Here is a 120,339-nt window from a genome sequence, read left to right as displayed (position 1 = left end):
TAGGAAGAGCAGAGGGAGGAGGTGCAGGGGGAGCAGGGGGAGGAGGTGCAGGCGGAGCAGAGGGAGGAGGTGCAGGGGGAGCAGGGGAAGAGTGTAGGAAGAGCAGAGGGAGGAGGTGCAGGGGGAGCAGGGTGAGGAGGTGCAGGGGGAGCAGAGGGAGGAGGTGCAGGGGGAGCAGGGGGAGGTGGTGCAGGGGGAGCAGGCGGAGGAGGTGCAGGGGGAGGAGGTGCAGGGGGAGCAGGGGGAGGAGGTGCAGGGGGAGCAGAGGGAGGAGGTGCAGGGGGGAGCAGGGGAAGGAGGTGCAGGGGGAGCAGGGGAGAAGGTCTAGGAGCAGCACGGTGAGTTGGTGCAGGGGGAGCATGGGGAGGAGGTGCAGGGGGAGCAGGGGGAGGAGGTGCAGGAGGAGCAGAGGGAGAAGGTGCAGGAGGAGCAGAGGGAGTTGGTGCAGGGGGAGCATGGGGAGGAGGTGCAGGGGGAGCAGGGGGAGGAGGTGCAGGGGGAGCAGGGGGAGGAGGTGCAGGGGGAGCAGGGGAGAATGTCTAGGAGCAGCACGGTGAGGTGGTGCAGGGGGAGCAGGAGGGGAAGGTGCAGGAGGAGCAGGGGGAGGAGGTGCAGGGGGAGCAGGGGGAGGAGGTGCAGGGGGAGCAGGGGGAGGAGGTGCAGGGGGAGCAGGGGGAGGAGGTGCAGGGGGAGCAGGTGGAGGAGGTGCAGGGGGAGCAGGGGGAGGTCGTGGTACATAGGAGCAGAGGGAGAATGTGCAGTAGGAGCAGGAGGAGCAGAGGGAGGTGGTGCAGAGGGAGCAGGGGGAGGAGGTACAGGGGGAGCAAGGGGAGAAGTGTAGGAAGAGCAGGGGGAGGTGGTGCAGGGGGAGCAGGGGGAGGAGTGTAGGAAAAGCAGTGGGAGGAGGTGCAGGGGGAACAGGGGGAGGAGGTGCAGGGGAGCAGAGGGAGGAGGTGCAGGGGGAGCAGGGGGAGGAGTGTAGGAAGAGCAGGGGGAGGAGGTGCAGGGGGAGCAGGGGGAGGAGGTGCAGGGGGAGCAGAGGGAGGAGGTGCAGGGGAGCAGAGGGAGGAGGTGCAGGGGGAGCAGGGGGAGGAGTGTAGGAAGAGCAGGGGGAGGAGGTGCAGGGGGAGCAGGGGGAGGAGGTGCAGGGGGAGCAGGGGGAGGAGTGTAGGAAGAGCAGGGGGAGGAGGTGCAGGGGGAGCAGGGGGAGGAGGTGCAGGGGGAGCAGGGGGAGGAGTGTAGGAAGAGCAGGGGGAGGAGGTGCAGGGGGAACAGGGGAGAAGATCTAGGAGCAGCAGGTTGAGGTGGTGCAGGGGGAGCAGGGGGAGGAGTGTAGGAAGAGCAGGGGGAGGAGGTGCAGGGGGAACATGGGAGAAGGTCTAGGAGCAGCACGGTGAGGTGGTGCAGGGGGAGCAGGTGCAGGAGGAGAAGAGGGAGCAGATTGAGCAGGGGAGGAGGAAGGGCACCATGGGAAGGAGGTGGGGGAGCAGGTGATGCGATGGGGCTCATTGATGGAGAGAACTGGAGCAACTTGGGGTGGATGGCCAGTGCTCCCTGTGTCCTCCGCTAGGCTCTCTGGTGGGATAGTAGCTGTCATGGGGACCCTGCCCCCGGCTCCTGGGGGCTCTCATCTGCCCTTGCCCTGCGGCTGGCCAAAGGGTGTCAGGCCAGTTACCCTGCCGCACAGCAGGCTCCTGCTTCTCCTTGGTGACCAGAGCTGTCGCTGCCCGCAGCAGCAGCCTGATTCTCAGAGAGGTTTCTGTGAGCTCCGGCTCAGGCCGGGGAGATCTTCGTTCCCATTGGGAAGGCTTTCACCACTGACCCCCGGGTCCCAAGTGTCAGGGGCTTCTTGCCTTCTTTTCCTGATTAGTTTTTCTCCATGTTGACATTTTGGGGGATTTCTTCTCAAGAATGTCTCCTTGGTTTCTTCCTGGGCTACGGGCACTTTTCTTGTGGTGTGGACAGCTGTTGGGCAGGTTTGGAGGGGTGTATGCACATGGCAGCCTGGACAAGATCAGAGCAGAGACCAGGAGTGAGTCGCCGAACTGGAAGATGGTGCGCAGACTTCAGGAGTGGGGTCAAGAGAGCGGGAGGCAGGAGGACAGAGCAAGGACTGGGACAGCATTTGCTCCAGAGGCCTAGACTCACAAGACAGTGACCTGCAGGCCATGTCCACTGTGGGGCTGGTCACTGCAGGGGTGGCTGACTGTGAGGTCAGCAAAGCCGTTGACTGAGGATTTTTGTGCTTTCTTTTGTTATGTCTTGTACTTCAGAAAGTTTATTTTTTTATTTAAAGAAAGAGCATTAAAGATTCTTGAAATATGGCAGACAAATGCTTTGTGAGGCTCCTGCTGTCTGGATTAGGGAGAGTTTGGGAAGTATAAAAATGAGGATAGTACACTAAGAAATATTGAATATTTAAAAAATTATGCACTCCCAGAGCTATATGAGGGGAAAGATAGAACAAGACAGAAAGAAAGAAGCAAAAAGTGTCTGAAGTTCTGAAGCCTTGAAGCGCACGTCCACCTAATGTACAGATGGAGGACATCGGTGGAAAGGGAAGAGGGGAGACCGAGAGCCAGATGCTAAAGCACCCTCTGCTGGCCCTAGAGTGGCCTGGGATGTGACCCCTGCTCTGGGTGGCAGTTCCCCGTGGCTGCAGGTCCCCTGAAGTGAGCGCCTGATGTGGAGACTTGGCGCCACCCAGAGGCAGATAACAGAGATGAGCCCTAAGACCCTGGGGCACACCCCATCCCAGGGTCAGAGGACATTCTGGGTCACAAGCTGCCAAAGCCTCATTGCCCCAACACAGGAACACACCACATCCGTGCCTCTCCCCAAGTAAGGTAGAAGGGACAGGCGTGGGACGGCAATGGTGGGCAGCAGACCCCTAAGATGTCAGGAGATGGAGTGTGTGCTAGGTTGCAGGCGTGGGCGGGAAGAGCAGGTGTGGTTCATGTACTTCAGACGGCAAATGCTCGAGCACCGTGCGGAGCCGGAGGACCCCACAAAGAAACAGTGTTCTGGAAACGCAGCAACGAGCCACTGAGGACCAGTCGAGGGGCGTGGTTCCAGGCTGGACCCAAGAGCTGGCAGGCCAGAAGGGTCCTGGCCTGGGGCTGGAGAGGGCAGCCTGAGAGTGGCACTCAGGGACAAGAGGGTGATGTCCAGACAGAGTCCCAGAAGGCAATGAGCCCGGAGTTGGCGCCTAGTGCCCCCAGATGGGGCGAGGCTGCCAGCTCTATGCCCAGCAGGCGAGTCTCCACCAGGAGGGCAGTGACTCCTCCCTGGATGATGGCAGACCACCCTGGCTGGAGAGCGGCTAGCAGCATGGGAGAGGCAGGGGCAGCGGGCGACGAGGGGTGGGTGCAGTTTCCTCAGCCCTGTGGGCAGCAGGCAGTGGAACACCATCCAGGGGAGGCGAAGTAAGACATCCTCCTGCACCACGCCCCAAAGTGTGCCTCCAGCATAGCCTCTGAAGAAAGTGGAAAGGACAAGTGGACAGAGAGGGTCCAGGGGGACACTGCAGCAGGGCAGAGGTGAGAGGCCATGATTCCCCAGCACCTGGGCTCGCACTGCTGGGCGAGGGGTGCAGAGGGTGTTCTGCGTGCCACTGTGCCGCCAGAGGAAGGCAAGGGCTGGGGGTCGGGGTCAGCACCCACACAGGGGCCACAGGGGACGGAAAAACAGGCGAAAACGGAAACAGACACAAAACCAGCCACGGACACATCTTCAGAATTGGAGAAAACCAAGATGGACTGGCAGGGGGCGTGGACCTCCAGCAGATGGGGAGGACGCTGCTGCGCCCAGAGCCTGGGAGAGGAAGGCCACTGCCTTAGGGACAGCCCTCGGACAGGCAGGAGCAGCCCCGTCCAGGACTCTCGAAGCCCCGAGACTCAGGTGTAAGTGCAGATAGCATCCCTAGGTGTGAGGCCGGGAGTGAGGGCAGAGCCCCTGTGAAGAGCATGCAGGGCCAGGGAAAGACCAGGGCAGGAGCAGCTGAGAAGGGGACCAGGAGCAGCCCCGTCCAGGACTCTCGAAGCCCCGAGACTCGGGTGTGAGTGCAGATGGCATCCCTAGGTGTGAGGCCGGGAGTGAGGGCAGAGACCCTGTGAAGAGCATGCAGGGCCAGGGAAAGACCAGGGCAGGAGCAGCTGAGAAGGGGACCAGGAGCAGCCTCAGGTAGCCCAGAGACCGAGGCAGAACCCGAGCAGCTGCAGGAAGCTCGGCTGGTGGGGGAGGCGGGAGATATAGCCAAGTGGACCGTGGAGGCGCCATTCTGCCCCCAGGGTCCATGGGAAGGGGAGGGACTCTGGAGGCTCCCCCAGGGACAGGACTCAGGAAGCACCTTCCAGCTACTCGGTTCGAGACCTGTGGTCGGGTTTCATGGGTACTGTGTGAGGTCCTGGAGGACACTGACTGTCCTGCTGTCCTGTATCCTCGCCCCTGCTGCCAGTGCTGCCCCGGGCCACCCTCTCAGCCCCACCAGCCCCTGGACGTGCTGCTGGCAGGACCACTCCACCACCATGGGACAAGAGGTCACTCAGGAGGGAAGTAGACCTGGCAGGGCTGTGGCCGGCCTCACCACCAGGCCCTGAGTGAGCGCTGGGCCAGGCCCCCTCAGGTCCCCTCGGCCTGCGGCCTGCATGGTGAGGAGGCTACAGAGGCAGGCCTTCTGTTAGAAGAGGCGCCTTGCAGAGTGGAGGACAGGGCGTTGGCCTGGCCTGTGGAGGTCCAGGCAAGGTGGGTCTGGGCCCCATAAGACTGTGCCTGACACCTCGACCCTCTGTCTACAGCAGAGGGACTGGCAGACTCTGTGCTCAGGACTCCTGGTGTCCAAAGGTCGCGGTGACTAAAGGATTTGAGTGTGTACCCAGGCTTAGCTCCGGTTCCTGCCAGGGGACGTGAGGTCTGTCTGGTACTCACACCCAGTTAGACAAGCCTCCCATCACTCTGCTGACAGCTTGTCGTCCGCTGGAAGTTGAAGTCCCAGGAATGGCACTTCCCTCTCACGCTGTGTCAACTGGTGGCCTTCATCTTGCAGGGAGGGGGAGCCTGGAGAGCACAGAGGCCTGACCAGAGGCTGACTTGAGGGAGAACAGCCACCCCGTGTCCAGGCCTGGCTCTCTGCTGGAAGTCCTGCCTCTCTTCAGTGCCCCACAGTCGGTTTCTCTTCCGCATGGCCAATTTCAGCATCTGGTAGTACTTTCCTTTCATTCCTGCTGAGGGCCATTACCAAGTAGGTATGACGCATCGTAATCCTTGCCAGCGTACCCCATGTTAAATGGACTTGCCTTGGAAATTTGCTGCGACCTTGCTTGTGTGTTTGAGAAAGATGACCCTGCTCAAGGTGATCGAGGGTGGATCCAGGTTTGAGGAAGTATCCTGCAGGTTTGAGGAAGTATCCCGGTCCTTGGGTTTAGGGTGTTCCCGGTTTAAGGCGTTTTTTGGTTTAAGACAATAGGGGTTTTAGGAAAGTTGAGGTTGAAGATTATTGCTGCTGGGATTAGGGTGTTCCTGCTGCTTGTTCCCGTTGAGTTCTCCTGAGATTAAAATGGGATTTGGAAAAAGCCTCGTGGAGTAGGTGAAGTGTGCGGAGGGACAGAGATTGCCCCTGAACGTGTGTGGAGGCTGGTGTGAGATCGGGAATAAAGAATTGCTGTTTGAACCTACAAAGCTGTGTGGTGGCTCGTGATTCTGTGCCCAGCCGAGACATTGGCACTTGGCATTTGGCATTTGGTGGCCCGTACGCGGAACGTCTGAAACTTGGAGGTGAGTAAATTGCTCGCCCCTGAGGGAAGGCGAGAGAATGGGTGACCATTTCAAAAAACAATGTGTTCTTGTTTTGATTTATTTAGTTTTTCTTTCAAGTTGCCTGTCCCTAGAAATTTCTCAGGCAAACTGGGGAAAATGGTTGGCTCAAGGTTTGAAGTTTGTTAGCCCCGAGAAAGAGAAAATTGATACAGCGAATTTTTATTCAGTTTTTGTTTCATTCAGTTTCGGTTTTGTTTTGTGTTATCTTATTGGGTTGCATTATCTTTATAGAAGATTAGAAATTAGTAAAAAAGAAACCGAAAAGTTGTTAAGTAAATTGTTAGAGATTCAGACCATGGAGAAAGACATTTTAGATCAAGGAAAAGAGAAGGTCTCTCGAGCTAGTCAGAGAGAGGAAGAAAATTTAAAGGAAAAGGGGTTATTAGGAAAAAGGCCACAACAAAAGGCTGTTACTAACTCCGTTTTATCACCAGAGGGCGTAATTCAACCAACAGCCCCGCCGATGGAGACAGCTGAGTGGCCCTCAAACCCCGTAGTTGATAGATGGGATCCTGAGACAGGACCTCAAAGATTAGCAGGCCCTGTATTTGAACAGGTAGGAGGGCAGCGAATTCACCGTGCTTTAGAATTTAAAACAGTGAAGCAGTTAAAGGAGGCTGTAACAACCTATGGTCCTCAAGCCCCCTTCACGGTAAGCATGGTAGAGTCCATTACTAACTTGGACATGACGCCAGCAGATTGGGCTAGCATGTGTAAATCTGTGCTAAATGGAGGACAATATTTGTTATGGAAGGTTGCCAATGAGGAATTTTGCATGGAGACAGCTAGGCGAAATGCAGCAGCCGGTTACCCTCAAAGAAATCTAGAGATGCTGCTAGGAAAGGGACCTTATGAGGGTCAGCGGCAACAAATTGAATATGATCCTGCTGTATATGCACAGATTGCTGCAGACGCAGTTAGGGCATGGAAGACTTTACAAGGACATGGAGATTTACAAGGTCAGCTATCTAAGGTAATACAGAGACCTAATGAACCTTATGCTGACTTTGTAGATAGGCTTATTCAAACGGCCGCCAAAATTTTTGGTGACACAGAACAAGCAATGCCATTAATAAAACAACTGGCTTATGACCAAGAAAATTGTTGCTGCAGAGAGGTTATTAGACCATGGAGACATGAAGATTAGATCTTGGTTTTTACAGACATCTGATTAATTACTAAGCTAAAGTGTTAAAATATCAACCACTAAATATAAAATCAAGTACTCTTTACTTATTAAGTTCCATAAGGTAATATATTTAAACATGTGTTTTCATAATTTGGTAAATAGAAAAAAGTTTAATATTGCTTTGGTCTGTGTCTTTGCTGAAACAAGGTTACTAAGTGTTAAGATTCTATCATGTGTAATTTATATACAAAGAGTATAAGAAGTTTCAGTTGGCTTTCAATTACAGTATAATAATACCTTAAAAAACATGAAAGTATTTCATCTTATTAAAGTGGAGTAATTTTATAAGGGTTGTTTCAGAATGTGAATTTATAAAAAGTGTTAACGGTTAAAAAAAGAGATATAAAAAGGTTCAAGATGTGGAAATATATTTTAATATAAAAGGTTAAAGGAAAAAGAAATGTTTCTAGATGAGATAATCTCTGTGTGGTAAAGTAAAAGTTGTCAAATGCCATTTAAAAAGATTTTGAAGAAACTAGACTTACTTTAAAGGCTTGAGAAAGGAAGAAAGAAGAAAAAAGATATTTGTACATGGCAGATTGAGACAAAGCTTCTCAATGGAGTAAAAAAGAGCCTTTGGTTGAAGGGCAGCCATGTAAACTAACATTAAGCAATTTAAACAGAATATAAGCCTTGTTTAAAAGAGTAAAGCTGTAGGTGGTGAAAAAGTACATTTAAAAGTACAGTATACATGATAAATGAAAGGCTTTCAAAGGTTAAATTGAAGGTGGTTAAGATGCCTTCATGATGGAGGAAAAAAAACATGAATATGGGAATATAATAAGATAAAAGATTTAGATAAAGAAGATTAAAAATTTGAAGTGGAAAACTTCAAAAACAGAAGTACAGAAAGGTAAAAAAAAAGGGAGAAGATGTAGAAAGATAAAAAAAGATATAGGAAGATAATAAAGATGTAGAAAGACAAGAATTTTTAACCCACAAAATAGGAAACAAAAGTAAACTAGGAAAAAAAAAGCAACTAAGGGTAAATATAAAAACCTTAGAAGAAAACTAGAAGATAGAAATAAGATAGTAAATGGTTGAAAATGTCAAGTAAAGATATTTTAGATAGAAAATGCAAAAGGCTAAGACAACTATGGTTTAAAACCACATCAAAAAATTAAAAGGACTAAAGTAATTCTAAAAACTAAGGCAGAATGCTTTTGAAAGACTTAAATTTAAAAGGATCTTAAAGGGGTATATATCCCCCAAAGATAAACTTAAAATAACCCTTTTTACTCTAAACTTTCTAAATTTGGATTCATCAGGGCTTAGTGCTGCGGAAAGACATATGTATCCGAAAAATGTGCATAAGCCTAAGGTACTTTGGAAAGATATTCTAACAGGACAATGGAAAGGTCCCGACCCAGTTATTGTCTGGAGTCGGGGTTCCGTTTGTGTGTTCCCACAGGGAGAACAGCAGCCGATTTGGATTCCAGAGAGGTTAACCAAAACAATTTCTACAGAAAAAGAAGATGATTTGACTGAAATCCATAACAGCTGATATCCAGAGCTCCAGCCTGGCTATTCTTACATCTGCGACAGTGATTAACCACGGTGCCTTTTTTCAATATCTATTTTATTATTGCATTTTTCCCACATCATAAAGTTCTATTTTATTTTTTGAGCTCATACAAACCTAGGTTAATGTTTTTCTGATCAGTTTTGTTTTTTGACTGTGTTTTATTTTTTGACTGTGGAGTTTTATTATTGTCTTATGTGTTGTATGTTATGTGTACACTGTTTTGTGTTGCATGTCAGTATGTGTGTATGTCCATATTTTTATATGAGGAGCGCTCATGAAATAATGGATCCGAATTTTTTTTTATTCATGTGATTTAAGTGGTTTAATCTAAATTAGGTAAACAGCTGTTAATGATTGTTTTCAAAGGTGGTTAACAGATCTGTTTGCTTACTATTGTTTTTAAAAGTGATTAACAGATCTGTTTGTTTACTTTCACTTTTCCTTTTCATTATATTTAATAATTCTGTTCAGGATAATGTCTCTTTAACATCATTGCCAGAATTCCCATCTCCATCCCAGTGCCGGTGAAGACTAAGAAAACCAAACTACAGCTTCTATGATAGCTATCACAGTAAACTGTATAAACTGATGCATCAATGAATATAACTCAACAAGTAATGCTCAATCAAGGACTTGATTTACTTTGGGAGGAAATGGACATATTGATAGACTCTTCCACTTTGAACTGCCTGCAGAACTTCCTGGACTATATATCAGTTGCATGCATTGTGAACTATCGTCTGGTGCAGCGAACTGTGGTACTGCTGGCATATTTTTGCTGATGGTGTCACCAGTGATGCAATTTCCTTGCCAGCACACCCCATGTTAATTGTGGTAATGCTGGCATCTTTGCTGATGGTGTCACCAGTGATGCAATTTTTCCAAAGGAGCCGTCAATTGGCTTGGTGTCGTGGCATTTCTGTGTCTTCCTCCCTTCTACTAGTGATGGTCTAAAATTTGGGGGCCAACAGAGGTGAGGCAAGAACCTCACCCCCCCACTGGCACCAAGGTTAAATTTGGGGGCCAACAGAGGTGAGGCAAGAACCTCACCCCCCCACTGGTGCTTAGGCCTACCCACAAGCATGGCTGAATGCTGGACCGGTAGTCAGTGATCTGGTTGCAGTGGATTCAACCTAAGACAGGAAGTTGACGCCCAAAGGTCAGCTCTCCCATGACGGGTAAGAACCACATGTTGAATTGGACAACCTACCAGGCACAGTCCTAAGCCACATTGCTTGTTGTTTAATTAATCAGAAGGGGGGAGATGCTGAGGGCCATTACCAAGTAGGTATTGACGCATCGTAATCCTTGCCAGTGTACCCCATGTTAAATGGACTTGCCTTGGAAATTTGCTGCGACCTTGCTTGTGTGCTTTAGTAAGATGACCCTGCTCAAGGTGATCGAGGGTGGATCCAGGTTTGAGGAAGTATCCTGCAGGTTTGAGGAAGTATCCCGGTCCTTGGGTTTAGGGTGTTCCCGGTTTAAGGCGTTTCCTGGTTTAAGAATATGGGTTTTAGGGAAGTTGAGGTTGAAGATTATTGCTGCTGGGATTAGGGTGTTCCTGCTGCTTGTTCCCGTTGAGTTCTCCTGAGATTAAAATGGGATTTGGAAAAAGCCTCGTGGAGTAGGTGAAGTGTGCGGAGGGACAGAGATTGCCCCTGAACGTGTGTGGAGGCTGGTGTGAGATCGGGAATAAAGAATTGCTGTTTGAATCTACAAAGCTGTGTGGTGGCTCGTGATTCTGTGCCCAGCCGAGACATTGGCACTTGGCGTTTGGCACATTCCAAAATTCAAGCCAAATGATGACTGTAGAGAACATTTGGTGATTGTTCTCCAGAATGAAACACTAGAAGTCATTCATCTCAGAGTGCAGAACCCTGTTAGGAGCTGCAGGCAGACGCGACCTGGCCTGCCTGTGGGCCCCCGGCCCTGCGGGCTTCTGCTTCTGCCCAGCACAGCAGCACCCAGCCCAGGGCTTGAGTAAAGTGGCTTCCTGCTCCTGTCCCCAGTTTCCTTCCCAGGGCTCGGCAATGGAGGGAGCGACTTTGCGTGCCTGGAAGCCCCCTTTCCCCTCTGTGGAGGGGAGAGCGCCCAGCAGCACAGGACACGCCACAGACACTCCTGCTTCACAGCAGACCCAGTCACAGACGTGGGATGTCCCTGAGTGTATGGGACAGAAAGCAAGTCTCGCCAGAGCAGCCAACCAGCAGGACCACTGCCCCTTACCCTGCTCCACCTGTCCTCCTGTGGAGCCAGGCCCACCCTTTGGAAGGACTCAGACTGCAGAGGATAGTGGCTCTGCTCACACCTACCCTGGAGGCAGGAGTCTGTCAACATTCCCAGCTGGTGACTAGCTGGCCTCCAGGTGCTGGGACAGCACCTGTGCCTCCAGCCCACAGTCCAGAGTCAGCATGACATGGGCTGGCTGGTCCTCCCTGCTCCTGGTCTCTCCTCCAGATCCAGTGCCTGTTTCTTGTGCTGCTCCTTAAGCATGAGTCATGCTTGAGCCCCCACATTGGCTGGCACCTCGGTCACCAAGGAGGTCTCATTGCACGGTGGCCTGGAATCTCCTCCTGGCCACTCCCTGCAGCCTGGAGTTCTCCACAGGAAGAACGGGAGCTGGGCCGAGTTTTTCAGCCCTAACCCTTCCACTGCCTCTGTGCCCACACCCACTGCCAAGCTCCCAAGGGTGCTGGTGGCCCTGCCTGTGACGCGGCACTTACTTCTCACGCTGTGTAAACTGGTGCCCTTCATCTTGCAGGGGAGAAGACACGGCATGACTGATGTCTGCCTGGATGGCCCTGAGCTCCCAGTCTCCTCCAAATCCCCAGGCTTGTTCTGAGCCTACAGTAGACTGACTCTGCCCAAGACTGGTTATTCCCAGCGCCATCCCTCTGGGGACATGGTGACCCTACCCGAGGGAGCAGCTGGCACCAGCACCCCTCAGCAGGTTGGTGTGGCCTGGGGCTGGGCTGGCGGCAGGGGTGTGGTGGGGGGAGGAGTGGAGCTCAAGAGGCTGGAGGTGCTTGCTGCCGAATTGGGCCTGGTGACCCCAGTGTTGGGTCGCTGCCATCCCTGGGGAGCCACAGCTCTGCCTCCTGTGCTACACCAGACCAGCCTTCAAGGGCAGCTGGGCTCACCACATGCTTCTAGCTGGAGGGGCCCAGCCCTGCAGAACGGGACGCTGCCATGGGAACTGTGGACTCCACCCGGACAACCCTGCCCTGCACCTCCATGCCTGGCATGGCCAGGAAGCCCTTGTGGTCTCCATGCTCAGCCACAGCTCCCTGGGTGGTGCTGGCTCACTGCTGCTGGGCACTAGGAGCCTGTGGAGTCACTGCACCTTCCCCCAGGTGTCCTGGGGCCCTGGCAGCACCAGAGGTTGCCATGGCTGAGGAGGGGCGCCTGCTCCCCTTCACAGCTGCTGCATGAGGGTGTCCCCAGTCCACGAGTCTCCTGAGCCAGTCACCTTCCAGAGGAGGGCTCTGCTGGGGACAGGCGTCAACAGCCAACTCCAGGACTCCTCTTCCCAATGCCATCCCTGAACCTCTGAGCCATGTTAGTGCCCTACCCAGCATGGCCAGAAAGTGCCCAGGCCAGCCAGGGAGGAGTCCAAGTCCCTGCTGAGGGGGCTGGTGGCTGTGGTTTCTCCAGGACCCAGCCCTCCCCTAAGATGCACACAGCTGTGGGGAGCGGCTGAACAGCCTCTGCACAAGGGGCTCATGGGGCCCCAGCTGCTCAGGGCCTGTCCTGCCCATGGGATGGGGCTGCACTCTGGTGGCCGGAGGCAGACCCACACTACCAGCTCAGGTCCCAGAATGCACTTTCGGGAAAGGGGTGGTCTCTGGTGGTCCTCAACCTGCAGGGCCTGGACTCTGATGGCTGCTCCACTCTGCCTTGAGACCCTGGTGTCCCAGCCTCTCCCTGCCCTCAGTCCCCACGTCTCCCACCCTCCATCCCGGCCCGTGGATGTTAGGCACCTCAGCTGCAGACCCAAGGTCCTCACCCACCCCAGCTGAGTCCTGCAACGTGCAGCACCCCTCTCTCACCCTGTCCTAACCCCAGTGCCCTGGGACCCTCTCATTCCCTTGGGGGCTTCGGGACCTTTTGTCCAGTGCATCTACTCTCTGGGAAGTGCTGCTGACCTTGCCCATAGGTGTTGTGTTCTGGCCAGGTACGAATGGGTCTGGATAGGGGCCGGCCCCATCAGGCCCCTGGCTGGGCATGGTCTCAGCCATGGAAGTCCTGGTGCAAGTGTACTCTGGCTCACAAGCCACGCACAGGTCCTGGGCCAGCCATGCAAGGCTCTCCACATCATGCCCTCGGTCCCTCATCCTGCCCCACACCCCCACAGCTGCCTTAGCTACCTCTGGAACAGCAGGGACATCATCCAGGCCACTCTCTGTCGGGGGCATGACAAGGGCCATGTGTTCTCAGCAACTGCGGTCCAGGGGTCAGAGGACGCATCCTCGCCACTGCAACCAGTCACCACAGAAGAGGGAGAGATGTGGGCCACGAGCCTTGGTGTCCCATGGTGCACAAACAGGACAGAGACTGACTGGTGGGAAGTGGAGGGGCGGGGAGCAAGGGACCAGGGACATCTGCAGTCACACAAGAAAGTGTGCCCCACAGCATGCAGACAGCAGGCTTCACCCAGGCATCTGTACGCCTTCTTGTCTGCGCAGGCACTGGAGTTACTTCCAGAGGTTTCCTTCTGGCCCTGCAATAAAGGAGCAACCACCCCAAGACCCTAGGTTGCCCATCTGTTGGAACTGGTCACCCTCCTACCAGGAGCCAGACCTCTGAGCCTTCCATTACCATGGCAATGAGCAGCAGCCCATGGGCACAAGGGACTCCCAGGACCTTGGCTGGTCCACCTCCCTGGTCTTGAAGGTGCCTGCATGGGGACAGAACCTGGGTGTGCACCACCCCACCAATGTGCAGGGCTAGCAAGGGAGGGTCAGGGCAGCACCGCACGGAGGATCCCAGCACAGAGGCTCTGCAGGAGTCAATGTGCACAGGCTGAGGCACAGGACCTGGGACAGAGAGCCTCGGTACTAACCTGGACCTTGACAGCAGAGGACAAGAGGTGGCCCCTCCCTAGTCACCCACCCAGCCCAGCCCCAGTGCTCAGAAAAGCAGAGCTGGTGGGGCCATAAGCACTGGAGCAGCCTGCACAGGGTCACCCCCACACCTCTGAGTGGCTGGGAAGGGGGTCCTTGCCCCACAGCGTGAGCCCCTGGCCCTAGGGCAGCCACTCACAGCCAGGGATCATGGAGCCTGGGTCCAGGTGTGTTAAACAGACTGTAAGAGGTTTGGCTGTGACCCAGAAGCCCCTCCACTCAGCTTGGTGCGGAAGCACCTGCAGATGACCACGCAGCTGTGTCCAGGAACCTCCTGGACTCAGGCTGTCTGGGGGAACCAGGCATGCTGGGGCAGGTCTGCACAGCACCTGGCTGTGGCCTTCACGTGCTGACCCTTAGGTCAAACAGGAGGTGTCCATAAACACTCAGTGAGGACCAAGAAGGAAAGTTCAGAGGTGAGGTGGGGGCTGAGAGCTGTAACCCAGTCAGTGCATTAATCCCCTGCTGGGGAAGGTGCGTGTGCGTGTGCATGACTGAGGCAGGGGGTGTGGCTGGGCATGACTCTGGGGTCCGAGCCCTGAGCTGCTTTCCTCCTCAGGCTGCGCTGCCTCACTCAGGCCCAGTCGCTGGACTGAGATTGCTCTCCTCAGGCTTCTGCTTGGTGCCTGAGCACCCCCCACCCAGAGGAAGCTGGAGCCCAGGGGCTGCTGGTGGGCAGCGTGGAGGGGACTCGGCCAGGGCCTGCTGGCAAGAGTGCGTGCTGACCTCCCTGACAGGAGCTGGAAGGCCAGGCAGCGCAGAAGGCCTTGAAGACACTGCCGCAGTCACAGGACTGCCACCCCAGAGTGGCAGCCAGGAAGTCCCGCGAGGCCAAGTGGGCCGTGAGGGAGCCGTGCTCAGCCAGCGGCCTCCCCCTGGGGGAGGCAGAGGTCAGAGACCAGCAGGATGGGGGCTGGAGCCGGGGTGCAGCTTGCGGGAGTGGGGAGCTCACAGAGGGGGCAGATGGGCACAGGGCCGAGCCCACTAAGGAGACACCAGGGAAGGAGCCCAGCTGGGATCCCACAGAACGGCCCACAGCCACCAGAGCAAATGGCTCTGTGAACGTGGAGGGCGAGCCGGAGACACACAGGGTCCCCTCTGGGACTGCACCAAACCAGCTCCCCAGAAGGGCTTCCCTGACCACCCTGAAGCTTGGAACAGGCCCCAAGAGCCTAGCAGGGCCCACAGGCCCCAAGTGGCTGTTGGAAGTCAGCTGAGCACTCCAGAGGATGGAGCCTGCCCTCACAGCCTCGCAGGAGGTCACTGTGGGGTGGAGCCCCTGCTGACGACACTTGTCTCCTGGACACACACCTGCGTCCACTGCAGAGGGGTGCTTTACCTTCCTGCTCCAGCTGTCTTAGAATGCTAAGACCCTTTCTCACAAGAATGTGGGCACAATGGTCACCTTGCCCGCTGGACTCCAGGGCCTCCTGGAGAATGGCTGTTGGCCACTCAGGGTGGACAGACCTCTTACTGCTCTGCCCACTGCCTGTGGCCTTCCATGGGTGTCGGGGACCAGGGCTGGGCTCAGCTTTCCCAGAGAGGGTGGCTCCAGGAGTCGAGGCCCAGCAGAAGGCAGAGACTAGAATCTGCGGGCGTCAAGCCTCGGTGCTCGCTCCAAACCCAGCGCCTCCGCCTGCAACGGCTCCTGAAGCAAGTGTTGCTGCTGCTGGCCAGCACTGCCTTTAGAGGCCCTCGGCGAAGGCAGGTGGGACTGCAAGGGGCACCTGAGCAAGCCTCAGTACGACTCAGTGCTGGAGACGTGGGAATCAAACAAGAAAGCTTCTGACAGCAGACGATGTTTCAGAAATTCCACGATAACAGGTAACACCTGTTTTCTAGGCAGACGCCACATCAACATTCTGGCCCAAGATAGGAGCAAGAGGAGCTTTCACGGAGCACTCCATTACCCACCCACTTGCCTCCCGTCGCCATGGAGCAAGCCAGCCTGCAGGACCTCACCTGCCGCCCTGCACCAGCAGGCTCAGCCGGGGTAGGGTGCTTGGCCAGGAGCATTTGCACAGTGCCCTCCAACAGGCAGCACCTGGCCACGCAAGGCTTCCTGCCTGGAATCTCCTTCCCAACTTCTGCTACATGGGAACAGTTTTCTTGACCCGTTAAATCACTCAGGTTGGAAGGTGGCTGGGCCCTCCCACCTCTGTGCTGGCTTAGGGTCAGGCCTGCTCCACTTCCCTTCTCTCAACAGCTCTGGTGAGCACCCTGCGTCTGACTGGCCAGACAGGATGGAAACAGACACATTGAGACAGTTCTTTACAAAGAGGCCAACGGAATTTGAACTATCTTCTAAAAACAACGAAGAGAACAGGCTGCTTGCCTCTGACACGCATTTAGATGACGAGAACAGGTCCTGGCTCCGACGAGGCACCTGTGCCCGAGCTCTGGCCTGTGCACCCCGGTAGGTTAGTGGGTTCCAGAGGGCAGCTGAGACAGACATGCCACCCAGGGTCAAATACAGGGTGAGAGCTTCTTCTTCTCTTCAAACTGCTTGTCCACCGCCAGAGACAGCGCCTGGAGGAAGCCCTCGATGGTGACGGTGGGGGCCTGGAAAGACACACAGTCAGGGTGCTGGGTGGTACCATGTGCTGCTATGGATACCTGGCAGCAACCCACCCCGCCCAATGGCAATGGGGGCTCAGTAGCCAGTGGGCTGAACAGACCCTGCACCGGCTTGTGCCCATGGCAGATGTGGACGTGACTTGCGCAGGCTCTGCTGTGCCTGTGTGTGTGCCGGCGTGAACAGACCCGTCATGGCCACTGCTCCCCAGGGCTCCAGACAACCCACACTGAAGACTCAGGCCCATTCCCCTACCTGGAGAGTCAGGAGACATTGATGCTGCCCGCTGGGGTGGACAGGGCAGGAGGGGCGGCCTGGGACTCACCTGGATGTATAGTGCATGAGCCAGGAAAGGGAGCTTCCTCAAGACCCGGGCCACTCAGGCCCTCGCTCTTCCTGTGTGAGAACAACCAGGCTCAGAGGTGTACAGCTCAGTGGCTTCAGGACCAGTATCCCTTGGCACTCCAAAACCTGAGCCTGGAGGTGGTGAGGTGACCTCAAAACACAACCGTGGTCTCATGGGTGCAAGGCCCTGTTGTCAGTCCTGCTCCAAGTGGGCAGTGGCACACTGCAGGGAGGCCTGGGCCAGCCCAGTCCCCAGTGACCAGGCCATGTGGCCATGTCTGAACTGTTCCTGTTTCAGCAAGTCTCCTTCAGTCAGCCCTCAACCAGAGCCTTCCAAAGCCCTCCCCACAGGAACCCGCCTTCCGGCACCACGGCTGGCCTCTGTGCAGCCCAGGTGAGGCGGGCCTCTGCACCTGCAACCACACTCCACCGTCCTGCCAGGTCCTGCCTCGTGCTCCACCGCCCCTCACCAAGGGCCATCTGGAGGGCTCATGTGTCATAGAGCCTTTGGGAGGAGGTTGCACTCTGCCTGCCTGACCCGTGTGCACACACACGTCTTCCTCTGCTGCCTAGAGAGCTCACCTCCAAGCCCTCCCCACCTCCCCAGTTACTTCAGCAAATGCATTTTTCTTGGTTGCAAAACTGAGCTCAATCTGCACCTTGAAATTTCACTCAGAAGGAGGCTCAACTTGGACACGTTGTTTTCAATGAAGCCGATCATCTCTAGCTCTCGGAGAGTCAGAAGCTGCTGGCGGGGGTATATGATCTGGCACTGGGGACAGAGGCACACAGTTACACAGGGCGCAAGGCCAACGAAGGCCAAATACAAATCAGGTCAGCCTCCAAAGAACAAGCTTCACGGGAAGCTGCACAGGAAGCAGCTGCTCAATGTCCCTAGTCTGTGAGTCCGCGCCCTCAGGCAGCAGTGACGCCCTTCCCCTGGGGCTGGGCCAGGAGAGCCCCTCTCTACACCAGTGCTGGGCTGCAGCCCTGTCCCCTGGCTGTACAAACATATCAAACCCACAGGGGCAGAGTGCCCACAGCCAGGGCTTCAGTCCTTTCCAGGAAGGGTCCTGTGTTTCTGGACATGACCCGTTTAGCCAAGGACAGCCCAAGCAGTGGCACCTGAGCTCACCTGGGGACGGCTGCCTGGAGGTCATACTGCTGAGCAGCTGTCCCGGCCCCAGGCACATGACCAGGACCAGCAGACAGCTTCTCCCTGCACACCTGCAGGTTCGGGAGGGCTCCTCAGGCTCAATGGCCTCCCTGGGCTCCCCATGGTGTCCTGCACCCTGGCCTGCTCTGCCTCCCATGAATGCGCTGGCCAGAGGCACAGGAGTCCTGAGGGAGTGGCATCCAGGGACTCCCCAGGCCTCAGGACTGGCCCAATGTCCCTGCTCTCAATCCCAGGGAAAGTTGGGACCTCTGAGCCACATCAGAGCACCCAGGCTCACCGCACAGCAGCCAGGGACCCATGGTGAGGCCAGAGGCCCCGAGGACACCAGCCTGCTCCTGGGGCCCAAGTATGATGAGCCCCTTGCGGTAAGGCCGAGCCAGAGCCTCTCCTCAGAACACACACTCCTGCAGCGGCCCTCAGAGCACACGCTCCACACAGAGGCAGGCTGGGCACCCATGCCAGGACAGTGCTGACTGGGCACCTTCAGGGGGTCATGCTGGGACAGCTCTCGCCACATTCATGGGAGGCCGTGCCCTTCCTGGTGGGCACAGTCAGGCCCCTGCTCTCTGCTGCTGGCAGGGGCTGCAGGTGGGAAAACTGTGCCCTGCCAGTGGGCGGCAAGGCCCCAGCACACCCAGCCCTGGGCCAAGTCTGCTGGCTTGCCTGGGGCAACGGGGCTCCCTGCTCAAGGCTCAGCACACACTCTGGCAGCTCAGGATACAGGACAGCCAAGAGCCACTCAGTGGAGAAGATGACGTGTGATCGTGACCTGCAGTCATGTGACTATGAGTCAAACCTGCACTCTTCCCTCTTCTCACAGAAGGAAGTCAGACCAGGGAGGCAGTCACTCAGAGCGAGAGTGCAGGCAGGAGTCAGGTGCCCCAGCAGCTGACCGTGGCCCACTCCCAACCTCCTGCCCACCATCACCTCTGGTAACAAAAAGCAAGGGTCACTCTGTTCTAAGAACAGAAGTACTGTCAGTACCCGTAACTGAGACCCACAACCCAACCTGCCAGAAGAAAACCACACCTTTAACCTAGAAGAGGGTTAGGCTGTCGAACACCCTCCTCTAGGTTGAAACTGGTTGACTCCAGCTATTTAGTCAGGTAAAGACATGAATGAAGCCAGTACCTTCATCAGCTCCTCCAGACAGGAGAGGTAGATCTTGAAGATGGCTGCAGCAGAGGGCGGCCCGATGTACTGCTTGATGTCAGCCCTGTCCACAAAGGCTGCGTCGATCTTCTCGGTGATGTTGGAGGTGGTCAGAATCACCACGTTGGAATGCCTGTTGTGGTGGGGGCAAGACCATGGTCACCCAGTGCCCTCCTGACTGCCACACTGCATCTGGCAAACCCTGCAGGGCTGCAAAACTGAGCTCCACCTCTGGACACCCAGGACACTCTCCCAGGAACTCCCGACTCGCCTCTCGCCCCTCTTGACTCAGTGAGAACCTCATTCTGGGCACCGTCCTTCCGCCATGTCTAAGGCACCCCTGGCACCTGCCCTGAGGCCCGCCCACCCTCAGGTGCACTCAGGACAGGCAGGCCTGGCGCTGGCTCCACCCCAGACGCAGGCCTCAATCAGCTTTGCACCCCAAAGCACCAAGCTTTCCCACCCCAGCTTTTGTTTTGTGTTTTTAATGTTCGAAATGAAGTAAATCCAAGTGGGAAACGGCCAGTACTCGGCACGGAGTGCCTCTGTGGCCAAGAGACCAGCGGTGACAGGAGCCGAGAGCCCTGTCACTTCACCCTGGCTGCTCATGGTGCAGCCTGGCCCAGCATCCAGCATCACCTTTTGATCTGATCGATCTGGGTCAAGAGGGCGTTGACCACGCGGATAGCATCCGAGGGCTCGGCACCAGCCCTGCAGGCACTGCGTGCTGCTGTGAGACTCTCCACCTGCAGGGACAGAGTGACAGCTGGGAGGGTGGCACCTAGCATCTCTTGGCAGCCAAGGGACACTGCAACAGTGGGTGGAGACTGAAGAGGCCTGCGGTGGCTGCCCAGGGCTGGGTGTGCTGGGGAGAAGTCCTGTAGCACCACGGGCCGGGTGGCAGGCCGAGGTGGCAGCCCAGCAGGCGGGGCAGGCCTGAGCCAGCAACAGCAAGAGGCAGCTGCCTGCGAGAGCTCACCTCGTCAATCAGCACGAACACCAGCGCTTCCTTGTCGTCAATCAGGTCCTGGATCTTCTGGAACATCCTGGTCACCAGCTTGCCACTCTGCAACCACAACCTCCCTGAGGACCGCCTGTAGCTCCCAAGCCACAGGTGCTCACGGCACCACCCACCCTAGTAGCCCAAGAGCCCAGCCTCCTGATGGTGCCCCCCAAAGCCCCCCTATGTAGGAGGGGCCCAGCCCCCCCCCCCACTGCTCCATGAGTCAGGGCACAGGCCCTTGGTGCTGGCATGCACACTGGCCAGGGTACACTCTGCACCAGCCACACTGACCAGAGCCCTGGGCATGGCCCTTCAAAGTTAAGGGTCACCCTCTGGGCTGCTCAGCAGGGGGCACAGTCCCCAGGAGATGCTAAGCATTTCTGCAACCTTCCAACCAGGCAGGGGGTGGCCAGGCCTATTGCCCAGCCCTGTTCCAACCAGGCACTGCCCTGCTCCCCACTGTCCTGGAGTACTGTGCTTCTCAACCATGTGGGACAGACAGCCAGACAAAGAGGACGGTCAGTACTCACTTCTGAAAACCACTTAGAGAAGAGGCTGTGGCTGTTTATTTCAATTAGCTGGCCATACCGGTACCTAAGACAGCAGGACGGAGGAGAGCTACTTCAGAACCAGCCCGGCGGCAGGCTCAATCCAGCCCGCGGGCCGTCAGCTCAGCAGGGCTTCACAGCAGGTGGCAGGCACTAGGGACCCAGCTCTGGTACTGAGTAACCAAGGTGCAATCAATGGTTCCAAATCAAAGCAATTTCTTCCCATAACACCACTGGATTAAATAGTAAAATTTCTCGAGGCTGGGGTTGTGGCTCAGCAGCAGAGCGTTTGCCTAGCATGTGTGAAGCCCTGGGTTCAATCCTCGTACCACATAAAAATAACTAAACAAATATAATCAAGGTCTCATATTCATCTACAACTAAAAGCATTTTAAAAATTCTCAATTTAAACTACTCATAATTTACATTTCCACGTACAAAAAGAACCACCACCACCAACACAGCAAACAGATGGAGTGTGGGGAGACTGGCTGGTCAAATGCTGGTCCAACGCTGGTCCTCCCACCCACCCTAGCAGTGTGGCCGTCCTCCTCCCAGCAGACCCTGGCCAGGGATGCTGGAGGCCTGGCACGCACCACACCACCCACACCTGGCCACTGTCTCACACGGAGGCTGTCCCTTGGGGCAGCGGGACAGCAGCACACTCAGCTCCTGACCCGCAGCGGGCAGCAGTCCCCAGCTCCCTCCCCGGCTTCCCCACCCCAAGTCCACAGAAGAATTATTTCCAAGGGCATCACTGGCTCCCTGTAAAGAGAAGCAGACGCTTATCCTGTGTACGAGGAAGAGCAAAGTCACCCTAACAAAACAGACTGTCCCTAACAAGCTGGCCATGAGACGTTCTGACCACAGAGTGCAGGACGCCTGTCAAGACACCGCCATTTAGGCATGGCTCAGGGGCCACACACGTGCTTCCTGCCCTCCCCAGCAGAGGAGCTGCTTCCTACAGTGGCTCTCCTCTCTGCTTCAGGAAGCTGCCCTTGGAGTTTGGTTCTTAAAACACGGATCCGTTTCAATCCCTGAAAACAACCAGCTGCCACTCCTGACAGGAAGAGGTGCGACCCACCGGCCTCTAATGCCTAAGGAGGCCGAACACGAGAAAGACAGACAAGGCCAGAGCAGCCCGCCTGGCCGGGAGTGGAGGGCAGTGACCCCGGGACCTGGGGAACAGGGACAGGGGGCCAGAGCACCCCCTGGCAGGAGTGGAGGGTGGTGACCTCAGGATTCAGGGAACAGGGACAGGAGGCCAAAGAAGCCCCCCTGGCAGGAGTGGAGGGAGGTGACCCGGGACCTGGGGAACAGGGACAGGAGGCCAGAGCAGCCCCCCTGGCAGGAGTGGAGAGCAGTGACCTGGGACCTGGGGAACAGGGACGGGGGCCAGAGCAGCTGCCTGGCTGGCAGTGGAGGGCGGTGACCCGGAACCTGGGGAACAGGGATGGGAAGCACCCCCACTCACAGGCCTGGAAGGAACTAAGACAGAGCATGCACCTTGCTGAGCTGAGGAGACAAAGGACAAGGGTCAGCGGTCACGGGTCAGAGGTGGGAAGCAGGCTGAAGGGTACAGTTCCCGGGAAGAAGACGAGGACATAAATCCCCATAAAGTGGCGTGGGGTCCCCAGTCCCTGCTGGACAGAGGCACGGGAGCAGGAGAGCCTGTGAGCTGGGAACCGAGTCCAAGGGCCGTGAAGAGTGGCCCAGCACCTGGCACTACACAGCACGGCACTGGCTCCTTCTGCAAGGCTGGCCCCGGTCACAAGCAGCTGAAGAAACCAGAACAAGGTTGGTGACGAGGAAGGAGCCAAGTCTGGAGGATTCTGCTAGGAGCCCAGGGCTCAGGGGGCAGCAGCAGCGTGGCCACCAGAAGAGGGCAGCTGCAGTGCCGACACGGAGCTGATGCCCACAGTGGGTAGGACAGCGAGCAGAAGTTGTGCACTGGCCAGGAGAGCAACAGGACAGAGAGAGCACAGGACAGGCACACAAGCCACTGATGAGCTCTTCAGGGAGGAACACCAGTGGACAGGAAGCCGGAGAGATACTCGGGGGTCAAAAGAGTTGCAGCACAGCAACCGCCATGTTTAGCATCCCAGCCAAGGACGCCAGGTGGGGGCAGGGGACTGTGAGAAGAACAAGCATCACTTCCCAACAGGGCGAAGACCCCAGCTGACGCAGTCCAAGAGGAGGGGTCCCAGGGACTGTGACACTGTCTCTGACAAAGAATGGACAGACAGTCAGAAGTCAACAGGACTGCGGAGCAGGGGTGCCAGCCCCACGGCTCTGCCCAGAGCACCTGGCCGGCCTGTGGGTGGGCAGGACTGCTGGGCACAGAGCAGGAACCGCCCTGAAGGAGAGGAGCCTATTACTCACGTGACGAAATTGAAAATAGAGTCTGAAGCCTGGTGATGAAGCTACGCCCGTAACCTAGCAGCTCGGGAGGCCGAGGCAGGGGACGGCACGCCCACGGCCACTCCGCGCAATGGTGGAGTGCCTTAGGTCCAGTGCCCAGTGTGGCAAGTTCCCACCCGGGAGACCCCGCCCGCAGGCCCCGCGCCTGCTGGGCCCCAGGCCTGGTTACCTGCTCGACAGTCTGATGGTGAGCTTCTGGGCCAGGGCCTTGCACAGGGACGTCTTCCCAGTTCCTGGAGGCCCTATAACAGCCAAGCAGACGCCTAAGCCAGCAGGGCACAAGTCGCTCATGACAACAGAGGTCAGTCACGCCAAGGGTGCCCTGCTGCTGTGAACCTGCGTCCCCGATGAGGCTGTGAGCAGCTCCACTGTGGAGGGCCGCCTCTGTGCCAGGCTGGTCCCTGGGTGCGCTCCACACCCAGGCACACCCTTCTCAGGCCTCTGCTCCCTGTGCCAACAGCGCCACTCTCTGCCCCAAACAAGCCCTCCCTCCAGAGGTCCATGTCCTCAGTGTCAGGCGACGTGAATGACACCGTGGCCAGGACCTGCTCTTCCCCTGTCCCCTGCACCACACAGAGGAGCTCTGAGGGGGCGGGGAGACAGCGCGGGCAGCTCTGAAGGGGTTGGGGAGATAGACAGAGCACGGACAGGACCTGCTCTTCCCCTGTCCCCTGCACCACACAGAGGCAGCTCTGAGGGGGACGGGAAACCAACCCAACCTTGGGGTGGAGGTCTGCCCACCTATCACAGTCTGTCATTGCCACAGAGCCCGCGAAGTGGCACCCGGCAGAAGGCCCACTACTGCCCTGTTGGAGGTGCCTGCCAACTGGCCTCCCTGGCCCTCTAGGGCAGCATGGGTGTCTGCTGGTTAAGGGTGCTCAGAGGCTGTGGATGCCTCACGGTCTTCACCGGCACAAGGAGGCTGAGCACTGAGCCTGCACCTCACCATGACTTGGCCTCACCACTTTGTCCTCTTCTACCTAGGACGTCGGGAAGAAAACAAACTCCCAAGGCGTTCTCCTAAGACCTGACAAAATGTCTTACACACACGGCCTTTTAGTCTATGCCCACTACGTGCAGCTCCCAGAACACCGCTGAGAGAGACCAGGCGGCTCGTCCCAAGAGCTGTAGTCAGCTGGGGAAAAAGGGCCAATCATACGCCAAGGACGAGGCTGGGGCTGGGGCTCAGTGGCAGAGCACTTACTTGCCTCGCATGTGTGAGGCACTGGGTTCAAAGTACCACATAAAAATAGATAAATATGGGTCTTCAAAACCCAAAACAACAAGAACGGGAGCTGGAGCCAGCAGACCAGGACAGGACGGGGGTGGGCAGGAGCGCCAGCGTGGGGAGGTGGCTGGGGCTGGCTTGCCAGCAGGTGTGGACGTGGCTTACCGTGCAGCAGCACCACACGGTTCCAGGTGATGAGGTTGCTGTCCACGTTCTTGTCTGAGAACAGCAAGGTCGTCGTCACGTAATCCAGGAGCTGGTGCCAGAGGGTGCAGATGAGGCTCCCCACAGACTGTTCCCAAGCAAGGGCTGGGACAGCAGCCACCTGGCTGGACACCACTCCCAACATGCAGCAGCCATGTGGCTCTCCCGATAGGAGGAGCCACGAGGTAGGGTGGTCGTGGCTGTACATGCTACCCACAAACACCCGCTGTCACTTAAAATGCCACAGAAAACAAACTGTGCAGGGTCACCAGCCAACAGGCCTCCCTCCAGTGATGGGCAGGGCCCACAGGCATGTGCAGGGTCAGGTGAACCCCTAGCGTGCCCCCTGGGAGACCACACGGGCCCTAGTCTGGGCCTGCCCCCTCCAGCCACTTCCTTCCCCTCTCCTCCTCAGGGAGCTGCCTGGAGATCAGCTCTGTGCTGGGGCAAGGAGCCCCAGTGCCTCTCAAGCTGATGGCTCAGGGACTGCAGGTGGCAGTCGCGCCTCCCCCAAGGAGGTGACTTACGTGCGACTTGACTTCCACGTCGTACACCAGGCTGTCCCAGAGCCCATGGAACTCAGCTGTGACACAGAAGCCCGCGGGAGTTAGGAGGACCACCCTGGCCTGCCGGGCTGGCCCACGCCCGCGGCCCTCCAGGCCTTCTCCCAGGGCAGGCCAGGGCAGCGTCCACACTTTCCTTCAAAGCCCAGCCTTTCTTGGGTTAAAGATCCAAAACAAGCGCCAGTCAGATGGCTTTTGCCAGGTGACTGGAAGGAGAAGAACGTGTCCCCCATCTCGCTATCATCCCCCTCTTCTTTAACGTGCGCTCTCCCCACCAACAGGGTGCCGCTGGGAAGCCACCCTGAGCTCCACCTGAGTCCACAGCAGAGCATGCAGAGGGTAGAAGGAGCTCTCAGAGGGGAGACCAGCTGGGCAGGGAAGAGCAGGACAGGGTACCCTGAGGACAAGGCAGACACGTGGGGAGTGCCACTTCCTTGTGTGTAATTGCTGGAGCACGAACAGGCCACATCCCTCAAAGGCCACGCTGAAGGCTTGGTCCTCAGCTGGGTGCCACCAGGGGGTGGCGGGGCCTTTAAGACATGGGTCCAGGGGGAGGTGTGCTGGGGAAGGGGACTGTGGGCCCTGGGTCTCCTGCTGACTTTTAGCTAGCCGTGGAGCGAGCGGCTGCTCTGCCACACACTGCCAGCTGTGGCGTGTTGCTGCACCCCAGCCCCCAGGTCAGGGGCCAACTGTCATGGCCTGAGCCCAACACACTCTGTCTCTTGCAAGTTCACTGTTTCAGGTATGAGTTGCAGTAACACCAAGCCATCACAGAGCCACGCTCTGCACTTCAAAGGAGATGAGATTTCCTACAGTCCTACAAATCTAACGAACGGACCTCAGTGAACTGGCTCAGCGAGTCCCGCAGGCCACCCTGCAACCTGGCCCCTCAGCCCCAGCCCCCTGGCCTGTACCTGCAGGCAGCACCCAGTGGTTTGCTGCGATGATATTTTCTGTCTCCTCCTCCAGGTTCTCGCTGCTGGGGCCGTCTTCATTCAGCTGGAAGATGTGGAGCGCGACCGCACAGGCACTCAAGTCTATGGGCTGTGAGGGGAGAGCCGGTCAGTCCCGAGGCCGGCCACACACAGGAAGGCCGAGGTCCTCGGTCAACAGCACAGTGCGATGAAAGCCCCTTCTCAGGGTGGGTGGAGAGCTGTGGCCTTACTTCGGGTCTAGGATAAATTCATTCCTCCCCTCTGGGCTGGGTCATGTATCGACTTCAGAAGAAACTTTGCTGTTCTTTTTTTTTAATCACTGCCAAGTGACACAAGCTCCTTGAGGAAAGCGCTGGAGTCTCAACCCAGCGAAGCTGCACTCTGGGACACGCCGGGCCAGGCTCAGCCCTCACACGTGGGGCTTGCGGTCCTCTTGCCATCAGGTTTCCTCTTGACTGTCCTCCAGCTTGGAAAGGTCGAATGCTTTCTCGCAGGATTGGATGAGGATGCTGAGCCACTAACACCAGTCTAGCAGCCGAGCGCGGAAGTCCGTGTCACGCGCACAGTTCTAGTGCCAAGCTCTCTTCAAAGGCAAGAGTTGCACAGTGCCGAGCAGGGCTGTCTCCTTAGGGATGCGTTTCTGGTTTTTACTGATAACAGGACTACCCAGTTTGCACCGCTCCCACAAAAAGCTTACACATGTGGGACCACATGACCTTGGTAAGATGCTGGGTACGGCAGCTATCGAGCAGGATGTCAGGAAGAGCTGCCACAGGCAGGCCCACCCCCCCAGCCTACAGCCTCTACACCTCCTGGGGTCCTGACGCCTTCACCCAGCACCTAAACCCAAGGCTCACCAGGACAGCCCACTAGCCTGCAGTATAGCATCCCAGTGCCTGGATTCCCATCTGGGCCCCACTGCACCCACAGCCTCCTGACACCAGGCCATGTCTTGCCCCAGCACCCGGTTCCAGGAGAGACAGTCAGAACCAACAGATAAGCAAGTGAAATGCTATCAACAGCAACAAATATTCATGACACCAATCCTGTGTCTGGCTGAGGGTTAACTGCTCCTGACACTGTGGACCAGTAAGTTACCTGGGGGTCTTTAGCCTTCAGTTCTGTGTCAACAATGGACACAGACTGCACATTTCTGGTCAGAAAAGGTTCATCAAACTCGGTCCACGTGTAGTCACCAAACACGATGTTGTGCCTTTTGAGCAGCTTCCGGACGCTCAGCTTAATGTCTTCTTTCTTTGCAGTGCTGGGAAAACACACAGCACACAACAGATCTGAGCCACAGGGGCATTCTTAAAATTTCAAAAACAGACTGCTCAGAAAAGAGCCATTAGTCAAGAACTGGCTGGGGGTGGCCTGCCTGGGGATCAACTCCAGGGCCACCCCCGGCCTGCAGCTCCACTGCAGCTATGTGACCTCAGGAAGCCACCCTCAGTTCCAAACTGGACAAAGGGGGTGATACCAGGAGGCCTTGCCAGGCAGTTACCTTGAAGATTAGCAGTGCCAGAGGAAGGCCAGAATGGGTGAGCACTTACACAGGGGGGCCATTGCTTGTTCTGGCACAGCAAGAGCCTAACACCTGTGGCTGAGGTGCTCGACCAGCTCCGGGCTCCCCTCAGCCCACCATGCCACCATCCACGTCCTCCCAAGGCTTCCCCTCTCCTGCAGCCTGGCCTCTGCACCTGCCTGGGCACTGCCCCAGCACACTGAGGAACCTGCTGGAGGTAGTAGGGTGCAGGTACTGGGGGTCCTGGTACCTGGCCCACTGGAGTCCTGGAGTCCCCGCACAGGTAGGATTTCGGCCCCTGTCCCTGGCGTCCCCCACCCCTGGAGTCCAATGCAGGTCTGGGGGTCACCCTGCAGGTACTGGGGTCCCGGCCCCCGCCCGGGGGCGCCCTGCAGGTACTAGAGGATCCCGGCTCCCATTCCCCGAGGTCCCCTGTCCCTGGAGTCCCGTGCAGGTACTCGGGGTCCCGGCTCCCGCCCTGGCCGCACACCTGCCGCCGCGCTGCAGCACCTCCACGTGCACGGCGGGCGCCTCGGCCACGCAGGGCAGCGCCTGCTTCAGGTCGCCCACCGCCTCGTCCATTCCCCGCGCCGCTTCGAATCTGCCGCGCGCGGAGCACAGCTCCCTGACCCGGAAGCGCTCGGCGGCTGCGGAGCCACTTCCGGAGCCACTTCCGGCGGGCGCGGGCCGGGCCTCGGGCGGCCGCGCTCCCGCGGGTCCGCCGCCGCCGCTGTCATGGGCAAGAAGCACAAGAAGCACAAGGCTGAATGGCGCTCGTCCTACGAGGGTGCGCGGCGAGGGTGCCGGGGGCCTGGGCGGGGAGGGTGGGGCTCTGGGGGCCTGGACGGCGGGGGTGCTGGGGTCCTGGGGTCCTGGGCAGGGAGGGGCCTGGGTAGAGAGGGTGCCGGGGCTCTGGGGGCCTAGGCAGAGAGGGGCCTGGGGCCCTGCGGGGGAGAGCCCTGGGTAGGGAGGGTGCCGGGGCTCTGGGGGCCTAGGCAGAGAGGGGCCTGGGGTCCTGCGGGGGAGGGGCCTGGGTAGAGAGGGTGCCGGGGCTCTGGGGGCCTAGGCAGAGAGGGGCCTGGGGTCCTGCGGGGGAGGGGCCTGGGTAGGGAGGGTGCCGGGGCTCTGGGGGCCTGGACGGCAGGGGTGCTGGGGTCCTGGGGTCCTGGGCAGGGAGGGGCCTGGGTAGAGAGGGTGCCGGGGCTCTGGGGGCCTGGACGGCGCGGGTGCTGGGGGCCTGGGGTCCTGGGCAGGGAGGGGCCTGGGTAGAGAGGGTGCCGGGGCTCTGGGGGCCTGGACGGCGGGGGTGCTGGGGTCCTGGGGTCCTGGGCAGGGAGGGGCCTGGGTAGAGAGGGTGCCGGGGCTCTGGGGGCCTGGACGGCGCGGGTGCTGGGGTCCTGGGGTCCTGGGCAGAGGGGCCTGGGGCCCTGCGGGGGAGGGGCCTGGGTAGAGAGGGTGCCCGGGCTCTGGGGGCCTGGACGGCGGGGGTGCTGGGGTCCTGGGCAGGGAGGGGCCTGGGTAGAGAGGGTGCCGGGGCTCTGGGGGCCTAGGCAGAGAGGGGCCTGGGGCCCTGCGGGGGAGAGCCCTGGGTAGGGAGGGTGCCGGGGCTCTGGGGGCCTAGGCAGAGAGGGGCCTGGGGTCCTGCGGGGGAGGGGCCTGGGTAGAGAGGGTGCCGGGGCTCTGGGGGCCTAGGCAGAGAGGGGCCTGGGGTCCTGCGGGGGAGGGGCCTGGGTAGGGAGGGTGCCGGGGCTCTGGGGGCCTGGACGGCAGGGGTGCTGGGGTCCGGGGTGGGGAGGGGCCTGAGGTCCTGGGTGGGGAGGGTGCTGGGCTCTGGGGGCCTGGATGGCGGGGGTGCTGGGGTCCTGGGGTCCTGGGCAGGGAGGGGCCTGGGGGCCTGGGGGGAGGGCTCTGGGGGCCTGGACAGGGAGTTGCTGGGGTCCAGGGTGGGTGGGGAGGGTGCTGGGCTCTGGGGGCCTGGGCAGGGAGGGTTCGGGGTCTTGGGCCGGGAGGGTGTAATGGGGACCTGGGCAGGGGTCGCAGGATTGGGCAGGGCAGGTGGGGGGGGTGGTTCAGGAGTGGGTGGAGAAGGGTCCTAAGGTCCTGGGCTAGGTGGCAGGCTTGGGCAGAGAGGCCTAAGTGGGTTCCCAGGCTCTGGGGAGAGGGCATGGGAGAAGAACCTAGACTAAGGATGGGGGATCCAGGTTGGTGTCCCCCGAAATTGGCTGGTCCCGGGTCACCTGCCCTAGAGCACCCTTGCTGCCTTGCCTGGGGATCTCCTCTCCTGCCCTTTCCCTACCTGCCTTCCCCTCCCTTTGCCAGCAGCAGCTCCTCTGACTGGTGAGGGTGTGACCTACAGCTGCAGCAAGGGGAGGGGCTGCTGGTAAGGGAACCTGGCCTTGTTCCTTCCCTGCATGGTAATGGGCTTCCAGTGGAGGGAGGAGCACTGCCAAGCTGCCTTTGCCCAGGGTTCTGGCAGCTCCTTGGCCTTACCCTGGGGCCGCCGACCTCTGGGGCTGTGGGTCCTCTGGGGCTGTGGGTTCTGCACGTGCCAGTACTCAGCGGCCCTGGCCTGTGTGCAGATTATGCAGATGCTCCACTGGAGAAGCCTCTGAAGCTGGTGCTCAAGGTGGGCGGGAGCGAGGTGACCGAGCTCTCGGGCTCAGGCCATGACTCCAGCTACTACGAGGACCGGTCAGATCATGAGCGGGAGAGACACAGAGAGAAGAAGAAGAAAAAGAAGAAGAAGTCAGAGAAGGAGAAGCATCCAGATGACGAGGAGAGGAGAAAGCGGAAGGTGGGGTCATGGCTGGGACTGCTGCGGGGCTGCAGGAGCTGCAGACCACAGGCCAGTGGCTTGCTGTGGGCACCTGGGGCTGGTCCTTGGCTGCTCTGTAGCAGGGTCTCGGGAGGGGTGTCCCCTGGACAGGCAGAGGCATGCGTCTCCTGCTTAGGCGGGGCGAGACGCAGTGCAGCTGTCACTCTGCCTGCCTCACAGGAGGAGAAGAAGCGGAAGAGGGAGAAGGAGCACTGTGACACAGAGGGAGAGGCAGATGACTTCGACCCTGGAAAGAAGGTGGAGGTGGAGCCACCCCCAGATCGGCCGGTGCGAGCTTGCCGGACACAGCCAGGCAAGATACGGGTGGCTCTTGTTCAGGGAGCCTCTTGGGAGAGGCTGGTGCTCTCCTGGGCCCATGCCAGCGTGCCCTGGACCCGGGGTTCCCACCCTCATCCAGATCAGTTGGCCACTTACTGCTTGTGGCCTTTAAAAACCCTTTAACCCACAAGCTAAGCATGAGTTATTCACTTTTAAACACTCACAAAAAGAAAAAGGCAGGTTCCTCAGAGACCTGAGGTGTATGACCTCACTACTAGATTGTTTTATCTGGCCTTCACAGAAATATCTGGCCAATTTTGAGTCTAAAAGTTTGCTTTTATCTGCCTTGTTGCTCCAGATGGAGCAGTGTCAGCTGAGTGACCCCAAGTTGATCTTACTCTAGACATGGGCAGGTCAGTGGAAGTGGAGAAAGTACCTAGGTGGGTCTGGACTCCCTTCAGATGGCTGCAGCTGAAGTGAAGGAGGTTGGGGTGGTCTTCAGTTAGCTCCTGCCCTGGGCTGTGTGCCAGGGCTGGTGTCTGGCTGGAGTTCCCAGCTCATGGTCTTTCCTTTGGACCTGCATCTCCAGATGTCCTACAGAAGTTGGCATCCTGTGTTTCCCAGACAGCTGGGAAACTGAGGCAGCTGGGTGGGACATTAGGGACATGACAAGGAGGCTACTGTTGGGTTTTTCAGACCATTAGGAGCCATGTGATATGGCTGCCCAGAGGCCAGTTCTGCAGAGCTTGTCACTCCCCTGTGTGGCTGTCTCAGGGTCTTTTTCCTTGGCCTCCTCCAGGTTGGGGGACTGTAGGCATGAAGCAGCAGGCCTGAGAGATATCACTGCCTGTGGGAGGGCCTGCAGCTAGCGCAGCCCCAGGGTGCCGCCGGGGTTAGTGATGGGTGCTACGTGGTGCACCCTGCTCGCTCAAGAGCGTCACAACCAGAGCCGTAGGTACCACTGTTGTCCTCAGGAGAACTTTGTATGGCATGTCCAGGCCCATGCTTCAGGCCCTTGCCCAGGATGCGCCAGGCCCAGTTGAGTCTGAGCTGGGAACAGCCTGAGTGGCAGGTCTGTGCTGCTGAGGTAGGGGTCTGAGACGGGTGCTGTGGGCACCCCTCCCACCCAGCTAGCCGACAGGAGCCGCGGAGTCTGAGTGGTCTGTGTGCACATTCTTGCTGGGACTTGACGTGCTGGGAGATGAGGGGCCCAGCCTCACGTGGCTCGTCTCTGCTTTCTTTCTGATGGGCAGCGGAGACCGAGAGCACGCCCATCCAGCAGCTCCTGGAGCACTTCCTCCGCCAGCTGCAGAGGTGAGCTCTGTCTTCCGTCCACAGCGTCCCCTGCCCTGTCGTGTGCCTTCCCAGGGGGCTCGCAGTCCAGCCAGGGTGGGAAGATCTGCAAGATGAGGGCAGGGCTGGGGCCAGAGTGCAGCCCGGAGGTGGCTGGGGCTTGGGCCAGAGGCACGGCTGGTGCTGGCCGCCTGGAGGTGGGAACTGAGGCAGGAGTGTGTCCTGCTCCAGCGGCTGTCACAGCCTGAAGGCGGAGGGTGGGCTCTACCTTTGGGAAGCAAAGATCAACCTGGTCAGTTGTAAGTTTTCTGATCACGAGGATCTTTGTGTGGATTAGAAATCTAGGTTTAAAGTTTGTCCTCTTTAAAGGTGTCTTTGCTTTCAGAAAAGACCCTCATGGGTTTTTTGCTTTTCCTGTCACGGATGCAATCGCTCCTGGATATTCGATGATAATAAAACACCCAATGGACTTCGGCACGATGAAGGACAAGATCGTGGCCAACGAGTACAAGTCGGTCACAGAATTCAAGGTAAGTCCGTGCTTTCTGGCACACCTTGTAGCTCCGTGAATGTCTGGCACACCTCTCGCTCACCTCAGTTCAGCGTAGCTGGACGTGTCCGTGGGCAGGGTCCTGGGGGTCCACAGGCAGCAGGAAGGAAGTGGGTTGGCTGTGGGCCTTCCCTGCATTGGGTCGGAGGCTGAGCTGTGTGCTATGGGCGGTCGGAGACCTTAGGTCATCGCGCTGGTCACACAGGGCTTGTCCCACAGGTATGAGGAGTGTGTCTGGGTGGCCTGGCTCACAGTGGGCATTGGGAGCAGCATGATCTCCTTGATTCCAGTTCTGTCCTGTGTGTTTGGTTTTATTATTTTGGGAATGCTTGTTTCTCCTGGATGCTCTGCTCTTGGCTCCTGGTGAGTTTGCGCTTGCCCTTGGTGAGGCAGGAGGAACACAGGCCATACTGGCTCTGGGCTGCATCTGGGGTGGCTCTGGAGAGCTGCAGAGTGGGCTGGCTTGGCGCTCACCACAGCAGTGCAGGAAAGGTGGTTGGAGGGGCTTCCTGGGAGAGACCAGCGAGGCCAGGGCCAGGCGTGAAGCACTGCCCTCCCCAGGTCCTCCCGAGGTCCCAGCCTGGGGTCTGCGAGTGGCTGGCTGAGGGCAGAGGGGCAGCACTCCGCCAGGCGTCCTCCAGAGCTGTTGGCCTACAGGTGTGTTGGCTGCACTGCCTCACTTCCCTGGGGACACTGGCAGAGCGCTGGTGGGAGACCCAGGCACGTGTTCTGTCAAGGACACAGGTGGCGTGCTGCCAGCTAGCGGACAGCTCCAGTGCCCCTCACTGTGGGAGGCAGGTGCCCAGGGATCTGTGGTGACAGGCATGCCAGCATCTCTGGGTGGGAGCTGCTCAGCAAGGCTCTCCTCACCTGGGGGACATTTTCCTAATAGTTTTAGGAAACTTGTAGATGGCATTCCAAGTTCCCTGCTTGGAGAGACCTTGGAGGCAGAGGAATCATGGTGCCCACTGTCACCTTGTCCCTTAGTTCTACCCAAAAGAACTTAACATTGCTGCCAAGTCCTGTCTTGGTCCATATCCCTGCTGGAGAGAGGTGGGCTGGAGGGGGAAGCAGAGGACCTGCCTGTGTCCCTCTCAGACATGCGTGTCGTGCCCAGGGAGGTCAGAGACAGTGGCCCGTGTCCCTCACAAACACGCCAGGGAGTCAGAGACAGTGCCTGCTTTTCACGGGGAATCTTCAAAAAACACAGACCCATGAAAAACTGCGCATGGCTCTGAGTGCTTGAAGATTGCCGTTCAGATCACAGGGTGGAGAGGACTAGACCCCACTCGTTCCCAGCCCTCCCCGGGCTCCTGTTCACGTGGCACCTCCAGCCCGAGGAGCCCTCTGACCTGCTGCTCTCTCCAGGCAGACTTTAAGCTGATGTGTGACAACGCGATGACCTATAACCGGCCTGACACCGTGTACTACAAGTTGGCCAAGAAGATCCTCCATGCCGGCTTTAAGATGATGAGCAAAGTAAGGGGCCTCCGACGGCGGCCCGAGGGCCGGACCACACTGTGGCTTCCGTGTGACAGAAGCACGGCGAGTGACACCCATTCATCCGCCTCGCCCGCCGCCCTGCCTGGCGGCCTCTGCTGGGCTCCCTCTCCTGCGCAGAGTAGCTGTGAGGGCTGGGGGTGGAGGTCCTGCGCTGGGCCGACTGCAGTGCTGCCATGGGTGTGCCTGGCAGGGCACTGTCCCACAGGACGAGGGGCCTCCCAGGTCTGCCTGCAGTGTCCCCTGCCCGTGGGGGCTGCTTGTTGGCTCTGGTTGTTCCCCCATGGGCTCTGGGCTGCATCCCTTGGTGCTGAGCCCGTGCCCACTGGCACTGCTGTGCTGGGAGCTAGCTGTGGGCCAGGTGAGGCGGTGGCCACCATCCCATCCCATCGTCATGGCCCTGTGGCTGTGAGGGAGAGGTAAAGTCCGCTGCTCTGTCCTTTCTGATTCTAGGAGCGGCTGTTAGCTTTGAAGCGCAGCATGTCGTTTATGCAGGACATGGATTTCTCTCAGCAGGCAGCTCTCTTGGGCAGTGAGGACGCGGCCGTTGAGGAGCCCGTTCCTGAGGCTGTGCCTGTACAAGTAGAAACTGCCAAGAAGTCCAAAAAGCCGAGTAGAGAAGCCATCAGGTGAGGCTCCGGGGCGGGCCCCAGAGAGGAGAGGCTGCAGGTGGCCAGGTGGAGACTGGTAGGAGCTTCTGCAAGGAGGCAGCTGCTCAAAGCCTGCGGGTCCTGCCAGGCACCGGGCGGACTCAGCACGGCCTTCCCTGCTGGCCTGCAGCGCGAGGAGGATGAGGGCCCCTGCATGGGTGGCCTTGGCCTCGTCTCAGAGCGGCCTGTGGACCAGGGTCCTCGGGTCACTTCCGTAGTGTGCTGTGGTTGCCTGGCACACGCTGCTATTCACCATCCTGCTCTCACAGCAATGCCCGCCTCTGGTGGACACAGGAGGCAGGAGGCCATGTTGAGGCTGGTGCCTTGTGCTGGCCCAGGTGTGGCATGGGGCCCTCTGGCCAGGCCTGCAACACATGCACCGACTGGTCATTGAAGTGCCTTCCGTTCTGTTGGTGTGATATTTCTTGGCCACTCCTGGGGCAGCCCCTGGACAAGCACCTGCTGATGGCCTCTGCTGTGCCTGTCCCTGCGTACGGGAGGCTCGGTGGCCCCACTCTGGGTAGCCAGCACTCATGGAGAGTTTTGTCTTGCCACAAGACAGGCTCTCTGTGCTGCCTCTGTGGCTGCATAGATGCTGGACTGGAGGGAAGGGCAGCCTGGTGGTCAGGAAGCAGGTGGGCACTGCAGGCTGCAGCTGACTAGAGGTCCTCCAGGGGGCCCTCTTTGTGCCCAGGCCTGGAGTTTCACAGTGCAATTGGTCTTAGGAGGCTGAGCATGGAGGCTGGCGTGGTGCAGTCCCCTGCGGCAGCACCTGCTGAGGCCTCGCGAGAACCCTTGTGAGCTGTTTCCTCACCAGCACATCTGGCCCGTGACCTCGTGGCTCTGCTTTGAGCCACAGATGCAGAACACACCCAAGTTGCACAGAGTGGGGACACCCAGCTGGCCAGGGCTGCGTGTCTGTGCTGTGTACCTCCTCTAGTGGCCTGGGTCTCGAGGTTGAGAGGACGGAGGGCGCGATTCCCAATGCAGACCGGTGTGCTCCAGTGCCTTCTGTCGTCTCCCTGCAGGACACCAGCTGCCTTGTGGGTGCCTGGCCTTCTGTTCAGGGCTCAGACCTGCAGAAAATCTCCGAACGTCCAGATCTCAGGCGGGGCCTCGCGCTGGTGCTGGCTTGTCACCTCAGGCGGGGCCTTGTCAGGTTGTGTCATAGGCCGTGCCTAAGTGTCAGCCCAGTGCTGTGGAGCCCTGCACTGTGGCTCTCGATGACATCCTTCCCGTGATGGGTTTCCAGGGTGCTGTCGTGGCAGTGACTGAGAGGGACACCCTCACATAGGACCTGCCTCTGCTGCAAGCAGCTCTGAGCCATTCAGACCCCTGCCCTACACAGGGGGAGGCCCTGCATCTGCTTCAACTTCTGTAGGAGGCAGGCCTCTCAGCCACTCGGCCAGATGTCCTCTGCCCCGGGACCTGGCTACGCTGCTCTGGGTCCAGACCTGCTGACAGCCACACCTAGCTCTGCCCATGCGTGGTGCTCAGCCCCTGGTCTGTGGCTCCCATGGTGCCTTGGATGAGAATGCTGTCCCTCTCTCCTTGTGCTTGAGGGGAGTGCTCCTTTAGCTGGACTGGGAGCAGGTGCTCTGCACACGACACCCCGCCCCCCAATTCCCACAGGAGCCTTGTCTTTGGGTAGAAGCATGAGAGGTGCCTGGGGCTTAAAGGGGCCCATGCCACAGGCTGCCAGCCTGTGCATGGGGCATGCTGGGCGGAGAGTCTGACACCCGGTGTCCCTGCCCTCCAGCTGCATGTTCGAGCCTGAGGGGAATGCCTGCAGCCTGACGGACAGCACGGCGGAGGAGCATGTGCTGGCTCTGGTGGAGCACGCGGCCGATGAAGCCCGGGACAGGATCAGCCGGTTCCTCCCTGGTGGCAAGGTAGTGCCCTGGCCCCTGGCCCAGGCATTCGTGTGTGTCACCAGCACCGCCCTCAGAGTCAGGAGGACACCACCACAGCCCTACAGTGCCTTGTGAGGGGACCGCTCAGGCCGCAGCACTGCCCTTTATCTTGGGAGAGTCCAGGTCAGAGGGCACACCAGCTCCTTGGTCCTCCTGGCCTTATTTCCTCAGAAAGGCCCCAGTGTGGCCCGTTGGCAGGGCCACCAGTAGCCAGGATGTACCCCTCACCACGTAGTGCCCGGCCTGTCTTCTCATTGCTTGGTGTGGGCCCTACCTACTAGCCTCCTCGCCGGCCAGGCCTCTTTGCAGGGAGTGTTCGAATGTCCCCGACAGGGTGCTCCTCACTTGCCCTGGTCTGCCTGTGCAGCGGCGGTAGCTCCGGCGCTGTTTGCTCCACTGTTCCTGCCCCTGTTCTGCCTGAGTGTGGCCCAGTGCGTCCGCATGGTTGAGCACGTGCTGCCCAGCTCCCGAGCCCTGCGCCCCTGGCTCCCAGTCTTGCCTGGTCTGGGAGGACTCTCGATAGTGCACGCTGATGGCATGCGAGGAAGCTTAAACACACCGGGTGTGGCCCATGCCTGGGACCCCAGTGACAGAGAAGCTGAGGCAGGAGGATGGCAAGTTCAAGGCCAGCTGGGCAACTCGGAGAAACCCCAGCCACTTGGCAAGACCCTGTCTCAAACAAAAAACGGAAGGGCTGGGGTGTATCTCACATAGATGCCCCGGGGTTCAGTCCCAGTACCAAATAGAAGTAGGAAGCTAAGTGATGGTGTTGGGTGGTGGTCCAGGGACCTCAGGCTGCTCCGTCTGAGCCAGGATTGCTGTGTGGCCAGGCTCAGTTCTGCTGGGCAGGCGGGTCTGCACGCAGGTTGGGCACCAGGTGCTGGGCGAGGCCTCTGGCAGAGCTGGAAACACATGGGCACAGGGCTCCTGACGGATCTGCATGGACCTGGGTTGGCCTCAACTCAGACATGCTCTCCATCAAAAGCTCTGCGTCCGCCCCACACCAGAGGCCGCTTCACTCTCTAACCACGTGGCAAAGCCTGGCTCCTGCTGCCCTCCATTATGGGGTGCTGTCCCAGGGCATGCTCAGGTGCTGCTTCCTTGCAGATGGGCTACCTGAAGAAGCTTGGAGACGGAAGCCTGCTTTACAGCGTGGTGAATGCAGCCGAGCCAGATGCTGATGGTGGGTGTCCCACCCAGGGTCTGATTTTCAGTTGCCTGACCTTTGCCCTTTGCCCCCTGTGCAGGCTCAGTGATGCAAAGCCCAAGTCACTGGGCCATATGTCCATGTCCGTGCTGCTGGTGAAGGGTCAGTATCACAGCTGCCAGGCTTCCTACTCTGCACGCACCTAGGTGCCGCATGTGTGCAGGGAGGCCAGTCAGCCTCATGGTGGGGACTTGGGCACCGGCCTGCTGAGCTCCAACAGAGTAGCAGGGATGGTCACAGCAGGTGAGAGGGCTGGGCCCCCACCTGGTGGGTGCTCTAGCCCCAGGAAGCATCCCCAGGCAGGAGGGGAGACTGCTCCAGGCCTGGTTCACTGGGATCCGGACGCACCTGCAGCACTTGGGGAGGGTGGAATGTGGCCATGCTGGCTTGGCTTCCCCACAGCCTGCCCAGGTGCCCACACACCTTGTGGCACTGCCTCGCCCCGCCACGTTAGCAGGTTGACTGGTGTTCTCCAATGTGTATAGGACGTCACTCCAACCTCTAATGCTTAGCTGGGGTGACCACAGTGTTCTCTAAGAGAACAGGTGAGGCCATTGGTACCTAGGTCAGACAGTGCCAGGATAGGTGGCTGTCGGGAGTGCAGGGATCTGCTCCGAGCCTGGCGTGGCGGGAGTGAGGTGGCTAGCAGACGTGCAGCTGGCAGCAAGCTGTGGCGGCTGCCGCTGCTTGGCTATGGACAGGGTGGGCGAGGCTTCCTCTGGGCTCTGGCCCTGCGTGAGCGCTGTGGGGAGCCTGGGTGGCCAGGCCAAGACAGGCCTCTTGATGCTGTTGCCCTGGGGGTGGTGAGAAGCGGAGCGAGAAGCAGCCGTGAGAGCCCAGGTCAGCCCGCAAGCCCTCCTGCCTGGGCCTGCCGGCTGCCGGTTGCCTGCCCACACCTCCCATCTTCCTGCAGAAGAGGAGACGCACCCTGTGGACCTGAGCTCGCTCTCCAGCAAGCTGCTCCCAGGCTTCACGACGCTGGGCTTCAAAGACGAGAGAAGAAGCAAAGGTGTGCCGGCTGGCCGCGGCCCCGCCACGCCCCGTCCTCCCTGCCACACTTCGGCCTCTCCTTACGGGCTTGAGGTGCAGCCCTGTTTCAGAGCGTGCGTTGAGCACTGATCTGCACCCTCTGGTTGTAGGGTTTCTTCTGTTTTCTGTCCCTTTCTGGGGTCAGGATGCGTCCCTGTCCTCCTTCCCTTCCTGTGGTCAGTGTGCTATCTGCAGGGCCCATGGGCTCAACTCCAGTCTGCCCTGGGAGAACTCTCCATTCCCATCTCCGCCCCCCTCAGCCTCACACGTGTCCCTCTGCTGGTGGCACAGCCTGGGCTGGAGAGCATCGCCTTATGAGCGCCTGCTCAGCCCCGGTGCCCCATCCTCCCTGCGGCCGGGCATACACTATGCCGAGCAGCACCTCCCTCCCGCACTCCTGCCCTTCACGCCTGTGTGGGGGACACTGTGGCGCCTGCTTCCGGTACAGTTGTCAGTTGCAGGGACTTCAGTGTCCAGAGGCGTTCTCTTGGCCACATGGCAGGAGGGCACTGGTGTCTGTGGGTGACATCCTGGTGGCGTTGAGCTGGCCCAGCAGGGACGGCTACCACCAGGAACAGAGGTGCCTGCGGCTTGGCTCTGATGTCCCACTGTCCCCTTTCTAGTCACGTTCCTGTCCAGTGCCAGCACTGCGTTGTCCATGCAGAACAACTCTGTGTTTGGTGACTTAAAGTCAGATGAGGCAGAGCTGCTGTACTCGGCCTACGGAGACGAGACGGGCGTGCAGTGCGCACTGAGGTAGGCGTGGCCTGCCCAGGCTGGCCCTTGGAGTGGCCACGGGAGCGGAGCAGCAGTCTCCTCTGGCTCTCAGCAGTGCCCCAGCCTGCCGCAGGTCATCACCAGAGAGGACCTGTCACAACCGTGTGCAGGTGACCTGGGCGGCTACTGAGGAGCTGTGTGCTCAGGGCCTTGCTTCACCACCTCCCCTGTGGCCATCTGGCTTGCTGTGCTTTTAGCCCCACCCTGCAGGCACGGCCTCCTCCAGGCTGGTGGAGGTGGCCCGTCTGTGTGGGACGGTCATGGGTTTACCATTCCCTGACTTGGTTTGCTCCTGGTGATCTTCACCTTCAAGGCCCCTTGGGTTGATCTGGAGGACTCTGGTGGGCAGCAGTCCTTGAGGGTAGACAGGACCTTTAGCACACTGTCTCACACGGTCCCCTTTAGCCTGCAGGAGTTTGTGAAGGACGCTGGGAGCTATAGCAAGAGAATGGTAGATGACCTCCTGGACCAGATCACGGGAGGAGACCACTCGAGGGTGCTCTTCCAGCTGAAGCAGGTGGGTGGTGCGTGTGGCGTGGCCCAGGGAAGGAACTCGTCCACCCTGCTGTGTCCTGGGGTGACAGGGTGCTCTGGACCAGGAGTTGTCTCCTGAGGACATTGGCCATGCGGGCCCCCTTTTGGAGCTCCTGTCCTGCCCTGGACAGGGCCCTGAGCTCCTCTTGCAGCAGCCTGTGGGGCTTCTGCAGCCTGGGGTCTGGTGGTCCTCACCTGTCGAGGCGAGGCCCCTGGGTTGGCCTGGAGGGCTGGCCTTTGCCTTGTCTCTGAACCGCTGTCCCTCCTGAAGGACGGGATCCCAGCTCTGGGGTCCGCTTTGTGTTTTGTTCCAATGTGTTTTCTTCAGGCTCTGGGTCTCAGGCTGCAGCCCCTGCAGCGTCCCCAGCTTCCTGCTGCCCCAGGCCAAGGGTGCACATGCCTTTTAAAAAGGAGGCGGGGCTCCGGGACTGCTGCCCTCTGGCTGCAGGGCTACACCTGCGTCAGGCTCCTGCTGGGGGTGTGCCACGCCCGGCCTGTGCCTCCAGGTGACAGTCCCCGCCTGCTCTCTCACCTCCTGCTGGTGCCTCTTGCCTTTCCTGGCACGACTTGGATGCCCTGGTGTCAGCTCAGCTGCTGCTAGTGCTCCCCTCCACCGCCGCGTGTTGTGGTCTTGTGTGAGTGTGTGGTTGGTTTGGCCCTGACTAGTTTCTGTTGCTATGGCTTCCAGTTGCCATGTGCCTGGGTGTGAGGGCAGCAGCTGGGCAGCAGGGGGCTGGCGCAGACTTCCCAGGAGGCCCTTGCTGGGGGGAAGGGAGCTTCACCAAACTGCTCTTGGGCCTTGTGCAAACCCCTGGTTGCTGCTGGCCACGAGGTTTCCTGAGGTCGCGTGGTCTCGCGAATCCAGCTGTTCTCCTTCCCATCTGTCTCCTGCCGCACCGGTAATGCCCACCACACTGCCGTGGGACTGCTCCTGGAAGAGGCCCATCGGCCACTGTGCAGGCCTGTGGGTCCAGCCGTGTTGGCTGGATGCAAGGTGTCCACAGTCTGGGCAACCGTCTGCGTCACATGTGGCAGCTGGAAGTTACCTCTGGCCAGTTGGGGTGTGGGTCAGCCTGGGTCAGCCGTACCCAGAACTCTGACAACAGACGGGGCATAGAGGCCTTCCACTCATGAACCTTATCTCCTGAGGGCTGGGGATAACCCAGGAACAGGTTAGGCAAGCACTCGACCACTAGCCACCTCAGGCCTTGTGGGTCATTTTGTGTGGATCTCGTGTTAAAAGGTTTTTTTTGTTTTTTGGTTTTTTTTGTGTGGTACTGGGGATTGAACCAGGGCCTTATGCATGCAAAGCAAGCACTGTACCAACTGAGCTACATTTACCCAGCCCCAATAAAAATGTCTCCAATTTTTATTGGAGAGTACCATGGCTGCGAGAAGTCCTGCAGTAGATGGTGTGGCGTCTGTGCCTGTCAACCACAATTGGTGACTTCTGTCATCTTCCCGGGGAGTGCTGGCTTTCATCTTCGCAGAAGGCCAGCGCTTGTGGCTGGCTGGGAGCTTAGTCTGGATGTGGAGTGGCACTGCTGGTCTACTCTGGCGGCCTGGGTGACATTGGGATGCACCTGTGCCCTGGGCACAGAGGGCATCTGGGTGCTGGAGCTTCACCTGCCATGCAGGTCCCTCGGACTCCACCAGCCCTGCGCCCTGCCCGGCCACAGTCCTCCAGCTGAGGGTCCCTCTGGCAGGAGGCCAGCCCCTCTGCAGGTGGTGCTGCTACAGGTGGGTGCCACAGCAGGAGGGATAGGACTCCTGGGGTGGCTCTGGGCTGCAGAGCAGTGGCTCTTCTGGGTGATTGGTGTGAGAATGGAGTGATGGGATGCCTGGCAGGCACTGCAGGGTGTGGGGAAGGCCTGGGACGGTCGCTAGTGAGGGGCAGGTGGGAAGATCAGGGTCAGCTCAGTGAGGGGCTGGTGGGAGGGAGAGGGTCGGCTCAGTGAGGGGCCAGTGGGAGGGACAGGGCCGGCTCGGTGAGAGGCTGGTGGGTAGGACCGGGCCGGCTTGGTGAGAGGCTGGTGGGAGGGACAGGGTCGGCTCAGAGACGTCCTGGAAACAGACGTGGGGACAGACTCTGAATGACTGTTTTGGGGAACGTGTGCAAAGCTAGGATGCTTTCAAGGGAACACTCCTGTCGGAGCACAGGACTGCAGGTGGTGGGAGACGCGTGGCCCATGGCCCTGCCCGCCCTGTGCGCACGCCCCCCTCGGCACCCAGCATCTGGGGTAAACCACCTGGCCTGCTTGTGCTGCTGTCCCTGGCTTATTTTAAACATCCTTGGCTGCAGGCACGGCCTTGGGACCCTCTGCCCCTGCGTCCCCCCCTTCAGGCACCCCCCACCCAGCACTGCTACGGAGTTCGGCTGGCAGAGGCGTGTGGGCCTGTGGTGGCTGCCTTTGCTGCCAGCTGAGGAGCCCCGTGGGACCTGGCCTCCCCGGGGATGTCGTGGAGTGGGCTGGGAGCTCCCAGGGCTGTGCAGCTCTTGCTTGTGGTGACGTAAAGAGGTTGCCCTGCATGAGAATGGCCTTGGAAGACCGGGTGTCCACCTGTGTTCCTTTGCAGAGAAGAAGCGCGCCCCCGAGGCCTGCAGATGAAGTAAAGGTGGGTTTCTCGAGTGCACACGGAGCTGGACGAGGTTTTGCATGGCAGCGCTGGGTCTGGCCCTGGGGGCTGCAGGACAGCGCCTGCTGCGTCTCTGGGAACAGGTTCTTTCTGAGGGAGTGTGAGTTGTGGGGCTTCTCTCCTTCCCGGCCTGTGGTGCTGTCCTCAGGGTGGGCAGGGGCCATGGCACCTGAGTGGCCTGTCCTATGGAATGGGGCCATGGGCCCTTGCTGCAGAGCCTGCCACTGGCTGGCAGGACAGCTCCTGCACACTTGATCTCGGGCCATCTGCTGTGGGTTGGGCCTGGGGTCCCCTGGATCTTGAAGAGGCCATAGGCCTGTGTGTGGGGGCAGCAGCTGGGCAGCAGGGGTTGACAGCACCCTGGGCTGGCGCAGACTCCCCAGGAGGCCCTTGCTGGGGGAGAAGGGAGCTTGGCTGTGGGATGGCCATGGGACCTTGGATGTGGTCCCACGTCCCCAGCATGCCTGAGTCCTTGGAAGGTGACAAGTCACTGGCTTTGAGTGACAGCAGGCACTGGGCAGTCTGAGAGTTTGTCCCTGGACATGGACTTGTGTGTCCACCTATGTGCTGCAGCCCAGTGTCGCCCGACGGCAGCTTCAGAGCCAGGGCTGTCCCTTGGCGCCCTGGGAAGGGTGTGACTGTGCTGGGTACCTCAGGCTGCTCCTCTCCACAGGCTGGGGACCCGTTGGGGGACGGCGGTTCTGTCCTGGACTTCATGTCAGTGAAGTCATATTCCGAGGCTTCTCTGGACATGTCCATGCTCAGCTCTCTGGGTGAGTCATGCTGGGCACGTCCCTTTGGCCTCTTGCGTGCCTGCCCATGTGGCATGATGGGACACAAGTGCTTGGCCCCAAATTCTGGAGCCTCCCGAGGAGGGGGCCCAGCCAGCCAGCAGCACAGCCCAGGCTTACTGATGGGCCTGGGATGTGGTCAGTGCAGAGGATGGGCCCCCACCGTGGAGTCTGTTGCAGCTCCAGGGGTCGAGTCAGCGGAGCGGACCAGAGGACCCTGCTGGTGTCCGCGGCAGCGCTGCTTGGCCGGAGCCCCACCCCTGGTGCTAGTGCAGGTCACGTGGGGAAGGAGGGGCTTTCCTCCGGAGCCCTGGACAGATCGTCTGCTCACAGGAGGGTGGCCTCCATGTCACTGGACCCAGTGGCTTGGCCTGGCTGGTGGCTGTTGAACGTGCGCTCTGCTATCCTGGGCACCACTTCAGATGCCACCTCTCCCCCTGCAGCAGGAGCTGTGGGTGCGCTGAGGCCATCCCTGCCTCCTGGGACACTGTCCCTTCCCTCTCTCCTGCTGGAGCGTCCTGCTTTCCCTCAGAGTCCCCCGGGCATACGTGGCAGGGTCCGGGCGTTTCTTGGGTGTCAGGGTTTACTCCACTGGGTGCCAGGGCACACAGCTCGGATGGGTGGCCTTTGTTCTGTGGCCATAGGTGGTTTGGAGGCCTTGGAGCCTTTCCAGGCATAGGGAGGCCCCAGCCTCGCTTGTGTAGGGCAGTGGAGGCCCCTGACTGGCCACACCCTTCCGAGGGTTTGACTGGCCCGGCCATGGGATGCAGGCCATCACACATGTGCGTGGGGTGCTGGTGTGCCCAGCGACGGCCCTGGGGACTTCTTCCCTGGCTGGGTGGTGCCCTCTCCAGCCCCCGTGTGGCCGCTGGCTTTCTGTGGTTCACGTGGGAGCCCAACCCAGATGTCCTTGTAGTGGCCCAGGCTCTTCACAGGGTTTGAGCACCCAGTAGGCTGGCCAACAGGGCTTGGCCTGAGGGGTCCTGGAGCTTCTGTCCATCCCCGTCCTGCAGCTAGGCGCCCTCCACTGTGAGCTCCCCAGCCCCCATAGCTGACCGGGCCCTCTCCTGTGGGCCGGCTATGCGCCCAGCTGAGCCTGGGGCATGCCGCTCTCTCCCCCACAGGGAAGGTGAAGAAGGAGCTGGACCCCGATGATGGCCACTTGCACCTGGATGAGACCACGAAGCTGCTGCAGGACCTGCATGAGGCTCAGGCCGAGCGAGGGGGCTCCCGGCCGTCCTCCAACCTCAGCTCCCTGTCCAATGCCTCCGAGAGGGAGCCGCACCCCCCGGGTAGGTGGCTGGGGCCCAGGCTGCCTCTGCCTCTGTGCCCAAGGGCCTCAGTGGGTGCAGCTGAGCGGGTGCCACAGTGCTATGGGGGCCCCTGGCTGTGCGCCCTAGTCCAGCTGTCCCTGCGGGTTCCTCTGCCATCAGGCGCTAGGCTCTTCTGGTGGACCCGGGGGGCATTTCTGCTGGGCAGAGTGCAGCGCCATCTGGGCGGGGCACCCCTGCAGTGGCACGTGGGGTTGGCTCAGGCACATCCTGCTGTCCCCTGTGACTCACCCCTCCTGGGATGGGGGCAGAGCCCAGGCCCACCGTGCTGAGCCAGCGTCCCCCGTGGACGGCCGCCCACCCAGCACTGCTCTCCTGGCTGCCAGGGAGTGCCGGGGCATTCTGGGAGCAGGATGCACGCCGACTTGCCAGAGCCATTGGAGAAAGTCCTCCTTGTGTTCAGGCTGCGGCTGGGCTGCGCCCGGGAGCCAGTGGGCAGCGTGGGTTTCCGTGTCATGTGGACACAGTGCCTCTCACACTTGCAGGGAGCCCTTCTCACCTCAGCGTTGGGGAGCAGCCGGACGTGACCCACGACCCTTACGAGTTTCTGCAGTCCCCAGAGCCCACCGCGTCCGTGAAGAACTAGCTCTCGGTGGTCCCAGGCCTTTTGCTCCAGTTTTGCCCGTGTCTGTGGTTTCTGCCATGAGACAGAGACTTTGACCTTGTCCCCTTGTGTGCAGGCAGTGGCCTGGGGTGGAGATGCTCATCTGGGCTGTCACGTCAGTGGCACAGAGGCCCAGCAGCACTGGGACAGCCCCGAGTCCTGAGCGCCACAGGAGCTGAGTTGAGGGGCCTGCCCCGCCGTGTGTCAGGTGCAAATTTGTGCCCACCAAAGCCCACCCCCTGTGCCCCTGAGAGCTGCTCAGGGCTGGCTGGGCCAGGCAGCGGGACCTCCCATGTGATCGCCGGACCTGAGCCTCGCAGTCCCTGGAAGAGGGCGAGCTATCCTCTGGGCAGGAAGGTCAGCCGGGAGATGTCTGGAGTTGAGCTTCTGCTGAGCCTGTCGCGTCTGCAGAGTACTGTACACAGCCTAATAAAGGACTTCTGGGATGCCGGGCGAGACGGTTTCTGCCCTGCTAGGCTGTGGGCGCTTCTGCTGGCCTGCCCCCTTGGGGACTTCCATCAGCTCCAGGGACTGGGCACAGAAGACGCCAGGTCCTGGGGAGTAGGGCCACGGCTGGAGAGGCCTGTGGGCAGCACACAGAGTTCAGAACATGCACGGCCCCCTGAGAGGCCTGTGGGCAGCACACAGAGTTCAGAACATGCACGGCCCCCTGAAAGCAGGGCCTGTGCCACGGGACTGAGGGTGGGAGGGGCCAGCATGTCCTCCCTGTGGGCAGACCCTGCACAGCCTGCAGTCCTGGCCTTAGTAGTGCCACTTTCCCCCAGGCTGTCCCTGTCCTGTGCCCCCAGCCCATCCCTGGGTCGGCATAGCAAAGGCAGGATGGCATCCACAGGCTCCGTGGGAGTCCTGCTCGCTCCCCTCAGCCCTCGGGCCAGACCTTGTACTGTACAGCAGTGTCCTGTGGGGTGCACGATGTGACCTCACAGGGCGGGGTCCCTCCCTGGGCATCCCTGCTGTGCAGCCTGGAGTCCTCCAGCTTGGCAGACGTGGCCCTGGTGGGCGCCCCAGCTGGCGTCTGGAGGCCCCTGGGCCGAGCTGGTGCTCTAGCTCCTCGCTCCCCAACCTGAGCCACAATGGAGTGGGGCGCATGGCCCCCAGACAGCCCTGCGCCCCGTCCACTCTCAACCCTTCTGCACGCAGCCCTCACCCTTTCTGCAGCAGAAACCCAGCGTAGACCTGCTGCTGACCATGTCAAAGGCCATATCTGTGGCACTAGATGTGCTCACGGCCTGTGTGGCCACCTCCTCCCTTGGGCCCATCTGTGTCCAGGAATGGTGAGCTGTCTGGGGGTGTCAGGGATGCCCTGCCATGGCCTTGCCTGCACCCCGGGCACTGCCCAGCTCCAACTGGCTGGTGGGACCCTGCTGCAGTCAGTGGGCAGCCCAGATCGCAGAATGGGGTTCCTGCCTGCCTCTGCCTCCTGCTTACACGGGCCCGTGGCCAGCTCCTGGGCCCCAGAGGAGCTGCTGTGAGGGTGCTACATGGCTGCTGGTGCTGCCCAGCCCCTTGCTGTGGCCCTGGGCCTTCCTGGCTGCTGTTGAGGTGGCCACTGCTCATCAGGGCTAGGACAAGGGGCAGGAGTTGCAGCGGCCACCACACCCATGTATCTCTGAAAGAAACTGCGGACCAGCCGGGTAGGCCTGGAGGTGCTGCCCCCTCTCCCCACATAGCCTGGGTGTGGCCACCAGTCCTGCTCTTGGTTCTCCATGGGGGCTCTGCAGTGACCACTGGCTGCCAGTCACAAGAGCCCACAGCTGTACCCCTGGCCAAGGCCACACTGCTGGTCCATGGGGCAGGGCCTGCTGTGCAGGACCAGCCCTCACCCCTGCCTCAGTGCAGTGCCTCTGGACCACCAGCCACTCTGGGATCCGTGGTCCCCAAGGGACCCTGAGGATTTCTTGCAGATGGGTAAACTGAGGCAGTGCCCCATCTCCTGGTGTGTGGCTGAGCCTATCTGTGGTTGGCTGTTGCATCCCTCTGGGCGCCAGCGCCCCCATCCAGGGAGGGGAGGCAGCCCCCTCTCCTGGCTGTGCATTTACTGAAGGCCTCCATACCGGAGCCCGGGAGCCTGGGAAAGGCAGAGTTGCCCTTGGCTACGGGACAGGGTGTGCCATTGTGTGTGTGGAGTGCCCGCAGCAGGTATGCAGGTGGGTGTGCACGTGTGGAAGTGTGTGCCACAGGGAGTGTGGGGCACTGCGTGCAGGTACACGTGGGTGCATGTGGGCATGTGTAGGTGTGTGGGTGTGTGCAGGTACCTGTGGGCATAAGTGTATCTGTGCAGGTTTGTGGGTTGTGCTGTTGGGAGCATGTGTGTGTATGCAGAGTGTGTGAGGTGTGCAGCTGTGCGGGTGTGTGTGGGTGCATGTGGGTGTGCCAGGTGTAGGAGTGTGCATGTGTGAGCAGGTGTGTGGGTATGTGCAGGTGTGTCAGGTCTACCTCATCGTACTCAGAACAGGGAGAGCAGTCTGTTGTCAGTGACACTGGGTGACCTGGTGGCCACAGCTGGAAGCGCTTGCTTTCATTATGGGTGAAGGAGTTGGTTGGCCCTGTGGTGGTCCACCCTGCAGCCAGGCTGTGAGCACAGCGAAGAAGACACCCTCAGAGCCATTCTGGGCTGCAAAGACCTGCTGTTGCCCCCTGGTCCAGCAGCACCTGTGGGAGCTGGGAGCTATCCATGTTCCTGGGCCGTCCAGAGCAGAGGCCCCAGTTCTGGGGAGCCTGGGGTCCTTGACCACCCACTTCTTACCACGCCTGCCTCCCCTCTGTCTGCCTTCCAAGCACACCTCCACCTGTCTGCCAGGGACTTCGAGTTGCTGGTCTTGGTCATCGGCCTCCCGTATACCCTGACATGGTCGGCTGCCTGTCGGATGGTGGACTCTGCCCAGTGTGGGCTCTGGGCAACAATCAGAGCCTTGGACTGGCAAGGTGGGCCTGGCTGCAGATGGCTTCCTTGGATGGCACCTGAGGGGTCACTGGGAAGGGAATGAAGGGAAGTCATCAGCCCTCCTGTCCAGCTCCAAAGGGACACAGCAGCTGGTCCACACAGGGGCCTTCAGATAGTTGTTGGACCCACAAATAGGAACTGAGAATTTCCTGAGTTTAAGGCCTGAGTCTGAGAGAAGGGCTCAAGGGAGGAGGAGAGGACACTGTATCTGGCCCTTGGGAGAACACAGGCCTTCTCCAGCAAACCAGGCAGTGTCCACATGCTTAATCGGCCTCAGCCATCCAGACGCACGGCCACCACAGAGGGGCAGCCTGCCAGGCAGTCAGGGTGGCACATCTGCCTGGAATACTCTGCAGGCAGCGTGGGTATCTCAGCTTCTGGAGCAAACAGCTGCCGGGTTTCTGTTCTTGAGACTAAAAGGCTCAGGGGTCACTCTAGTTGAACTGGGCTAACTGGGCTGCACGAAGTAACCACACAAGAGACACGAATACCTTTTTCTTTGGGGTAGCTGTGACGGCTCCTCTGACCTTAAGGGTCTGCAGAAAGAGAGAGCGAGAGCACGCGCTGACCCCTTTTATTGAGGAGAAGCTATTCAAATGAGGTAAGGGGTCAGGTTTTAGGGGCTGAGTCTATCCTCATGATGTCCACTGTCAGCAGGTTGACTGACACCTGGGTAGGCCACACTCAAGGGCACAGTAAGAGGAGGGGACACACACAAGGCACTTCCATGGAAGATTCTATCCTAAACAGGGCAAGGGGTTAGATTACAAAGGAACAGGTGAGCGTAGCTTCACCCATGGGGCTGTAGCAAGACACACCCATTTCTGTGACTGAGCGCCTCAGCACCCAGCTGGGGAGTGTAACTCAGTCACCGGTAAGGTTGGCCTCCCACAAACAGCCAACAAGATCAAACCTCGGCCAGCATGAGCTGTTGACCCTGGAGTCAGAGGCCCGCAAGCTGGTGGCTTGTCATGAGGGAGTGGGACAAGAGTTTCCCAGTCAGTGTGAGTGGCAGGCAAGCTCTGCCTCACGTCCCCCGTGAGGAGCCCGGACAGGACTGAGCCGGGTCTGCAGCCTGTAGCTTCCGCTGTTGCTGGGATGAGGCTTTGTGAGGCACCTGGGTTCCGTGGCTGCCACGAGGACCAGGGAGGCCCTCCACTTCCCAGCACCGAGTTCAAGGCGTGCCTTGGGTGCTCAGCCTGGTGTGACAGGCGGCGGTCGGAGGGGCTCTGCTGCAGCGGGGCTTCTCAGCCCCGGGCCTGGCAGCCACCCTCTGAACTCACTGTGTTCTGCAGGCAGCGTCGGCCGATCGCCGGTGGCGGTTCCCCTGGAGCTGGCAGGCTTTCTGTCTGGTGAGGCTCAGGAAAGGGGTCTCTGGGGCAGGACGTGGCCTGCCAGCTTCCTGAGGGCGAGTGGGCACAGGGCTGCTGGGAGAAAGGAGGGCTCACAGGTGGGGACAGGCTACTCAGGATGGCAGGCAGTGGGTGGAAGCCAGGGGCCGTGCAGAGGGGACCAGGAGCACCAGGGCGGCTCACGGGGGTGACGGAATGGGAAGCAGGCGTGGCCCTGCTACACTGTTGTGATGTCAGTCTGGGACCATGGGCACCTGACACCAGCCCTGGGGCAGAATCCCGCCTCCAGGGAAGACAGGAGGCCTGAACCACAGTGGCCATAGAGGGGCCCACGCCCCAGCCCCAGCAGTGCTGGCTCCTGCCCCCAAGGTCGAGGTCCCCAGTGTCAGGAGGCACTGCTGGGCGCCCCTCCTGGAGCCCCTCCGAGCCGGGCGGAATGAAGGAATGAGGGCCCAGCTCCCGCCGAAGGCCTGCCTGGGCGGGGCTGTGGAGAGGAGGCAGAGGGCAGAGGAGGCTGGGACTGGGTGGCTTCAGCCACGTCAGGAAGCAGAGGAGGCGCCTGGAGCTGGGACAGATGTGCTTCTGTGTGCCATGTATGTGATTGTGCTGCGTGTTGTGTTGCAGGTGGTGTGTGCTGTGTGTGCTGTGTTGCAGGTGGTATGTGCTGTATGTTATTGTGTGTCGTGTTGCAGGTGCTGTGTGTTGTTGTATGTCGTGTTGCAGGTGGTGTGTACTGTGTGTCATGTTGCAGATGATGTGTTCTGTGTGTTATTGTGTGTCGTGTTACAGGGGGTGTGTGCTGTGTGTTATGTGTTGTGTTGCAGGTGGTGTGTGTTGTGTGTCATATTGTGGGGGGTGTGTGCTGTGTGTTATTGTGTATAGTGTTGCAGGTGGTATGTGCTGTATGTTATTGTGTGTTGTGTTGCAGGTGCTGTGTATTGTGTGTCGTGTTTCAGGGTGTGTGCTGTGTGTTATTGTGTGTCGTGTTTCAGGGGGTGTGTGCTGTGTGTTTTTGTGGGTCGTGTTGCGGGGGGTGTGTGCTGAGTGTTATTGTGTGTCCTGTTGCAGGGGTGTGTGCTGTGTGTTATTGTGTGTCGTGTTGCAGGGGGTGTGTACTGTGTGTTTTTGTGTGGTGTGTTGCGGGGGGTGTGTGCTGTGTGTTTTTGTGGGTCGTGTTGCAGGGGGGTGTGTGCTGTGTGTTTTTGTGTGTCCTGTTGCGGGGGGTGTGTGCTGTGTGTTATTGTGTGTCGTGTTGCAGGGGGTGTGTGCTGTGTGTTATTGTGTGTCCTGTTGCAGGGGTGTGTGCTGTGTGTTATTGTGTGTCGTGTTGCAGGGGGTGTGTGCTGTGTGTTATTGTGTGTCGTGTTGCAGGGGGTGTGTGTTGTGTGTTTTTGTGTGGTGTGTTGCAGGGGGTGTGTGCTGTGTTATTGTGTGTCCTGTTGCAGGGGGGTGTGTGCTGTGTGTTTTTGTTGGTCGTGTTGCAGGGGGTGTGTGCTGTGTGTTTTTGTGGGTCGTGTTGCAGGGGGTGTGTGCTGTGTGTTTTTGTGGGTCGTGTTGCAGGGGGTGTGTGCTGTGTGTTATTGTGGGTCGTGTTGCAGGGGGTGTGTGCTGTGTGTTATTGTGTGTCGTGTTGCAGGGGGTGTGTGCTGTGTGTTATTGTGTGTCCTGTTGAGGGGGGTGTGTGCTGTGTGTTATTGTGTGTCGTGTTGCAGGGGGGTGTGTGCTGTGTATTTTTTGTGGGTCGTGTTGCAGGGGGTGTGTGCTGTGTATTTTTTGTGGGTCGTGTTGCACGGGGTGTGTGCTGTGTGTTTTTGTGTGGCGTGTTGCGGGGTGTGTGTGCTGTGTGTTATTGTGTGTCCTGTTGCGGGGGTGTGTGCTGTGTGTTATTGTGTGTCGTGTTGCAGGGGGTGTGTGCTGTGTGTTATTGTGTGTCGTGTTGCAGGGGGTGTGTGCTGTGTGTTATTGTGTGTCGTGTTGCAGGGGGTGTGTGCTGTGTGTTTTTGTGGGTCGTCTTACAGGGGGTGTGTGTTGTGTGTTTTTGTGGGTCGTGTTGCAGGGGGTGTGTGCTGTGTATTTTTTGTGGGTCGTGTTGCGGGGGGTGTGTGCTGTGTGTTATTGTGTGTCGTGTTGCAGGGGGTGTGTGCTGTGTGTTATTGTGTGTCGTGTTGCAGGGGGTGTGTGCTGTGTGTTTTTGTGGGTCGTCTTACAGGGGGTGTGTGTTGTGTGTTTTTGTGGGTCGTGTTGCAGGGGGTGTGTGCTGTGTATTTTTTGTGGGTCGTGTTGCGGGGGGTGTGTGCTGTGTGTTTTTGTGTGTCCTGTTGCGGGGGGTGTGTGCTGTGTGTTATTGTGTGTCCTGTTGCGGAGGTGTGTGCTGTGTGTTATTGTGTGTCGTGTTACAGGGGGTGTGTGCTGTGTGTTTTTGTGTGTCCTGTTGCGGGGGGTGTGTGCTGTGTGTTATTGTGTGTCCTGTTGCGGGGTGTGTGTCCTGTGTGTTTTTGTGTGTCCTGTTGCGGAGGTGTGTGTGCTGTGTATTTTTTGTGGGTCGTGTTGCAGGGGGTGTGTGCTGTGTGTTATTGTGTGTCCTATTGCAGGGGGTGTGTGCTGTGTGTTATTGTGTGTCCTGTTGCGGGGGGTGTGTGCTGTGTGTTATTGTGTGTCCTGTTGTGGGGGTGTGTGTGCTGTGTATTTTTTGTGGGTCGTGTTGCAGGGGGTGTGTGCTGTGTGTTTTTGTGTGTCCTGTTGCAGGGGGTGTGTGCTGTGTGTTATTGTGTGTCCTGTTGAGGCGGGTGTGTGCTGTGTATTTTTTGTGGGTCGTGTTGCAGGGGGTGTACGCTGTGTGTTTTTGTGTGGCGTGTTGCAGGGGGGTGTGTGCTGTGTGTTATTGTGTGTCGTGTTGCAGGGGTGTGTGTGCTGTGTGTTATTGTGTGGCGTGTTGCAGGGGGGTGTGTGCTGTGTGTTTTTGTGTGTCCTGTTGCGGGGGGTGTGTGCTGTGTGTTATTGTGTGTCGTGTTGCGGGGGGTGTGTGCTGTGTGTTATTGTGTGTCCTGTTGCAGGGGTTTGTGCTGTGTGTTTTTGTGTGTCCTGTTGCAGGGGGTGTGTGCTGTGTGTTTTTGTGGGTCGTGTTGCAGGGGGTGTGTGCTGTGTGTTATTGTGTGTCCTGTTGCAGGGGGTGTGTGCTGTGTGTTATTGTGTGTCGTGTTGCAGGGGGGTGTGTGCTGTGTATTTCTTGTGGGTCGTGTTGCAGGGGGTGTGTGCTGTGTGTTTTTGTGGGTCGTGTTGCAGGGGGTGTGTGCTGTGTGTTTTTGTGGGTCGTGTTGCAGGGGGTGTGTGCTGTGTGTTATTGTGGGTCGTGTTGCAGGGGGTGTGTGCTGTGTGTTATTGTGTGTCGTGTTGCAGGGGGTGTGTGCTGTGTGTTATTGTGTGTCCTGTTGAGGGGGGTGTGTGCTGTGTGTTATTGTGTGTCGTGTTGCAGGGGGGTGTGTGCTGTGTATTTTTTGTGGGTCGTGTTGCAGGGGGTGTGTGCTGTGTATTTTTTGTGGGTCGTGTTGCAGGGGGTGTGTGCTGTGTATTTTTTGTGGGTCGTGTTGCACGGGGTGTGTGCTGTGTGTTTTTGTGTGGCGTGTTGCGGTGGTGTGTGTGCTGTGTGTTATTGTGTGTCCTGTTGCGGGGGTGTGTGCTGTGTGTTATTGTGTGTCGTGTTGCAGGGGGTGTGTGCTGTGTGTTATTGTGTGTCGTGTTGCAGGGGGTGTGTGCTGTGTGTTTTTGTGGGTCGTCTTACAGGGGGTGTGTGTTGTGTGTTTTTGTGGGTCGTGTTGCAGGGGGTGTGTGCTGTGTATTTTTTGTGGGTCGTGTTGCGGGGGGTGTGTGCTGTGTGTTTTTGTGTGTCCTGTTGCGGGGGGTGTGTGCTGTGTGTTATTGTGTGTCCTGTTGCGGAGGTGTGTGCTGTGTGTTATTGTGTGTCGTGTTACAGGGGGTGTGTGCTGTGTGTTTTTGTGTGTCCTGTTGCGGGGGGTGTGTGCTGTGTGTTATTGTGTGTCCTGTTGCGGGGTGTGTGTCCTGTGTGTTTTTGTGTGTCCTGTTGCGGAGGTGTGTGTGCTGTGTATTTTTTGTGGGTCGTGTTGCAGGGGGTGTGTGCTGTGTGTTATTGTGTGTCCTATTGCAGGGGGTGTGTGCTGTGTGTTATTGTGTGTCCTGTTGCGGGGGGTGTGTGCTGTGTGTTATTGTGTGTCCTGTTGTGGGGGTGTGTGTGCTGTGTATTTTTTGTGGGTCGTGTTGCAGGGGGTGTGTGCTGTGTGTTTTTGTGTGTCCTGTTGCGGGGGGTGTGTGCTGTGTGTTATTGTGTGTCCTGTTGCGGAGGTGTGTGTGCTGTGTATTTTTTGTGGGTCGTGTTGCAGGGGGTGTGTGCTGTGTGTTTTTGTGTGGCGTGTTGCGGGGGGTGTGTGCTGTGTGTTTTTGTGTGGTGTGTTGCGGGGGGTGTGTGCTGTGTGTTATTGTGTGTCCTGTTGCAGGGGGTGTGTGCTGTGTGTTATTGTGTGTCCTGTTGAGGCGGGTGTGTGCTGTGTATTTTTTGTGGGTCGTGTTGCAGGGGGTGTACGCTGTGTGTTTTTGTGTGGCGTGTTGCAGGGGGGTGTGTGCTGTGTGTTATTGTGTGTCCTGTTTCAGGGGGTGTGTGCTGTGTGTTATTGTGTGTCCTGTTGCGGGGGTGTGTGTGCTGTGTATTTTTTGTGGGTTGTGTTGCAGGGGGTGTGTGCTGTGTGTTTTTGTGTGGCGTGTTGCAGGGGGTGTGTGCTGTGTGTTATTGTGTGTCCTGTTGAGGGGGGTGTACGCTGTGTATTTTTTGTGGGTCGTGTTGCGGGGGGTGTGTGCTGTGTGTTACTGTGTGTCCTGTTGCGGGGGGTGTGTGCTGTGTGTTATTGTGTCCTGTTGCGGGGGGTGTGTGCTGTGTGTTACTGTGTGTCCTGCTGCGGGGGGTGTGTGCTGTGTGTGTTAGAGTGTCAGTGTGTGCCTGTTCTGCCCAGCAGCAGCAGCATGGAGCCCTGGGGCTGGTGGCCAGCCTCTGCCCCTGAGGCCTCCTCTGCTCCCCTGCTGCCTGGAGCCCAGTCGGCCTCCCGCATTCCAGGTGCTGGGCCAGCAGGGCACCTGCTCTCACCCCTGGGACAGCAAGGCCTGGAGCCCGGTGGCCTCCCGCATTCCAGGTGCTGGGCCAGCAGGGCACCTGCTCTCACCCCTGGGACAGCAAGGCCTGGAGCCCGGTGGCCTCCCGCATTCCAGGTGCTGGGCCAGCAGGACACCTGCTCTCACCCTGGGACAGCAAGGCCTGGAGCCCGGTGGCCTCCCGCATTCCAGGTGCTGGGCCAGCAGGACACCTGCTCTCACCCTGGGACAGCAAGGCCTGGAGCCCGGTGGCCTCCCGCATTCCAGGTGCTGGGCCAGCAGGACACCTGCTCTCACCCTGGGACAGCAAGGCCTGGAGCCCGGTGGCCTCCCGCATTCCAGGTGCTGGGCCAGCAGGGCACCTGCTCTCACCCCTGGGACAGCAAGGCCTGGAGCCCGGTGGCCTCCCGCATTCCAGGTGCTGGGCCAGCAGGGCACCTGCTCTCACCCTGGGACAGCAAGGCCTGGAGCCCGGTGGCCTCCCGCATTCCAGGTGCTGGGCCAGCAGGGCACCTGCTCTCACCCCTGGGACAGCAAGGCCTGGAGCCCGGTGGCCTCCGCATTCCAGGTGCTGGGCCAGCAGGGCACCTGCTCTCACCCTGGGACAGCAAGGCCTGGAGCCCGGTGGCCTCCCGCATTCCAGGTGCTGGGCCAGCAGGGCACCTGCTCTCACCCTGGGACAGCAAGGCCTGGAGCCCGGTGGCCTCCGCATTCCAGGTGCTAGGCCAGCAGGACACCTGCTCTCACCCCTGGGACAGCAAGGCCTGCTGGTTCTCCTCCCCACCTCTCTGGTGAGGGTCACCTGGGACCTGGAGTGGCAGGACCCATTTGGGGCTTAAGGAGGTCGATGCCTGGCATCTGGGCCCAGAGGTAGTCCCTGGCCTGGATGGCTGGTCCGTGGAGGTAGGACATGCTGGGCACTGCCCTGGTCACCCTGTAGAGTGGTCCCTCAATGCCCACATGTGCTCATGGGAACTGTCCCCAGCCTCGGGCCCAGGCACCTCTCCACTGTCGGGGGGCAGGCATCCTCTCTGGAGGGGGAAGGGGAAGGCTCCGCTCGCTGGCAGCCTGGGGCTGGTCCTGGCTTTTCTAAACTTTCTGACCTCCTAAGAAATATGAATTTGAAGTAGAAAACCACAGTCCCCTGTAAACATTCCAAACTAGCGGAAGGGCATCGAACCTTGTGAGCAGGGACGTGGGGACTGGCTCTGGGCCCAGCGCCTCTCTGCTGCGGTGGGCATCACCCTGTGGCCCTGCCCCCTTCTTCTGGAGAGCCCTCCCCTGCTCTGGGCTCAGAGGCCCTGTCCTCCACTGGCTCTACCACCCGGCCAGGCTGTGTGGGTGGGGACGACACTCCGGTCCTGAAACTGCTCTGGGTGGTGAGACCTTTCCCAGTGCTGGGGTGGATCCAGGGCTCACACCCAGCCCTGAGTGGTCGCCAGGCAAGTGGCACGCCAGCAGACCCCAGTGCGCAGGGTGGTGGTCCTCCACACCCGCCTGCTGTCTTCTTCCAACATTCCCTCTCGCCTGCCTCTTCCTGTCGCGTGGGTGGGGCTGGGTCTCCAGCCACAGGGCTGCTTCTGGGCTCCCACAGCCTGGTCTTGCCTCCTGCCTGCCTGTCTCTGTCTCCCATGAAGCTGGCCCTGTGGCTCTGTCCACTGGTCACACTCAGAATGCAGTGCAGAGTGTCACCTCCAGGTGACACTCAGCATCAGCCACACTCTGCAGACTTGGCTTCCCCAAGGGCCACAAAGGGCTTTGCCCAGCTGTGTTATGGCCAGGTTCCCAGGCGACTCGAGGCCACCTTGCAGCTGTGGACCATCTTGCTGTCCCTTCTCCCACTCAGGCACCCTCCTCCCTGATGGCTGCCAGGGCTGCTCCAGAGTGGTGTCCCGGAGCTCTGTGGGTGCCAGGTTCCGGTCCCTGAGGAGGGGGACCTAGAGTCCGGCAGAGCTCCCCAGTGGACGTCTGAGGCAGCACCACCTTGCTTGCTCCTGACTGCCCCTCCCTGCTCACCCAGGAGGCAGGGTTCTCCTGGCCTCTGATGGACCTGTCTGTCCATACAGGAGCCCCAGGGTTCATGGCTGAGCAGCGTTGACTAGGGCTTCCCCGGAGCTTGCCGTCGTGTCTGGTGACCAGGGTCCGGCCAGTGGGGCAGCTCATAGAGCACCCTGGGCTATGCCCAGAGCATGCTGGCTGTGACCTGGGGCAGCTTCCCCTGTGGGCTGGACCCCTCCCCACCAGCAGGCCCCAGAGTCTGCTGCAGTCACCCTGGGCCATGCGGGGTGTCTACTTGCAGTCCTGGTCCAAGTGGTCTCCCTGAGAATGGCGGGAGGTGCTGCAGCTCACCTGCCCTTGCTAGGACCCTAAGTGCCCGGTGCCCCTCTCTGTCTTGCAGATGGGCATCTGTTGTAAGAGCCAGAGGCAGGTTGTCCCTGAAAACCTGGGCAGCTCTGTGAAGACCCCACCGCACCACCTGTCCAGGGTGAACGGCTGGTCGCCCCCTCTGCACTCCTTCCAGGTGGTATGCTGGGCCATCTTCCTGGTCATGTGTGTCACCAGCTTCGGGATCTTCATCCCCTTCCTGCCCCTGGACTGGAAGCTCGCTGCCTACGCTGTATCCTTGCTCCCGGTGGGGCTCCCCAGGCCGCCTGCGTCAGGGGGATGAGCAGGCCCCATCCCCCAGCAGGCCCGCCCGTGGCTCTGCCCCTGCCCAGGCCAGGCCAGCTGCCCGACCGCTGGGCCACCATGGGCAGGGGCTCCCTGTGCAGCCCATGCTCAGGCCTGGCAGGTGACCACTGGCCTGCAGTGGCAGGGGACACTGAGTGGTGAGCACAGGAGAGGGTGGGGCCTGCCTCAGCCAGCTCCCCCAGGACACTGAGGGGCCCACTCTGGTCATCCCCCAAGGACAGCAAGGACAGCAGGAAGGGACTTGAGGACGCCGAGGCTCCACCGTGCAGCTCGGGCAGGTGTCTCTACGGTCCTGCCGAGTGCCCTGCCTCACAGCTAGCTCTGGTGTGTGGAGTCAGACACCTGTGGCTAAGTCACAGATGGCCTGTTAGCTGTGCCCAGGTGGAGAGTGTCCATCTCTGGGCTGACCTCCTGCCAAATGCCATGGTCTGTCAGGCCGCTGACCATGGCATGTGTCAGGAAGCCCCAGGCGCCCCCCGTCACTGAGACCTTAGGACAAGTGGACAGGGGCGGAATGGGCCTGCTTGGGGGACACACCTGATGGCCGGGTGCTAGAGCCCTCACTGAGCCACCATCGACTCAGGCGACCCTCTGCTTTGGCTGCCCACGCAGGTCTGGCAAGGGAGAGGCGCAGGGTGTGGGATGTGGGCAGGGAGGAGGCGCGGCAGGACCTGGCACGCAGCCGTGCCAGGACCCCGCTCCCCTGCCGGGTCGGCTCTGCCTCTGGGTGTCCTTTCCAGAAGCGCCCACTGTGGGCTGCTTCCAAGGCAGAGCGTGTGCAGTGGGCCTCCTGCCAGCACCGAGGCCGCCCGGGCCTGCGCCTGGCTCCTCCCTGTGCGGGGGCAGTGTGGCCCCGGGCTGCTGCCATCCAGCTGAACGGGGCTCTCTTTCCACAGCGAGTGGCTCGTCCTGCGGAAGCCCACACAGCGCCTCTGGTGCACCTGCTCCACGTCGCGGGGGTTCTGAGAATTCACTCTTGGGGACTGAGGGTGCTGAGTGGTGCTCGGTGGCCTGGGGTGCTCCCTGGCGGCTTCTGTCATAGATGGCGTGCTCTTCAGACTTTCTGCTCATTCAGTTGTCAGGTGAACAGGCTCAGAGCCTGGGCCCTTCCTGTCTTCCTCCGCTGTCCTAGGGTTGTCACCTGGGTGGCTCTCGTGGAGAACCAGCGTGGGGACGTTCCTTTCTGTCCCGTGCCTGCCCTTTCTTCAGCGGGACACGGGTTTGCTGTGCCCCTCCTTCCACATCTTAAGGTGGGACCTCGGGCCACCCAGGTGGACGTGTCCTGTTAAGGCTGCGGCTTCCCCATAAGCACACAGAGCTGGCACACACAGTGCACACGCCCTCACACAGGCAGTGCACACAAGCGTGGGCAGGCAAGTGCCTTCGGCTCTCCTTCGCGCCCCTTCGGGTTCAGATGCTGCCCGCCCCAGACCTGGCGCTCTGCCCTGGGTCTGGGATGCCCTCTGCAGCCAGGGCTTCTCTGAGCACCAGGCCCCGCCGCCTGCACTTCTGGAGTGGGCGGGTGAGGGGCTGTCAGTCCTACCAGGGTCCGAGCCAGAGGTGCTAGGAAGGTCACAGTGCACGTCCCTCTGGTCCTTCTTGTGATTTCAACTTCTATTTGAAATAGAGGCTGCCCAGAGCCAGCCTGGGTGGCCCTGACTGGTCAGATGGGCAGCTGCACATCCCCACTCCCAGAACCCCAGAGAGGTGGGCAGCAGCACCCACTTCCCAGGGGAGCCCTTTATGGAGGCCTGGGTCCTGCCAAGTCACCAGCACGGGGCCCCAGGAAGCTGCACCCTGACCACACCTGGACATGAGTGTGGGGCTCAGGCATCATGGAGGAAGGGTCTGAAAGTGTGGCACCGAAGCCTTGGGCCAACCGATCCCAGTTCTCGGTGGTGGCCCTCCCCACCACCCGGTGCCCTCCGCAGAACCTGGTGCCCTCCTGCCTCCTGTGGCATCCCCCAGACTCTGGTCTTGGACTGGAGAATGTCCTCTGTGGCCTGACGCCCCGGTCCTCTGCCCCAGTCCCCAGACCCTGAAAGCCTGTCTTGGGCAGCCTCCCCAACCTAGAGCCTCCCACACCCAGAGTTCCACGGACCCCAAGACCACACCGTTGATCTCCATGTCCCTCAGTGTGGCCTCCTGGGTCTCCTGTGCGTGCTGAGCATGGGGATGCTTCCCATGCCATGGTCACCACCCCGGCTCACCTTCCTGCTTCTGCACAGGACGCCCCAGGTATGAGCACCCCACAGAACCGTGTCTCGCTGCCATGAGAAGCAGCCAGTGGCCCTGTGACCCTCCAAGCCCATCTCAGATCTCTGCCAGCCCCCCATGTCCTTTGCCGGGCTTTTAGCCCAGAATCTGGCCAGGGCTCGGGCTTGAGGATGATCACAGAGCCTCTTGGTCTTTGGAGTCTAGTACACCTGCCTTCTGCTGGCCACTGCTGGCCTTGCCCTGACCCCAGGTCTTTGGGCATCCAGGCTGGCTGCACAACCTGTGGCCTGCCTGGTGGAGGCCAAGCAGCTTCTGCAGAAGGCAGCAGGGTAGTGGTGAGCCATGCACACAGGGCCAGCACTTTCAGTGGGGACACCATTGCTCTTAGGGAGAGTGGACAGAATCAGCCCTAGGACGGTGGGTGTGCCACTCTGCCCACAGCCCCCTCTGGTTGCAGTCCTGGGGGCTGCCCACCTCGGCCAGCTCACACCCTGCCAAGAGGGCCTCCAATCCTCACAGCTGTGCTGCCTCTTGGGCCTCTGCCTCCAGTGTTACCAGCTCCATGCACACGAGAGCCACCGCTCTGCAAGGGTCACACGAGAGCCATGGCTCTGCCAGGCACACCAGCAGCAGACGTGTCCCTCCGTTCTGCTACAGATGGCTGACGGGAGGGTGAAGGAGGGCTGAGCTCTCTCCCATCCCCAGGCCCTGGCCTCTCCCTGTGTCCACTGGCCTCTCCCTGTGTCCTCAGGTCACCTGGCCACCTGTGGGTCTGTCTCTGGCCTGTCCCCCTTCTTATGAGACCTGCAGGGCTTCTCTAAAACCCTTGTTTTGACCATCTTGAGACCCTGTTTCTGTGCAAGGCCCCGTTCACGAGCTGGGAATCAGGGCTCGACCCTCAACCTGTGGTTCCTCTGTGCACCTTGGTGGCCCCTGCTGTGGCCCTGGGGCTTGAGCTCTCTGGAGGGGCCTCTGCAGCCCACCTCTCTGTTTCTTCAAGGAGCCTGGGCCCCACCCTGGGCGGCTCAGATCTCTGTCCTGCAGCGTCCCTGTCCTTCTGTCCAGGGCCTGGTTGCCTTCAGGACCAGTTTTCCCGCCACAGGGCTTGGTGCTGTGCTGCGGCCACAGGGGGGCGCCAGCGTTGTTTACTCTGGGCAGCAGTGGGTGGACTCTAGAGGGCAAGCGGCAGGGGGCAGCCCACTCTGGAAGGAGCTCCAGGCCGCCCGACCTGAAGGGCCCCAGGGCTGCACAGCTGACTCAGGGGCACCATGTGGAGGGGTTGGGACTGTATTTAATCTGGAGAAACCTCTGCAAAGCCCATGTTGTGGGCGGGCAGTGTGAAGGTGGCAGTGGGCTCGGGCTTCCTGTCCCCAGCCTGAGAGCTCCGCTGTGGTTGCTGGAGGGGGACAGTACGTGACCCAGCGCTGGGAACGCTGCTCTTCCTGCGCAGAGCAGGACAGGAGAGGTCAGCGGCCAGGGCGAAGGGCGTGTGTGCTGGGCTGGCGCCCTACCGCTGTTTGTTTACCAAACACAGATTGTTGCTAGGGAATGTTCCAGCTCGGCTCACAGCTCCAGGCCGAAAATGCAGGGGAGGCCCTGCGCAGGAGAGGGAGGGTCCCCACTCTTTCCCTTCTACTCCCCACTCGGCCTGAGGCTGCTGGGGGGTGGCTGGAGGGCAGGAGCAGAGGCAGGCCCCGCGCCCTGGAGGTACTTCCTGTCCCAGCTTGCCCCTGGTGGCTCCCCAGCTTGTGGCTGAGAGTAGCCAGCCAGGCCGTCGTGATCACTGTGTAATCCATTAAGGTCACCAACACCGTCCTGTGGGTGACATGAATGTCACAAGAGGACAACCCCAGACCATGTGCTTTTCTGGACCTGCTCCAAGCCTGTTGATGGCAGGCAGGGCAGGCAAGGACGCGGGAACTGAGCCTAAGCTCTCTCCTCCCAGGAAAGGCTTCGTGCCCAGAGGGCATGTCCAGGGGCAACTTCTATCCTGGCAGCCCCGGGTCCCTGTGGAAATGGGACCCCTTCTCTCCCAGATGACTCTGTCAGGGTGGCCCTGGCCACAGCACCTGCAGGCTGGGTGTGAGCGTCTCCACCTGGAGGCTCAGGGGACCAGCCTCCTGTTTCCCACAGTGGCCCAGGTGTTCACAGAGATGAGGCTGTGGGTCTGGAGAGGTGGAGGTGGGTGTGGGACAGGGACCTGTCCTGCCTGCCTTCCCTGCCCGGCCCCAACTGCTCACCGGCTTCCAGATAGGTGAGGACTGTTGTAGCTCCAGGTAGTGCAACTTCCTGTCTGGTCTGTCCCTGACCCTCACCCACCAGGGTCTTGCAGTAGCACCTCTTGCCCTCAGCTTGGCCTGCAGGGATATGCTGGGCTGTGCTCTGTCAGAGCTTCACATGAGAGCCAGCCCCGCACCTGGTCCACTGACCATGCTGCCCTGCTGACCCTCACCCTGTGGGAGCCACAGCCTCAGCCTCTTCTGCCCAGGGCAGGGTGGTACTGGCCTCACCCCAGCACTGGGGGGTCAGAGGAGTGTGGGAAAGACCTCTGTGCCTGTCACGCAGTCTGACAGGACCTCTTTTCGTTCCTCCGGATGTTCCCTGGGCCTGGCCAGCACTCATCATCTCCCCACCCTGCTGTCCAGCTCCTCCTGGGCATGCTGCCTGACCCTCTTGGTGTCTTGCTGGCTCTGCTCCGCCCTCCTCAGGGGCATCTGTGAGAGTCTTTCCCAGCTCCAGGACAGAGCGGCACTGGGCCTGCCGCGGGTGGGTCAGAACCAGCGTCTTCTGCGCCTAGTCGTCACCAGGGAGCACTGCTCTCAGAACCCTGTGGGAAGCGTCCCCAGCACAAAGCCTACCCCGGAGCCCATGGGGCTCTGTGATAGAGCTGAGGGCCATGGGCCAGGCCGTAGACCCTGAGCCCCAAGAAGGAGCTGGAGAGGCTTCTGCTATGAAGGTCCCTGCAGCAGAGTCAGGCCTGGGCTCAAAGCCTGGCTCAAAAGGTGGCCTGCCTGTGGCAGCCTGTGGGACAGGGTCCCACCTGTTCCCTCCGGAGGTGCCTGGGGGCTCCATGCCTCCGTCTGGGAAGGGACCAGAGCCAGAGCAGGGAGACGGGAGCCCTATGCTCCACAGCCCTCTGTCTGCTTTCCTGGGCCAGAAGAGGTAGGATCTGGGGGTCCTCAGGGGCCCAGCCCCCTCCACTTAAGCTGAGGCTGGTTTTGGACGCCTCGTCCTGGCCGCCTGGCTGGAGTGCCTCTGGCAAGCAGGCGTCCCCTGGGCCATGCCCCACTTTGCACTGCTGAGAGGCCCCGGGGGCCTGCGGCTGGGGCTGCCTCTTTCCCCAGCCCTGCGAGGCTCCGGCTCTCACGGGGGCTTCGGGACGTGTGTGCCCCCTGCTCAGCTGCAGCCCAGCCGAGCCCCTGGAGGTCTGGGTGTGCTCTGCGGACCTGCCAGAGGTGCAGGCTGCAGGTAGTGCTGGACCCAGGATCCAAAGGGCCCTCCTTTGTCCCTGCCACCAGCCAGGCTGCAGGGACACCTTGCATCACACTGACCAGGCCAGCCCGAGTGTTCCTTGACAGCCCAGGTGATGGGAGCCGTGTTCCTGTTCCACATGTTGGTCCACCTGATTGCTGTTACCATTGACCCGGCCGAAGTCAACGTGCGACTTAAAAGCTATGCCCAGCCCGTGCCGACCTTCGACCGGTCCAAACATGCACACGTGATCCAGAACCAGTACTGCCACCTGTGTGAGGTCACTGTGTGAGTGCCCTGCCAGGCCCCCGAGGTGCCAGGGCCACCTCCTGGGGTTGGGCTCAGAGACAGTAGCTGATCCTGCTGGGGCTGGGGCTGGGCTGGCCTGGGGTGCCGTCCCTGGATGGCTGCATTTAATTCCTCACAGCTCACCGTGGGGCTGATGCTCCGTTGTCCCTGCATCCAGAGGCAGGGCGGGTCTCCTGGAGGGGGGCTCAAGCCTGGCTCACCCCTCACTCAGTGCTGTCCTCCCCATCCTCCCCAGGTTTCCAGATGAGCCTGCCCCCAGGGAAGAGGGTGGCCATCACAGCTGTGCCCGTCAGTGTCCCAGGTCTCAGGGCCCTGGGCACTGGTGTCGGGAGATGGCAAGGCTGTGTGGGGTGCGGGGCAGCTCAGAAGGCATGGTTGGGACCGTGTGGCAGGTGTGGATCAGCATACCTGGGCTGCTAGGGGCAGCCATCTTCCCCCGGGGTGGGCTCCTCCTACTGTGCAGCCACAGAGTCCAGCAACGATCCCTCCCCAACAGGCCTCCAGTGCCCTTCCTGACTCCAGGTGGAGGCCTCAGCCTCCCTTCCCAGACCACATGGGGCCAGCTCTCCTGGGCCAGCCCCGCCGGGCCTGAGGAGGTGGGCCCTGACCCTGTGGGTCTGCACCCTTGGGCTAGCAGGTTCCTGCTTCCCTTCCAGGAGCGAGAAAGCCAAGCACTGCAGCTCCTGCAACAAGTGCGTCTCGGGATTCGACCACCACTGCAAATGGCTCAACAACTGTGTGGGGAGCAGGAACTACTGGTGAGGCTGGCAGAGGACCGCCGGGTGGAGGCCGGCCGGGGGCGGGGGCGGGGGTGGGCCTAGGGCACCATGGGAGAAGGGCCATTGTAGGACCACAGCCCTGACCCCGGCGGGGTAGAGCTCAGGGCCTGAGCCTCACTGTCCTGGAACATGTTTGGTGGAGCCGTCCTGGACATGACAAGGCTAGTCACCAGAGAGCCCCCTAGACCTGCTTGCTTCCCTAGGCCTGCCCACCTCTCCACACCCAGGCCTCCACCCCAGGAGCGGTGGCCAGACCTGGAGCATGTAAATGAGGAACCAGGTGCAGGATGGAGGTGCCCCTGGGTCACTGGACAGAGGGTCCATGGCGTGCTCAGTCCGCTGTGCCTGGGCCCAGGGTGGACATCAGCTCGGCAGTCTATGACCGTCACTGGGAAGAAACAGGTGCCCGCCACCCTGGACTAACGCGGGAGACCAGGCTCTGGTCAGCCCGGCGGCGTGGCAGCCCACCGGCCACAGTAGGAGCTGTGAGCTCAGGTCTCACTGTCCTGCCAGGCACCAGGGTGCAGTGATGCCAGGCCCAGACGTGGGCCCCAAGTGGCCCGCACTAGAGCAGTGGTGGAGCCAGGTGGTGGGACGGGCCTGAGAGGCCCTGACCTGCACCCCTTGAGGGGGGCTGCCCGGCAAGGGCAGAGGCGGGCTGCACCCCTTGGTGCCTGAGCAGCCTGGCACAGCAGAGGCCTCGGGCAAGGCCAGCACATGGGCCTAGGGAGGGTCTGCTCTTGAGAAGACACCATGGTGAGCCCAGCTCCAGGTCACACAGGCAAGGGCCTGGGGCAGCACCGGCCCCAGACTGGCACAAGCTTCTTTGTCCCTTCATCCCCTGGAGGCCAGGAAAGCAGGAGAAGAGTGGCATTTAGAATGTCATCTGGCCCCTGAAGTGGACAGAACACACGCAGGGCTCTGGGAAATGCTCTTGTGCCTCAGCAGTGAGGGAGGGGACATGCCTGGCCCAGGGATCAGCACGTGGCCTTGCAGACTGCCTGCAGAGGATGAGCCAAGGCACAAGGCAGGAAGGGACAGAGGGACAGCACCTGCAGGACGGGCAGTGAGGAGGACACGCTCTGGAAGGCAGCAGCTCTGTGAGGTTCCACAAGGCCTTGGGCTCTGCTGTCCGTGGCAACAGGATGGACACAGAGAGGCTCAGGTGGGGGCATGGGGCATGACCAGTGTCACAACGGCCAGTGACGTCAGCCTGCAGACTTGAAAGAATGGTCCAAAGAACAAGGGCAGGATGGATGGAGGAAGGCCCAGTGGCAGGCGGCCTGGATCTGGGTGCGCCTGCTCCAGGCGGACGGGGCTGCGGGAGGCCTGCTGCTCTGGCTAGGTCCTGGCGGGGTGCCTCAGCGTCCCTGCTCCTCCCTCAGGTTCTTCTTCACCTCTGTGGCCTCAGCCCTGTGTGGGCTGTTCTGCCTGATGGTCCTCCTGCTGTACGTCGTCATCCAGAACTTCGTCAACCCCACCAAGCTCCGCATGGACCCCCTGTACCAAGGTAGGCCTCCCGGGCTTTGGGGCTCTGGGCCAAGCTCTGCCCCAGCCTTCTTCCTGGGAGAGTCTTCAGTCTGAGGGTGCCCCCGTGCCCCCAGGCTCTCCCTAGCTGAGCAGCAGCCCAGCACCCACACTCTGGCTAGTGATGTCCCGGGCCCAGGGGCAGGCGTGCTGCTCTGAGGCCTTGCGTCCAGGCAGGGTGGGTATGTGCCCCGGCCCTCCGGCACCTCTCCATCAGCACTGAGCCCAGGCCAGCCAGACTCTGAGCCACGAGGGGCAGAGCAGCAGGGGCCTGCCTTGCCAGGAGCAGAAGCAGCCAGGGAGGCAGAGCTGCAGGCTCCGGGGCAGCACTTGACTGGGTGGGTCTGGCAGCCCAGGCTGGGTGCAGAAGTCTGCTCTGGAGCAGATGAGATGGGCAGGCCATGCCTGGCCTCTGACACACGCCCACGTCCTGACCTCAGGACCAGGAGGGCATCATGTGTAGAGGTGTGCCCATGAGGAGCTCGCCCCAACCCAGGATCAGGCCCTGGAGGGACAGACACACACAGGCCCTGTGGAGAAGGAGATGGAGGTGGGGGCTGAAGCCAGTGGCCACCAACCCAGGGCTGCCAGAGCCCCCAGAGGGCAGAGCAGGACCTCCCGGGAGCCTGGGGGAGTGTGGCTCAGCACACTCTGATTCCAGACTTGCTTCCAAAGTGGGCCCGATAGAGGGGGCACCAGCTTGTGGTCATTGTCACAACAGCCCAGGACACTGACCAGGAGCATTGTGGTGGGGCCAGAGTGTGGCTGGCCATGTCAGCCCCAGGCACCACAGGAACACCAGCTCTATGGCAGGAGGGGCAGAACTTGCTGGTGGCTGGTTCTGAAACACTCCTGAGCCACCGTGTGGGAACACCCTCCAGGAATGACCTTGAGGTCCAGGGAAGGCCTTCGGCCTCTGTGTGCCCATTCCCCGCCCAGGACTTCCAAAAGCTGCCTCCCCTGGTGGCTGACCCCACAGACCAGAACCACCTCGATGCTCTCTCCTCTGGGGAAAGAGGTCGTCCAGACCACACACTGGCCTTGCTCCTGTGGGGCACGAGGCAGCTGCGAGGGGAAGAGCAGGGGCCGTGGCCGTGGGTCTGCCCGGTCACGGGGTGTGGTGTGTCTCAGGGAGCCCTTGGGCCGCTCCAGGCGGCTCCTTGTGCGTGGCTGAGGCAAACTCCTGGCTCGTTGTTCCAGAAGTCTCCGTGAGGCATGGCCTCTCATGCACTGGACTTCATCATGCCAGTGCTGGACATAAGTGGGCTGGCATCAAGTGTCCCCACCTGACCATGAGGCAGCCATGAGGCTTTCCCTGTCAGATGGCACACGCGGGAAGCTGTCTAGAAAGAGTCCAGTCCTGACCTAGAACACATCATGGGGCAGAGGTCACCTTGGGCATCCAGATCTGCCCAGCTGGACCCACAGCCCTTGAGGGCCCTCTGACACCTGAGTTTGGAAACAGCGTGGTTCTGAGCACTGCAGCCCTTCACAGAAGGCCCTGCCCGGGAAATGCCCCCAGGCAGGGCTGTGGCCTGCCAGGTTGACCAGGGACAGAGGGGCCCGGGGCCTGTGGGAAGGGAAGTGCTAGGGGACAGGTGGCCGTCTCCTCCCTGAGCCTCACCTGCAGATCCCTGGGCCCTGGGCAGGGGTGGGGCGCAGCTGGGGGCCTGCCTGGGCTGGGTGGGCGGCGGTCAGCAGTGCTGGCTGCAGGTGCCTCCCGTGTCTCCACAGATGTCAGGTCTTCCAACCAGTGGCTGCTGTTCCTGCCCCTGTGCCCCGTGCAGGTGAAGACCCCCGTGGTCTTCTCCATCCTCACGGTGGTGCTGCTGCTGGGCTCCACCAGCTTCGTGCTGCTCGGGCACCTGCTCGTCTTCCACCTGTACCTGAGTACGTACCTGACAGGGCTCGCCTTCCCCGATCCGAGGCAGGTGGTGCGTTGGGCAGCCTGGCCAGAGAGGAGCCAGGGCCCAGGGTGGGTCACAGGAAGGAAGGAGGCCAGGCAGGCCCAGCAGGCCTGTGAAGGGCTGGACTCTGCCGAGGTGTCAAGACAAGTCAGACATGTGCAGGGTCGGGGAGCAGCACTGTCACCAGTGCAGGACCGGAAAAGAGCCGTGGACTGGAAGAGCCCCAGGCAGACACCCTACCCAGGAGAGGCCCAGCCGGCCGGACAGCCCCTCCCAGACACAGCCGGAGGACCCTGGGCATGCAGAGCCAGGCTGCCGTGCACCGCCCGCCCTCTGCCATGCTGCCACCAGGAGCCTCCTGTTCTCTGGGCAGTGACAGACGGGGCAGTGGGCTTGGGGGTGTCATTCTGACAGAGGCCTGCTCTGAGGTGGAGCCAGGCCAGGCTCTGGGCCTCACCTTGACCATGTTGTGTCTGCCACCCTTCCTGGGCCTGGCAGAGGGGAGGCCCCACAGGTGGCCCCATAGTGTCCCCACCCAGGAGAAGGCTGGTAACACATCTTGCCCCAAGCATGGAGCACTGTGGTCCTGCCCTTGACGTCACCCTCTGACTGCGTCTTGTGGGGGCCATAATGTGTTGTTTTCAGAGCTTGGGCTGGGAATGGCCAGGTCAGTGGGGTACACAGAAGGTCTGTGTTGCTGGAAGAGAGTGACCCTTGACCCCTCTGGACTGGGCAGGTCCGCCAGAGACAGGTGCTGTCTTATCAACATGGAGCCCTCCCGAGGACCTCATGTTCTCTGCAACTAGATCTCTGGAGGAAGGGCAGTCCCCCGGGCCACCTTGGGAAGGGTTTCTAGACCATCTAGAAACATCTTATGTGTCAGTGCCTTCAGATTCGTTGACTGCAGTCTTTCCTGGGGTCTGCCCACCCAGGATTTATTCCCCTCTTGGCCAACACCGCTCACTCCAGACCCCCAGGTAGGGCCAGAGGCTGGGGCTGCGTGCCGAGGGCCTCACAGGCCTGGAGTCCTTTCTACACCTGCAGGATGACAGCCCCAAGTGCCCAGGGGCTGTGTGATGGTGAGCACGGGTCAGGCCACTGTGTGCCAGCAGTGGGCCCTGCTGTGGAGGGAGTGTGGGGTCAGCTGTGCCATGGTGAGAGGATGAAGACCAGGAGATGCAGACAGTGTGGACGGTGAAGGTGGGGGGAGGCGGCTGGGCACGTCCAGTAGCCATCAGCCCCTGTGGCAGGCAGTGAGAGCCGGGGTGCCTCTGGAGTGGTGGGCCCAGCCTGATGGGCACTGCGGGACCCTGGATTCTGCTTGTGGCAGTGCCGCAGTCTGGCTGGGCACAATCAGGAGCCACTTGTCAAAAGAAATGAACTTTATTTTTAGAACTAAAAACGCCAAACAAAACAGCTCCTCAGGAAAAACCCTCAGAGCCCAACTGCCACCACAAGCCTCTCACCCACACCAACCTCCCCACCTCCCACAATCCTCTCGCTCTTGAGGCCGATTGGCTGGGTCGCGTGGGCGGAGCCAAAGAAGTCCCCCAATGAGCAGCTCCGTGGTCTGAAAGGGCAGGGAAACAGCCCAATGAGCATCACCGCAGAGGAGCCAATCAGCTAGATGTTGCTGGGGCCGCTGTGAGCCAATCATCAGCTGGCAGATGGAAGTTTGCTGGCAGCTGGAAGTTTGCCAGGGCCCCTTTGGCTGTGGCTCTCAACATGGCAGGAAGGAGGTCTCTGTAGGGAAGCAGGACCCCCGGAACATGGTGGACTTCTGTGGCCCACTGAAAGCCAATGGTGCTGTGTATGGACACAGCCAGGGGCCCAAAGGGACCTGCAGAGCAGTGTGCCCCCTCCCATGGGAACGCCAAGATGAGACACCCAGGCCCAGAGCACCGGCCCACAGCAAGGGGCCTGGGCTGGAGCCTGAGAGCCTGGTACAACACCCTCTCGCTTCTGCATCCCAGACGTCCAAGAGGCCCACCCGGCTCCTAGGGCGAGAACTGCCCAGTCACCTGGCCTGGTGTGGGTGTCAGGCTGAGGAGGAGCCCAGGGGCTCTGGCCCTGCAGCTTGAATTTCCTCCTGTACTCCAGGACCCACCAAAGATTCTCCAGGGCCTGGAGTGGAGCCCTGGGTGCCTCCATGCCAGGGAAGCAGGTCCCGCGAATTCCTAGGACCTCCTGCCCGCCGCAGGCCCTGTGTGCCCCCGAGTATCTGCTCGTCCCAACAGACCTAACCTCTGCAGCTCGCGGCACTGGCCCTGCCCCTCCTGAATTCCGCGAGGTGCCTGCCCTCCCAGACTCAGAGGCACAGATGTCGGCTGGACGGGGTGAGGATGCTCCATGGGGCCGGAGTCCAGCAGAGGCCTCCGTGCTGGCTGCTTCTCTTCTCTGCAGGGAGTGGTCTTTCACACAGCCCCCACCAGCTGCAGACACTCAAAGGCACTCCGCGTCAGCAGCTTCCACAGGAGGAGCAGGGCCAGCGGAGGACCCAGACCTGGTCCCCAAGCCTCAGGAGCAGTGCCTGCCTACCCACCTGGGCCCAGTCTGCAAGGAAGGCCCCGTGCACAGGCAGCACCTGCACCTGGAGGGCTCCAGGACTCCCGCGGGAGTCGGCAGGGGCCCCAGGTTCCTGTTCTGACTGCCTCAATCCTGGACCCTCCTTGATGACAGTGCTCAGGTCACCAGGCCAGGCGAGGGCTTGGGAACACCCCTGAGAGGAGTGCCCAGGACATCCCAGCGCATGGAGGCGGGCAGAGGGAGGAAGAGCACCGAGGGCCTCTCCGCCCCTGCTGGTATGGAGGACTGTGGGCAAAGAGCAGCAAGGGGCTGTCTCCAACTCCCAGGACAGACCAGGACTTACCTTCATGCTGTCCATCCAAGAAATCTGACCCTGGTATTCAGCTGTGCCACAGAGATGTGTCTTGGCCAGGACGACCCTGCTGGTCAGCTGCTCGGGGCCCGGAGGCCTGCAGACCAGCTGGCAATGTGTGTGGATGGCCACACTCAAGCCTCCTGATCCCGTGGCTGACAGGCTGGTTTCTCTGCGCACAATGTAGCTGCGGTGTGCCTGCAAGTCACACACTGGTGTGGCTTCATCAGAGCAGGTCATCAGGAAGGCAGGAGAGAGGGCAGGTGGCCTGGCAATAGCCTCGCTGTGGCACAGGCCTCCAGGCCCAGCCCCCCATCAAGGGCCAGCGCCAGGTGGGAGCTCATGAGGCAGGGGCCCTCAGGCTCCGCCATGAAGCAGACAGGTGAAGCTCAGTGCCCAGAGTGTGTGGCCACTCAAGTGCCCATGCAGAGGCTCCACGGAGGCAAACAAGGGGAAGAACACCCGGAGGAGACCAAGGACAGGTCCAAGACTGCCCAAGCTGACCGCTGGCACCTGGACGTGCTGAAGGACATGCAGGATGCTCATCTGCTCTACAGGGTTCTGCCTTGGGTTCTCGGGGGGTTGACACACCCTGCCCACTCCGACCATCAGATGGCAATGCTCATGTGGAGCTCACCAGGCCAGGTGCGACCCAGGAGCTGCACAGGCGCCCGGTCAGTCTTGGAGGGCATCAGGGCAGCCCAGGAGGAGAAGTAAACGAGGTTTAGATGCTCCTCCTGTGACACAGGTTCCAAGGCCAGGAAGGTGTGGAGAGCAGTCGGAGCCAGGAGGCACTTCCCTGGCAGCACAGCATGGGCACAGGAGGCCTCCCGGAGGGCCTCTGTCTCCTGGGCTGTGGCAGGGCTCCGTGTGGCCTGGCCATGTCCTGGGGCAGCTGCAAGCCCCCTGCACTTGTGCCTGTTGAGCTTTAGGAGGGAGGAATGGGCAGGCCCCCTCTGGAAGCGCAGGCTGAGGCGGCCCCGAGTCGTGGCCCGATGGCTCCTTGACTGGTAGCACCGCCCCAGCCTTCCCTCAGCACCAGGCACACAGCCCAGGTCTCAGGGGGAAGGCAGGTGGGGGCCCAGAGTCGTGGCCCGATGGCTCCTTGACTGGAGGCACCGCCCAGCCTTCCCTCAGCACCAGGCACACAGCCCAGGTCTCAGGGGGAAGGCAGGTGGGGGCCATGTGACCGCATCTGCTGTGAGCAGTGAACCCCTCGGGCACTCCTGCCAGGTGGGCATGGCACTGCCCTACTTGAGCTGCCCTCTGGCCTCCACCAGGCTCATAGGGGGTTCCGGAACAGCCCCTCGAGCTGCAGGGAGAGGAGCACAAGAGGTCCTTGGGAGTTCCTCGCTGACATCCCACAACATGCTGGATAGGGCTGGGGGCCCAGACTTGGGCAGTAGGGCCCCTGAAACTCCATCCCTCCCACGAGAGGTGCCAGGCTCCCACTGCCGGCACAGCCAGCCGTACCCTGTCCTGGCCTCGGGGGCTGCTCCCTGGGCAGGGTGGGGTGACCTCTACCCGGGAGGCCACTGTAGGTGCAGATGGGTGCCGGGCACTGCTGCAGGTGACTCTGCCCTCCCCTTGCAGTGGCCAAGCACTTGAGCACCTTCGAGTACATGATGCAGGCCCGCTTCCAGCAGAACCAAGTGCCCACGAGGCGGGATGGGCTGACTCTGCTCAAAGAGAAGGGGCGTCCAAAGGTAGGCCTGCCCGGCGGCACCCCACCCAGGGCTGAGCAAACCCAGGTTTGCTGTGTGGCAGGACCTAGTGGCCGTGCCCCTCTGCCCACCTCTAGGTTGGTGAGTGTATAGTAGTAGTGTGGCAGGGTATGTGCTCTGTGGTGTGTTACTATGGAGTGGCATGTGTGTAGTGTGTAATATGTAACATGGCATGTGTGTAACGTGTTCTGTGTAACATGGCTATGGTGTACATGGCATGGGTATATACATATTAGGGTGTATGGTGTGCAGCGTGTGTGTGGAGTGCAGTGTGGTGTGCATCATGGCGTGTGGTGTGCAGAATGCGTGTGGTGTGTAATATGACATGTGATGCACAGGTATCATGGCCTGTGGGGTGTAACATAGCATGTGGTGTGCAGTGTGGCCTGTGGGGTGCAACAAGTGGTGTGTAGGGTGCACTATGGCCTATGGGGTTCAGTGTGGCCTGTGGGGTACAGCATGGCCTGTGGGGTGCAGCAGGTAGCCTGTGGGTTATAGCATGGCCTATGGGATGCAGTAGGTGGCCTATGGGGTTCAGTGTGGCCTGTGGGGTATAGCATGGCCTGTGGGGTACAGTAGGTGGCCTATGGGGTCCAGTGTGGCCTGTGGGGTACAGCATGGCCTGTGGGGTGCAGAAGGTGGCCTGTGGGGTGCAGTGTGGCCTGTGGGGTAGGTACAGTGTGGCCTGGGGGGTGCAGCAAGTGGCCTATGGGGTGCAGCCTGGCCTGTGGGGTGCAGCGTGTGGCTTCTGGTCTGCAGCACACGTGTGGGGCCTCCCTTCACATGCCAAGCCAGCAGGCCGACTGCTTTCCACATGTTGCTCTTCACGGAGCTCAGCTGCCAGGGGTCCCTGGTGGTGGCTGAGCAGGTGGAGCCGGGATTTCTGAAGGGTCCAGTGGCTTTGCTGACTCTATGGAAGGGACCTCAGCACAGTGTCCGTGGGCTTGAGAAGTGTCCTCTGGTTGCCCTCCCTGCCATTTACTGACACAGATAGTGGGAGCTCCATCACGTCCTGCTGCCCCATGCTGGACTTGGCCATCAAAAGTGACCCTGGGCCATCCTGCATGGCAGCAAGGGCCCGGGGTCTACCTTTCTGCCTGCGCATCCGGGGCCCAGGTTCCCAGGTGCCTGGGAAGTCCCCGTCGACGCCAGCTGTGCTGGTGAAACGACTCCCTGCATCAGTGACAAGCCTCTGTCCCCTGGCTTCCGCCCACCGAGACTCTGGTCTGAGGTGGGAAGCAGCAGCTCACGGACTGGGCACCTCCATCCAAGAACTCATGACTGCAGATGCCAGGGGGACTCCTGCGGGCCAGCCGCACCTCCAGGAGCAGGTCCACAGGAGCACAGCCAGCTCCGCCACAGTGTGGCACTCACGGCTTTGCCCAGGGCATCGGGGGCTTTCCGAGGCACCACAGGACATTTTTATGGGAGGAGGAGGTATCTAGAGCCAGCGATGAGCCCTGCCAGCCCTGAGTCACACACCAGCACCTGCAGAGTGAGGCTCCGCGGGTCCAGGGTCAGGCTCCCTCCACGGCCAGCCCTCCCTCGGCTCCTGGGCACACTGTTCCTCAGCCCAGAGGATGGACTGCAGCTCCCACAGGATGGCTGCTGAGAAGGCGGCTCCTGCACAGAGAGGTGCTGGGGGTGAGTCCTTCCAGCCAGGACTCTGGCCCCAGACCCGTGGGTCCTTCATGGCCCGAGGACCCCTTCACTGCCTCCGTGGAATGGCCTCTGTGAGTCTCCCCAGTCATCAGGCAGGACCAAGTCCATCCAGGTGGGACAAGCCTGGCCCGGTGGATTCTCCCCAGAGCCACTCTAGCTGGGGTCAGATGAGAGCTCAGCGCTGGGTACGCTGACGCTGGTCTGTGGTGGTGACGTGAATGACTGACAGGTTGCGGCCCATGCCCACGGCCAGCCCCAGCCGCCTGCTGCTGTGGGGCCACCTGTCATGAGGACCTGACCCATCCACTCCTGGAGGACCAGCAGCTGCGCTCCAGGTGTAGCCATGAGCCCCTGAAGGCCTCCCTCTGAAGGGCCTGGTGCGTGGTGGAGATGGCCAGAGCTGTCGAGCTGAGCACAGAGAAGACAGCCTTTTACACTCAAGATGGGCACCAACCCCTCAGCAGCCTGTGTCACCTCCTCCCTGGAACCATGCAACCAGGTCTGGCGGAATGGCGGCCGGTCCCACCGTATGTGTGGAAGTTGAGGACCCGGCCTCTGGCAACCAGGATGGTGCTCTGGGAATTGCAGATGGGAACAATGTGGCACTGACAGGAAGACAGACACACGGAAAGGATGGAAGACCACCCCAACCTCTCAGTTCCACTCAACTCACTCTAAACCAAGGGAATGGAAGTGGGAGAGGGATGAGTTTGCCAAGTGGTCCTGGAAGAGCTGAGCATACCTGCGGTTAAAAGTCACCGAGCCCGTCACGCCCACACACCCTCACTACAGTCATGCTATACTCCACAGCTAAACTGTGACACTCCTAGAGGAAAACAGATGAAATTCTTTCTGACCTTGAGTTCAGCAAAATTCCATCAATGTAACACCAAAATCGAAGTCTACTGAGAAAAACTGACAAACGGGCTTTATTAAAATATCTGATTCCCGGAAGACATGCACAAAGTATTTCCACATCACATGTCGTACCCAGGACCCACTAAGAGCTACAGAGCTGGAGTCTACAGTTGGGCTAATGATCACCACAAGTTCTTCACCCAGGGGGTACGGTGGCACATGAGCACAGAAAGCTGCAGGATGGCCTCGGCAGGCTGGAAACAGAGCCCCACGCCGCCACGGAAAGCTGCACCAGAGGGAAGCCTGAGGTCAGCATGGCCAATGGGAGGCTGGAGAGTGCGCACACCCCCCAAAAATCAGCCGGTTCTCTTCACGAGATACATCAAGACGGTGGTACATGGTGGCACACAGTCAGGCTTGGGCACGAAGTTGATGAGTTCAAGGACAGCCTGGGCCACAGAGCAAGATCTGGAATAAAGAAAGGTTTCATAAACACCCATCACTCAAGCAGCGCCAGTGCCCGCTGCCACCCAGGGGAAGGAAAACACATGCTCTCCTAACGTGGTGGAGGGAGGGTGCTCTCCCCAAGAGCAGTCCTCTCCAAACGACTAAGAGAGGAGCTGGCTGTGGGGACAGAGTCTCAGTGCTGAAAACTCACCTATGAATGTTCATGTCCCCTCACAGGAGAAGGAGAGCGGCACGAGCACCTCCACGTCTGCACACGGGTGAGTCAGAGCTTACTGGAGTCAGCCACAGCCCAAGACGCCAGGGGTCTCTTCACGTCAGGGTAGATGGAGACACGCATCCACGACGAGACGTGTCTAGTGCGGGGAAGCACTCACACTTCACCACAGAAGGTCCTCCTGCAGCCTCCCTGTGGGCTCCGTGCTGCCACAGAGACACCTGCTCACTCACACTGCACCACCCGTCCCCGAGGTCTGCCCCACTGCCACACCTTTTGCTCCTTCATGGATAACATGTTCAAGCTGGTGACTCTGTGGGCCCATTTTCTGGGTGGGTCCTGGGGTTCTGGTGGCCTCCTCATCTCCTCCCACTTCAGACCTTCCAGGAAGAGCCATCTGCCCTCTGGTCTAGCACCACTGTGTCCCTGAGGCTGGGCACTCTCTTAGCTGAGGTGTCCTCCCCTGCAGGCCTGATCTTTCTGGGTCAGGGCTCACGGGGACCTCCCTTCATGTTTTACCAACAGTGTCTTTTGATAACCTGGGCTTTATCTGCCATGGTTCTCAACTCTTCCAGCTTCTATCCATTACCCAATTCCAAAGCCATTTCCATGTTTATAGGTGGTTGTTAGAGCAGTCCCCACCCCACCCATTTCCTTGTATCAAAATATGTATCCCGTTGCTAAGGCTGCAGTCACAAAGTACCACCCACAGTGTGGCTGAAAGCAGCGGGTAGGTAGGGCTCAACCTCTGAGACCGGAAGCTCAAAGTCGAGCCTTCACCCGGCGGTTCCTTCTGAGGGTCTGAGGGAAGGCTTCACCAGAGAACATCTACACTTCCACGACCCTGCACCTCAAGGCCCCTCAGGGCCCTGTTCTCCCTGTGTCTCTTCACACCATCTTCTCTCTGTATGTGATGTCTCTGTGTCAAATCTGTCTTTCATAGACCACCAGTCATGCTGGATTAGGGCCAACCCTAATGACCTAATTCCATCTTGATACCTCTGTTCACCCTGTCTCCAAATAAGGGCACATTTGGGATCCTGAGGGTTAGACTCCAACACACCATTTCACACAAGGCAGGACTCAGTCTGTAATAGTGAGTATGTCATATGCTCCATGCTTCTTGATGTCTTTCCCTCAGGGCACAAGTATGTATGTATGTATTATGCTTATAATTTAAAAAGCTATGATAAAAACAGTTTTCATCTGTTTTAAACATTTAAGTGTTTGGATATGGCATTCCTAACCTGTAAAAACAACAAATTTCATCTAGAATTAATATAATTTTACATAAAATAAACTCATTTATTCAAATCCTCACAGACGAGTACACACACACATAACACACATGCATGCATGCACACACACACACACCCCTGCTCACAGCCCCCACCTCTCAGCTAGAGTCCCCTCCACCCTCCCGCAGGCCCTCCCCCAGCTCACTGGGGAACCCGACTGCTGAGCAGGCTGGGAGCACTGGCTCTGGTCCCTCAGGGAAGCGCCCTGCACACAGCAGCCCGGCCCTGCTCTGCGCCCCTCCATCCAGTGCCATGCCGGCCACAGCTCATGGGGGGACTCTGCCACCACCAGAGAAGGTTCTTCTACTGAGGGTGGAGCCATGGCCTTGCCAGGGAGGGGGACCAAGGGGCAGCAGCCCAGAGACAGGGACAGAGAGGGAGGACAGGTGAGGGAGGGTACTCTCTTGCCTGGCAGAGGGAAGACCCACGCACGAGTTTCTGTGAACTGCTCCAGCACCTTCTGGAGGCCCCAAGGCTCAGAGTGATTAAAACATGTGCCACCATGAGTCAGAGCACCCAGCTGGGTCCCTTCTTCCCATCCAGTCGCCCTGGATCACAGACGGACATTTACTTGGGGGGGGGCAGTGCCTGATTCTTAATTGTATCCATAACACACACTCGTGAACATCAAGCACAGCAGTGGTATGTAAGGTGCAACCCCTCCCCTTCCTTCCTGATGCCACTCAGCACCGAGGGTGGGTGCAGCCACAGGTGTCCTCCTGTTTGGAACACATAGTCACTCACACTGAGAGATTAAATTACACACAGGCATTCATCTGTACCTTCCTTTTTTGTTTTCTCCAAAATATAACATGGATAACTTTCTAGTTACTTATGGACACATTTTTTTTTTCTCATTAGGAACATCTACACTTCCATGGTATGAATACATTTTGATCCAATCACCCATTCTCTCTTGATGGACACTGAGATGATGGCTATGCTTGGCTTTTGAGAAGAGTTTGTAGACAAGTCTTTGTACCTACATTGTCAGTTCTGGTGGCTTGGTTTCTGAAGGATGTCTAAGTCAAAGGGTCTGTGCATCTTAATTTTTGTAGTGCAGGGGACAAAACCCAGGGCCTTGCACATCCACACCCTCTACCAAGGATCCACCCAGCCCAGGCCTGTGCATTTTCAATCTTCATAGTCTTTCTGATTACTTTCTAAAAAGGTCAGAGTATTTGGTAGTTTCACCCACCGCGTCACACTTTTCAGCACAAATACCAAAAGCATATGGAGTTTTATCCACACAAAACAAAGAACTGCATTGTGTGTGTTTCTCTTAATATGTAATGTACATCTTTTTACCTGTTTTGATCATGGCAAGTATTTTTTTAAATGTGAATTAGGTTTTCAAATATTCTGTCCACTTTTAGTGAGGCACTTTTGTGTATTTCTCATCAACTGTTAGATCTCAAATGCAGGTGAGGGATATGAATTCTAATTCTGAACTTTCAAACCTATTTCTTCCAGACTTTAGTATTTACTCTCCCTGTGGCCGAGGCCCCTCCTGCCTAGGCCTTCCCCAGTGCTGGAAGGAGAGGCAAGGCCACCACGCCTGGCCACGCTTTCATCTGGAGAACGGGGGCGCGGTGGCTTTGCAGCGTAGGGGTCATGAGCTGTTCCGGGCTCAGTCTGTTCAAGTCCCTTCTGACGAGGCCCCAGGCCGCGTCCTCCTGCTCGGTAACTCTCCTCTCGCCCGTTTCCACCTCCAAGCCGTCTGGGATCTGCCCGTGGTCAGGCCGCGGCCAGGCCTCCTGGGCTCCTTCCTGGCCTCGGCATGGACCTCACTCCCAGGTTCTCCCGTACAAGTCCACGTCATCTCCCCCAGACCTCGAGACCTGGGGCGGGGGCCCGAGTTCCGGTCACCGCCCGCCTCGCGGAGGTCCCCCCAGCCGCCCGCCCCAGCGGCGGGGCTCGGAACGCAGAGCTGGCCTCCCCGGAAGTTAGTATCCCTCCGCAGGACGCCGCCGGAAGTTAGGCGGACCCTCCCCACGCCTTAGCCGGAAGTCCCACCCCTCCCCCGGAACTCCGCGGGCGTGTCCCGCAGTGGGGGGCCGGCGCGGAGGTGCTCCCCGCGGGGCCCTGGTGCACGGGGCCCGGGACGCGCGCCTCGGCACCTTCTCGCGTGCGCGCGCCGCCTCGGGTGGGGTGCTCAGTCGGGGAGGGCGCTCAGTCGGGGACGGCGCTCAGTCGGGGGGGGGCGCTCAGTCGGGGAGGGCGCTCAGTCGGGGACGGCGCTCAGTCGGGGGAGGGCGCTCAGTCGGGGGGGGCGCTCAGTCGGGGGAGGGCGCTCAGTGGGGGGGGGCGCTCAGTCGGGGGGGGCGCTCAGTGGGGGGGGCGCTCAGTGGGGGGGGCGCTCAGTCGGGGGGGCGCTCAGTCGGGGGAGGGCGCTCAGTCGGGGGGGGGGCGCTCAGTGGGGGAGGGCGCTCAGTCGGGGGAGGGCGCTCAGTCGGGGGAGGGCGCTCAGTGGGGGGGGGGCGCTCAGTGGGGGGGGCGCTCAGTCGGGGGAGGGCGCTCAGTCGGGGGAGGGCGCTCAGTCGGGGGGGGCGCTCAGTCGGGGGAGGGCGCTCAGTGGGGGGGGGGGCGCTCAGTGGGGGGGGCGCTCAGTCGGGGGAGGGCGCTCAGTCGGGGTGGCGCTCAGTGGGGGGGCGCTCAGTCGGGGGGGGCGCTCAGTCGGGGGGGGGCGCTCAGTGGGGGGGCGCGCTCAGTCGGGGGAGGGCGTTCAGTCGGGGGGGGGCGCTCAGTCGGGGGGGCGCTCACTCGGGGAGGGCGCTCAGTCGGGGGAGGGCGCTCAGTCGGGGGAGGGCGCTCAGTCGGGGGAGGGCGCTCAGTCGGGGGGGCGCGCTCAGTCTGGGGAGGGCGCTCAGTCGGGGGAGGGCGCTCAGTCGGGGGGGGCGCTCAGTCGGGGGAGGGCGCTCAGTGGGGGGGGGGGCGCTCAGTGGGGGGGGCGCTCAGTCGGGGGAGGGCGCTCAGTCGGGGGAGGGCGCTCAGTCGGGGGGGGCGCTCAGTCGGGGGAGGGCGCTCAGTGGGGGGGGGGGCGCTCAGTGGGGGGGGCGCTCAGTCGGGGGAGGGCGCTCAGTCGGGGGGGGCGCTCAGTGGGGGGGCGCTCAGTCGGGGGGGGCGCTCAGTCGGGGGGGGGGCGCTCAGTGGGGGGGCGCGCTCAGTCGGGGGAGGGCGTTCAGTCGGGGGGGGGCGCTCAGTCGGGGGGGCGCTCACTCGGGGAGGGCGCTCAGTCGGGGGAGGGCGCTCAGTCGGGGGGGCGCGCTCAGTCTGGGGAGGGCGCTCAGTCGGGGGAGGGCGCTCAGTCGGGGGAGGGCGCTCAGTCGGGGGGGGGCGCTCAGTCGGGGGGGGGGCGCTCAGTCGGGGGGGGGGCGCTCAGTCGGGGGGGGGGCGCTCAGTCGGGGGGGGGCGCTCAGTCGGGGGGGGCGCTCAGTCGGGGGGGGCGCTCAGTGGGGGGGGGCGCTCAGTGGGGGGGGCGCTCAGTCGGGGGGCGCGCTCAGTCGGGAGGGGGCGCTCAGTGGGGGGGCGCTCAGTCGGGGGAGTCGGGGGTGGGCGCTCAGTCGGGGAGGGTGCTCAGTGGGGGGGGTAGGGGGGCGCTCAGTCGGGGGGTGGGCGCTCACTCGGGGAGGGGGCGCTCACTGGGGGGGCGCTCAGTGGGGGGGTTTCTCACGGGGGAGGCGCTCGGTGGGGGGGCGCTCAGTCGGGGAGGGCGCTCAGTGGGCCCCCCCTCAGTCGGGGGAGGGGCGCACAGTCGGGGGTGGGGGCGCACAGTCGGGGAGGGTGCTCAGTCGGGGAGCGTGCGCTGTGGGAGGGGAGCCGTGTCTTCCGCGGACCAGCAGGTCCTGCTGGGCCTCCCGGCGGCGGCGAGGGCGACAGGGTCCTGGAAGCTGGGCTCCAGGCGACCTGGGGGCAGCGTTTTGAGCCCGTGAGGAGCAGTTTGTCTCCCGCCTTCGCCATGACCTTGCAGACTTGCAGCTTCGTTCTCAGGATGACCAAATCAAAGAGAAACTTGAAAATCAAAATCCCCCAATGAAAAGTCACCTGCAGCCCACTGCCACAGAGCTGTGGCTGACATTTCCATCGGCATCTTTCAAGTCTTCCATTCTCATGATTTTTCTGTGCGATAAATGAATTTTTTTCTTTCATAAAATCATATTGCACAGTGCTTTACTAGCCTACTGTTGATACCTCTATTCTGTAGTTTTTCCTGTCTAATCCAAAGATATGAATGGTTTTAAAATATTCTATTTTTGTTGATTTTTTTTCATCTTTGTTGATTTTTTTTTTCATTTTCAATAGAGTCTTTATGTCTCCAACAGGAAATCATCTAAAGTTTATTGAAAACACTAGTGATGTGTAAACTGTGATATGAATGTCACGGCTTCTTTTGATGTGGTGGGCAGCAAAATACCAGCAGCCCTCTTCCAATTTGGGAAATGCTCTGGGCAACCTCTGATTTGGATGCAGACAGGTAAAGCATAGTTGGCCACTCACGAACTATCTTTGGCCCACCCCTGCCGTAGCGCGTCACACCTCAAGTCCTAAGATCATTGTGTATGTCTAAATCACGTGACATTATGCAGTGACAGGAGTGAGTGCCTGTGAAATACAAGTATGTCAGCCACAAGTGCTGCTCATTTAACTGTGTCTTTCCAGTGGTAGTTGGAATGCTCAGTGGGAGTATTACTTCTGGCCTCTTTATGAAATATAACCTGGACTGGACGTCTAGAATTGGACCAGATCTGAGGGCATTGTAAACAAGGAGTTGATGATATGTATGAAGATGCTTCTTGTCTAATTTTGAATACTTCCCAGTCAGCTGCTGTCCATTATGTGACTTGAGTTGGTTTTCCATTACAAAACAACCAACCACAAACACAATGGCATAGGTGACATTAGGCATCTCACAGTGCCCATGGGTCAGAAATCCCAGGGAGTGAAGCTGGATCACTTATTCTACAACTCACAAGACATTGGTATATTGCCAGAATTTCGTTCCATATTGGAGGTTGTAGGGCAGCTGTACTTATTTTGTTGTTGTTGTTCCGATTAGTTATACAGGACAGTAGAATGTATTTTGACATATCCTACAAAAATGATATCATACAAAACTTCTCAATCTTCCAGTTGTACGTGATGTAGAAGCACATCAGTCGTGTCATCATATAGGTACATAGGGTGATAATGTCCAATTCATTCTACTGTCTTCCTACCCTCATACCCCCACCCCTCCCTTCACTCTCCTCTGTCTAATCCAAAGTACCTCTATACTTCTATAGCTGTGCCCCCATTTTGAATTAGCACCCACATATTAGAGCAAACACTCAGGCTTTGTTTTCTGGGATTGGCTTATTTCCCATAGCACGGTATTTTCCAGTTCCATCCAATTACTGGCCAATGCCGTAATTTCATTCTTCTTAAAGGCTGGGTAATATTCCATTGTGTATGTATACACCACAATTTCTTTGTCCATTCTTCTGTTGAAGGGCACCTAGGTTGGTTCCGTGTTTTGGATATCATGAATTTAACTACTATAAACATGGATGTAGCTGTGTCACTGTAATATGCTGATTTTAAGTCCGTTGGGTATAAACTGAGGACTGGGACAGCTGGGTCAAGTGGTGGTTCCATTCCAGATTTTCTGAGGAATCTCCATACTCCTTTCCAGAGTGGTTGCAACAATTTGCAGTCCCACCAGCAACGTATGCGTGCACCTTTCCCCCACATCCTTGCCAACATTTATTGTTGCCTATATTCTTGATAATTGTGATTCTAACTGGAATATGATGAAATCTCAGTGTAGTTTTGATTTGCATTTCTCTGACTGCTAGAGATACTGAACATATTTTTATGTATTTGTTGATTGATTGTATTTCTTCTTCTGTGAAGTATCTGTTCAGTTCCTTTGCCCATTTATTGATTGGGTTCTTTGGTTTGTGTCTGTGTGAAGTTTTAAATTCTCTATATATCCTGGAGATTAATGCTCTATCTGAGGTGTGTGTGTAAAGGTTTTCTCCTATTCTCTAGGCTCTCTCGCCACATTATTGATTGTTTCCTTTGCTGAGGAGAAGCTTTTTAGTTTCATTCCATCCCACTTATTGATTCTTGACTTTTATTTCTTGCACTTTAGGAGTCTTGTTAAGGAAGTCAGGTCCTAAGCCAACATGGTGAGGATCTGGGCCTACTTTTCCTTCTGTTAGGTGCAGGCTGTCTGTTCTAGTGCCTAAGTCTTTGATCCACTTTGAGTTGAGTTTTGTGCAAGGTGAAAGATAGGGGTTCAGTTTCATTTTGCTACATATGGATTTCCAGCTTTTCCAGCACCATTTGTTGAAGATGCTGTGTTCTCCAGTGAATGTTTTTGGTGCCTTTTTAAAGTATGAGATAACTGTATTTATGTGGGTTTGTTTCTGTGTCTCCTATTCTGTACCATTGTCTGTTTTGGTGCCAATACTATGCCATTTAAAAAAATTTTTTTTTTCAGTTGTAGTTAGACACAGGACCTTTATTTATTTATTTTTAGGTGGTGCTGAGGACCGAAACCAGGGCCTTGCATGTGCTAGGCGAGTGCTCTACCGCTGGCCACAACCCCAGCCCCACCAGGCCATTTGTGTTACTGTAGCTCTGTAGAATAATTTAAACTCTGCAATTGTGATGCCTCTTGCTTCACTTTTCTTGCTAAGGATCACTTTAGTTATTGTGGGTCTCTTATTTTTCCAATGAATTTCATGATTGCCTTTTCTGCTTCTATGAAGAATGTCAGTGGGATCTGAATAGGAATTGCATTTAATCTGTAGCACGCTTTTGGTAGTGTGGCCGTTGGACAATGTTAATTCTGCCTGTCCAGGAGCATGGAGATCTGTCCATCTTCTAGGTCTTCTTCAATTCTTTCTTGAGTGTTCTGTACTTTTCATCGTAGAGGTCTTTTTCTTCCTTTGTTAGATTGATTCCCAAGTTTTTTTTTTTTTTTGAGGCTGCTGTGAATGGGGTAGTTTTTCTAATTTCTCTTTCAGTGGGTTTATCACTGATGTATAGGGATGCATTTGATTTATGGGTATTAATTTCATATCCTGCTATTTTGCTGAAGTTTTCTGGTGTACTTTTTTGAATCTTGTATATATAGCATCATGTCACGGGCAAATAGTGATAGTTTGAGTTCATCTTTTCCTGTTCGTATCCCTTTAATTTCTTTCATATCACCCTGATACCAAAACCAAACAAGGATGCATCAAGGACAGAAAACTTCAGACCAATATCCCTGATGAACATAGATGCAAAAATTCTGAATAAAATTCTGGTAATTTGCATACAAAAACATATTAAAAAGATAGTGCACCACGATCAAGTGGGGTTCATCTCAGGGATGCAAGGTTGGTTCAACATATGGAAACCAATAAATGTGACTCATCACATCAATAGACTTAAAGACAAGAATCATATGATCATCCAATAGATAAACAGAAAAATAAAAAGTAATTGACAAAATACATCATGTTCAAAACACTAGAAAAACTTGGGACAGTAGGAACATACCTCAACATTGTAAAAGCTATCTATGCCAAGCTGAAGCCCAACATTATTATACATGGTGAAAAAATGAAACCATTCTCTCTCAGAATTGGAGCAAGACAGGATGTCCTCCTTCATCACTTCTATTCAACAGAGTCCTGAACACCCCAGCCAGAGCTCCACTTGTTAACCCCTTATAGGATGCAGACAATTCCTTTTTTCTCATGCTATTCTCCTTGCCTCCTTGATTTTTAAAAAATAGTTCTTTTTTAGTTCTTGATAGACCTTTATTTTTTATTTTTGAATTTATTTTTTAGTTTTAGGTGGACACAATATTTTTATTTTTTTGTGGTGCTGAGGATTGAACCCAGTGCCTTGCACATGCCAGGTGAGCACGCTACCGCTTGAGCCACATCCCCAGCCCAGGCCTTTATTTTTATTTATTTATATTTCGTGCTGAGAACCAACCCAGTGCCTCACACACGCCAGGCAAGTGCACTACCACTGAGCCCCAGCCCCAGCCCTGCTGCCTCCTTGATTCTGAAGTCAGCAGTGACAGGCTATTTTCTGAATCTCCTCTCATCTTCTGAATCTCTCAAGTCTCTTCCTCATTTCTCTGTAAATATTCAAATTATTACATGGCCTTACATAGCTAATTCATATAATCCTGCTCAATTACTTTCCTAGGAATGCTACAGCAGTTTCTACTACCTTGGTGGCTTAAAACTGCAGGAGTTTCGGTCCTGGAGACCAGAAGTCTAACAAGGTATCAGTAGATCCTTGCTGCCTTCGGGACACTGTGCAAGAGTGTCTGCACTCACCTCCTGGAGTGCTGGGCGGCTCTTGGGATCCCATCACTTTTGGAAGTGCCACTCTAATCTGTTGTCTGACCTTCATTGTTATCTCCGTGTCCTCTCCAATTCCCTCCCCAGTGCTGAACGTCAGTCATTGGGTGTAAGGTCCCCCTTGATCTGAGTTTAATTTCATCTCAAGATCATCCTTAGCAGGTTACTTTCCTAAGCACTCTGTTTCCAAATCAGGAAACTCTGCGAGAGTCTGAGTGGTCATAAATTCAGAAGAATACATTTCATGCCACCCTACTGCCTATATTAAGGTCATTGATCAATAATAACCTTAATTCCATCTGTTAGGCCCAATGTGACCCATTCACAGGTGTGACATCATGGGCCAGGATTAGGGAAGGGGAGCTACATTCTGCTGCCACATAGTTTATGACCACTCACCGACATGCAGTACATACAATTGCAATTTTTTTTTTAAGAGAGAGTGAGAGAGGAGAGAGAGAGAGAGAGAGAGAGAGAGAGAGAGAGAGAGAGAGAGAGAATTTTTAATATTTATTTTTTAGTTCTCGGCGGACACAACATCTTTGTTGGTATGTGGTGCTGAGGATCGAACCCGGGCCGCACGCATGCCAGGCGAGCGCGCTACCGCTGAGCCACATCTCCAGCCCCTACAATTGCAATTTTTAATCACACTTTTTGAGTGGCCTATGTAGGAGGCACTGTTCTTAGCAATGGAAAAGGGAATTATATAGATAAGTCCCATCAAGAAATAAATACCCAATAATTACAAAGGTTTGTGAAATGTGTTTTGAAGACAAAGAAGTAATAAAGAAAGGTGTTGGGAGGTGGTCTTAGCAAGTGTCGTAGAGTAGAGGCCCCTGTGGAGTAAAGAGGCGTCCACGGTGAGGCTCAGAGCAGCCAGTGCACAGGGCTCAGCCAGGCTTCCCAGCGTCCATCCAGAAACACTCAGCGCAGAGGTGAGTGTTGAGATCCAGGGTCTGAATCAGGAAGGCTAAAGTTAAATTTGGAGGGCCCAGTGAGGAGTTCTGATGTCGTTGAAAGATTTTCAGCAGGAAGGGACACTACTGGGTTCATGCTCTGGTACTGAGTGGCCAGTGGTTGGCCAGTGGAGCACAGGAAGATGCAGGGAGGCACCCAGGAGGACTGGCTGTGCAGAGAGATGGTGACTGTGGCCCTTGGCCCTGCCTGCCTTGACACGACCCTTTAAAGCATGCAAGGCTCTCTGCGGGAAGACAGTCCTGCCCACACTGCACCTTCCAACTGACTGTCTCTCTCTCCTGTGTCCAGGTCAAAACTCACTCTGTGACCCCCTGAGGCTGATCTCACCTCCCTCCTGAGGCCATCTGGCCACAGTGCTCCTGGCCACCTCCTGCTGGTGCACTCCTGGTGAGTCCCATGAGCAGTGAGCTCAGAGGCACCTGATAGCCTCCAGGAGGCCTCCAGGTGCTGAGACCAGTCCACGCCAGAGCTTCAGGACACTGCAGCCTCCAGGGGCCAGTCCTGGCTCCCTCCCCAGTGTGACGTGTGTCTGTCCTTCCTGCCCCTCCTCACAGAGCACAGATGTTCCTGCCAACTCTGATCTGCAGAGAGCTCCTCACCACAGGTGAGCTGGCCAGCTGGCACAGAGCTTTGAAGGAGGGGTCAGCACCCAGACAGGGGCTAGGCTCCCCTGGAGTGAGGCAAGGGCAGGGTTCTGGTGGACATGCTCTCTGGTGTTAAACAATGGTGTGTGTGTCTCCATGTGTGAGACTGCATTACTGTGAAGTCTGGGGTGCTTGTGGTGTGTACGGTGTGCATGTGCCGTGTGCATGTGTGCATGGTATAGAATGTGTGTATGTGTGTCCGTGTGCTGGGTGTGTATAATATTGCATGTGGTGTGTGTAACACAGTATGTCGAATGTAACATGGAGTGTGGAATGTGGTGTCCAACTGGCATGTGTGGTGTGGAACATGGTGTATGGTGTACACATATTATGGCATGCGGTGTGCAGCAGGCATATGGGGTGTTATGGAGTGTGTTCAGTAACATGGCGGGTGGTGTGTAACATGACATATGGTGCACATGTATCATGGTGTGTGGTGTGCAGAATGTATGTGGTGTGTAATGTGGCTTGTGGTGTGAAGTGTGGCCTATGGGGTGCACCCGGTAGTGTGTGGTGTACAGTGTGGCCTGTGGGGTATAATATGTAGTGTGGTGTGCAGCACGGCCTGTGGGGTATGGCATGGTCTGTGGGGTGCAGCGTGGTCTGTGGGGTACAGCGTGGCCTGTGGAGTACAGCATGTGGCCTGTGGCGTGCAACAGGTAGCCTGTGGCATGCAGCGTGGCCTGTGGTGTGCAGTGTGGCCTGTGGGGTGCAGCGTGTGGCTGTGGTGTGCAACGTGATCTGTGGTGTGGAGCGTGATCTGTGGAATGCAGTGTGTGGCCTATAGGGTGCAGCGTGTGGCCTGGGGGATGCAGCATGGTCTGTGGGGTACAGCATGTGGCATGTGGTATGCAATGTGACCTGTGGGGTGCAGTAGGTGGTGTGTGGTGTGCAGTGTGGCCTGTGGGGTACAGTAGGTAGTGTGTGGATGCAGCGTGGTCTTTGGGGTACAGTGTGGCTTGTGGAGTGCAGTGTAGCCTGTGGTGTGCAGCGTGTGGCCTGTGGTGTGCAGCGTGTGGCCTGTGGTGTGCAGCAGGTGGTCTGTGGTGTGCAGCGTGGTCTGTGGTGTGTAGCTTGATCTGTGGAATGCAGCATGTGGCCTGTAGGGTGTAGCGTGTGGCCTGTGGGGTGTCCTGCTGCCCCATGCTGGACTTGGCCATCAAAAGTGACCCTGGGCCACCCTGCATGGCAGCAAGGGCCCGGGGTCTACCTTTCTGCCTGCGCATCCGGGGCCCAGGTTCCCAGGTGCCTGGGAAGTCCCCGTCGACGCCAGCTGTGCTGGTGAAACGACTCCCTGCATCAGTGACAAGCCTCTGTCCCCTGGCTTCCGCCCACCGAGACTCTGGTCTGAGGTGGGAAGCAGCAGCTCACGGACTGGGCACCTCCATCCAAGAACTCATGACTGCAGATGCCAGGGGGACTCCTGCGGGCCAGCCGCACCTCCAGGAGCAGGTCCGCAGGAGCACAGTGTGGCTGCAGGCAGGCCGCCTCCCTCACAGAGAGCACGGACCACAGCCAGCCCCGCCACAGTGTGGCACTCACGGCTTTGCCCAGGGCATCGGGGGCTTTCTGAGGCACCACAGGACATTTTTATGGGAGGAGGAGGTATCTAGAGCCAGCGATGAGCCCTGCCAGCCCTGAGTCACACACCAGCACCTGCAGAGTGAGGCTCCACGGGTCCAGGGCCAGCCCTCCCTCGGCTCCTGGGCACACTGTTCCTCAGCCCAGAGGATGGACTGCAGCTCCCGCAGGATGGCTGCTGAGAAGGCGGCTCCTGCACAGAGAGGTGCTGGGGGTGAGGCACCCAGCACCTTCCAGCCAGGACTCTGGCCCCAGACCCATGGGTCCTTCATGGCCCGAGGACCCCTTCACTGCCTCCGTGGAATGACCTCTGTGAGTCTCCCCGGTCATCAGGCAGGACCAAGTCCATCCAGGTGGGACAAGCCTGGCCCGGTGGATTCTCCCCAGAGCCACTCTAGCTGGGGTCAGATGAGAGCTCAGCGCTGGTTACGCTGACGCTGGTCTGTGGAGGTGACGTGAATGACTGACAGGTTGCGGCCCATGCCCACGGCCAGCCCCAGCCGCCTGCTGCTGTGGGGCCACCTGTCGTGAGGACCTGACCCGTCCACTCCTGGAGGACCAGCAGCTGCGCTCCAGGTGTAGCCATGATCCCCCCAAAGGCCTTCCTTTGAAGGGCCTGCTGCGTGGTGGACAGACGGCTTCCCATTGTCCTTCAGCATGGCGCACACCTGTGCCAGGGTGTTGGTGGACCAGGGCTGGAGAGGTCCTGTGGGTGAGCAGGCAGCCCTTCCTGCAGGACCGGGAGCAGCTCAGGCCTTAGCCACCGTCCTGTGGAGTGGCCACCTGGCTGTGCAGCTGACCCCAGGCACTGGTGCAGTTGGATATGCTGATTCCCGTGCAGGGCACTGGCCATCCTCCTGGCTTTGGGGGCTGCTCTGTTATGTGACCAGCAGGCTACCTTGTCTTGTCCATATCAGGGCGAATTCCCGTGGGGACATCATGCGAAGTAAAGTGGTTTCATTTGACATTGGACCAGTCATGCAGCTGACGGTGGTTTTTTGTCTCCTCCCACCTGACATCCTGCCCTCTGTGGACACAGGCATCTGTGGGGAGCCTCAGGCCCTCCACAGCAGGAGGCAGCAGGGGTCCAGTGGGGGCTTGGGACTCTGGCTCTCCAAGTCACAAAGGCGGGCAGTGGGCCATTGGAAAGTCACGACCCAGAGCCAGCACACATTTTAGACAGCCGACTCTGTCCTTATCGATGCCAGAGACACATTTGTCCCACAGCATGATGGGCACCACGAGGCACATCCACCAACGAGGGCTGGCACCTCGTCCACCCTCTGCTGGCCTCTGTGTTGCCCTCAGCATACAAGGAACACATCATCTTTATATCTTCACAAGGCGTTTTCATGAGTCATTTTCATATATTTTAAGTCTGTTTATTGCATCCCTGCTCCCTAATCTCAAAAGTTTAATCTAGAGCCATTTATACAATTTAAAATTAAAAAGAAGTCATTTACTTGAACCTCCCAGCCAAGTGCACACCCCCCCCCCACACACACACCCCTGCTCTCAGCTAGAGTCCCCTCCACCCTCCCGCAGGCCCTCCCCCAGCTCACTGGGGAACCCGACTGCTGAGCAGGCTGGGAGCACTGGCTCTGGTCCCTCAGGGAAGCGCCCTGCACACAGCAGCCCGGCCCTGCTCTGCGCCCCTCCATCCAGTGCCATGCCGGCCACAGCTCATGGGGGGACTCTGCCACCACCAGAGAAGGTTCTTCTACTGAGGGTGGAGCCATGGCCTTGCCAGGGAGGGGGACCAAGGGGCAGCAGCCCAGAGACAGGGACAGAGAGGGAGGACAGGTGAGGGAGGGTACTCTCTTGCCTGGCAGAGGGAAGACCCACACAGGAGTTTCTGTGAACTGCTCCAGCACCTTCTGGAGGCCCCAAGGCCCAGAGTGATTAAAACATGTGCCACCATGAGTCAGAGCACCCAGCTGGGTCCCTTCTTCCCACCCAGTCGCCCTGGATCACAGACGGACATTTACTTGGGGGGGGGGCAGTGCCTGATTCTTAATTGTATCCATAACACACACTCGTGAACATCAAGCACAGCAGTGGTATATAAGGTGCAACCCCTCCCCTTCCTTCCTGATGCCACTCAGCACCGAGGGTGGGTGCAGCCACAGGTGTCCTCCTGTATGGAACACACAGTCATGCCAAGTTCAGAAACCGGCGAGGGGCGATGGGGGATGAAGAAAAGACAGGCAGGTGGTAGAGCGCTTGCCTGGTACATGAGAGGCACTGGGTTTTGTCCTCAGCTTCACATTAAAATACATAAAGGTATTGTGTCCATTTGCAACTAAAAAAGTGTTTTTATAAAAAGGTTATTTGTGGGAAAGTTTCTGCAAAGCAGGCCATCTGAAGGGCGCAGGACTGTGGAGACATTAGGGTCATCTTGTGATGCTCAGAATTGCCAGTCCCGGGGAGCTGGTGCCTGAGCTGAATCCTCGGGCCGGGGTGACCATAGCAACTGGGCCATCTTGACTGTACCTTCGCACAGGAAGTCCCCAGTGCTACACAGCCATGAGGTAATCAGGAGCCGTGGTTGGAGTCTGTACCATTGTCTGTTTTGGTGCCAATACTATGCCATTTAAAAAATATATATTTTTTTTTCAGTTGTAGTTAGACACAGGACCTTTATTTATTTATTTTTAGGTGGTGCTGAGGACCGAAACCAGGGCCTTGCATGTGCTAGGCGAGTGCTCTACCGCTGGCCACAACCCCAGCCCCACCAGGCCATTTGTGTTACTGTAGCTCTGTAGAATAATTTAAACTCTGCAATTGTGATGCCTCTTGCTTCACTTTTCTTGCTAAGGATCGCTTTAGTTATTGTGGGTCTCTTATTTTTCCAATGAATTTCATGATTGCCTTTTCTGCTTCTATGAAGAATGTCAGTGGGATCTGAATAGGAATTGCATTTAATCTGTAGCACGCTTTTGGTAGTGTGGCCGTTGGACAATGTTAATTCTGCCTGTCCAGGAGCATGGAGATCTGTCCATCTTCTAGGTCTTCTTCAATTCTTTCTTGAGTGTTCTGTACTTTTCATCGTAGAGGTCTTTTTCCTCCTTTGTTAGATTGATTCTCAAGTTTCTTTTCTTTTTTTTTTTTTTTTTGAGGCTGTTGTGAATGGGGTAGTTTTTCTAATTTCTCTTTCAGTGGGTTTATCACTGATGTATAGGGATGCGTTTGATTTATGGGTATTAATTTCATATCCTGCTATTTTGCTGAAGTTTTCTGGTGTACTTTTTTGAATCTTGTATATATAGCATCATGTCACGGGCAAATAGTGATAGTTTGAGTTCATCTTTTCCTGTTCGTATCCCTTTAATTTCTTTCATCTGTCTGATTGCTCTGTCTAGAGAAAGGACTCTGTTGAATAGAAGTGGTGAAAGAGGGCATCCCTGTCTTCCTCAAGGGTTTAGAGGGAAGGCTTTCAATTTTTCTCCATTTAGAATGATGCTGGCCGGGCTTGGCAGACCTAGCTTTGACGGTGTGAGATATGTTCTTATTACCCCTAGTTTTTCCAGTATTTTGAACATGAAGGGTGCTGTGTGGGAGGCCTCACACTAGGTGACCAGCATTTTCCTTCTCTGATTGGTTGAGGCTCTGTCGGTCACTTCCAAGTGATCTGGCCACATCAAAGTGGCCCTAGATGGCTGCCCCGATCTTGGATGTGGCAAAATGTCACAGAATGTGTCTTCATGCCTAGGCGTGTCTTCCTGTAGCCCCATGGGTCAACCTACGCTCACCTGTTCCTTTGTGATGTTACCCCCTGGCCCTGTTTGGGGTAGAATGTTCCAAGGAAATGCCCTTTGTGTGTCCCCTTCTCTTGCTCTGCCCTTGAGTGTGGCCTTCCTAGATGTCAGTCAACCTGCTGACAGTGGACATCAGGAAGCTGGACTCAGCCCCCTGAAACCTGACCCCTGGCCTAGGTTGATGGCTTCTCCTCAATAAAAGGGGTCAGTGCTCTCTCTCTCTCTCTCTCTCTCTCTCTCTCCCCCTTTCTGCGGATGCTTAAGGTCGGAAGAGCTGTCACAGGATCCCCAAAGAAAAAGGTATCTCGGTCCCTTGTGTGGTTATTTCACGTGGCCCAGTTCCCTGGAGTGACCCTGAGTGTTCTTGTCACTGGGAATGTGACAGGGCTGTATTTTGTCAAATGGTTTTTCAGCATTTTTTGGTATGATACAGGATTCTGTGTGACGTCTGTTGATTTCCATATGTTGATCTAACCTTGCATGCCTGGGATGAACCTCACTGGATGGTGGTGCAGTCTCTTTTTAATAGTTTTGTATGTGATTTGCCAGAATTTCATTGAGAATTTTTGCATCTATGTTCATCAGGGATTTTGGTCTGAAATTTTCTTTGCTTGATGTTTCTGATTGATTTTATTATCATGGTGATACCAGCTTCATAGAATGAGTTTGGAAGGGTTCCCTCCTTTTCTATTTCATGGAACTATTTGAGAAGTATTGGTGTTAATTCGTCTTTGAAATCTTGTAGGACTCAGCTGAAAATCTGTCGGATCCTGGGCTTTTCTTGGTTGGTAAGCTTTTTAAGGCTTGTCCTAATTCATTGCTTGAAATTGATCTGTTTAAATCATGTATGTCATGCATCTAGAAATTTGCTGATGTCCTCAAGATTTTCTGTTTTATCGGAGTATACATTTTCACAACTATGTCTGATTATCTTTTGTATTTTAGTAGTGTCTAATGGGATATTTCCCTTTACATCATGAATTTTGTAATTGAAGTTTTCTCTTTTTCATCATTAGTGTGGCTAAGGGTTTATAAATTTTATTTATTTTTTTCAAACAATCAACTTTTTGTTTTGACATTTTTTTGGATTATTTCATTTGTTCGTTTCATGGCTTTCAGCTCTGGTTTTAATTATTTCCTATCTTCTAATGCTTTGGGGGTTGATTTGTTCTTATTTTTCTCGGGCTTTGAGATGTAATGTTAGGACATTTATTTGTTGACTTTTTATTATTTTAATGAATGAGCTCAATTGAATGAACTTTCCTCTTAGCACTGCCTTCATACTGTCCCAGATATTTCAGTATGTTGTACTGCTATTCTCATTTACCTCTAAGTATTTTCTTAAATTTCAACCCTGATTTTTTCTGGTATCCATTCATCATTAAATAGTGTATTATTTAGTCTCCAGGTGTTAGAGTAGGTTCTATTTCTTATTCTGTTATTGATTTCTAATTTCATTCCATTATGATCCGATGAAATACAGGGTATTATCTCTATTTTTTTGTATTTGCTAAGATTGCATCGAGACATAAGATATGGTATATTTTAGAGCAGGATCTGTGTGTTGCTGAGAAGAAAGTGTATTCAATCATTCATGGATGAACTATTCTACATATTTCAGTTAAGTGTAAATTATTGATTGTATTATTGAGTTCTATAGTTTCTTGGTTCCATTTTTGTTTGGAAGATATATCCAGTGGTGAGAGAGGTGTGTTAAAGTCACCCGGTATGAGTGTCTTGTGGTCCATTTGATTCTTGAAATTGAGAGGTTGCTTTTTTAATGTAAGCAGATGCTCCATTGTCTGGAGCTTACATATTTATGGTGGTTATGCCTTGTTGATGTATGTTTCCCTTAAGCAGTATGAAATGTCCTTCTTTTTCCCTTCCGATTCACTTTGGCTTGAAGTCTGCTTTATCTGACATTAGGATAGAAACCCTGCTTGTTGACAAGATCCACGGGAGTGGTCTGTTTTTCCCATTCTCTCACCTTCATGTTGTTGCCTATGAGAGGAGTTTCTTGGAGACAGCCGATTGTTGAGTCTTGTTTTTTAGTTCAGTCTGCTAGTCTATGTCTTTTGATTGATGAGTTTAGGCTGTTAACATTCAAGATTATTATTGAGATATGATTTGAGTTCCCTGTCATTGTGGTTTATTTCTAGCTTATAATTTGAATTAGTTTCTTCTTTGATTGACTCTTCCTTTAGTGTAGTTCTTCCCTTTCCTTATTTTCCCTTTTAAAAAAAAATTTCCTCCTCATGGAATATTTTGCTGAGGATCTTCTGTAGTGCAGGCTTTCTAGTTGCAAATTCTTTTAACTTTTGCTTAATCATGGAAAGTTCTTATTTCATTTTCAAATATGAAGCTTAATTTTGTTGGATACAAGATTCTTGGCTAGCATCTGTTTTCTTTCACAGCTTGGTATATGTAATTCCAGGTCCTCCTAGCTTTGAGGGTCTTGGTTGAGAAATCGGTTGATATACAGATTGGTTTCCCCCTATATGTAATTTGATATTTTTCTCTCTCAGTCTTCAAAACTTTGTATTTATTCTGTATGCTAGGCATTTTCATTACAATGTGTCTTGATGTAGGTCTGTTGTAATTTTGTACATTTGGGATCCTGTAGCCTCTTGTATTTGATTTTCCATTTCATATTTTAGATTTGGAAAACTTTCTGATATTATTTTATTGAAAATATTGTATATTCCTTTGGTTTGTATCTCCACACCTTCATCCATCCTGATAAATCTTACATTTGGTCTTTTCATGTTATCCCATAATTCTTGGAAATTCTGTTCATGGTTTCTTAACATCTTCTCCCTGTGGTCAACTCTATTTTCAAGATTATGTATTTTATCTTCATTGCCTGAGGTTCTTTCTTCAAAGTGGTCTAGTCTGTTGGTGATGCTTTCTGTTGAATTTTTAATTGTTTCCTTCATTTTGAATATTTATGCCTTTTTCCCCCAGAATCTCTGCCTTATTTATTTATTTATTTTTTGCATCAGGGACTGAACCCAAGGGCATTTAACCACCAAGCCACATCCCCAGCCTTTTTAAAAAATATCTTTTTCGTTGTCAATGGACCTCTATTTTATTTATTTAAATGTGGTACTGAGACCATAACCCAGTGCCTCACACCTGCTAGGCAAGTGTTCTACCACTGAGCCGCAACCCCAGCCCCTCTGTCTCCTTATTGAAGAGAGACAAAAGTATCAAAAAATACTTCCTGTATTTTTTAATCTAATTTCATTCTTTATACTATCTTTTACTTTGCAGATAAGTTTAACTATGTACATTCTAAACTCCTTCTCTTACATTTCTTCCACTGTGGTGACAATGGATCCTGTTATTGGAGTATCTTGGTTGTGCCCTGGATTTTTCATGTTTTTTATGTGTCTACCCATCTAACAGTATGAATCTGAGGCCGTAGAGTTTCTACCTTGTGGACTTGCAGTGTCCCTGAAGGTTTCCAGTACCTCTCTGTTTAGGGGGAGACAAATAACAACAACTAAACTGGGTGCCATGGCACATACCTGTAATCCCAGTGGCTCAGGAGGCTGAGGCAGGAGGATCACAAGTTCAAAGGTACCCTCAGCAAAATGTGAGGCCCTAAGCAACTCAATGAGACCCTTTCTCTAAATAAATTACAAAATAAGTCTGGGGATGTGGCTCATTGGTTGAGTGTCCCTGAGTTCAATCTCCAGTACCAACAACAACAACTAAGCCATCAATGCAAACAATGTACAGCATAAAACAAATAGCTCTTACTATGATGTCTACAATACTAACTCTCAAAATAAACAGAAATGATATGATCAGTTATTGCCTATGATAAAAACAGCAAGTTTTCAAAAAGGTTTACAATTTCAAATGGTGGACACGGAGAGAACAGAAGTGCTATCAGATGTGATGATTATGAGGGAGAAGGAGAGAAAAAGAAAAAAATTAACGGAACATTAAAGAGCACAATAGAGATCGGCTGTTAGCAAGGAAAACAGGTTGGGGAAAATATTTATATAAAGTAAAAATTTAAAAAAATTTAAAAATAAAAGAATGCAAAACTCAAATATACTACTCAAATATCATAGTTCACAAAAAACCAATCCATGAAAAATAATCGCCTTCAAAAATTCTGGAAATGAAAAAAATTATGAAAATGTATAACTGTCTATGAATCATCATGGTCACAATTAAACAGAGAAAAAGAAATTAAAAAAGAAAAAAATCTCAATGGAAAGTTGAATTCTTTCCATTGGCGTTCAAAATATTCCCCGCTTCTCTCTCAGCAGCGTTGGGTGAGTCTTCCGGAGAGGGATGTTCCCTCGGCCTGCTGGGTGAGAGGTGGTCCACAGGCGGAGGCTGGCTCGGGCTCAGGTGGGCGCCAGGCTCTTCACTCAATGCTGGTTGCTCTGGAGATTTCAGTCAGTGCATCTCCAGTGCCCAGTGCTGGCTTGTCCAGGCTGGGGACGGTACTGAGGGATCTCCCCTGAGCTCCACTCGTGGGGAGGGGGAGAAAATTCTTAGTCCCCTACCTCACCTGCGGACCCCACCTTTCCTGGTCTCAGTTTCAGTCTCCAACAATTTCTCCCACACGTGGCTCAGTGGCAGAGCACTTGCCTAGCACATGTGAGGCACTGGGTTTGATCCTCAGCACCACATAAAAATAAATAATAAAACAAAGGTATAAAAAAACTGTGACATGATATTGATGGGTGTCAACTATTCTGTCTGGGAAAGGTCTCACATTTCTCTTTGTTGGAAATCTTTTTAGTTTTCAATCCAATCATTTTTGTATTTGGAATTGAATCCACAAGCACTTTACCACTGCACTGCATCCTGTTTTTAAATTTTTGAGGCAGAGACACCCTAAGTTGCTTAGGGTCCTGCTTTATAAATTGGTGAGGCTTGTCTTGAACTGGTGATCCTCTTGCCTCAGCCTCCTGAGTTGCTGGGATTACAGGTGGGCTCCACCTTGTCCTGCTCAATTCAGTCTTCTTTAGCAGAGATAATTGGCTCACTTGTTTAATGAAAGGATTGTAAGAAAAGTGATACACCAATAGGAGCTCATGAATCATCTAGATGGAACCGGTAATAAGTCACCATTAGCCTTTTTTGACATAGGAAATGTCTCTAGGGTAACCTAGTAGTTGGGACCCTGTTGACCAAGTGGGTACTGTTGAAAACTGCTGAGCCTTGCTCCTCACACTGCATGTCATGTGGCCGGTCAGACCCTCGGGTTCCAGAGGTGGGGGTTCCAGCGCTGCGGCTCTTGGGCTAGAGACCAGTGATCTCTGCAGAGTGCTCCTGGTCTCAGCCTCACACAGACGTCGGGTCCAGACTAGTTTGGAGATATTGCTGATCTGTGGCCTGATAAAGTTTCCATCACGTCTCTGAGCCTATCTTTCCTCCAGGAAATAAGGGGATGTTACTATCTGCTTCACAAAGTAGGCTGTGTGAGGACCAGGGGGGACTGTGAACCTTCTGCCAGCGGCCGGCTCCCCATGAGGCCCAGTGAGTGTCGGCTCCTCCTGCTGCGACTGTGGACCGAGGGGTGGGAAACTGGTGTGACTCCATTTTTTAAAAAAACAGCCTCTACCTCAGAGCAGGGCCTGCCCTGTAGTGACCAGATAGCCTTGACTCAGCAATGCAAGACCAAAGAATGCTTGGGACCGAATTTCGGACCATAGCAACAACCGATCAGAGTGAGACAGGGAACATCTGAAATGCCAGGTGATCCTCCCAATAGTTTTGGTGATTGATAACAGGTTAGGAAACCGTGTAGTTTAGCATGTACACCCCTCGTGGCTTAAACCAATCAGTTCAAATGTATCCACCTCTTGAAGTCGCCAATCACCCCTACCCAACTCGTTCCCTCCAGTGAATGTGCTGATCCATGTTAAGAGCTGTGGTTTGATTTTCCCTCAGTGTGAAATGATTTGCTGTGAGATGTTGTGAAGCATAGAATATCCCCCCAAAACTTATAAGGGCCGGGACTCACTCCCTGGGACCGCTGCATCAGAAACGGTTGTGAGTCCAGGCTCCAGCTTGCAATAAAGACTCTTGTATGATTGCATCGGATTCGGCTCCTGGAGGTCTATTGGGGTCCCATGAATCTGGCCTTACAGGTGCACAGATGCCCATTAACCATGGTGCTCAGTTGGAGATGACCCCTTGCTCAGCTCTGAATGGCCTGCTTCTCAAAGGCACCCAGTATCTTGGATGCTTTCCTCTGAAGAAGCATGGTCACTCGGATCAGAGGCAGGCTACGTGCAGTCTGTGCCGGCTTCTGAGTTCCCGTCTGAGACCTGGCAGCCCTCTGTGGTCACCTTCTCCGACTCTCCCTTTGCTCTAGCTTCTTCGGCCTCTGCATGTGTTCTTGAGATGGACACACAGGGTACATGGGCAGCTTATGGAAAATGCCTCCTGGGTGAAGTGTTCGGAATCTGCCCACACTCTGTCCCTGCTGTCCGTTGACTCTCTTCTGAGACTGTTTTGTCCCAGGCCATACTTATCCCCACCCTGCTGTGGACGGCGCCTCCTCTGTCTCCTTTCCTGCATGTGCCGTGGGTACCTTGGTCCCTTCCTGGCAGCTGAATGGCTGGGCATGGGAATGTCTTCTCCAAGAGACGAGGCCCAGCTGATGGCTGAGGCAGGGGCAATGTGTAGGACGTCAGTCAGCTTGTACCCCCGGGTCCCTCCCCTCACCACACTTGTACCCCCTGGGGTCCCTTCCAGCACTTCCCTCACCAGAGTGAGGCTGCACACATATCTGCCACCTGAGATTTCTTTTGCATGAGGCACTTGCTCCTGTCCTTAGCCCATTTCCCACTGGGTTCCTTGTGCTCTTCTTATTAATTCCTGTGAGTTCTTCCTCCTTTTTAATGGCAGGACTGGAAATCGACCAGGGCCTATGCAGGCTAGGCCAGTGCTCCCTCACTAGCTTCCTCCGCAACCCTCATGCGAGCTCATTACACATTCTTGACACAAATCCTCTGTCAGTGGGATGAACACACCACGACTCTTTCATTTCAGGTGCCATTTGATGAATCAGAGCTGTGAGTTTCGATGTCAGGTTTCTCCATATTTTATTGATAACACCTTTTGGTCTCAGTAAGTCTTTCTGTGCAACTATCCAAAATATAGCACCAATCTCTTCTATAAAAGTTTTCTATTTTTGATTGTGAGAGTTGAGAGCTAAACTAGGGTTCTTTGGGGTGCAGGCTGAGAGGTAGGATAAGACTGCCTCTGTCCTGTGAATCCTGTGTTTTCACTCGGATAACCCAGCAGTCCTCCTTTAACCCACCCGGCAGACCTGGGCCTGCTTCTGCTCTATCCAGTCGATGCCCTTTCTGCACCACCCGTCCCTGCTCAATCGCTCACCCTACGCCCCTCGGCCTAAGGTCTGCTGAGCAGGTCCTCTTCCTGTCCTAGGAAGGGTCCTGGCTGGGGCCTTCCCCACTACGTCCACTGCCCCATGTGCCTGCTGTCCTGGGAGCAGAGCCTTCACAGGCTGCGCAGGTGTGGGGAACCAGCCAGCAGAACACATGAGCTCCACTCAAGGCTGATCCCCACCTATGCCATCGCCTGGCCTGACTCCACCTTGCCCTGGGCAGGAGCTTTGGCAGCCTTAACCGAGAGAGACTACAGACTTGAACTGGGGACCTGCTCTCCAGGTGCAGGCAAAGCATCTCTGCTCCCGACTCCCCTCCTCCCTGCTTCCCTGTCCTAAAGTGTGCTCAGGCACTCACCGTCCTCCCTGTAGACTCTGGGTGACGGTCAGCCTCCTGCTCCCCTCCTCCCTGCTTCCCTTTCCTAAAGTGTGCTCAGGCACTCACCTTCCTCCCTGTAGACTCTGTGAGATGGTCAGCCTCCTGCTCCCCTCCTCCCTGCTTCCCTGTCCTAAAGGTGACCTCAGGCACTCACCATCCTCCCTGTAGACTCTGGGTGATGGTCAGCCTCCTGCTCCCCTCCTCCCTGCTTCCCTGTGCTAAAGGTATGCTCAGGCACTCACCATCCTCCCTGTAGACTCTGGGTGATGGTCAGCCTCCTGCTCCCCTCCTCCCTGCTTCCCTGTCCTAAAGGTGTGCTCAGGCACTCACCTTCCTCCCTGTAGACTCTGGGTGATGGTCAGCCTCCTGCTCCCCTCCTCCCTGCTTCCCTGTCCTAAAGGTGTGCTCAGGCACTCACCGTCCTCCCTGTAGACTCTGGGAGATGGTCAGCCTCCTGCTCCCCTCCTCCCTGCTTCCCTGTCCTAAAGGTGTGCTCAGGCACTCACCATCCTCCCTGTAGACTCTGGGTGATGGTCAGCCTCCTGCTCCCCCTCCACCCTGCTTCCCTGTCCTAAAGGTGACCTCAGGCACTCACCGTCCTCCCTGTAGACTCTGGGAGATGGTCAGCCTCCTGCTCCTCTCCTCCCTGCTTCCCTGTCCTAAAGGTGTGCTGAGGCACTCACCGACCTCCCTGTAGACTCTGGGTGATGGTCAGCCTCCTGCTCCCCTCCTCCCTGCTTCCCTGTCCTAAAGGTCTGCTCAGGCACTCATCGCTGACCCTCAGACCCGGCTTGGTAGTCACCCTCTTCTTCCCATAGTTCAGGGCATCTGGGCTGGTGTACGAGTGTCGTCCACCTGCTGTTTTTAACTTAAAGTTATGGCATCTTAACATTTTGCTCTTGAGTCATGTTAGTAATTTGTGTATTTTTCGGCGTTTTTCTCATCTTGTCTATGTTTTTTACCTTTTCTCTTCTGTGGCCAAATATCTGACAACAATAACTTTGAGGAGGAAAAGCTGATTTTGGGTCCCAGATTCAGGGCTTCGGTCCATGTCAGCTGAGTCGTAGCTCTGGGCTAACCTGATGCAGATCATAATGGCAGAGAAATATGGCAGAAGAACTCAGTTCAGAACTGGGGGGTCAGGAAGCAGAGAGAGCACCACTCCCTGGGAACAAAATGTAAACCCCAGTGGCACCCTAGTGACCCACCTCCCCAGCCACTGGTCACCTGCCCACAGTGACCACCCAGTTAGTGCACTCTAAAGGCCCCATGCACCACTCAGGCCACGGCTCTCATCATCTCAGCATTTCAGGGTATGGGTTCCAGTTCCAGGTCTGCGCATCTTGTTACGGGTCTCGTAATCTGATCATTTCCCCTTGAACACTCGTGGATTCTCTGGGGCCACCTGTCATCTCAACCCGAAACCCTAATAATCTACACGGTACAGTTTGTGGCTGTGCCGGGTTACCCTCTTGTGGTCCTTTCCCTGGAGAATTGGGAGTGAAGTCCCATCGGTTTTTGGTGGCTCTGGTGAGTTGAGTCTCTCAGCTCCGAGCCGGCAGACCTGTTGTGGTCTGTGGGATCTGCAGACACCCAGCTCTTGGCTTTGCTGGACTTTGCTGGACTCACCTTTCATTTTCCGTTTCTTGCTGTACTCTTTGTGGTTCTGTCCCTTTAGGCTTGAGTTTGGTTTGCTCGCCTTTTCTACCTTTTAAAGTGTGCGCTTGGGCATGGACTCCAGGTCTTCCTCAGCTCAGGTGCTGCCAGCCACCAGTTCCCTCTCCGCATGACTGTCACCGATTCCCAGAAATTCTGGTGTGTGATCTCGTTACTGCTCTTGTGACTTCTGTTTGAATCACTGGTTGCCTAATTTCCATGTATATGAATCATATGGTTTTTTCTTTTTGGATATTTTTGGTTGTAGATGGACTCAGTACCTTTATTTTTATTTATTTATTTTTATGTGGTGCTGAGGATCAAACCCAGTGCCTCACCTGTGCTAGGCCAGTGCTCTGCTACTGAGCCCCAGCCCAGCGCCTGGTTTTCTTTTATTAGTGATATTCAGTTTTATCCCACTGTGACCGAAAACAACACTCTGCATGTCAGTTTTTGAAATTCCTGAAGACATTTTTGTAGTACTGTGGACTCACATGGGGTGTGTCCTGGAGAGGGTAAGAAGGTGTACTTCATTGTTGGGTGGGTGTTCTGTCTGGGTCTGTGAGTCCTGATTAGTTTTCCGGGTTCAAGTCCTTTCTTTCTTTGTGATTCGTGTCTGATTTTCCCATCATTTCCTAACAGGGGCATGTTGAAGTCTCCCACGGTTATTGTAGCTCTGCCTATATCCCACTTTAATTTTGTCTGGATTTGCTCTATTTACTTTGGGACTCTGTCTTTAGAAGTGTAGAACATTTATATCGTCTTGCTGGATTGAAACTCTTATTAATACCAATATCCTTCTTTGTGTCTTAAAATTTTTTTTCAACAAAGTCTATTTTTTGACAGTGAAACAGCTACCTTGGCTCTCTTTTGATTATGATTGGTATGCAACCTTTTTCTGTTCTTTCAAACTCCAAGTTTCAAACCCTACAGAGTTTCTTATAGAGAGTATAGAATGGACCATATTTTTTTGGGCTGGGATTGTGGCTCAGCGGTAGAGCGCTGGCTTAGCTCGGGTGGGACCCGGTTTCGATCCTCAGCACCACATAAAAATAAAGGCACTGTGTTGTTTCTTTCTACACCAAAACAATAAATATGTTTTTTTAAATGACCATATTTTTAAACCCATCTCATTTTAATAGTACTAATCAATCCATATACATTTAAAGCAATTACTGACAAGAAAAGACTCAATTCTGCATTTTAGCATTTTTCTGATTATCTTATGTAATTTTACCCCTCAATTCCTCCACTGCTGCCTTTTTGTACCTGATATATCATATTTTCAATTGTTTTGTCTATATTAAATATCTATAGTATGCCACTTTGACGCCTCTTGTCTTTTCTGTGTATCTTCTCATCGTTCTGTTAGTGGTCACCTTGGGACACTGTTGGACCTTCCATGTGTCACAGCCAGGCCCAGGAACTCCCGCTGAGGGTGCCCCTGGACCTTCTCACCTTCCTCTTCCTCTGGTCGTCACCATCATGCTTCTCACTGAGAGCAGGGCCTCCCACGGTCCCCTTCTGAGCCGCGTGGGTAGGACAGTCACACACCCGGAGAAGGCCACTCAGGGCGCCCTGGGCTCGCGCCCTGGCCCCGCCTTTGCCTCTCTGATTCGAGTCACACCCAGCTCCCCTGGAGCCTGAAGGGCTTCCTTGGACTTCTTTTAGGGCAGGTGCACGGGGAAGGAACTTCCTCAGCTTCTGTGAATCGGAAGGTGTCTCTGAGGAGCCATTGTCAGACAGAGCTTTGGTACAGCTGTTCCCCGTTCTGCCTCCCTTCACGATCCCCCTGGTGCTGAGGCGCTGGGTTTGGTGAGAAGTCAGTTTAGTTTCTTGGTTGTGATGAGTGTTTCTCTCCTGCTGCTGTAGAAATCCTCTTGTGGCAAGGGGAAGAAGAAGCCGGCGGCTGAGGCGGTTCGCGAGGTTCCAGAGTAGCAGTCGGTGCCGCCAGATGCCATGGCCGGGCTGAGGCACGTTGAGGGGACGTGGGGCTGGACCATGGCGGGCGCTCGGGCCGCCACCGCTGCCGCCGCCTCGGCAGGGTCCTCAGCCTCTTCAGGCAGCCCGCCGCCTCAGGAGCCGGGGCTGGGGAGCCGCTAGAAGAGTTCTCCCCGACTCAGTACCGGGCCCAGGACGGCAGCCGGAGGAGTGGCTCTAAGGTGGAGCGCATTGAGAAGAGATGTCGGGAGCTGTTGGGCTGAGACTTGTGTTTCAGCGTGACTCCAAATGTGAAGGGGTATGTCTGTGGTCACTATGCCCGGCACACGGTGTTCCTGGAGTATGAGAGTTCTGAGAAGGAGAAAGACACGTTCAGAGCACGGTGCAAGGAGCCAGCTGCAAGACCTCATCAACCACAGCAAGAGGGCCAGGTGCAGAGGACGGTGCGTCTGCCCGGTTCAGAGGCAAGCACATTTGCAGGTCAGCCACGCTGGCTGGATGCGGGGAGCTCTAGGGACGCTCTGGCTACAACTATTTTTTCTCAGGGGGTGCAGATGATTCCTGGGCAGATGTGGAGGACGTCACAGAAGAGGATTGTGCTCTTCGAAGTGGAGACATGCATCTTTTTGATAAGGTCAGCGGCTATGACATCAGGTTACTTTGGTACTTGTCAGTCAAGGACATCTGTGATCTCATGGTGGAATTTGGCATGAATGTAGCCTCCTCTGAGAAGGTGGACCAAGCCCAGCACTATGCCAACTTCACTCTCCTCTCCATCCTGTATCCAGGCTGTGAATTCTTCAAGGAATATAAGGATCGGGATCACACGGCCGAAGGGCTCATATTTAACTGGAAGCAGGACTACGTCAATGCCCCCTTGAGCATCCCCGAATTCCTGACTCACCCTCTGAACATTGACTGGAGCCTGTATCAGAGTGGGGACCTGGTGCAACAGACACAAAGCTACCTGAAGCTGCTGCTCTCCACAGTCAACAGCGATGACGACAGCGGGTGGCTGTGCACCGTGTCTCAGGCTGGGATGGACCCCTCTTCATCTCTCTCCTGCGCCTTTCCTCGTGGCTGATGGACTCATCCCCACGTCTCTGAAGCCTGCTGAGACCCTCTACCTAACTGTGGCCTATGACTGGTTCCTCTTTGGGCACATGTTGGTAGGTCGGCTCAGCAGAGGAGACGAGATTTTCTCCTGCGGCTTCAGTTTTCTGAAGCATATCACCTCCGAGAAGGAAGACCCAGAGGAGGAGTCTGCCTGCCCGGGACACGGCTCCACTGGGGAAGACATCTGCGGAGACGAAGGGACTTCTCCCTGGTCACAGAGGAGGAGTCTGCCTGCCCGGGACACGGCTCCACTGTGGAAGACATCTGCCGAGATGAAGGGACTTCTCCCTGGTCACAGAGGAGGAGTCTGCCTGCCCGGGACACGGCTCCACTGTGGAAGACATCTGCCGAGATGAAGGGACTTCTCCCTGGTCACAGAGGAGGAGTCTGCCTGCCCGGGACACGGCTCCACTGGGGAAGACATCTGCCGAGACGAAGGGACTTCTCCCTGGTCACAGAGGAGGAGTCTGCCTGCCCGGGACACGGCTCCACTGGGGAAGACATCTTCGGAGACGAAGGGACTTCTCCCTGGTCACAGAGGAGGAGTCTGCCTGCCCGGGACACGGCTCCACTGGGGAAGACATCTGCCGAGATGAAGGGACTTCTCCCTGGTCACAGAGGAGGAGTCTGCCTGCCCGGGACACGGCTCCACTGGGGAAGACATCTGCGGAGACGAAGGGACTTCTCCCTGGTCACAGAGGAGGAGTCTGCCTGCCCGGGACACGGCTCCACTGTGGAAGACATCTGCCGAGATGAAGGGACTTCTCCCTGGTCACAGAGGAGGAGTCTGCCTGCCCGGGACACGGCTCCACTGTGGAAGACATCTGCCGAGATGAAGGGACTTCTCCCTGGTCACAGAGGAGGAGTCTGCCTGCCCGGGACACGGCTCCACTGGGGAAGACATCTGCGGAGACGAAGGGACTTCTCCCTGGTCACAGAGGAGGAGTCTGCCTGCCCGGGACACGGCTCCACTGGGGAAGACATCTGCGGAGACGAAGGGACTTCTCCCTGGTCACAGAGGAGGAGTCTGCCTGCCCGGGACACGGCTCCACTGGGGAAGACATCTGCCGAGATGAAGGGACTTCTCCCTGGTCACAGAGGAGGAGTCTGCCTGCCCGGGACACGGCTCCACTGGGGAAGACATCTGCCGAGATGAAGGGACTTCTCCCTGGTCACAGAGGAGGAGTCTGCCTGCCCGGGACACGGCTCCACTGGGGAAGACATCTTCGGAGACGAAGGGACTTCTCCCTGGTCACGGAGAGCTCCCCAGGAGCCACAGGGAGCTTTGCCTATGAGGCCACGGAGCTGATTCCGGCAGGAGCACAGACTCGGGCACCTTGGAGGAAGAATCACTCGTCCTCTCCGCAGAGTGTGCTCTGGAACCGGCCACAGCCCTCTGAGGACAGCCTGCCTTCCCCCCGGGGCTGGCTGAAGCCAAGTCTTCCAGCGCCTCATCTTCAAACCATCCTGACAACGTCTTCAGGATGGGTAGCAGTCCACTGGAAGTCCCCAAACCCAGGCTTGCCCTCTGAGTGCCCGGGAGATTCGGCTGCAGGAGGTGCGTTCAGCCTTCTTGGCCGCATACAGCAGCCCAGTGGGGCCATGGGGGCCTGCTGGAACAGTCCGCCTGCGGTGTGGGACTGCGGGCACCAGCACCAACGCCCACGCGTTTCCTGCTCCCCTCTCAGCCGAGCCTTGGTGGGATCAGAGCCCTGCTGGCCCAGGGGTCCTGTGTGGTGGGGGGAACCTCACACCCTCTCCGTCACAGGCACAGCAGTCCCACACTGAGCAGGGCCAAGTCAGGGTTTTCCAGCTCTCGGCTACCTGACCTGACCACCACCCCATCTAGTCACGGCTCCCACCCACCGGGTCTTGGTCTCCCTGGGGCCTGTGGAGGCCATGACTTCATGGGGGACCCCACCCCAAGCTGTCCCCTGGGGAGGAGGGGCCACCTGCACTGAGAATGAGGCTGTTTGTCACAGATCACAAAACAAAATCAGAGTCTTTGAACAAAAAAAAAGAAAAAGAAAAAGAGATCCTCTGGTGGCCGAGGTCGGGACAGCTCCTGGGGCCTGGGTCGGGACCTCTCAGAGTGCGTCCCCCTCCACCCTGTGGGCCCTGAGCCACGTGCACGCCCACCTGGGTCAGGTCGGGGATGTCTTTGAGCTCGCTTTCTGCCTCTCTCCCTCTTTTCTGCCTGTGACTCCTGGGATGCGTGGGTGGGTGCTCGCCCTGCCCCTGTCCCCTGTCCCTCAGGATCTGTCCTCTTCATTCTTCCCCCTCACCTTGCAGACAGGGTGGTGGCAGCTGGCCTCCTGCTTGGGGCCGTGGGGCTCCTGTGGGGGGAGTGCCAGGTCACCCTCCAGGCCGAGTTCTGGAGCCCGTGTTGGGGCACCTCTGCGGTTCCCCCCGTGTTGCTGATCTCCCTTGTTGAGGCCACTGTCGCATTTCCTTTGCTGGGGTCCCCTCTAGTCTGTCCAGTACATTGAAGACAGATGATCCAATGTCTCTGCCTCATAAGGGACGTGCCCAGGCTCCCTCGGGTGTTTTTTGCCAAAGACTTTTTCTTCTGTGAATGGGCCATATTTTCTCATTTCTTTGTGGTTTTTGTTGTGACCGTTATGGTCTGGAGGTGAGGTGACCCCAGTGCTTCAGAGGTGACAGGACTGGGCTGTGAGAGCCTGAACCCAGTCCATGAGCGCCTCCCTGATGGGGGAGGGGGCTGAAGGCTGGTGTGTGTGGCTGGAGCAGGTGGGTCATTGGGGTGTGGCTCTGGGGTATGAATTTGGGGAGCTGAGCTGAGGCTCTCTCCGCTTCTTGATCCTCACGTGAGCTCCCTCCCTCCACCACACTCTTCTGCCGCTCCGTAGCCCTGAGGAATGGAGCTGGCTGTCTGTGGACTGAGACCTCTGAAACTGAGAACCAGATTCCTCTTCTAAGATTGTTCTTGTCAGGTCTTTTAGTCACAGCAGCAGAGGCTGACTGAATCAATAACTAGATGCTCCAAGTGTTCATCCCCTGAAATCAGACTTTCCTACCCCACAGGGGTTATGGATTTTCCTCGTTGAGGGTAAAGTCATCCATTTGTGGCTTTTCCAAACTATTTTTGTGAAATGTGTATTATTTAAGACTGAAGCTTCCCTTCTGCTGTCTATGTTCAGTCAACGACCTGACGAGACTTTTTAAGTCTAGCTGCCGAGAGAGGAGGAAGGTCTTCGCTTTAAACCCTCCAGTGGCTGCTCTGGGGGAGCCGTGGCTGTGGGACAGGTGTCTGCGCTGCTCCCTCAGGCACCACAGATATCCAAGGACACAGCCCAGGTTTCTGGATAGCAGGATCCCCTCTCTTCTCCTGGCTCAGCCGAGGCCTGGAGCGCGGCTTCTCCCCCACACACAGAGCAGCTCAGGAGCAGGTGGTGGCTGGCCCTGGGCACCGCTCACTTAGGCAGGACCAGCCCCTCCCTCCTCCAGGGGACCCCATGGTCCTGGTGCCTGGTTGGTGCAGAGTTCTGGGCCACTGGCCTGCTGCTCTCTCTGGCTGGAGGCACTGGACATTGACACCTTTCGTCAGTGATGCTGACCAGAACTTCCACCTCTTAGGAAGTGCTTCCTGATGTTTTTATAGACATCATTACAGTTTCCACAGCAATACACCTGAAGTCAGTCTTGGAAGGTGCTAATCCCCTGGGTGGAGAGGCCGGGAGGTGGAAGGCCGGCTGGTGTGGCCAGGGATATCCAAACCCCAAGGCTAGGAGCACAGCGCCCCCTTGCCCACTGGGTCCAACCCCTCCAGCCTGGCTTGGCTCACAGGCACCTGGGCACACAGCCGTGCAGAGGATGGGCCCGAAGCCTGCACTGGGTGTTCACTGCTCAGTGCCCAGTTTCCGCCCCCAGAAGGCCCACCACCCAGGGGGCGCCAGCTCTGCACACATGAGCTGCCTGCTGCCTGCTGCCTGCACCCTGGCCCCTTGCAGACAGCCCCTGCTTCCCGGGAGCCTCTCTGTGCCCACCACTGTGTCTCGGCGGCAGGCGTCACCACCCGGTGGGCGCCCCCAGTCTGCACGGTGGGCCCTCCCCCCACCTCCTCTTCTCTACTCAGTCCTCGCAGCCAGTTTTCAATCCACTGGCTTCTAGGAAAGTGTCCTCCCAGGCAGCCACCTGGAGGCCTGCGCCCAAGCAGCCAGTTCACTGGGCATCCAGGGTCCTGTTCACCCTCTGGAGGCCAGAAGGACCAGCCCAGGTTGGGGCCTGGCCACTGCAGCAGTGCTGCTCCCCGTCACCCTCCCACTCGTCCTGGCCACCCTCCTTGGGAGACTCCCTGGCCACCGGCTCCCGGTCCCCAGCTCTGTGCCTCTGGCCTCTGGTGCCAGCTGCTGCCCAGCCTCATGGCAGGAGACCATGAGAACCCACACAAAGGCACTGACTGGGGCCACCCACCTCTGAGGCAGCCCTCAGGAGAAGGCCAGCCTCTGGCTTCCAAAAGGGATGGCCTCTACAGCACCGAGCTCACGAGGATGTTTTCCACCCAGAGAAGACTTAGAGTTGGGTGGCTGGAAAGGAAGACAGTGGAACTCGGGGCCCCCGCCTAACCTCAGAAGTAATGGCAGGTTCCATGCACAGCACCCAGCTGAGGACCGGGACCTACTGGGGCGTCTGAGTCTGAAACATGGAACAATATATTTGGAATTCAAGAGAAGGGGTGCTTTGGTTTGGATATGAAATGTCCCCCCAAGAGCTCATGTGCTGGTTAGTATAGGAGTGTTCAGAGGCGAACGAGGAGATGAAGAGAACTGTAACCTGATCAATGGTTGATTCATTTGACGGGTTAATGATGTTGATGAATCACTGCATGGCAACCATCGGCAGGTGGGGTATGGTTGGAAGGTCACTGGGATGTGACCTTCAGGATTCTATCTTGTTCCTGATCTCTCCTTCTCCCTCTCTTTCTCCGTAGCTGTCACAAACTCAAGACCTTTCCTCCACCATGCCCTTCTGCTGCCACGTCTACCTCACCTTGGGCCCAGTGGAGTCGGCTGACCACAGACTGAATGTCTGGAACCATGAGCCTGAAACAAACTTTTCCTCGTGTTAGTTGTTCTTATCAGTATTTATTCACTGAGATGAAGAGCTGAGGGACACAGCTCTATGGTGACCCTCTGACTCCAAAACCATCAGCTCTTGCTGATGTATTTTTATTGTACCTTGGGTTCCTAGAAAGTGAGGAGACTCTTGAGAGTTTGGAGAAAGAAAAGAGCTTAGGGATGCATGTTCAGTACGATGGGGGAATTTCTGGGCCAAGAGCTACAAGCCAGGGGTAGAGCTGCAAGAAAGACTCAGACGGGCCCCCATATCCTAGAGAGTCTCGTGGTCTCAGAACAGTGGAACTCGGGGCCCCCACTTAAATAAGGTGAAATTAAGTGACCCAAATCAAGAACCTAGATTCTTAAGAGTTTAAGATCAGCTAAATTTGCTCTCATAGATCCTCAAGAAAATAGCTGTCACGAAAGAAAATCAGAAAGAACAAAACATGGATTTAGATCCCCAGAAATTTCAGATTTGGAATTATAAACACAAGAATATTCAGTAGTAAAATTCCAAAAAAAAAATAGGCAACTGGAGAATGTTTTCAGTAATCAGGAGGATAAGTAAAAGATCCAAATAGACTTTTTAGAAGTAAATAAAATACTTGTTAAACTAAGCTTAACAGATAAAGCATTAGGTTAGATTGAGCTGAAGAGAGAATCATCAGACTGGAAAGTAATCTGAAGACATCAGAAGGCTGCAGAGGGGCTGAGGATGGAATGGATGGGGAGAAAGTCACAGGTGAGGACAGACTGAAGTCTAAGACCTGTCTAATTGGAGGCACCTGTATTGAGGTACCCCAAAAATAATGAAAGACCCAAAGACACAACGATAGGATGCACAATTTACAAAAAGCTGCGTAAATAAAAGAACAGCAGAACCAAAGATGACCAGACCTTAACACAACCAGAAGAAACAAGGCAACCGCAGAAGAGTTGTGGACAGCACAGGCGTCTTGGTTGTAACAGGGATGGAAGGTCTCACGCCTTCTCCCAGAGTCTTGGGCCAGCAACATCATCTTAAGGGAAACCCTGATGATCACAACCCTAGATAAGTAACCTCTGAGTCCCCCACAATCACCCCACACCAGTGGAGTCCCCACAGACCTGCCTGCTGAAGGGAGCTGTGTGCTGTGAGCCTGAGGGAACGAACCCCACCTTCCCGGTGGGGATTCTTCACCGGCTCTCACTGTGGGTCAGGTGTACTCTACCGAAGACACAAAGATAGGTCTCAACAGCACAATGACAAACTTACCTTACGGGACCTCTGCAGAACCCTGAACTCACTCATCAGAAAATAACAGCACTTACCATCTCCCGAGGCCTCGGGTCACTGCCTCTGGGTGGCTCCATCAGCCGGTCTTTGTCCCTTTCCCGTCCATTCTCTGCCTGTCTCCCTGGCTGTGTCAACAATTGCACTTGTCACCAGCACTGAGTGACTGGATCACGATGTGCGGTGAAGTCATTCTCCATGGCTTTGTGCTTGAGGTGATTTAGCTTCTCCGATGTGTGCGGTGGCAGTTCACATCCCCCTCGGGCACATTTGGCCACTTTTTTCCTGCCTACTTTCTTCTTTCCTTCAGGGTCTCCACTTAAACCTATGTGGCAGCGTGAGTTGTCCCACCGTCAAGGTGACGGCTTCAGCTCTTGTCGGTCTCACCATGACAGCTGGGCGCACACTGAGCGTCACCTGTTCAGGGAGTTTACCACCCTGGGTGCTGCGGTTGGATGTGATCCCGGCGCACCTTCCTCCCCGTTAGCTTCCGGGAGCAGGACTGGGATGCCACTCGGGATTCACACCGGGGGATGGGCCTGGGTCAGTTTCAAGGGACTGATTTCCCTGGGTCTTTGCGCACCTAATATTTCTGATCAGATATCATGAATTGTGACGTTTATGCCTTTTTGATTGTTGGATTTTTCTGTACTCCCATATTCCTGAGACACTCTGTGATGCAGTTGTTTAAAAACAGCTTGGTCTTGGGGCTGGGCTGGGGCTCAGTGGTAGAGCGCTCGTCCGGCACGTGTGAGGCCCTGGGTTCGACCCTCAACACCACATAAAAATAAATAAAATAAAGGCATCGTGTCCAACTACAACTAAAACAGTATTTTAAAAAACCTGGCTTGGTCTTTCTGTGCCTTAGGCTGAGAGTTCTGGGCCAGACTGGAGCAGAGCGGCCCTGAGGGGGTCCCCACGGCAGTGACACCCTTGGAGGAGCATCTGCTGACCCATGCCTGGGGCCCGATGCTCTGACAGGTCCCATGGGCCTCTCCCAGCTCGTGTGCCTGAGCAGCTTGTGTTCAGCTGGGTGCTGGAGGGAGCTCCAACAGGCTCTCTGTGCTGCTGTGTGAGTCCAGTCCTCGCTGCTCCCTGGCCCCTCAGCTCTGGGGACTTCCAGGCTCTGAACTGGGGCTTGGAAATTGCCAGGGAGAGAGGCAGAGGCCAGGGCCCACCCCACATGCTTCCCATCTCTCAGTCACTGTCCCTTCCTGCCCAATAGGTGGCTTCCTGGGGGAGGGTGTGTCCAGCTGCTCTGTCCTGCCTGGAGGCAGCCTGCTCTGAGAGTCTGTGTGTTAGCTGCTGCGCCCCGGGGCCTGTCTTCGTTTGCAGTCCGAGCGCAGGCTCGAGGCAGGAGTGCAGGCCAGACCCACAGAGCTGTCTCCAAGACAGGAAGCACAGTTTCCAAGGCGGTGACCACAGGTTTCCGGCAGAGTGGTCGAAGATCTCGGCTCCTCTCTGGACACAGGACCCACCGGCCCAGGGGCACCACCTCTGCAGGCCTCCTGTGTCGGGGGCTGACCTGGGGCCTCCCTCCTTCTCCAGGGCTGGTGACTTCCCAGCTGCAGGGCAGGTGGGGCTCCCACCTGTCATTGCTGAGCAGAGGCCCAGGGACCTGCCCAGAAGAACCCGTGGCTGGGGAGCTGAATGGTCAGCGGGACTCTGGGCCTCAGGCTGCCCATGTGTGAGCATCCCTGACCGAGCCGCCTTGGACCTGGGTGGCAGAGCCTGCTGCCTGCTCCTGCTCAGCCTCCTCCGCTCCAGGAGACAGAGGCCCGGCTCCCTGCGCTGCCCTCTGCAGGGCTGGACAGGAGCCTTGGTCAGGACCCTGAGGCTCCCCGCCCTCCGTGGGGGGGGGGGGCCAGGACTCCACGCAGGGCCTGAGGGGAAGGGTGCAGTTCCCAGCCCCGCCCTGTTCTGGGGAAGGGCCCTGCTGTGGCCCTGCTGAGCCCGGCGGGACCAGGCCTGACGCGGTCCCTCTCTCCCCCTCTGGGGCACTGGGTCTGAAGGAGACTGGCACAGACAGCACCTGCTGACGGCAGCATGGTCATGTGGTCCCCTCGGCTGCTAGGTGCTGTCCGTGTGTGACGATCCATGAACGACTGGCAGCCGCGAGGGCCAAGGCCGAACCTCGCACTGAAACCAGGGCTCTGGGTGGGGCTGCGGCAGCCAGCCGGCCTGTGTGAACCCACAGACCCCCAGGACCTCTGACCCTCAGGAGAACTCCTGCGTGGTCCCGCCTGCCTCCTCCCTCTCTGAAACGGTGGTGGGCAGAGAGTGGCCTGTGGAGCACCCTCGGGGCAGGACCTGGCTCGGCTGCATGCGGTCCCCCTGAGCCCCACCTTCTGGGCCCTCTTCTTCCACACCCCAAGCTGCACAGGACTCATGAAGCTGGAAGCACAGGGAGCAGGGCCTCTAGGGCCCTGGCCAGTCCTCACTCCCTGAGCGACATCACCCAGGGACCCGCCAGGCTTTGCCATGCTCCCCCACAGGACCAGGCCTGACCGCACCCCAGGTCCCGCTGCGGGCAGGGGTTTCCTGTGTGCACTCCTTGGGCCCCAGGGAGACAAGCATCCCTTGACAGCGCCTCCTGCTCTGCTCCAGCAAGGCCATCTGGACACACCCACAATGCAGCCTGAGATGCAGCTGGCTCTGGCAGCCCCAGCCCAGTCATCTGGCCTGCTGCTGCCCAGTGCTGGGCCTGTGCTCTCCGCTCGACCGGCACCAGCACTGCCATCCTGACCAGCACCTCCAGCCCCGTGCCAACCTTTCTCCATCCTCTGTTCCTGGTCAGCTGGTTCCAGTCCTTGTCCCTCTGCTGTCCTGATGCCTGGTCCTCCTGTTTTCCATTTCTGGTCTCCTTTCTAGAACCGCGAGGTGTTAATGGCTGTGCACTGAGAACGTGCCCGCTAACACCCTGCCGTTCCAGAGGACGTGGAGCGCGTGCTCCAAGCTGCCCTGCCCTGCGCGACATGCACCTCAGGCCTCCTTGTGCCCCAGCCTGACTCTGCCGCCGGCCATCAGCACCTGACCAGCGTTGCTGGGCTGCAGGGCACATGTGGACCCAAGCTTCAGCCAGGCACGTCAGAAGACCGAGCTTCAGGCCTTTAAAAATAGCGGAGCTCTATGACCACACATGGCCACACACGAGGTCCATGCTGTGGAACGTAAAGGTGTGCGTGTGCATGTTCACCACACACACCCACATTCACGTCACAAAGGCACACACACATCCTGGCAGACATCTGCCGATGCTGCCGAGGACACAGGGACCCACCTGTGGCTGCCTCAGCTTCTCACCGGCCTCACTGATGACCGTGTACAGCTATGTGCTGAGCTGATCACCCGCTCTGGGGCCCCAGCCAAGGCCCACACAGCAGCTGCTGGCCCAGAGGGGCACTGACTGTCCCCTGCCTATCTGTGCCCACCGCACTGCTGTGGAGCCACACTGGAGCCTCCCAAGGCAGGCGGGCAGCAGGGCAGGCTCCCTGCTGGACTGCTCAGTGCTGGGTCCTGTGGCCACCCAGGAATATGCCTCAGCCGCATCCTGCCCTTGTGGGAGCCTTGTCTTAGCCACTCATCCCTCCCTGGGCTCCTGCCCTGCTCCGTCCTGAAGGACTCTGCTTGGGCAGGCTGGTGCTTTGGCCTGGGCGAGTTTCTCCCCTGGGCCTGGGTCAGAACAAGGATGACCAGTCTTGCTCCAGGGGCCTGGACCTGCGTCCAGTGTGTAGCTGAGGCTTTCCAATGCTGCCAGCATGGACCTAGGCCAACCTGTGGACATGCCCTTAGGCACCAGCCCCCTTGAGCCTGCAGACTGCAGGGTCAGCATGGTCTCTCCTGCCCGATGGTGGCTGTTTCACAGAGCCCTGTGTCCATCTGAGGTTGGCTCCTGAACCCCTTGATGGATCTCGAGTGTTTTGTCCTGGGTTTCTGGGCCCTGGAGCCAAGTCTCCTCAGCTCCTTGCTCCTGGGCAGTCTCCTACCTCCAAGGGAAAATGATGGGTCATGTCCAAGAGGTCCAGGACACAGACCCTGGCGAGACAGAGGAAAGGTCCCTGTGCCCAGGGGTTCTGCGCAGAGAAGGCTCCGCTCTGCTGCTGGAGATGAAGCCCATTCTGTGTACAGGCTGCCCAGGCTGTGAGGCAGCCAGTATCAAGGTCCTGGGGCGCAAGCAAGGCTGAGGGCTGAGAGAGGGTCTGAGGGGCAGTCTGCACTTGATTTTGGGGGTGTGGCTGCTGCTCCTGATGGAAACAGAGGAGTGCTGAGGGTGACATCCCAGAATCCCCATGCCAGGTGTGGCCCCAGACTATACCCTGTGGGCCAGGACACTGAATGAAACCCTACCCAGGCGGCCACAGAGAGTGGTGGGCTGCACAGAGCCGGTCAGAGGGGCAGACCCAGGAGGCCACAGAGAGTGGTGGGCTGCACAGAGCTGGTCAGAGGGGCAGACCCAGGAGGCCACGGAGAGTGGTGGACAGAGGGGCAGACCCAGGCAGCCAGGAGGGGGTGCACAGAGCAGGACGGGAGGGGCTTGAGGCCCCCAGCTGGGCAGAACCCTTGGTTCCTGGAGGCCCTCGTTCTGGGCTTCTGCCCCACAGCTGTGCCCACAGGCAGCTCCCTGACAGTCCGCAGGACCCTGGGGGCACCAGGCTTGCCAAGCAGAGAGGTCCCCCCCACTGCTGCAGGAAGTGCCTCACACAGGACAGGAAGGACCCTGGATGCCACGCTCGGTCTCCCTCTCAGGGTTCGCTGCACCCCCAGCTTCCTGGGAAGCCCCAGCAGGCCCCCCACACCTGGCTGTGAGGTGCTGACATCTACCACCGCATGACAACTCGGCCAGCCCTGTGTGGCTGGGCAGGAGAGCGGGGCCCTGCCCTGACACAAGCCGCTTGTCTCCACTGAGCTCCAGGGAGTGTCCCAGCAGCAGGCGGCCAGGCCAAGCCAGCTCCACTCTGCTCCCTGTCCCTCACGCAGTCTGTCTCTGAGTCTGTCCAACTCTGTGTGACTCTGACAGAGTCTTTCCATCTCTCTGGAGTGGGTCTGGTGAAGGGTCTGCTGTGGGCTTTTCTGAGCTGCTATTATGCCTACAAACCCTGTGGACATGACTGTCCAGGTCACTTGTAACCTGGAGAGCGAAGAGCTTCCCATGAGCAGGCTGCGTGAAGAAGCTCCAGGGCCCTGGCTACGGGCAACTGCGGTCCAGGTGGGCAGGACAGCCTCCAGGAGCAGCCCAGACATCCCGAGAGCTCCGCAGGGGCCACAGTGCACACCCCGTGGGCATCAAGGCCTCCCAAGTGGGCTGTGACACAGAGGAGACAGACGCCTGGGCCATGAGGACAGAGGTAGAGGCCAGGTGACACAGCAGGAAGGGGCAGGGAGATTCCCTGGAGCCTCACAGGGTACAGGGCTCGTCCACCACACTGTGGCATTTCTGGCCCCAGAGCTGGAGAGAGTCAATGAGTCAATGAGGTCCAAGCCACCCATGTGGAAGGACTTGTTAGGGCAGCCGCTTCACAGGGCACCTGGGACACAGATCCACTGATGACCAGTCTTGAACAACTGGAGGGGGCAGAGGTCATCCAGGTCCTGCAACGGGACCAAGTGCCAAGGCACCAGGCCATCCTACCCAGGGTGTGCCGGTCAGGAGGCCAGGCTGGGTGGCAGGACCCTCCCATTCCCTAACCGGGAGGTGACTGCATCAGCACATCTAAGGCTGCCTGCCATAAAGTCACACACCCAAAGCAGTTTTAATCACAACCACCATGTCTTCACGGACTGTGGGCGCCTGATGGGAAGCCAGGCACACAGCCTCACCTGGAGGCTCCCTCAACACCCTGGACACACTGCTCCTGCAGCTGACCCGCACATTTGCCCTCCTTCCCCAAGGTCCCCGAAAGCTGCTGCCTGAGTCTGCTGCTGCCTCTGCAGTTTCTCTGGAGAAGTCGGTGCCTTTGTCGGGAGTAGGGCCAAGCTTCTGGAAGCACCTGTGTTTGAGGTAAGGGTCTGTTTTTGCTGGTAGACCAGTAGGAAGACCATGATTGACACTGTTGCTAACCAGCCTCCACCCAATAGAAAGAGCTCCAAGTCTCAGAGAGGGCCAGAGAGGGTCTGGCCTGGCTCCGCCTTCGCCAGCAGTGAACCTTTGGCCCATTTTGAGCAGAAGAAACCAGAGGGTCAGAGAGGAAGCAGCTTGAGATGGGGACCAGATGCCCCTGAGAGCCTGGCTCTTCCTGGCTCCTGAAACCTCAGACCCTCACCCCTGAATGGGCTGGTATGTCAGATCTCAACTTCCTCCTGGGTGCTCCCAGGGTGCCTGGAATCTGAGAGGGAGGCGGAAGCTGGGTGGCCAGTGCTGGTGGAACTGGACAGAGCCTGGATGTATGTCTTGGGTGGGTGGGGTCCTGCAGCCAGGAGAAAGGTGCGGCCTGGAAGTGGGGCTGTTCTAACCAGGAAAGGGGCAGAGGGGGAGGGAGGGTCCTGGTGCCAGGAGAAAGGGACAAAGCCTACATGAGACGGGGACCGCAGTCAGCAGACTGAACATGGCTGGGGTCGGGGGTACTCAGTCAGGTCCACCAGAGCCACGCTCCTAAAGCTGGAAGTGTCCTGTGGCCTTAAGGACCAAGGGGACCCTAGAACTCAGGCACTTCCTTGCTCCCCGCAGCCCAGAATCTTCTGCCCCGCGACCTTCTAAGGGCTGTGCGCTCCTCGCCCCACCCCACCCATGATCCCGAGGGTGGAAACCCCCAGGCAGGTGTCCTCAGAAAGGAGTGAGCAGAGGTCTCTGGACCAAGCTCTCACACAGGTAACCAGAGGCCGCCTGTGTCTCAGCGGAGCCCAAGCCTGCAGGCATGGGGCGCAGCCGCTGCCAGTGCCTCTCCCCTTCGGCGCCCACCCGGACTAGCCGCGCGCTCTAGCCGGAAGGCCAGGTGCGCCCCCGCCCGGCCTCCGCCGGGTTCCCACGCTCCGCGGACAGTAGCGCCCTAAGCCGAGCGGGCGCCGGTGGCCGGCGGGGCCTGCGCGGGAGACCTTGTAAGGCATCGCGACCTCGCTGCTCGGTGAGCCGCGCTCGGGCCGGGCGGGGCCGCGGTGCGCGCGGGGCCGGGACCGGGGGGGCGGGGCCGGGGCGGAGCCGGCGGGGAGGGGCCGGGGCGGTGGCGGTGGCGCTGCGCTCCGGCTTCAGGCGCAGGGCCGAGTCGCGGAGGCGCCGCGCCGCAGTGGCTGCATCTCCGAGGTAAGCCAGAGCCTAGTGGGCGCTGTGCCAGGCCTGGGGCGCAGGTCCGGTGGGTCCGCGCGATAGAGTATCTGCGATTTCCCCGACGGCCGCGTACGCACCACCTGCGACCCTCCCCCGGGCTGGGTCCTGGCGGGCTGCAGCCGCAGGAGCTGCGTGTTTCTCCTCCGGGGGACGAGCGGGGCGGCGGCTCCAAGGACAGGTCCGCGACTGGTCCCCAGCGCGCGTTGTGGTCTGTCTTTGAGTCAGCTCACCGCGGTGGACCGAGGGCGCACGGCGGCCCTTCGCTCCAGGCCCCCCGCGCGGCGGCAGGAGCAGTGGCCGCCCACGGCAGATCCCCGACCGCCGCCGCCGCCGCCGCCGCCAAGGAACCGTGGCAAATTCGGGCGCAGAGGTGTGAAACGAGGCCACGGTCTCGCGCGCGGAGGTTCGGAGGCCCTGAGCCAGCGTCCCCACCCTGCAGGTGACAGCGCCAGCAGCTCCGCAGATCCCCACGCGGCGGGCCCTCGGCTGTCCACAGGCTGCGCACCCGTGTCGCGGCCAGCAGGAGGGCGAGGGCTGCCAGGACGCCGCCTTCACGGCCCCAGCTTCTGCCCTGCCTTTGGGGGAGGACGGGCTCTTTATTCTGCGGTTTCGGTTATGTAAATGAGGACCTTGAAAGGAGGCGAGGGGGACGCGTCGCGCCCCTTTGTGGCCGGTTGTTCTGAAGCTGCTGTCCCCGACGCTCAGGCGTCTTTCGGGAGGAGCAGACCAGCTGTCACGGACCCTAGGGATCCGTCCTTTGTGCGCGTGTTCCTGGGGGTGCTGATGAACCCGCGTCGCTCTCACACGCCCGTCTGCCTCCGGACTACCCCGGCCCCCATGGTGACGTGAGCCCACAGCACCGGGACCACTGGGGGGGGGTGTCTTGGTGGCGCAGACAGCACTGGCCCAGCCTGGAACTGGGTTCACAGACGCGTGTCGCAGCTGTGGGCTCCAGCCAGCCCCTCTCCCATCACATGATCCTGGAAGCACTTGGCGAGGGGAGGGGCCCTTCCCCCCTCGGTTGCTGCAGGGCGCCACTGTGTTAGGGTGTGAGCGTCCCTAACAGAGAAGGGTCTGTAGGGCGTTATTTCCACAGAGATCCGCATCCACAAAGGCACTGCTAGGTGGTAGGCCGAGCGCTGCTGCCTGTGTTGGCAGAAGGGAAGGAGGTGGTGGGAGCCTGGTGCAGAGGCGAGGCCATGCCCTGGCCTCCATACTCACCTCCTGGTCCCCTCTCCCAGCTTCTCCTCTGATGCTGCAGTAATGACTGCTCCAACTATTACCCAGAGGAGAGTGCTCCCTGGAAAGAATTCCATCAAGAAGATTCAAACCACCCATCACCTCCCAGCTCCTCCCCAGCCCAGCAGAGGCTCAGATCTAGAGCTTTCTGGGGAGGCGGCCTTCTCCAGAAGGCCTATTTATAGCTGCCCAGCACTGCAGAGGCCTCCAGCCTAGCTCGGGCGCCATGGCTGTGCCCACCCGGCCACCACCCTCCAGCAGGTGGAAAGTGCATACCATCCAACCCCTTGCTTAAGCAGAAGGCTTTCCTGGGAAGGAAGGGGTGGAGCTGCCCAGCCCCATCTGGGACTCACAGTGGTGCCTAGCCCCGACCTGCCACCATGCACGCTCCCTGGTGCTCAGCTTCTCCTGGGGAGAGAAGACTCCTAAGTGCGAAGTGCCAAACCACAGCATCCCACCTCATCCCCCACCCAGGGCACCTCACCCAGGGCCTCTGCATCCATGGTAACCCATCCATGACCCAGGGCACCCCCCACCCAGGGCACCCCCCACCCAAGGCATCCCCCACCCAAGGCATCCCCCACCCAAGGCATCCCTCACCCAGGGCATCCCTCACCCAGGGCATCCCCTGCCCAAGGCATCCCCCACCCAAGGCATCCCTCACCCAGGGCATTCCTCACCCAGGGCATCCCCCGCCCAGGGCATCCCTCACCCAGGGCATCCCCCCATCATCCCCCACCCATGTCACCCCCACCCAGGGCATCTCCCACCCAGGGCACCCCCCCATCATCTCCCACCCAGGGCATCCCCCACCCAAGGCATCCCCCACCCAAGGCATCCCCCACCCAAGGCATCCCTCACGTAGGGCATCCCCCCATCGTCCTCCACCCAGGGCACCCCCACCCATGTCACCCCCACCCAGGGCACCTCCCACCCAGGGCACCCCCCACCCAGGCATCCCCAACTCAGGGCATCCCCATCATCCC

At 57.7% G+C, this 120,339-nt stretch overlaps 4 protein-coding genes, 1 long non-coding RNA gene and 1 pseudogene across 12 annotated transcripts in view; 4 read left to right on the top strand and 2 right to left on the bottom strand.

Moving 5' to 3' along the window:
- Positions 1–15,620: 15,620 nt before the first annotated feature.
- On the bottom strand, positions 15,621–27,942 carry Trip13 (thyroid hormone receptor interactor 13). The gene is given in 14 exon segments (XM_026381524.1): positions 15,621–16,213; positions 16,552–16,599; positions 16,601–16,622; positions 17,231–17,343; positions 18,880–19,033; positions 19,540–19,646; positions 19,880–19,966; positions 20,434–20,497; positions 23,042–23,114; positions 24,266–24,356; positions 24,832–24,887; positions 25,782–25,911; positions 26,901–27,066; positions 27,818–27,942. Coding segments are annotated over 14 exon segments (1,299 nt in total). The 5' UTR covers positions 27,910–27,942; the 3' UTR covers positions 15,621–16,117.
- Positions 27,943–28,003: 61 nt separating this feature from the next.
- Positions 28,004–45,677, top strand: Brd9 (bromodomain containing 9). 6 transcript variants are annotated; one of them, XM_026381518.2, is made up of 16 exons: positions 28,004–28,114; positions 29,907–30,121; positions 30,323–30,455; positions 31,675–31,735; positions 32,100–32,244; positions 33,633–33,743; positions 34,281–34,393; positions 36,174–36,306; positions 37,435–37,510; positions 38,448–38,543; positions 39,187–39,319; positions 39,746–39,857; positions 42,452–42,490; positions 43,185–43,284; positions 44,427–44,594; positions 45,119–45,677. In XM_026381518.2, exons 1-16 carry the CDS (start codon positions 28,063–28,065, stop codon positions 45,217–45,219), a joined length of 1,788 nt encoding a protein of 595 aa, XP_026237303.1. In that variant the 5' UTR covers positions 28,004–28,062; the 3' UTR covers positions 45,220–45,677. The 6 variants fall into 6 exon arrangements, with proteins under 6 accessions (XP_026237303.1, XP_026237302.1, XP_026237301.1 ...); XM_026381517.2 differs by having other exon boundaries at positions 34,278–34,393; XM_026381516.2 differs by having other exon boundaries at positions 34,218–34,393.
- Positions 45,678–46,446: 769 nt separating this feature from the next.
- LOC113176961 (palmitoyltransferase ZDHHC11-like) lies at positions 46,447–74,163 on the top strand. The gene is made up of 13 exons (XM_077791399.1): positions 46,447–46,532; positions 48,059–48,183; positions 49,498–49,554; positions 56,555–56,610; positions 57,107–57,325; positions 63,200–63,375; positions 64,053–64,154; positions 65,561–65,685; positions 67,437–67,592; positions 72,081–72,193; positions 72,289–72,292; positions 73,202–73,442; positions 74,103–74,163. Exons 1-13 carry the CDS (start codon positions 46,447–46,449, stop codon positions 74,161–74,163), a joined length of 1,521 nt encoding a protein of 506 aa, XP_077647525.1.
- A 699-nt stretch (positions 74,164–74,862) lies between these two features.
- LOC113176966 (uncharacterized) lies at positions 74,863–78,665 on the bottom strand. The gene is made up of 3 exons (XR_013343273.1): positions 77,698–78,665; positions 75,390–75,619; positions 74,863–75,199 (listed from the first exon to the last, which is right to left on the bottom strand). It is a non-coding gene; the product is annotated as an uncharacterized LOC113176966 (long non-coding RNA).
- A 24,711-nt stretch (positions 78,666–103,376) lies between these two features.
- LOC113176962 (phosphatidylinositol-3,5-bisphosphate 3-phosphatase MTMR14 pseudogene) lies at positions 103,377–106,333 on the top strand (annotated as a pseudogene).
- Positions 106,334–116,542: 10,209 nt separating this feature from the next.
- Positions 116,543–120,339, top strand: part of Tppp (tubulin polymerization promoting protein) — a 27,744-nt gene continuing 23,947 nt past the window's right edge. The window contains exon 1 of one of the 3 annotated variants that reach the window (XM_077799927.1): positions 116,543–117,130. In XM_077799927.1, coding sequence (XP_077656053.1) covers positions 117,123–117,130 — 8 coding nt within the window. In that variant the 5' untranslated portion in view covers positions 116,543–117,122. Of the gene's footprint in view, positions 117,131–118,028; positions 118,091–118,943; positions 118,955–120,339 lie in introns of those variants that run through there. The other 2 variants (XM_077799928.1, XM_077799929.1) reach the window with 2 other exon arrangements.

Source organism: Urocitellus parryii, chromosome 1 (assembly GCF_045843805.1).
Source record: "Urocitellus parryii isolate mUroPar1 chromosome 1, mUroPar1.hap1, whole genome shotgun sequence".
Lineage (NCBI taxonomy): Eukaryota > Metazoa > Chordata > Mammalia > Rodentia > Sciuridae > Urocitellus > Urocitellus parryii.
This window is presented reverse-complemented; position numbering and strand designations above follow the sequence as displayed.

Coding starts and splice junctions, on each gene's coding strand:
- Brd9 (XM_026381516.2), top strand. CDS start 28,063: ATGGGCAAGAAGCACAAGAAGCACAAGGCTGAATGGCGCTCGTCCTAC. Junction 28,115..29,906: donor ATGGCGCTCGTCCTACGAGG/GTGCGCGGCGAG, acceptor GCCTGTGTGCAG/ATTATGCAGATGCTCCACTG. Junction 44,595..45,118: donor GAGGGAGCCGCACCCCCCGG/GTAGGTGGCTGG, acceptor TCACACTTGCAG/GGAGCCCTTCTCACCTCAGC.
- LOC113176961 (XM_077791399.1), top strand. CDS start 46,447: ATGTCAAAGGCCATATCTGTGGCACTAGATGTGCTCACGGCCTGTGTG. Junction 46,533..48,058: donor CCCATCTGTGTCCAGGAATG/GTGAGCTGTCTG, acceptor CCTGTCTGCCAG/GGACTTCGAGTTGCTGGTCT. Junction 65,686..67,436: donor CATGGACCCCCTGTACCAAG/GTAGGCCTCCCG, acceptor GTGTCTCCACAG/ATGTCAGGTCTTCCAACCAG.